General features: G+C 36.0%; 6 protein-coding genes and 3 long non-coding RNA genes across 25 annotated transcripts in view; 7 read left to right on the top strand and 2 right to left on the bottom strand.

The window, feature by feature from the left end:
- The first annotated feature begins 1,104 nt into the window (after positions 1–1,104).
- Positions 1,105–12,675, top strand: LOC107814008 (serine/threonine-protein phosphatase PP-X isozyme 2). Its single transcript, XM_016639329.2, has 8 exons — positions 1,105–1,633; positions 8,607–8,759; positions 9,882–9,944; positions 10,015–10,100; positions 10,423–10,498; positions 10,576–10,844; positions 10,958–11,036; positions 12,175–12,675. The coding sequence occupies exons 1-8, from the start codon at positions 1,493–1,495 to the stop codon at positions 12,223–12,225; spliced, it is 918 nt and encodes a 305-aa protein (XP_016494815.1). The 5' UTR covers positions 1,105–1,492; the 3' UTR covers positions 12,226–12,675.
- A 1,792-nt stretch (positions 12,676–14,467) lies between these two features.
- On the top strand, positions 14,468–21,120 carry LOC107814007 (putative BPI/LBP family protein At1g04970). The gene is made up of 6 exons (XM_016639327.2): positions 14,468–15,125; positions 16,124–16,263; positions 16,913–17,288; positions 17,575–17,823; positions 19,807–19,932; positions 20,669–21,120. Exons 1-6 carry the CDS (start codon positions 14,718–14,720, stop codon positions 20,849–20,851), a joined length of 1,482 nt encoding a protein of 493 aa, XP_016494813.1. The 5' UTR covers positions 14,468–14,717; the 3' UTR covers positions 20,852–21,120.
- A 47,387-nt stretch (positions 21,121–68,507) lies between these two features.
- On the top strand, positions 68,508–71,986 carry LOC107832808 (uncharacterized). 12 transcript variants are annotated; one of them, XM_016660688.2, is made up of 4 exons: positions 68,508–68,795; positions 69,506–69,532; positions 70,011–70,077; positions 71,716–71,986. In XM_016660688.2, exons 1-4 carry the CDS (start codon positions 68,533–68,535, stop codon positions 71,815–71,817), a joined length of 459 nt encoding a protein of 152 aa, XP_016516174.2. In that variant the 5' UTR covers positions 68,508–68,532; the 3' UTR covers positions 71,818–71,986. The 12 variants fall into 12 exon arrangements, 4 of the variants coding, with proteins under 4 accessions (XP_016516174.2, XP_016516175.2, XP_075079227.1 ...); XM_016660689.2 differs by lacking the exon at positions 71,716–71,986 and adding an exon at positions 71,126–71,369; XM_075223126.1 differs by lacking the exon at positions 71,716–71,986 and adding an exon at positions 70,859–71,119.
- Positions 71,987–77,464: 5,478 nt separating this feature from the next.
- LOC107832807 (uncharacterized) lies at positions 77,465–81,148 on the top strand. 3 transcript variants are annotated; one of them, XM_016660687.2, is made up of 6 exons: positions 77,465–77,604; positions 78,468–78,581; positions 78,661–78,773; positions 78,841–78,980; positions 79,527–79,608; positions 80,755–81,148. In XM_016660687.2, the coding sequence occupies exons 2-6, from the start codon at positions 78,542–78,544 to the stop codon at positions 80,866–80,868; spliced, it is 489 nt and encodes a 162-aa protein (XP_016516173.1). In that variant the 5' UTR covers positions 77,465–77,604; positions 78,468–78,541; the 3' UTR covers positions 80,869–81,148. The 3 variants fall into 3 exon arrangements, with proteins under 3 accessions (XP_016516173.1, XP_016516171.1, XP_016516172.1); XM_016660685.2 differs by having other exon boundaries at positions 77,474–77,671; XM_016660686.2 differs by having other exon boundaries at positions 77,505–77,741.
- A 5,731-nt stretch (positions 81,149–86,879) lies between these two features.
- LOC142164709 (uncharacterized) lies at positions 86,880–90,387 on the bottom strand. Its single transcript, XR_012695640.1, has 3 exons — positions 90,249–90,387; positions 89,953–90,137; positions 86,880–89,281 (listed from the first exon to the last, which is right to left on the bottom strand). It is a non-coding gene; the product is annotated as an uncharacterized LOC142164709 (long non-coding RNA).
- Positions 90,388–90,794: 407 nt separating this feature from the next.
- LOC107776756 (uncharacterized) lies at positions 90,795–93,155 on the top strand. 2 transcript variants are annotated; one of them, XR_012695639.1, is made up of 3 exons: positions 90,795–90,931; positions 91,160–91,583; positions 92,693–93,155. It is a non-coding gene; the product is annotated as an uncharacterized LOC107776756 (long non-coding RNA). The 2 variants fall into 2 exon arrangements; XR_001646045.2 differs by lacking the exon at positions 90,795–90,931 and having other exon boundaries at positions 90,938–91,583.
- Positions 93,156–112,782: 19,627 nt separating this feature from the next.
- On the bottom strand, positions 112,783–114,798 carry LOC142164878 (uncharacterized). Its single transcript, XR_012695954.1, has 2 exons — positions 114,670–114,798; positions 112,783–112,944 (listed from the first exon to the last, which is right to left on the bottom strand). It is a non-coding gene; the product is annotated as an uncharacterized LOC142164878 (long non-coding RNA).
- A 2,835-nt stretch (positions 114,799–117,633) lies between these two features.
- On the top strand, positions 117,634–128,446 carry LOC107832656 (uncharacterized). Of its 3 annotated transcripts, none has more exons than XM_016660517.2 (8): positions 117,634–117,764; positions 117,904–118,314; positions 119,014–119,383; positions 119,890–121,301; positions 122,099–122,212; positions 124,512–124,666; positions 125,103–125,214; positions 128,135–128,446. In XM_016660517.2, exons 1-7 carry the CDS (start codon positions 117,741–117,743, stop codon positions 125,149–125,151), a joined length of 2,535 nt encoding a protein of 844 aa, XP_016516003.2. In that variant the 5' UTR covers positions 117,634–117,740; the 3' UTR covers positions 125,152–125,214; positions 128,135–128,446. The 3 variants fall into 3 exon arrangements, with proteins under 3 accessions (XP_016516003.2, XP_016516002.2, XP_016516001.2); XM_016660516.2 differs by having other exon boundaries at positions 119,887–121,301; XM_016660515.2 differs by having other exon boundaries at positions 119,872–121,301.
- A 12,936-nt stretch (positions 128,447–141,382) lies between these two features.
- Positions 141,383–144,179, top strand: part of LOC107832655 (indole-3-acetate O-methyltransferase 1) — a 3,525-nt gene continuing 728 nt past the window's right edge. The window contains exons 1-3 of the mRNA XM_016660514.1: positions 141,383–141,627; positions 142,659–143,078; positions 143,580–143,855. Of these exons, the coding sequence (XP_016516000.1) occupies positions 141,508–141,627; positions 142,659–143,078; positions 143,580–143,855 (816 nt within the window). The 5' untranslated portion in view covers positions 141,383–141,507. The remainder of the gene's footprint in view (positions 141,628–142,658; positions 143,079–143,579; positions 143,856–144,179) is intronic.

Here is a 144,179-nt window from a genome sequence, read left to right as displayed (position 1 = left end):
TATTGATGCATGTAAAATCAAAAATAAGTATATTAAAAAACTTTAAAACCGAACACTGTCAATACTTAAAACTGACAGCATTTGGTAGGATTTATAGTTATAGGCTTATGGCTATTCAAAATTGGACTTCTTTGGCTTGCAACTTGGATTCCAATGAGAACTTTTAGATCGACAGTGCATATATGAATATAATTGAAAATAAAATTAAATAAGATAAAAATATTACAAATTGAAAGAAATAATAAAGGAAATTTTTTGAAGAGCGGGTCGGGTCGGATCGGGGCGGGACGAGTGGATGCGGGTGAACATGCTATGTGGGGCGGGACGGGGCGGGTTGAAATTTTGTGGGTTAAGGCAAAACCCGCCTCGCACTCGCCCCGCCCCGCCCCATTGCCATCTCTAGATGTAATGGAGGACTTATGTGCCATGCTATTACAGAATAGTTGTTCCATTATATCTTGGGAGGAATTAATCCAATAACTTCGGGCAATAATGAGGGGGGTTAAATTCCTTAAGGAAACAGAATTTTATGTTGGGCTTGGAACTTTTACTTATATTGTTTATATTCCTGTTTATGTTTTATTTGGAGAAATAATTTTCGAACACATACACTTTATGATTGAAAAAAAAGATATTTCAGTGATTTTCATAATAGTTTGGTATTTGAATGGTCTTTCCATAATGACAATGGTTAGTAACTTTGGTGTAATAAAGTAAAAGTTGAATGATAATAAGTAAAATTAATCAATTATTTTCGAAAAAAATTGAATTAATTGTCTCCAAATGCAATAACAAGTTGGCTCTTTAGTCTTCTTCAGTAACGGCATAGATATAAAATATAAAGTAGTCTTAAAAAACCGTATAATAATATAGCGTCAACTAAAATTTAGGATTTTTTCCCTTTGCTATTTATGAAATTAGCTAGATTTGGTACATGAATTATACACAGTAAATTATTTATCCTATTCCTGTTATTGAAAAGTACAATAACAAAACCACAAAAAGCAAGAGGCACACACTGTTTCTGTATCTCATTTCACTAGTTTCTTTTGATAAATCACTACATTATCCTTTTATTCAAACCATTCATTCTTTTCTCAAGGCAATGGGATGGTCCATTTTTTCAAACCAATCATTTTCTTAAGGCGGAATCACTTGTTTGGTTGAACGCGGAATCAATTTTTTTTTCTTCATTTGTAGTTAAATTAAATAATAAATATTTACGTAATTATAAAATTAAATAAATATGTGCCATTCTTTTTTAGGAGTTGGGACATAAGTACTGTACTAAAAAAAAAGTAAAAAGTAGAGCAAGCTTTAAGCGGCAAGTCGGCACAGCGGGAATCACGACGGCGCAGCAGGGGAGTGAACTTTGAAGAGAGCCATTCTCTTCAGCTGCTATTACCCTACCCTATGCGCTTCAATCGGAGAAGATATTAGTAGTAGATTTTGGTTACAGAGCTCGCCGGTGACTTGAAGAAGTTTGACGAAGATGTCAGACCTAGACAGGCAAATAGAACAGCTCAAGAGATGCGAACCGTTAAAGGAATCGGAAGTGAAAGGTCTTTGTCTTAAAGCTATGGAAATCCTCGTTGAAGAAAGCAATGTGCAGAGAGTGGACGCCCCTGTCACTGTAAGTCGAAATTAAAACCCTATATCGGAGTGATATAAGAGAGATGAACTATAAGTTTTGACTGAGCTGAAGTGTGGGTTAGTTGTCAAGTGGGGGAATTAATATATTTAGTCTCCCAATTGATCTACGGGATTCAGTCTAGGTTACTTGTTGATGATGTAGGGTTTCTATCTGTTAGTTCGTCAACTTTTTTTTCTTAAAACCTTTTCAATTCCGTTTGAAAGCGCAAAGTCTTCCCAATGTATTATAGAGTCATTTGGATGCTCTCCTTTTCATTTTATAGGTTGAGTTGTTGGAAAATTCGTGTAAGAATATTCTATTGTTGTTCTACGGGTTATTTTTGAGTGTGAAGTTGTAGGCATGTAAGTTTGAGTAATATTGTGTTACTGTCTTAAATTTAGTTGCAAGTGCCCAGGAAATCTCAATTTTCATTGAAATTAACTAAATGATGATACATTAAGCCGGCAAATGCGAACACAATTGTGCTAGTTGCTCAAGACAAATGGTGTTTCGTGAGCCTAAATGGCAGTATCAAGTTGCACATAGTAGAAATTCTGGAATAAGAATTATAAGATCCAAATGAACAATAGGCATATACAAGCATTTTACATTTTTCCTTTGTTTAGATGCGCCTAAATTCATATTTTATTTGAAGATTCGGCTCTTATGATGAAACAATCATTCTTCTATCGATGACATGGTAGACTTGAGTCAAAGTATTATGGAATGTGTCAGAGATTATGTTGAGATGAACATGTTATTTGTGTTAGTCGAATTTCAAGAGAATTAATGCAACTGAAAATTAGAATGTCTGCATTAATTTTTTACGTTTAGGTTAATTGTATTTGATATTCATAGTGATGGCATCATAATTAGGCATTCACGCTAAGTAGGTAGATTCCCTTATTTTTCTGTAGCATAAACTCTATATAAGGGGCTCCTTTATTTGTTGTTCACCACTCAAATCAATAAGAATTTTGCCGCTCCTCTTCTATTATCTCTATAGATAGCTTCTGCCTACCTTAGGCTGCACAGTCGCCCAAAATTTTCTTCTTCTTGATGAAGTGTTACTATTCTTGTCTATTAATGGTTATCGTTTTGGCAGCGTTACACCTTCATTTAGGTTACTGTTTCACTGACATCACATCTGTTTTGTGTATATCTTTTGTGTGCTCCCTCAGTCTACCTATTTCTGACATCTGGAGTTAGTGTCGTTAAGATGAACACAATATTGGAGACTATAGCCTTAAATATTTCCTTTTGTGCATGTGAAGCCAGAAAGCTCAAGCCCATTGGTGCTTTTGTAGTACACATCTCATGCACCATTAATTACTAAGATTGGTGACATTAGTCCATATCAGCTAACCTGTCAAATCACATTTGTGTGGGTTTAGGAGTGATGTTATTGGTCCTTAGACCTGTGAAGCCGGTACTCCAATTTTTCCTAGCTAGTGTAACATGTTATTGGCAATCAGCGCTATGTTATCATCAGGTAGCACCATTGGTTTCCAATGATATGGTCCAATTGACACTTGACAGTATGCTTGTGTTTGTCAACGTTTTGATCAAGTTGGCTGCATGCATATTCAAGTCAGCCATGACTCTTTGTAGTCATGGTAGCTTCACAATCCATTTAATTTTGTTTCATGGTAGCGCCAATCCAATTTTATTTTCACCTACACTATTTAAGACACTACTCAGATGCCTGTTCTGGCAACAACTATTGTTTTTTGTTAATGTATTTGACTTGACTTTCTAGTCTTGAATTGATTTGCACACACATTGGTTCATCACTTGAATTTGAAGGGTGTGTCGTTAGTTAAGAGAATTGGTTAGGATGTGTGTAGGGTCGTTTTTTAAAGCATCAAGATTTTATTGAAATGTTTGGGCAAAAAAACCCTACACAAGTGGTATACCAAAGAAAGAAAGAAAGAAGAAAACCAACAAAAAGATATGATTTTATACAAAAGTCACTCAATCTTCTATACAAAGAGGAGTCTCATGGGTGCACCAAAAGGAAATACGGAATAAGAGGCTATTCCACAACTGTGCAAAGTTACTCTCTATCCCCTCAAAACCTCTCCGATTTCTTTCCTTCCAAACCACCCACATCAGTGCTAAAGGTGCTGCCTTCCCTGCCCTGCATCTACTCCTCTGTCTTTCTGTGTCTAGGGTCATTTAATGTGTCTATGTTTAATGTATAACATATTATTATTTGTTGATAAATCAAATAAACTTCATTAGTACAGATCAAGATGATATTAGCTTTACATAAATATATTAAAAAAATAATTGTATAGAATGTTAATAGAATATTCTGAATGATTATGATGAGGTTTAATGGAACGGCATGGTCTGTGAGGATTCATACAGACAGACCCCAACTTGCTTGGGATTGAGGCATATTATAGTTAGCAATCCTGAAAATTAAGAAAGTTCCTTCATCTCATGTAGCGTAAGCTCGTCATTTTTTGGACAGAGTATAGCCTAAGCTCTTATATTTACAAGCTCTCATATATTGTGCAACACTAACAGTAAGAGTTTTTCTTCTTTCTCTTTTCATGGTATTGAAATTTTTTCTTTATATTCTTTTTTGATGAAATTGCTTCTCTTTTGTTGAAGTTGCTTCTTTATATAATGTGCAGTATTAGTTGAGGATGGAGCAATGGTAGCATGCTTACTGTTTTTTCTTCTGGGAGTGAGGATGTTTGATTAGAGATCGCTATAGTGATGCTAGTCCACTTTCTGTTATTCAGCTGTTTGTTTTAGAAAAAAGTTAATCAACCTAAAACTTGTTTCTACCTAGGACTTATCTAGCAACTGTTTGTTATGTAGAAGTATTGGTCATTTATATTGTAAAGAAACCAATGTCACGACCCCAAATCACAAGTGCCGTGATGACACCTATCGTGATACTAGGCAAGCCGACAACTCACAAATACAGGCATCTTTAATTCAAAATATACTAACATAGGTTTGAATAAATAAAATCTCATAAAAATTGGATGAAAACACCTCAACTCAATATAGAATTTTCCTAAAATTCGGGTGTCACGGAGTACATGAGCATCTATACAATAACATGATCTGACAACTGAAACAGTCTAGGAAGGTAGAACAATATAAACAAAACTAAAAGATAAAGGGGAGTCAAGGTTTGCGGACCCCAAAGCAGCTACCTCGATAATCTCCGAACCGATGAAGCTCCAAAAATCAGCAACCACCGTGCCCAAAAATACCTGGATCTGCACATGAAGTGCAGAGTGTAGCGTGAGTACAACCAACTCAATAAGTAACAAGTCTAGCCTTTGGGCTGAAATCAATGACGAGCTCAACCAATAAAGTTCAAATACAGAGTTTAACAGTACAGAAATGACGGAAATATAACAATAATATCTTAGAGAAACTCATAATCTGGAGGTACTAGTACAGGAATGTAGACATGCTTCCAGGTTTAACAGTTAAGCTTAACACAGATAAGATATGGCAAGTCTTAATGACATGAGGAATATAACATCTCTATATCTATATGCCAATATGCATATTGTATGTGATGCAACACAATGAAAGCCTCATGTACTCACACTCTCAGAGTACTCAACCTGACTGTCCCAATTCTCACTCATCACACTCAGTCACTCAGCACTGTACAGTACCTGCTGCGCCGTGCAACCCGATCCCATCATGAAACAATAGAACCTGCGCTCACTGCTGGTATGTTAGACTCTGGAGGCCCAAGTGCTAATAAACCTGCTGCGACACGCAACCCGATCCCATCATGAAGCAATGATACCTGCTGCGACGTGCAGTCTGATCCCATCACGAGTCAATAATACCAGCTGCGGCGTGCAGCCCGATCCCATCAATATCACTCACAAACAGGCATTCGGCCTCACTGAGTCATCAATCTCTCCAGTCTCTCGGGATCACAACACTCATGCCAAGCAGCCCAAATCAATGATACATGATATGACAATATATGATAACATAGACTGAGATATGATATGCAATTATGAATGCGACTGAGTACATAACTACAATTAAGCAAATAACTCAACAACAAAGAATGATCGTTGTGGGTCCCAATAGCACCATCACATAGCTTAAACATGGTTCTAACATAAATTACAACTCAAGTTCTCCAACACATAGAGTACAGTAATAATATTAAGATAAGATGACTAAACAGTTCCACGAAATCGACTGAATCACAATTACTACAGTGCACGCCCACACGCCCGTCACCTAGCATGCACGTTACCTCAACACCAATCACATAACACGTAATTTCAGGGATTCATACCCTCAGAACCAAGTTTAGAAGTGTTACCTCAAACCGTGCAAATCTTTACTCCAGTAAGCCCTTGCCTCGCGAATCGGCCGCCGAACGCCTCAAATCTAGCCACAAACAATTCGATACAATCAACCCAAGCTATAGGAACTAATTCCATATGAAAATGCTAAGTTCTTAATCAAAAGTGAAAAAGTCAATTTAAAAAGTCAACCCCGGGCCCACGTCTCGGAATCCAATAAAAGTTACAAAATCCGAATACCCATTCAACTACGAGTCTAACCATACCAAATTTACCAAATTCCGACACCGAATCGTCACTCAAATCCCCAAATTTCACTCTCCAATCCCTAGCTCAAGACACCCAAAATTCCACCTTAAAAACACATAAACTAGGTGGGAAATCCAATGGGTAATATAAAAATGATCAAAAGTGTCTTACCTCAAGAAATCACTTGAAACCCCCTCAAAAATCGCCTTAATCCTAGAAAAGTCCAAAAAAATGATAAAAATCTCGGATACTCGAATTTAACACTGCCAGGCCTTTTCGCACCTGCACTCCACTTAACCGCATCTGCGGTCCCGCTTTTGCGGATTTCCCATCGCTTCTGCGATCCAAAGCCTCCAAGCCCACTTCCGCATATGCGATTGCCCATACGCAGATGCGCATCTGCACCTGCGCCCCCAGACTCCCTTTCCAGACCTCGCACTTGCGGCCCCTCCGCAGGTGCGGACAAACCCTTGCACCTGCAACCACTGCCCAACTTCTCCCAAACCGCACCTGCGACCATTCCTTCGCTTTTGCGGTCACGCACCTGCAACCAAAACTCCGCAGGTGCCATGGCACCCGACATCAGCAGCCCAGAATTTCTCCCAAGTCCAAATTTCAATCTAATTCCCATCCGAATCATTCCCGAGGCCCCAGGGACCTCAACCAAATATACCAGCAAGTCCAAAAACACGATACGAACTTAGTCGAGGCCTCAAATCACATCAAACAACATCAAAACACGAATCGCACCCCAGTTCAAGCCTAATGAAAACTAAGTAATTCCAACTTATACAATTGATGCCGAAACCTACCAGTTCAAGTCCGATTGACCTCAAACTTTGCACACAAGTCATAAATGACACAACAGACCTATTCAAACTTCCGGAATCAAAATTCGAGCTCGGTAACCACTAGGTCAACTCTCGGTCAAACTTGTCTAACTCTCCAAACTTTTAATTTTTCCAATTTTCGCCATTTCAAGCCAAAATCACATACAGACCTCCAAATCAATATCCGGATATACTCCTAAGTTCAAAATCACCATACGGAGCTCAGAACTATCAAAACTCCATTCCGGAGTCGTCAACATCCGGTCAACTCCTTCAACTTGGGCTTCCAACCTTGGGACTAAGTGACCCAATTCATTCTGAAACATCCCCGGAACCAAACCAACTACCCGGGCAAGTCACATAACAACAATTGAGCATAGAATAAGCAGTAAGTAGGGGAACGGGGCTACAACACTCAAAACGACCAGCCGGGTCGTTACAACCAACTAGCTTGGGATTGAGGCTTGGTTGTTATTGTTGTTACTGCTGCTTACTGGGGTTAATCCTGGGGTTCTTGCTGAAAAAAATACTACAGCAGCTGGAGAGGGCTCAAGAATCTGGTTGGGGTCTGGTGGAATGTCGAGAAACAAACGAAGTAAAGAGAGATGACTGTAGAGGATTTGCTTGGGATGGCAAACAATCACCAATAAACAAACAATGCTTATGTTAGTTATGATAGCTAGGATTTGACTTTCACAATTCAAGAGCATCACAATAGGTGAGAATAGCATAATCATAAGTATATTTTACCTATCAAGGAAAAAAAAGGAAACACCAAGTCATTAGACTCTTTTTATTGGTACCAAGTCATTAGACTTGTCCTGACAACTTCAAGTAAATTGCCATAAAGAATGAACTTACTTCCAAATGAAATAAAGACGGAGAAAAAACAATATGCCTTTCTAAGTTTTCTGCAAAATAGATGAGCTAAAATTCGTAAAACATTTGTGAACTGAATGGTCACAAAGAAGGGAAAAAGTTATTGACCTTAGAACAAAAGTATGGAGTAATGTCAAGCACAATAAGTCTTCTGAAATGGTATAAGAACGACGTATTCATGCATTGGTAATTATTGAAGTAACATTCTATAGTTTGGTTTACCCTTGGAGTTGTTTTACCATAAATTGGATGTTAATTTTCTTCAATCAGTTGATCTATTCCAGTTAGGATTAACATAAGAAAAATTTAGTGGCCGGAAGAGGCAAAGTTCTGAGCCACCTTCTACCTTTGAAAAAGCTGACCGTTGCGACCTGATGATTAAAAGCTCTGATTCCTTTGTTTTTTCCTGAAGTAGACCATCTCCTAATGCTTAGTTTCTTGATACTGATTGAGTGCTGCTGTCTTAATGACTGCATAAAATGAATATACTGCAATGTGTGGTATGTGACTTGTGAAATCCTAAAAGTTACAGGAGCAAATGTGATTATTTCTGAACTCTTACCATATATCGTCTATTTGGTCTTATCATTTACAAGTGACACTCCTACGTGCTATGTTTGTTTCTTTATTTTTTTTTTTCCGATGTGAGTTCCACTTATCTATGTTCTGGTATTGCTTCAAATTTGTTTCTTGTGTGTATAGATATGTGGTGATATCCATGGGCAATTTTACGACATGAAAGAGCTATTCAAAGTGGGAGGTGATTGTCCAAAGACAAATTACTTGTTTCTCGGAGATTTTGTTGATAGAGGATTTTATTCCGTTGAGACATTTCTTCTTCTACTAGCTCTGAAGGTACTTTCTGGTTCTAACTGTTTCCTGTGTTACCTGGTAGATATCATATTCATGCAAGGTTTATCTGACTTACATTATTGTTGAACCTATATGCTATAGTCTTCACTTTGGAAAGTTGGTTATAAGGATATCTCTACTTCCTGCACTTTTGTGTTTTTCCTAAAAGACAAGCTGACAGCTCAGGAAACTACCCTCCTTAGTCTGTATATTCTACATTATGTACTGCTGCCTTTGTTTGGTTCATGATGTTTTGTAAATTGTAATGGAAATGAAGTGGAAATTATGTTGGATTGGATGCAAAATAGTTGGTCAGACTCATTTAAACTTCCATGTGACAGGGGTAACTGGCGTGTGCTTGTTTACTTTGCTGCCTGGGGGACCCCTGGAATGCTTGAAGAAAAGGCAAATAAGTTATATAAAGATATCTCTGTTAATTTTTTATTATCAGTAACCAAAAAAAAAAAAAAAAAAAACTCAGTTGAATTTAGAATAAAAGATTTGACATTACATTTTTTTTTTTGGATACTTATGGGCTCCGGGCCAGCTTGCGAGCATCTCGACTTATTCCACGGGGTACTAGCTAGCTCCCACCAATACAGGTGCTGTCATGGGTTTTAACCCACTTCATTGACCACTAAGCCACACCTTTGGGTGCTTTTCAGATCATTGTTAACTATGAGGATGCTTTTCCTCCTTTTTTCTTCTTGGTGACATGACAATCTGGTTTTGCTTCTTGAAGTTGTAAATAAGTTGGGCTCAGGACCATCTGTGACATGTTATTCGTTTATCTAGCTTGTTGGTTCTGTGCATGCACTCCCCCTCCCCCTCTTCTTCATCTTTGCCTTTTTGTCGAAGATTTCCATTTGGTTGTGCCTCATCCTAGATTGATGTGTCTTTGGAAAATAACTGTGCGTTCATCTCTTATAAAACCCATGCCGAAATAGAAGCAAAATTGTTGCTTCAATGTGCTAATATTCTCTGTGCCTTTCCTTGTTGAGTTGCTTATAGTTGGTTCTTTATTTCCATGTTCATGTTTAGTGAATATGTTGCCTTTGCCCCTTCAATTAATTGGTGATGCATCATTATCCAAAAAAAGAGAATAAATTGGTGATGTATAATCAGGTGAGATATCCAGATCGAATCACTCTTATCAGAGGTAACCATGAGAGCCGCCAGATCACACAGGTTGGTCCTTCATTTTATCCCTAACTTCTTAAACTTAAATTATAATCTTATTTTTTCTTCAAAATTCCAGGTGTATGGATTCTATGATGAGTGCCTGCGGAAGTATGGTTCAGTAAATGTTTGGAGATATTGCACGGATATCTTTGACTACTTAAGGTTTTCTACTTTATTCTAGTGGCTAAAATAGGAGAACTGATTGTTCAATGCATTTTCAGTAGATGCATTGCTTTCAAGCTTGTCATTGGACCTGTCTGTTATGCGCTTTATCCAACCTTTTCTGTTTCCATTGAACCTAATACATGACTTGCAAGTTTGTCCATTTGCTTGACCATACTTGACCAGAGAGATTCAGGACATTGGTATCCTGCATGTCCTCTTTTCTCGTTCCAGCAGTGTTTATGGCTGTCTGATCAAGTCGTGGTACATTTATCTATCAGTAAGACTAAACTTATATTACCTTGTCTTGATCGTAACGCAGCTTGTCCGCTCTTATTGAGAATAAGATATTCTCTGTTCATGGTGGTCTTTCTCCTACAATATCTACATTAGACCAGGTCCGGAACTAATCTCTGACTCCTTTGCTTGAATTTACATGTGGTGAAATACATTGACATCATCACCTCTATCTCAGATTCGAACTATTGATCGAAAGCAAGAGGTTCCCCATGAGGGTGCCATGTGTGACCTACTATGGTCAGATCCAGAGGACATTGTTGATGGATGGGGACTGAGTCCTCGTGGTGCAGGTTTCCTTTTTGGTGGCAGTGTTGTTACTTCATTTAACCATACAAATAACATAGATTACATATGCCGTGCACATCAGTTAGTAATGGAAGGATTTAAATGGATGTTCAATAATCAGATAGTTACAGTCTGGTCTGCTCCGAACTACTGTTACAGGTCAGTTAAGTCACACGGTTAGTTTGCATTTTGTTCTTTTTTATAAGGGTATGTTCATTTCATGTATTTTTTTTTTTACGAGAATTATTTGCATTCGTCCTGGTACATCACAGATGTGGGAATGTTGCCGCAATTCTTGAGCTAGATGAGAATCTTAATAAGCAATTCCGTGTGTTTGAAGCCGCTCCACAGGTATGTGTATATAATCGTTCTACTTTCTAGTTTTTCTGGTTGGTGAATGAGCAAAGAGGTCATTAATTTATCAATGTGCTATTTTCAATCGTAATGGTTAAACAGAAATTCTGCATCCCATCGTCCCATACATTTCTTTGATCAGTGAGGCATTTATAAAATATAACAGCTTCACCAAGAAGTGGCTAAAATGTACACAGAAAAGAGGTACGAACTCAGCAAATAGACACTGCCTATTTGAGAAATTGGGATTGTTGAAAGAAAATAGAAAATCTCATGACACCGTCTCAGTGTCCATTCCAGGCTATCCATCAAATGTGTCCCTTTTCGTGAAAGTACTTTTTCTACCCTCTTGGAATACCTTCTGAATATCACGTCACTTGAAAATGTAACATCGGTCCCCCTCTTATTTTCTGATAATACATCAGACACACTCTTGTTATTAATGATAGTTCTAATTCATCAAAAACTTGACTTAATCATCAACTTTGAGCCAGTCTCTTAAATGTGAAAAAGTTTATTTCCTACTACAAAAATGAAAAGACACATTTACTTGACCATTTTTCCTTAGCCAGAAAAAAAGAGAAGAAGAAGAAGAAAATATTTCATTTCCTATTTAATACGTATGTCACTGAACCCACAGAGATTTAGGTTAGTCAATGTGAGATTCCAGGATTGCACCATCCAAACCTTGACTAAGAAATAACCTACTTCCCGTAGTGCTGACCCACCCTAGCACCCTCACTATGGACCTTTGAATGTATTCCAACCTCAAACTTAAGCACCTTAGATATATTAGTGATATAATCAATTTCCTTGAAGCATCAATTTCCCTGTCCTCTCAGAAAATCTCAGAGATACAGTAACTGCCTGACATTTTCAACTTGCCTAAATATTCAACCAAGTACATATCCTGGCTTTGCAGAAATTGATCTGGCAGGATTGATAGTTGTGCATATAACTAGTAACCAAAGTATAAATGGAGAATGAAATTATGCATTCCTGTGGAAGAAAAGGTACCTGCTCATTGCAATTATGGGCTGAGACAAGCATACAGTCACTTTTACTCTTATACCAGGATGCCTTTGTGAGACTTCTGCACAGTATTACATTTGTTTCTGTTTTTGGTGAAATACAGGAATCGAGAGGAGCACCTGCTAAAAGGCCTCCACCAGATTACTTCCTTTAAAACCACAAAGGATCTAGTTTTTGCCATCAATATACCCACACTGTTGACAAGATGGTTGTAGAGCGCATGCAGGAGATGCTCTCAAATGATTCATACTAGATCACTTAACCACTTCATACTAGATCACTTACTGGTTATCTGGTAGAAGGCTTCTTGGGTTCACAGAAAGAATGGTACCATTGTGTGGGTTTTCTTATATCTTACTGAGATCCGATTGCCATATTGGCCATTTCGAAATCCGATATTTTTTTCCTTGTAATGATGGTGTGTAATAGAATGGGACATGATGTGAAAATTGCATTTGGGCAGCTTCACTCTCCTGTAAAGGAGTTGTACGACTGAAATCGAGGACCGCATTTGAGCATCTTGTTACATATGGACTTTGCCAATCAGAAAATGTTTTTTGGTTCTCATGTTACATTTAATGCAATTCAGGCTGTGTTAGCAAAACTTCAGGCTGTGTTAACAAAGCTTGTACACATTTTGTAAGGTTGGATTGTTCGATTTGGTGCAAGATATGAGGTGCGGGAAAGTTTTGTTCACATTCTGATTGAGATACGGTTAGGCTTCATATTTCTGCGCCATAAGGGTAGTTAGATTGATTATACTGCCTCGAAGAGTGGTGTTTGGACAACAAATCAAGAGGTAGCTCATAAATTTTTTAGTGGAAAAGGTAATTCTATTATGTGGATAGGATTGTGTTCTGCCCCATCTCAATTCTAAAATGAGACGTCGACCTTTTCTGGTTGGGTCGTTAAAAAGGTAATGTTTAAATTTCTTGACAAAGTTGTTTAATAGACACGTCCTCTTTGAATTTTAAATGAGTATATGCTACCTAAAAATATAACATTCGGTGTTGGTTTAACTAAAAGGATGATAAATATTATGTGCTCGAAGTCTCTCTCTCTCTCTCTCTCACACGTAGCCATTAATACACGAAAGAGTTTGTTCTGTTCTGTCCTAAAGTGCGGCGAATGCGTGAAACACCTGATCACCTCCCTTCCCGACATCAACTCATGGTTACAATGACGAAAATAGCCTTGTCGATCGCCAACTTCTTTCGATCAGAACAGTCTAGTCAGCATGAGATTATATTTGCACCATTGGAGTACTCAAAATATGATTATAACATATAGACTAGCGGTGTACAAAGAAAACTGACAAACTGCATCAACCCGATAATCCGAGTCAAACCGAGAAAAAAAAACTGACTATGGTTTGGTTTGGCTTGATTTGGTTTGGTGTTGGAAAAAAAAAACCCGACCATAATTGGTTTGGTTTGGTTTTAACCAAAGAAAGTCAAACCAAAATCAAACCAACCCAACATTAGATATATAGAAATTTTAGATATATTTAATATATAAATATATTTATTGTGATGTAATTTATAAATTTTTCTTATTTTTTTTATAATTTTATCTTTTAAGGTATTATTTCTAAATATATTTAAGGTATATAAATATATTAGAACTTTTGAACGTTCCAATAAGTTGTATAACCATTAATATTAGTAAATTAAATAATGCTAACAAAAGCCCAAACCAAAATCAAATCAATACTAGTGCTAACAAAATATATTCAATGCAATACTACGAACGAGAATGTATTGAATATCCAATTTTTTGTTTTGCAATAATTTTGGATAAAAACCTATTTTTATTTTTTCTTTAGCGTTTAGTCATATAATTAATACTCCCTTATTAGTCCACTTATTTTAACATGACTTAGTACTTTTAGATTATGTTTATTTTTATTATGGCTTTTTAATTAGCAATATTTATATTACATAATTTTATTATCTTTGTTGTTGAATATTTTAGGATAATGTCATGACGCATCTCATTTTTTATATCATTTTCTTGAAAAATACTTTATATAGTTGCATCTTACTAGAATTAAAGAAATATTTTGAGCACAAGTTATATGTTTTGTTCTACGAAGATTTTACCGGAAAAAACCGAGAAAACTCGAGAAAACCCGAAAAAAAACCAAGATTGAAAAACCCGAGTTTTATTGGTTTGGTTTGATCTTTAGATTTAATAATCCGATACAATTGATTTGATTTGATAATTATAAAATCCGAACCAACCCGACCTATATACACCCCTACGTGTAGTAATAAATGAGATTAGTAAAAGGAATAAAAGAATTAGCCTCTATAAAAAGATTAAAATTTAATTTCCCCCCAAGTTAAATCCTAAGGAATATGATAAGAGTTCCGTGCAACGTGCGACGGCAAATCATGTGCAAGGAGCAATTACGACTCCACAGTAAATACCACAGTACAATTATTCTATTCTAAGTACCAACCATCCTGTTGCTTTCAATTCCATATCTTCAACCAAATGTAATGTCGTTGACATGCCAAACATTTCTTCAAATCAAAGCTCAGTTTCTAATCTTGAACTTTACCCATCTCAATCTCGTCATTAAAATCCATTTAATTCAACCAAAAGGGGTTCCTCTTCTGAGTCTGCCCCTCAAAAATTTCAATGGCAGACTATGTCTTCTCCTTTTTTCTATCTTTACTCCTTATTTCTTCAACTAACCATGTTAAATCCAATGAAGAAGGCTACATCTCAGTGGACATATCAAATAAGGGTCTTGATTTTGCGAAGGATTTTCTAGTACAAATGGCTGAGTCTTCACTAGTTCCCCTTGACCTGCCTAAAATTGAGAAATCAAAGCATATTCCTTTTATTGGTACAGTTCATATGGGTCTTTCTAATATAACTATCGATAAAATCCATGTAATTTCGTCCACTGTTAAAGCTGGTGATACAGGTATAGTTATTAGTGTTTCTGGTGCCACTGCCAATATGACCATGAATTGGGAATATTCTTATACCAACTGGTGGCTTCCTATTCCTATTACAGATAATGGGGAAGCTTCCATTCAGGTATGCACCGATAAATCTTGAAAGCTTATGTGAAATTCTTACTTTAATTAGCTCAAATTACATTAAAAATGCTGTCTTTTTGAGTCATATCTGAACATAGATTCTTTCTTTTATAGTAACTATTTTTTACTCTTGTTTCCCTTTTTAACTTAATTGGGTTAGGATTTAGGGAGCAGCTATTATAAGTGGAAGACACGTTCAGTAACTTTAAAAGCTAGTGAACTACGCAAGAGCTCAAGAAAAGTATTTTATGTGTCCGCGTGTTGCACGGATTAGTATCGGATTACATTCTAGCTTCAAGAAAAGAAACTTTTACAGAAGCTAAAACTTGAACCATATCATGTCTTCCATGCTATCTTATTTGTGGTAGGCAAATGAGGATAACATCCATAGATGGTGCTTAGCAGTAGCGAAGTCAGAAATTTCGTTAAGGGTGTTCAAGATTAAATATACATGTATAAAAAGTAATATTTAATCTATATACGTAGTATAGTTCTCCAGTGAAGGGTGTTCATTTGACCATTTTATAGTTCTCTGCTGGTCATAGCTCCCACCTGGTGCCTGCTGTACAAGCTTTTGTAACTGTACTACAACAACTATACCTTAGTCCAAAACTAGTTGGAGTTAGCTATATGAATCTTCAGTGTCCATTTCACTTGTTGGAGCAATTTTGTTCGCATACTCAGTACTTTGTGTTTTTAAGGCAAGCTAAGGATACTCTAACACTAAAGATTCTCTATAATTTCTACTAACATACAAATCTCTAAACATCTAAAAGGACGCCTTGCAAACACCAATTGTAAGCAAGTGTTGCAATATGACCAATCATTAATTTTAACTAGTTAGTTATGCCTATATTAATCTTTTGCTTAAGCTTTTGTAACTTAGTTTTTTTTTTGGGGGCGGGGGGAAGGGGGGCTACTTAAATGTGCTAGCAATTTGTGAAAATCTGGTATATTTGTTCACATTTTCTTTGTCCTTTGCTGCGTATTCTTAAGGTTGACGGTATGGACGTCGGAATTTCTTTCAATCTGACGAATAACCAAGGATCGCTTATGCTTTCTCCCCTGGACTGTGGATGTTCAGTGAAAGATATATCTATAAAGTTGGATGGTGGAGCATCGTGGCTATATCAAGGGTACTATTTTTGAATATATATGTTTTATTTGAAACCGTCTCTCACTCCCTCTCAACACACACAGTACACACACAAAAAAAAAAGAAGCAATGGTGGACACACAATTATGCGTGTATGAATGTGATTTTTTGATGTATGACGTGCCATGGAAAACTAACAAAAAGATATTATTGAATCTCACTTTAACCGGAATTTGTAACAGTTCTCTGCAAGCATGCGACAAACATAATGAGATGCTTCAATATTTGTCACTCCTTGTAAATCGTAGGTTGCATTGTAACATTGCTCGTCTGAAACTCTTCATATCTATCACTGAAATTTCCTTCTGTAAAGAATACTATTTTCTGAGTTACACATGTCCGACGTCTGACTACAGAATCATTAGTTGTTAGTGAACAGATCTCTCCAAGTTCAAATGAAACTTCCTTAAACTAGTTCGTTCGGTATATTTTTTTGAACTCTTCTGGTTTGTGGCAGTAACTAATTTTGTCTAATATGCTTTCAAGTGGTAATGTCTTTTCATATATCATATCCTCAGCATCCTTTGTAACAATTCTGCTACTCTTATATGAAATTTTATTTGTGCCCTGAGTTTGCTTCCTTGATAGGTTTTACTAGCATCATTATGATTTCCCTCTTTTAATTGCAGGTTGCTGGACGCTTTTGAAGTTAGATTAACTTCTGCTGTAGAAAATGCTATTTCAAAGAAATTGAGAGAAGGGATTGTGAAGCTTGATTCTTTGTTGCAGTCCCTACCAAAGGAAATTCCAATAAGAAATATTGCTGCTTTAAATGTCACCTTTGTTGGCAACCCACAATTGCGAGACACTTCTCTTACTCTTTCAATTAATGGGTTAATTAGTGCCAAGGATGCCTATGCGGCATTTCCTTACCATCATCTGGAACACTTATTAGCGTCTCTAGAATACTTATTAGCGTCAGTTCCTGTGAAGGATCCAGCAAGCATGGTTACCATTTCCTTGCATGAAAAAGTTTTAGTGTCCGCATCATCTGTTTACTATGATGTAAGTCCTTCCTCTATTCCTTCCAAGTGAACCATTTCAGAATTAGAAGAATATTGGTTATTTTTCTAGCAGTCATCTAATAGCTTGACCTTTATATGGATACATGTATTTTTCCATGTTATAGCTCTGAATTTGATAATTTAACATGCCTTGTTCTAATATATTCTTTGAGAATTAGTTAAGGGATGTACTCAATGTTAAGCCCCCCTTCAAATCTGACTGGTGCAAGTTGCGTTTCAGAATATTATATGGCATGATTTGTATCTAATAGCTGCTATCTGTTCAGGCCAACAAAATGCATTGGATTGTTGACAAAGTACCTGAACAATCCTTGTTAAACACTGCTGGATGGAGGTTCATTATCCCGCAACTTTACAGGCAATATCCAGACGCTGACATGAATCTGAATGTTACCATATTTTCTCCACCCAGTCTGAAAATTAAAGAACACCAGATTGATGTGACGGTTCATGCAGATGTCGTGATTAATGTTTTGAATTCAGGTGAAGTGACACCGGTTGCATGCTTTTCAACGGTAAGCTTCGTAAAAAGATCAACTTATCTACATATATGCCACCCATTTCCTTGCAGTCATTAGTTTATTGCTATTCGTTATTCTCCCTGTTGGAAGTAGGACGAAGTAGTCATTAAGCTCAATTCACTTTTTATTTCAACCTTTCACTCTATAGAGGTTCACTTTTATAGAGTGAAAGGTTGAAATTTAAAGTGATCTGAGCTTAAAAATCAATGGCCTATTCGTCCTATTGAATTTTGATTGGACGAATAGAGTGAAAGGTTGAAATTAAAAGTGAACTGAGCTTCTAACAAAATAAGTTGGAAATTAAGAAATGCATCTGTGCCATTGATTAGCTTTCTATTTATCACAGGGACATGTTTAAATCAAAATGATTTCCCCATTTATTGTGTCTTAATCAATCAAAATCGTTAGGATCTATCTTTATTCTTAATAACCCTTGGCATGAATATTATCCACAGTTTGATATTGGCTTGTGTTGAGAACGTGCAATGGCTGTCCGGAACCTACTTTTCTCCCCGTTTGTGTTGATTAAAATTTAAGTATTAAAATTGCCATTTTGCATATTCAACTGAAGAAAACATGCCGGGGAAGCTGTAAGAGGCAAAAAGTAAAATATTTCTGTTGCTACCTGTAAGAATTGGATTAGTATTTTATCCATTCTTGAAGATGCTAGAAACATTTGTTAACATTTTTGAATTGGCTTCCTTTTCTCTTTGCCTTATGAGTGCTACTAGTATAAGTAGTTGAAGAATTCCACCAAGAGGGCAACTGTACTAGCTGATTTTTCAACTGAAAGAAGACAGGGCGGGGGGTTGTAAAATTCTCTCCTTGTAACTCAGGGGCGGACCCACATGGTTTCAAGAGGGTTCATATGAACCCGCTTCGTCGGAAAGTTATACCGTGTATAGATATAAGTGTCATCTATAACGGAACAACTTTTCATATATAAATAAAATTGAACCCGCTTTGACATCAAAATCGTTGTGCAGTGATGGACAAGCGGGTTCAAGTTTACCGGAAGGTCCAATGCTCGATCCTTTAGTGCAACACTTTTCCTTGCTTTTGGACAGTTTTTGGCGTTATGCTTGAATGGCCTCAGCTTATTTACTTCAAGTACTTAAAACTTAATTTCAAAGTTAATTTGTTTTTCTCTCACTGATTTCCAGTAAAACATGCAAGAATATGTGTTGAAATGATTTATTATTTTGTAGTTTACTTTAGTTTGGTCTATATTGAAACGTTTATTTGTTCTATATAGTTTTTTTTTAATTATTATTATTATTTGGCTTATAAGCTCTCTTTATCTAATTATTTGTATTAGTTTAGTTTATTTCACAACTCTGTCGTTGCATTTTTTTTTCCTTGTAAACAACAACTTTGTTTTTGTTTAATAAGGAAAGAATTCAGATTTTGTTATATGTTGCAGAGTTTAATATACTTTTAATTTGTTGACCAAGCTTAAAAATTTTAAAGTAAAATTTGTCAAATTAAGTAGATAAATTATCTTAAAGATAAATTTCTTTTATTAAAAAAATGCACTACCTGTTAAAAAAAGAAGAAGAGTGCCTACTTAAAAATGTGATTCATTTTGAGGTGGAGAATGAAAAGAAAAAAAAATAGAGTAGCTATCTTGCTTGCTATGCCTGATGTTGATTTTATGTCGGCTATTGTCGTGTCAATTTGAACCCGCTGTTGTAACTAACCACGTGACTGTTTTAATTGATGCATTTTAGTTTTATTTCCTGAACCTCGGTTGTGTTGATATGAGTAAATGACCTATGTGGTGTCCTTACGAATTCATATGCATGAATTTGGAATGCCCGAGGAAACACCATAGAGAGATGTCTCCATGGGTTTAAAAGGATAAATTCAAGTTATCTATTTCACATGTTTCATCAAGGCATTTGACCTTGCTTGCCTTTTTTTGAATCCCGGTTCTACCAAGGACTGACGTTTGACTTTTCACCCTCTTGATTGCAGGCAGTCAGTGGTTCAGCTTCTCCATGGATTACCAACAATAATCTTGGTGGAAATATTCAATTAGATGAATTCTCTTTATCTTTAAGATGGAGTAAAATTGGCAATTTGCACGTGAATCTAGTCCGGGTATATCTTCAGTTCTCTCTCTGTGTTCGATTTTCCAGTTCATTATGTTTTTCCATTGAGGACTTAAACTCTTTAATCTCAAAGAGTTACACGGTACCTTTTTGGGTCATGATGTTTCATTGAAAAACATTTTGAACCCATAGTGCTAATATAGAAAAACATTTAACAAGTGGTCATTTACACTCCTCACTAGTGGACCCAAACTATCAGTAACGCGTTCTCTGTAGACGGCTCTCTTTCTTGCTTATTGCTGCAGCCCCCTGTATATTTGTATGTATTCATGACGTACGCGGACCTCAAGCGTCGCAAGCAGTATATTTGCTGCTTTAAACACTTTTTTGAATTTGACCTCTTTGTTGTGGTTCTATTTATTTGTTTATCAATTTATCTCAGAGAACTGCTAGAGTTTCTGGCTGTGTGTCTGCATAGTGGAAGGAATGATGAGTTGTATAGGTGTAATCAGTGCTAGCATGATAAATACATTCAGTAGTGAATAGTGTGTATGTAACTAGTCATGGATGATTCAAGGAGGATACTAAGCCGATTTGTAGTCTCCCTTTCTGATGATTTGCTGTCTCTCTGCTAGTCAAGTCATTTGCCGCTCTAAGTTAGAACAGCAAATGGCCCTCTGTAAATGCTAAAGCAGTGGCCCTCGTATTTGTTTCATCCCATTTCTGTGACAGTTCCTTTCTTTAGGTGATGATAAAACTGACCCGAATCCTGAAAACTGTTGCAGGTGCTGATGTCAACTGCAATGCGGACTGTGATACTGCCATACATAAATTTAAAACTTAGTAGAGGATATCCACTACCCATATTTCATGGCTACACGCTTCAAAATGCTAAAATCCTGTGTAGTGATTCATGGATTAAGATTTGCAGTGATGTTGGACCAGTCAAACAATTAAGTATAAGTTAGTTCCTACTTCCCACTGTATCAGACCTTGTATTGAAATGTAGTTGCACATTGATAGACCAAATGTAAAACTAGCTAGGTGTAGGATGTGCTTTCTTTTGTTTCTTGTTTGTAATTGCTATATATATATATACATGCATGTTGCACATATAGCTATTGTAAATCCTTCTCTCCTCTTTTCTATATAAACTAGGCGATGATGGCCTGTGCCAGCACAGGCCCAACATGATTTTGGTTGTAGTTACTTTTATGTTTATCATAGAGTTTTCTGGATTTGGGTGCCTTTGTCAGAAGCATTTTTGATCCTACACAGAAGATGAAGAATATGGCAGATGTGAGTTTTTTACTTCATTTTTACCTTTGTAAAAGCTCTAATTCTTTCATTTGGTGAATAAGCTGAGCATGGGCCTGCTTTGACAAAATATTTCATACTAAGTGATACACACTTAATTTACATACATTTTGAACAAAATATACATTGTTTGCGTTCACGGGAGCATCACATTAAGGGATGTTTAAAGTGCCACAGCAGTTACAACATGTATGATACAACATATCTTTAGGCAAGAATATGATAACTTGTTGTAGAAACGCACAGTTGAAATTCACAAGATGACAAATTTTCAAGTAAGCAACACAAAGAAGTACTTTATGAACTAATTTGACCTACTTTTAATTCAAAATTGATTAGTCTCAATTGTAGATGCAATGATGAAGTAGAGATGAATATATGAACTTTCAAATACTCAAATCTTTGAAAAGAAAGACACAGACTACACAGCATAGCGTAATTTCATAGCCAGTCACACTAAGAAGAACTCAAACTCTCACACTTAGAAAATTTCATAGCCAGTCACACTAAGAAGAACTCAAACTCTCACACTTAGAATTGTTAAACTGCACTTAGGAATACAACCGGATACATCATTACTTCAATCAGCAACCCAAAGATGAAATCCAGCAAAAACCCACTGATCAACAACCAACTACAACAAAATTCACAACTATAAACCTACTTGCAAAATAAACCTTGTTCTTAGTCGTTAACAAAAAACCTCCCAAATCCCCCACCCAACACATTGACTTTTCTTGTGAATTAATCACTCCAAAACAATAATAAATAAAAGAGGATTTTAGATTCACAAAGTTGTCCAGGAGAAAATAAATTTTAGATTCCACACCCACTTGATGAATACTTAATAGAAAGGAGTACAAATTAAAAAACAAAAAAGAGAGAGAATAATGAAAGAGAAACCTTGAGAGGATGAAGACCGGCTTTGAGATCGAGGGCAATGTGTATCTGGCATTTAGTCTCAATCACACTTCCACGCTTTTACATATAAAAACCCTTAAACTTTTCCCTTTTTTTCTTGCTGGCAATTGATACCAGCTATGAAATTGAAAAGTATAAAGAGAGTCCAATAAAGGAACAGAAATACCAATTGACTAAAGTTACAAACTATACAAATAATAACAATCACATTCTCACCAAAAATGGATTATATTATTAAATTCTCTCTTTTGACATTAGAAGGTTATCGCAAAACATCTCGATACATGGAAACAATATTTACTAAATTAGCAAAACTTGACTATCATTGTACACCTCATCTGTCAATGTGCAAACTAATGTTCATACTGCCATTATCCAGGCACCTTAATGGCCTGGACAATGATGAGGTGTACTAGATTGTGTCGTTCTTATGACACTTTGGCACATTGTGCTGTCCTAAGATGCTGGGTTATAATCTGATATCATCAACATATGCTTCATATCATCAGTTGTATCAGTATTTTCCTACACACATATTTAACACAACTCATTTATATAAAAAATATAAAAATAAAAACATCTTAGTATATAGTGTTTGGTTTAGTATTAAACACCTTAATATGAGCCCATATTATATCTTTGAGCATATTGGGCAGAAGCCTCCAATATTTATAATTGAATGCCGCTAAGATGCCATTGGTAATCACAGAGGAAGGTATCAACAGATTTGGTTTATTAAAGCAAATAAACTAATATATGGTGAAAATCATACTTTATTGGGTTTAACATCTTTTAATATGTTTTTGTCAGACAAATTGTATGACCTAATTCTTATGTGTATCCTAAATAATTAATATGAAAGATTATGAAAAAATCTAGATTTGTAATCGAGTATACTAACCTCGTGTCAGCACGACATATTCCTAGTAAAGGAATATTCAGAAAGCAGTCGCAAAAGTGAGCTTAACCGCATTCAAAAACAACACCCAGATGTGGCTTCATTTGCATCCCAAAATAGTAGCAAATGATGTTTCACTGGCAAAAGTGCTAACAAATCATAGTCGTTTAAGTTGCTTGTTTTTTGTACGAAGTTAAATTTCATATTAAATTTAAAAGGAACATAAATTTCAAATACCTTTCAGCAGTTTTTTGGAGGGGAAATTTTCATTTCCGCCTTACATTTGTTGTAGGAATCATTGCCTTTGGTTGTTATCTGTGGGTGCTCTTGTTTCTCTAGGGCAACGTGTTCAAATCTTCGTTTACTTCCTTCCGCAACATCCTTGATGGTGGCTGGCATTTGTGAGATACCCAAATTACTTTTGTCCATGAAAGACAAAATAACTAACTTTCCTGCCTCATTGTTTCTTGTAAACAGCTTTTTTATTTGAATCTTGAAGATCTTGCCAATCAGTAGCTTTTGCGCGTTCACAAGAAGCAATAATTCTTTCTGTAAAGATAAAATTAGTTATTCAGAGGGGGCTCAACTTATAGAAAATAGTTGTTTCTGGTTTTTGAAAATTAACAATGTACCTTGACATTGCAGATATCATAAATCTCTTCCGAAGTGAGAAGCAATATTTTTTCTACAGGCTCGTCTGAAATAGTTGCTATTGTAGAACCACTCTGATCTGTAAGCGTCAGTTCAAATTGACACCTAGTTGTAAGATAAAAAGATTGGTTAATTAAAAGATGGTGAATATATAATGTTAAATATAAACAGTTATGTGGAAGTTGCATGTATACCTGGGAACTAACTGAGTAGCTCGATGGCAATTAGTGCAATAGAACTTTCTCCGTGAGATAGCTCGTGTGAAGTGTTGTTTGCAGTCTGAACAAGCTAGGATACAAAATCGTTGATTCTTATTTTGTAGTGTGACTTCAGCCTGTATGTAGAATATTTGGCCCTGAAAAATATAAAGATGTCGTATATTAATTTTTTGTTATTAGAAAATAAAGGTAAAAATTTGTAACATTACATATGTGAATATTTAGTGTACTTACTGGATCTTGCTGTCGAATTTCTGTAATTGGTACTATCTCTTCTTCGAAAGGAACATATAAAAGAGAGCCTGTTGGACCTGTGTTCTTCATTGTGTACGCAATAAGCATTTGTTGATTTTGTTGGGCCCTTTAAGAATGTTAACATTTCAAAATTACTTCTTTTATACGTTCAAGCACATATATGACCAATAATGTATTGATTGCAATACCATGTTCTCAGCGCATTTGCTTGTGGGTATGGAGGATTGATTTCAATTGTTGTACTGAATCTGTTAGTCAATCCTGCATGCATTTGAACATTCAGTTCTAATTTGATCGTCTGGTATATGGAAAACTAAAATATAATTGCGTATATACTTTACCTGTATTGAATTTGTTAGTCCATCTTGCAGGCATTTGAGGTGTTTTACTTGACGACGACTTTGGTCTTCCAATTTTTCTAGCAAGGATGATTGGGTATTCTTCTTTAAGCAGTTCGAGTAGTTTGTTCCCTCCATGATCAATAAAATCTTCCCAGAGTGTGAATTTCGTTAGTTTTTTCCTGTATAAAATAGAACGAAATTGTTAAAGCACTATATTAAATCAATACGGGAATGTTAATGCTTAGGCAACACAAATGAGCATCAATTGGAAGCTTTAACTGTAAGACGTATTTAAAAAATGAACACATATTGATATCTTAATGTGTAGGAATTTCAATAATGTAATTACTTTCGAAGAAAATAGGTATTCCTTAAGCTCTTCACTATTGATTCTTAACAAAAGCTTTTAAAGATAATACTTTGAAATATGAGATGTTCTCGAAGTGCTGATAAGTCTCAGATCTCAAATAGATGGCAGAATTGCTTCATTACACTTTAAAGATATTGATGTTTGCAAAAAGATAAATGGATATAATTTACAACTTACTGTAGCAATGATCCGATTAGTTCCAACATAAAGATGTTTTGAATAAGTTCTGATATTGCGATATAATTGTATTATACAAGGGAAGAATATCTAATAGAGATGTTCTTAACATTGATATGCTGCTCTCTTCTATTAGATCTTTGTGCATTGGTAATAGTTGCACATTTGAAATACAATAATTTGTAAGCACATTTCTGATGTACAAAATTTTAGCATTTAACAAGCTACGACTGAGTGAATACTTTGAATAAAAATTTTATAGTCTACTTATTAGTTTTTGTAAGTGCAGAATCAAAAAAAATATAGTGCAGAAATAAAATATATGTGCAGAAACTGAAATTTAAGTGCAGAATCAAGAAAAACATAGTACAGAAAATGAAAAATATGTGCAGAAACTGAAATTTAAGAGCAGAATCAAGAAAAATATAATGCAGAAAATGAAAAATATGCGCAAAATCTGAAATTTAAATGCAGAATCAAGAAAAAGTTAGTGCAAGATCTATGCAGAATCTGAAACATAAGTGCACTATCTAGATAATTATAGTGCATGAATTGAAATATATGCAGAAACTCAAAAATATGCACAGAATACAGAAAAAAGTGCAGATTGCAATAAATTATGGTGCATAAGCTAAAAATTAAGTGATAAATGGAGAAAACTAATTACAGAAATACCAAATGTCAAAAGTTGAAACATGTAAATAATTAAAGTCTGAAAACTTCATAATTGAGTCATACGAAATGAACTTAAGTCGCTTAGTAGTCATCACATTACAAAATGAACTTGCGTCATTCCAACAAAATAAACACAGTGGAAATGATTGTCACGTCTATGATGCTATGCAACTTGGTTGTGATATTAATTTGAGAAAGGGGAATATGAACAAAACTAATGGAAAAGCAAGTTCAAGTTATGTGTTCACTACATATTGGAATGTTGTGAGTAAAAGGAATGCTTTGAAAATTAGTACTTTAGTGCAATTGTGAGCATTTAGAAAGGGATCGGAATTATGTTTTACACCGGTCAAACTCCAAGACTTAACGTAAATAGGTAATAGGAGTGACTTTTATCAGTATATAATATTAGCATATTTAGATCATTCTTTTACTTTGAAAAGTTGTGCAGTATTAGATTTTTCTCTTCGCTAATAACAGCAAGAGATCTAATATTCCAACCCACAACCAACTCAGCAAGTCTTCGCATCACTTACCAAACGGATGAAGTTTTGTTTCTTCATTTCTTCTCTAGGAAGAGCAATTGATTTTAAGATGCAAGAGTTGGAATAGGTGATTGCTGCTGATTACAAGCTTTATTTTCTCTTTTGTTTCGAATGAAGTCGGACAATTTTTCTTTCTACCATTTTTGTGTTGCTTTTCACAGCTTTTCAACTTTAAAGTTCTAACCTTTTTGTAATTTCTCCATAAAAAACTAACACTCTTATCTTTTGTTTTAATTCCAGACAACAAAAGACTTTTCAAATTCAAGTCAGAATCACAGAAATCAAAGGTACTTGAGATTAGGACAAGATGAAGAGACTGATGTCACACCTCCTTTTTACGCACCCGCGAGGGTGCCAGGGAGTTTTTCCAATTAAAGGACAATCGAAAGAGGATTTATTTGTTTATTTCAGAGTCGCCACTTGGGAGATTTAGGGTGTCCCAATTCACCAATTTTAATCCCGAATCGAGGAAAAGAATGATTCTATATTACAGTCTGCGTACCAGAAATCCAGATAAGGAATTCTGTTAACCCGGGAGAAGGTGTTAGGCATTCCCGAGTTTCGTGGTTCTAGCACGGTCGCTCAACTGTTATATTTGGCTTATTTATCTGATTTTTGTACAAATGTGAACTTATGTGCAAATTTTATCTTTTAACCGCTTTTATCATTATCTTTTACGAGAATTGCAACGTCGTGAAGATATATCTCGAACCACATTACATCAATGCACCCGTGGTTATTGACATATCTCGACTCGGTTGAGATTTGGATTTGGGTCACATAGATGTGCACCCGAATTAAGAAAAATAAATTATTAAGACGCGCCTAAAGCAACTAACGTAGTGTTATTTTGGGGAAGGCCGCAAAATTCGTTAAACGGCCTGTCCCGAATTCTAAGTATTTTAATATATATACATTCGGAGGGCCCCGCAGCTTGTGCATTTTTATTTGTCGAGGCTCGTCTCATTCATTATTTTTACAAGGAATTTGCAACGTCATGGAAATGCATCTCAAACCACGCCACAATCAATATCCGTGATTAGAGACACATTTCGATTTCGTTGAGATTTGGATTTGGGTCACATAAATGTGCACCCGAGTTTAGGGAGATAACATTATTAAATACGTGCCTAAAGCGACTAGCGTATCATTGTTTTGGGTAGGGCCGTGAAATTTGCTAAACGGCCTGTCCCGAATTCTAAGCATTTAATACATACGTTTAGCGAGGGCCCCGACATTTATGTATTTATCCAGCGAGGCTCATCTCACTTAATTAAAAGGATAATCTTAGCACGACTATAATTTTCTACTTTATTCATCTCTAAAATGACGGAGAGCAAAAGATCCTAGCCCCATTTCATACTTAAAGTATTTGTAGTCGAACCCCAAACAAGAGATAAAATTTATGAGTTTTCCAAATACAAAAGCACGTGTGGGCTTGGGTCCAACGCATATGGTATTACACTTGACTTGGCTGTCCTTATTCCGATATTAGCCTAACTGCTTGTTCTTATGCCAATTCGTGAGTTTGCAAACTGGAAGATAAAATAATACTATTTCCTTTAACAGTCTATTGTAAGTTTAAAATAGGCTAATCTGTTGTCATGAAAGGACTTTAAGATCAAGCTTTAGTCCTGATTCGAACCATTTGATATACTGAGATTAGACTATTACGACAGTTAGAAGTCCATTTACTTGATTCAAGTCTAACATGCATCTTTACAAACGTCATGAAATAAGCAGGATGATTTCTAGCCTCATATCCCTCTAAGGACTTACCTAGGGAGTTCATAAGCTAACTATACAGTTCCATGGAAAGAGATTACATATTATTGATACACAAAATGGTTTAAGTACAATCGGCAGAAAGACTAAATTCAGTTTATAACTTCAACTTCTTCATGTGTGTGTTCATGCTTCAAATGTCAACTTCAAACATGGAATTACATCGACTTAGTATGTGTACCTGGGTTCAGATAACCAAACAAAAGAAAAGGAAGGATGTCAGCAGCAAGCAACCAAGCAGCAGTCACAGCAGTAACAGACAGCAACAACACAGCAACAAACAACCAACCACAAGTGTCACCAACAGTCCACAGACAGCCAACAATAGTTTCCACAACAAGGAAAACCAATAGGTGGTAGAGCCCCAAACAAACACTCCCAGACACAGTGTAATAAGATGCGGCCAAGAAAACCAGAATGTTCAATACAGTAGCAGCAGAAAATCAATACACTCCCAGACACAGTGTAATAAGACACAGTGTTCAATAAGTTCAATAAGTTTGAATGTTCAATACACTCCCAGACACAGTGTAATAAGATGCGGCCAAGAAAACCAACAAGTTTGGCTTCCCACTATTACCTTATTTTAATCCTAATCCAGTACCCCATTTGTCAGCTCATTTAAACTAATCATTTCTGTTCTTTTTTATACCCAAACTACCCTTGTTAAGCCTTGATTATTACTGTCCTAAACCATTGCAGCATCAGGGCCTTTTGAACTTCTGAAAGTTCAAATTCAAGACTGCCCTAGCCTGATTCTTTTAATTGTTTACAAAGCAGTTACAAACTAATATTCACAGATAATGTCAAACATCCAATTAACAACACAGGTTCGTTCAATCATGTGAAGTTGTACGCATTAGCATATTTGAACATTCAGTCCTAGGAAACTAATCGACGACGTTTATCAAGTCGACTATACTAATTATAACAAGGACTAATCAGTCGATTAAATAAACAACACGAACAGGGTCCCAAAGGGCTTCAGACAAACTTGCACGACATTGGGGGGCTATATGAGTTATCTATGCGACGACTAATCTAATCGAGCATGTATATCACAGAACGTATTCAAACATACACAGAAAACAATCGGCCAAATAAAAGGCCTCACAAAGATGGAAGAAATTGGAATGAAAATACCAGAAATATCAAACAATCACAACAAAACATGCTAACAAACTCAATCAATATTCGAACAAAACTAAAAAGAAAAGGGAAAACTTACTGAAAATGTTTAACAAAAGCCGACCCAGGTCTGACTTAGGTTTGACCATTTGAGGCCGAACAAGCTTTAATCGGGGTGTTCTCAACCGAGAACACCTTGATAAAAGTCTATTAGACCCCAAACCCCTTATGAAGCCGGTCGGATTCCAAGATTCTTTGTGTCCTAGGGTTCGAATTCTTAGATTTGGTTTTTTAGCATTTGTGGGTAGATTCGGACCAAACCAGGCTTAGTTTGGTCACTAGGGTAGTCAGGGGATTGTCCAGTGTGGATCTGGGGTGGTTTGGCATAGATCGAGTCTTGTCTCAAATCTTCAAATGAAGATTCGAGAAGGTGGGGGAGGATTCAAGGCTAGGGGGTAACAGATTTGGGTTCGGGGTGGTGAGATGCATCAAGGGTGTCAAGGGGGTGGTCAACGGCGTCCTTGCCGCCGGCTTTAATGGTGAGGGAAAAGGGGGCGGCGTTAGGGTTTCACGGGGTTCGGAGTTTGGTGAAGAAGACGAGTGAAGGGGGGTTTGGATAGGGGGGCGTGGGGTGTGATGGAGGGCTTATATACGGAGTAGGGGATTGGATCTGGGCCGTTAGATCAGATGATCTCAACGGCTTGGATCCGATGGTGAGGGGTGAGACGGGGTCGTTTGGTATTAAAACGAGGTCGTTTGGTTTAAGTGAGGGGTTGGGTTGAACTGGTTTCTGGGTCGGGTTTGGGAACGGGTTGCTAAAGGGGGTCCTGGGCCGTTGGATTGGCCTGGACGAACGGCTCAGATCAAACGGCTCATACGACGCCGTTTTGGGGTCGTGCCTGGGCAGGCCTGGTTTGGGCTTAGTCTTGCATTGGCTTTGGGCCTAATTTTGGGGTCCAAATCGATTTTCCTTTCCTTTTTTAATTCAACAAATTAACCAAAAATTCCTAAAAACAATGTAAAAATTAAAATAAACTTACACACATATTGGGTAACACCTACAACAATTAACACACACATATTAGAATTTTAAAAATGGTTAAATCACAGCCTAGAGTAAAAGCTGCATATTTTGTGAATTTTCTTTTAAAAACCGAATTACGGCCCGATTACACACGGCATACTTATTTTGTATTTTGTTTGATAAGATTCAATGAAAGATGGATAGAAACACAAAGGACTACCAGCATATGTCACGTAAAAATTGAAAATTTGTACGGCGAGGCCATTTGCAATTATTTTGATTTCTTTTGGAGTGATTGTTCGTGAAGCAAAAATCACGTGCTTACAGTTGCCCCTCTTTGCCCGAAGACACGAAGGGTTTTCGCGCAAAGATAAAGCGGGCGATTTTTGCTCGTCCGAGTACCCGTGTGAAGCATTTTTCGAAAAAGATTTGACCGAACCTTTGCTTCAGAGGTTTCCTACATATCCTGGGCTGAACAGGAATCAGGTCAATGTAGTTCGGGATGTTTTGGTAGCTGGGACTACCGTATGACTGTAGTGTTCGCTGCTGTTGTGCGCTGTTGCATGCTGCTGTAGGATGCTACCGCTCACCGATCTCCTTGTTACATCGTTCTAAAAGGAAAAACAAGAAGCTAGGCTAGACTGTGGATCATAAGATCTCATCCATATTCAACTTGTTCTTGTCGCCTCGTTTCTTGTCGGCCTGCGCTTTCCTCCGATGCTTTTATTTTTGTGAACTTGGGAGATGACACTGGTCTTTTGCTTTTTCTGAATGCCAGTTTTCATCATTTCGCTTGATCTGCTGGGAACATGGCCCTCTTCTCTAAGCCTTTCAATGGTTTCTTCAGTGGTGTGGCTTTCTTCATCAAAATTGTTATGCTGGGCATGCTATAACGTTCCCAGGCTGCTTCTTGGTGCTGGGGATTTTATTGTTTCCTTCCTGGGGATCTCTGTTGTAACCTTCCGCCTTCTGGTGGGGTTACTGATTCCAGAATCTGTAATATAAGACCAAAAAGTTTTTTTAAATGCAAAATTATGAGATGTATTCCCGCATTTTACTGGTGGGCGACCTAGAGCTGAAATGTATTTCCGCATTTTACTGATGGGCGACCTAGAACTGAAAGTATTCCCGCATTTTACTGGTGGGCGACCTAGAGCTGAAAAGTATTCCCGCATTTTACTGGTGGGCGACTTAGAACTGAAAGTATTCCCGCATTTTACTGGTGGGCGACCTAGAACTTAAAGTATTCCCGCATTTTACTGGTGGGCGACCTAGAACTGAAAGTATTCCCGCATTTTACTGGTGGGCGACCTAGAGCTGAAAAGTATTCCCGCATTTTACTGGTGGGCAACCTAGAGCTGAAAAGTATTCCCGCATTTTACTGGTGGGCGACCTAGAGCTGAAAAGTATTCCCGCATTTTACTGGTGGGCGACCTAGAGCTGAAAAGTATTCCCGCATTTTACTGGTGGGCGACCTAGAGCTGAAAAGTATTCCCGCATTTTACTGGTGGGCGACCTAGAGCTGAAAAGTATTCCCGCATTTTACTGGTGGGCGACCTAGAGCTGAAAAGTATTCCCGCATTTTACTGGTGGGCGACCTAGAGCTGAAAAGTATTCCCGCATTTTACTGGTGGGCGACCTAGAGCTGAAAAGTATTCCCGCATTTTACTGGTGGGCGACCTAGAGCTGAAAAGTATTCCCGCATTTTACTGGTGGGCGACCTAGAGCTGAAAAGTATTCCCGCATTTTACTGGTGGGCGACCTAGAGTTGAAAAGTATTCCCGCATTTTACTGGTGGGCGACCTAGAACTGAAAGTATTCCCGCATTTTACTAGTGGGCGACCTAGAGCTGAAAGTATTAAACTTGTTTCCTCGTTCTTCCGAGAAAATTTTTGACAATCGGCAGAAAATTTTCTGCCCCGGTTTTGGTGATTTCCCTGGCATCGCGTTCTGCTGCCATCATCAATCCTTTGTTTTCCTGCAGCAGACAAAAAGGATTTAGTTAGTTTTAATCATGGTGGGAGGAGGTGCCTTTCCGGTGGATGATTTTTCCTCTCTTTCCATTTTCTTGCTCTGTGCCCCCATAACTGGTTGGTGGACAAAGTTGCTTGCTGGGGTTTCCGGCCTGCTGGGGATTGGTTTTCGATTTATCCCCTTTTCTGTTTTCTCTTTACAGTACATGCTGTGGGAGTCTGCTTTTACTCCCGAACCCATTCCCTTTAGGAGTTTACTTCCTCCAAAACTGCAGGGCACAACATTGCATTGCCTGGGGCTAGCCTTTAGGACTGTTGGGGTTACCCTGCATCGGATGAATCCCCTTCGGTCTCTGGTAGTAAGCTTTGAAAAATCCTTTTCAAGACAAATTTTTAGAAAGAGAAGTAAAAAGATAGAAAAAGAGAAAATCTTTCTGAACCAATACTTGGTGGGAAAAAGGAATTCAGAAGAACTTATCCGGATGACATGACTGATCCCCGTGATCATGACGTGCACCATAGATTCCCGACCCAGTCTATTTGTATCAATCGACTTTCCCGATGGTCTGACTTGTTGGGGATAAATGAGTGTCCATTTCTTTGCGAATGTGGACGCTTTTGTTGATCTGTCTTGTCGCCTCATAGTGCCTCTCGAAGGGTTTTCACTAATGAGACTCTCTCTTTTCTCTCATCTCCCGGCGCCTTATGGTGCCTGTGAAGGTTTTCACCAATAAGACTCTCTCATTTTATATCTCTCATCTTACGTCGCCTTTCGGTGCCTGTGAAGGTTTTCACCGATAAGACTCTCTCATTTTATTTCTTCATTGAGGAATCGGGGTGTTGTCGATACGACCCTCTCTTCTGGAGATTCCTTTGACCATCAATTCATTCCCAGTCTTATGATCCTCTTCTTTGCTGGGGATTTGTGTATTATTCTCGGCTTTCTTTGCCTGACTTGGCATCTCTTGGATATTGATCGGGTGGTCTTTTGGATGTCGATGTTGGTTTTGGTGTGGGGCTAAAAGAAAGGCTATCAAAAAATGAAATAACTTTGATGGGTGATCCGCTACAACTTTTGGAATCAAACCTTGGTTGGAATTTAAAAACATAACCTCAGCCCCAATTTTCTTGCTTGGGGGGAATTTTATTTTTTACTCTATGTTGAGCTGTGTGTTGCGCACACTGTGCCTATTACGCACACTTATGGGCATTATGCCCCCCTATGACCGAGCCGTGAGGCGCCTACGTATCCTCTTTGAGGAATCAGGTCAAACGTAGTTCCCAATGTTTTGTATTTCTTATGATTTTTATCTTCTTTTTCTTTTCTTTCTCTTTTTTTTTTCATTTTCCTTTAAAGATTTTTTCTCCTTTTTTTTCTTTTTCTTTCATATCTTTTGCATTAATGATTCCAAAAGAGGGGTATGAAAGAATAACTTAAGGCTCAAAAAGGGGGAAACAAGGGTTAAAAGTGTTTGGATACAAGAAAGAATTGTCTCCGTCATCTCATTATCCAATAAATACCAAATACAAACAAACGAGCCAATAATTGCCATAATTAAAGAAATTACGCATAATATCTCTTGACTGCATCGGAATTGATAGCCATGTCGACACATCTCCCCTCGACATCTGTCAAACACAAAGCACCGTTGGATAACACTCTGGTCACAATATAAGGCCCTTGCCAATTTGGGGCGAACTTGCCTTTTGCCTCAACCTGATGCGGGAGGATTCTCTTTAACACCTGCTGCCCTACTTCAAACTTCCTGGGGCGTACCTTCTTATTGTATGTTCTCGCCATTCTCTTCTGATACAACTGACCATGGCACACTGCTGCCAGTCTTTTCTCATCCATCAAGCTCAACTGTTCCAATCGAGCTCTGACCCATTCATTATCATCAATCTCGGCTTCAGCGACAATCCGGAGGGATGGAATTTCGACCTCCGGTGATATTACGGCCTCAATTCCGTACACCAGCAAATAAGGAGTTGCACCTATGGAAGTCCGGACGGTAGTGCGATAACCCAACAGAGCAAAGGGTAATCTCTCGTGCCATTGTCTAGATCCTTCCATCATCTTTCGCAGTATCTTCTTGATGTTCTTATTGGCTGCTTCGACCGCTCCATTCGCCTTGGGACGATATGAGGTGGAATTGCGGTGTGTAATCTTGAATTGTTGGCATACCTCTCTCATCAGGCTGCTGTTAAGATTTGCACCGTTATCCGTGATGATTAATTTGGTATCCCAAATCTGCAGATGATATGGGAGTGCACAAAATCCACCACTGCCTTTTTAGTTACCGACTTGAAGGTTTTAGCCTCAACCCATTTGGTGAAGTAGTCAATGGTTACTAGAATGAACCTATGACCGTTGGATGCTGCTGGCTCGATAGGTCCAATGACATCCATGCCCCATGCAACAAACGGCCAGGGTGCTGACATCGTATGTAACTCTGTTGGCGGAGAATGAATCAGATCTCCATGTATCTGGCACTGATGGCATTTCCTCACGAAAGTGTGATACAGTCGTGTTCCATGGTGAGCCAATAATACCCTGCCCGAAGGATCTTCCTTGCCAATACATATCCGCTCATATGTGGCCCGCAAACTCCAGCGTGTACCTCTGCTATAACCGTCGTGGCTTGACTGGCATCTATGCATCTCAACAATCCCAAATCCGGGGTTCTTTTGTACAAAACTCTTGTACTGAGGAAGAAACCATTTGACAAACGCCGAAGGGCTCTTTTTTGGTCTCCAGTGGCCTGTTCCGGATATATCCCCATTCTGAGGTATTCCTTGATATCATGAAACCAGGGCTCGCCATCTGGTTCCTCTTCTACGGCGTTGCAATAAGCGTGCTGATCACGGACCTGGATGTGCAGAGGATCAACATACATTTTGTCAGGGTAGTGCAGCATTGATGCTAAGGTGGCCAATGCATCCGCAACCTCGTTATGAATTCTTGGGATATGTTTGAACTTCACCAACCGAAATCGCTTGCTCAGATCGTGTAAGCATTGTCGATATGGTATGAGTTTTAGATCCCGCGTTTCCCATTCACCCTGTATCTGATGTACCAAGAGGTCCGAGTCTCCCAAGACCAAGACATCTTGGACATCCATGTCCGCAGCCAATCGCAGACCCAAAATGCAAGCTTCATACTCGGCCATATTGTTGGTGCAATAGAAGCGTAGTTGAGCCGTAACAGGATAATGGCGTCCTGTTTCAGAAATGAGTACTGCTCCTATTCCAACTCCTTTCGCGTTTGCAGCTCTATCGAAGAAAAGCTTCCAACCCGGTTCCTCGGGTAACTCCATCTCGCTTGTATGCATCACCTCTTCATCGGGAAAATACGTTCTTAAAGGCTCGTATTTTTCATCAACGGGATTCTCTGCCAAATGGTCGGCCAGCGCCTGGGCTTTCATGGCCGTCCTCGTCACATAGACGATATCAAACTCTATGAGCAGAATTTGCCATTTTGCCAACCTCCCTGTGGGCATAGGTTTCTGAAAGATATACTTCAATGGGTCCAAACGGGATATGAGATAAGTAGTATACGAGGACAGGTAGTGTTTCAACTTCTGAGCTACCCAAGTTAGGGCGCAACATGTTTTCTCGAGTTGAGTGTACTTGACCTCATATACTGTGAATTTCTTGCTAAGATAGTAGATGGCCTGCTCCTTCCTTCCTGTGTCATCATGCTGTCCCAGTACACAACCAAATGAATTTTCCAGGATCGTCAGATAAAGAATTAAGGGCTTCCCTGGCTTAGGCGGGACCAACACGGGTGGATTAGACTGATACCCTTTGATTTGGTCAAAAGCCTCTTGACACTCTGCCGTCCAACTTACCACAACGTCCTTTTTCAACAGCCGAAATATGGGTTCATAAGTTGCGGTGAGTTGAGCGATGAACCTGCTGATGTAATTGAGTCTACCCAGCAAACTCATTACCTCTGTTTTGTTCTTTGGCGGTGGCAAATCTCGGATGGATTCAATTTTGGATGGGTCTAACTCAATCCCCTGTCGACTGACGATGAATCCTAGCAGCTTTCCTGATGGAACCCCGAATGCGCATTTGGCCGGGTTGAGCTTGATATCATACCTTCGGAGTCTTTGGAAAAATCTCCTTAGGTCTGCTACATGATCCTCCTGATGCCAAGACTTTATGATCACATCATTTACGTACACCTCAATTTCTTTGTGTATCATATCGTGAAACACAGCAGTCATTGCTCGCATGTACGTTGCCCCAGCGTTCTTCAATCCGAACGGCATTACCCGATAGCAGTAAGTTCCCCATGGCGTAATAAATGCTGTCTTTTCCGCATCCTCCTCGTCCATTAGGATCTGATGATAACCCGCATAGCAATCCACAAAGGATCCGATCTCGCGCCCAGCGCAATTATCGATCAAGATATGGATGTTGGGCAATGGAAAATTGTCCTTGGGACTTGCTTTGTTGAGATTGCGGTAGTCGACGCACACCATGATTTTCCCATCCTTCTTTGGAACTGGTACCACATTGGCCAACCACTCGGGATATCGAGTGACCCGAATGACCTTCGCCTGCAACTGCTTAATCACCTCTTCTTTGATCTTTACACTCATTTCTGTTTTAAATTTCCTTAGCTTTTGCTTGACCGGAGGGTATGCCGGGTCAGTGGGCAATTTGTGAACCACTAAATTGGTGCTTAATCCCGACATATCATCATATGACCATGCAAAAATATCTTTGAATTCCACGAGGGTTTTGATCAATTCTTCCCTGACATTCGGCTCAATATGGATGCTGATTTTGGTTTCTCGGACATTATCAGCGTCTCCTAGATTCACAGCCTCAGTGTCATTTAGGTTAGGTTTGGGTTTTTCTTCAAATTGGCACAGTTCTCGATTTATCTCTTCGAAGGCTTTATTTTCGTCATATTCAAATTCATCGTCGCAAACGACCTCTTGCATCATTGAGTCGGATTCAGATTGATTTATTAGACTAGGTCGAAGATCCGCTGTGCATACCATGTCATTAGAACCAGTAAAAAGAGAACTGTTCAGAAAGAAAAAGAACAAAACAAAATTAAAATGGGACAAAAGAAGAGAACTTTATTAAACTTGCGGGATAAAAGGGTTCACACTTTTACAAGACAAAAGTAAAATTTGGATTACACCCTGGAATAATCCGAACAAAACAAAACAAACAAAACATAAATCAAAGCCTACTACCAAGACTCCCCTCGGACAGGAAGAGGAGTAACCGTCCAATTGTTGGTTTTGGCCTCAGGCCCCACAAACTGTATCTCTGCTCTGCTGGAACCTTCTCCAGCTTCTACCATACTGACATCAGCGAATAGCTTCTCGAAACTCTGATTCAGGTCCCCATCCATACCAATCAATGGTCCTAGGATCTTCGGGACTGGCGACCCCTTGGTACTGGCTCTGACAAAGGACCTTGAGAGACGTGGCACCGGTTTGGGTAGAAACCAGACCCTTTTCTTCATTTTCCGCGCTTGCTTCCTATCTGCTGCGGTTGGTTTGAACCCCAATCCGAAAGTTTCCAGATTTTTAGGCAGGGTGACAGGTTGGACAATCCTCTGAAGCTTGACTCCCAGTCCTTTTCCCGGCACAAATCCATTACCCAGCATTTTCGAGACCATCATGACTGTCGCGGCAGATACCCTAGGGTGAGGGATGATTTCTCCTTCAGAAATTTTGTTTGCCGACCATATATCGAAAATCTAGTAGACCCAAGGACCTTTGTCATCATTGGTCTCTATGAAAGGTACAATGGCGCCACCCATGGCGCATGCCGTGTCCTCGCCGTGTAGTACGACCTCTTGCATATCCCACTCGAACTTCACCATCTGATGCAGGGTGGAGGGCACTGCTTTGGCCGCATGAATCCATGGTCGTCCTAACAGAAGGTTATAAGAAACTGTGGCATCTAACACCTGGAACTCCATGGTGAAAAGGACTGGACCGATGGTCAATTCAAGTACAACATCCCCTACAGTGGCTGTTCCATTTCCGTCAAACCCTCGGACGCAGATGCTATTCTTGTGGATTCTTCCGTGGTCGATCTTTAACTGGTTCAGAGTGGATAATGGGCAGATATTGGCACTTGAACCGTTATCCACCAATACCCGAGTAACTACCGAGTTTTCACATTTGACAGTTAGGTAGAGAGCTTTATTATGCTCTGTACCTTCCATCGGCAGGTCATCATCTGAGAATGTTACCCTGTTCACCTCGAAAATCTTGTTGGCAATGGTTTCCAGGTGGTTTACATAAATCTCGTTGGGCACATGAGCTTCGTTCAATATCTTCATCAAGGCCCGACGATGCTCCTCAGAATGGATTAATAATGACAGCAGCGAGATCTGGGCCGGTGTTTTCCTCAGTTGTTCGACCACAGAGTAGTCCTGCACTTTCATCTTCCTCAGGAACTCCTCGGCCTCTTCTTCGGACACAGGTTTCTTGGTTGCAGCCGGGTTGGTTCTTCTTAGCTTCACTGGAGCAAAACATCGACCTGATCGAGTCAGCCCTTGCGCTTCACAACTAACTTCCTCCACCTGTTTTCCTTTGTACATCACCACTGCCTTCTCGTATTTCCAAGGCACAACCTTGCTATCAATCATCGGCAGCTGGACTACAGGCTTTATAGTGACCAGTTCCCTATACACCCCTTTCAACACAACTGCAGGTGCGGGCGGAATCCCTGATATTACCAACCTGTTTGGCTCGGGTTTGCTTGTTATGGCGGACGGGCTCTTCCCCAATATCACTACTGGCTTGACGCCTTCTCCCTGTGACTGTACCCTCGTCCCCCCACTGGTTGAGACTTCTTTCGGGGCGGCCTGGATCATCATCACTGTTTGTGAGGGTTTTCTCAACTCTCCTCCCTCATGCACCAACTCAATCATGTGAGTCTCGTGGTGCGCTGGCAGTGGGTTCTAGTTGATGTTAGGAGCCTCCGGTGTCTGGACCTCGATCTTATTGGTGTCAATAAGATCCTGTATAGCATGCCTCAATTTCCAACACTTTTCGGTATCATGCCCGAGCATCCCTGAGCAGTATTCACAACTTATTGATCGATCCAAATTCTGGGGTGGGGGATTTGGTTCTCAAGTCTGGACAGGACTAACCAAACCCAGCTGCCTCAATTTGTGGAACAAAGCGGTGTAGGTTTCTCCCAACTCCGTGAAAGTTCTGTGTTTCCGCAGCCTGTCATTCCTAGCATCTGGATTTCCCCGAAAGCCTGCCCCTGGCGGGTTTCTATACGCCCTCGGTGGAGGATAAGTGTTTGGTGGGGGCACATATGTGTTCTGGGGAACCGGCGCGTGCCATTACGGGCGAACCGGAGGCTGAGTGTATGTCTGGGCCTGGTGTACGGAACAATGTGGTTCTCGAGGTGGATAGCAATGTTGTGGTGGGTTGTATGGGTAGTCTAGCATGTGAGGTCTGGGTTGGTTGTAGTGTGGCTTGCAAGCACTGGACCAACTGTCTGCCTCGATCGTAGCAATTTCTTCTTTCTTTCTTCTTCCCAACGCACCTCCGGTGCCATTCTGGATAGCTTGGGTTGTGGCCTTGAGTGCCGAATAGTTCAAAATTTTGTCGAACCTCAACCCTTCTTCTATCATGACCCCTATCTTGACCACCTCGTTGAAGGATTTTCCAACCGTTGTTACCAAGTGACCAAAGTAGGTTGGATCCAATGTTTGTAAGAAATAATCCACCATCTCTCCCTCTCTCATGGGAGGATCGACTCTGGCCGTTTGCTCTCTCCAGTGGAATCCGAACTCGCGAAAGCTTTCCCCGGGTTTCTTCCCGGTTCTCAATAATGTGAGACGGTTAGGGACTATCTCGAGATTGTATTGGAAATGACCCGAGAAAGCCTGCGCCAGATCATCCCAAGTGTACCATCTACTAGAATCCTGCCTGGTATACCATTCTAGTGCAGGTCCGCTCAGACTTTGGCCGAAATAAGCTATCAGCAGCTCATCTTTGCCGCCTGCCCCTCTCATTTTGCTACAGAATCCCCGCAAATGTGCCATGGGATCACCGTGCCCTTCTTACAAATCAAACTTAGGCATCTTGAACCCAGCCGGGAGTTGGACGTCCGGGAAAGGGCATAGATCTTTGTAAGCTACGCTGACTTGGTTGCCCAATCCGTGCAGGTTCCTGAAGGATTGCTCCAGGCTTTTGAACTTTCTCAATACCTCCTCCTGTTCAGGGGCTTTAACCGGCCTTTCAATCTCTGCCGGTACCTCCAAGTGTGGATTGTAGGCCTGTGGTTCGGGGGCATGGAATGTGGGCTCAGGGGGATAATATTGCGTATCGTGAGCCTGAAACAATGGCTCACTGGTCGTTCTTTGCGGGGTGGCTGACGTAGGTCCCACAAAAGTGGGAATATTTGGTGTTGGGAGAGGTTGATGGGGTGGTGGAGCTTGGGAATCATGAGGGCTTCTTTCTTGATGATAACGGGGATTTGGGAGGCTTGTGGAAGGGCCGGAATGAGGGTATTCCGGCATGCGCCCCAGTGGCTCAGGGCTCTTTTGTGCTTTGGCTAAAGCTAGATGTATTGCGTTCATCTCTAGTCCCATCCTTTCAATCTTTTCCATCGCTTCTTTTAACAACTGGCTCATCGGCCTTTCTTCCTCGTTGCTATTCTCTGAAGTAGTCATGCTTATTGCTACCGGTCCTTTGGATCTGGTTTGGTAAGGGTGTTTTGCCAGAATTCTTTAACAACTAACTGTCTGGATTCAGACAACAACAGACTTTGTTAGCGTTAGAGTTTAACAGATTTGATCATAACACATAGAGGATGCAATGCTCCTAGGCAGCTAACCGTTTCTACATGCTTTGCTTCAAACAACATGCATCATTCCGGCTTACTCATTTGTCCCTTTTTAACAGCACTTTGGGAAACCCTGTATTTTATTTTATTTTGGTATTTTCTTTTCTTTCTTTATTAAAGCGGTCGAATCTTATGGGGATTGCCTACGTATCACGTCCCCGCGTGAATCAGACCAGGCGTAGTTCTGCCTTAAAGTAAAAACACATAAAAATTCTTCTGGAGTCACTTAATTTCATTATCAAAATTTTGCTATTACACATTACTTCAAACAAGGAACATCAATAGTACAGACTCCACAGGTCTTAACCTGTTTTGACTAAAAGAAAAGAAAACAACATATGGGAAAGCAACAAAGCCACATAAACAGGACTTGACCAAAGATTAATTCTCCAACTTAGGGGCCCGCGAGGCGTCATTCGGCCTTTCCGCGGCCCTTGGCGTGAGGTCCCTCTGCAAGCTCTTCAGCTCGTTCATAATCTTGTGGACGCAGCCCATGATAGAAACAAGGAGGGTCTTTCGAGGTATTCGCTCACATGCTAGGCATTTCGTGTAGATGTAATGCTCAATCTCGTCAATCCTTCCTCGAACGTTGTCCCTTTCAATGAACAATTGCCTGATTTGTCGGTTCTTCAATCCCAATGCCTGAGCATTGTTGGCAAGTTGATCCTGGAACAACTCCATTTGTCTTTCCATGCAGGCCATCGCATCGTAGCAATGTCTTCTGTCGGCCTGGGCGTCTCGTGCTTGTTTGATGATCAGATCATGTAAAGCGGAGTTCGTTTCCCTTAATGTCCCGATGCTCATTTCACAATCTCTCATGACTTGTTGCAGACGCTGTCTTCGGGCCATTGTGCATCTTGCCCATCTGACCTTTATCCTTGCTACGCGAGCTTCTGATTGTTCTAATTCTTCTTGGCTTTGGACGACCTGATTTTTCAAACTTGCAATCAACCTTTCATTAGAGCGACGTTTCTGTCGGTCAATGCTGCTTTTGTTGGCTTGGCGTAAGCGGGCCTTTAGTGTCTGGTTCTCTTGGGCTAGCTTGTTCTTTTCGCCCTGCTCCGAGGTGACTTGCACGTTGTTCTCAAATATAAGCCTCTCGACTTGTTGCTTTAGCTTTCCGATTTCAGCTCGGTAGCCTTCTTCTCTTTTTAACCAGCCCCACTCTGCCTGTGAGGATTCGTCAAAGCCTTGGATGTGAGCTCTCTTAGTTGGTCTCTGATGTTCAAGCTCTCTTCTGTACCACGGGGGGTATTTCGGAGACACTTCGCCCTTAGCCCGATCTCGTACACATGTATTTACCTTCAAAGTTTGGCATTCATTCCAGATCCTCCGAACGAATGCTTCCAGGAACTGCCCACCAGGTCCGATTTCAATCACCTGGCTACTGAGATCTTCTTCCTTCGGGATTATTTGGTATCGTCCCAACTGCCTCAACACCCTGCATGGTGCGTAGGGCTGGATACTTTGGATACCCATCAACAACAAATAAGATTCGGTGGCTGACATGTGTATAACCTCATCTAGGGGTAGCCACTCAAATGCCCACTCTATCTGGTTTGCTGAAACAGAGCACAGTAGCATGACCCATTCGGCGACCCCTTCCGGCAATCTGAACCCGCTGATCCTGGCGGGGAACTCTTCTATACAAGTTTTTTGCGATGACCCATATTTCAGAATTTGAGGGTAACGGCATAGATGATCTATCACCCACATTTGCAGTAGTACATTGCATCCCTCAAAGAAACTTCCTCCGGCCTTGCAGATGGTGAGTGCGCGGAAAATTTCTGCATTTATCATTGGTGCTAGAGTGCTTTTTTCTTGTCTGATCAGCGCATTGACTACCCCAGCGATTTGTATGTTAATTTTTCCATCTTTTCTAGGGAACACCAAAAAACCCAGGAAAGCTATCATAAAAGCAATACATCTATGTTTTTCCCATTCTAACCGGCTCTCCCCACTGCAGATCTTACTCTCGGGATTGTTGAACCCTCCCAGGTGACCGTATCTGTCGTACAGAAATGCCAAACTACAAAACCCTTTTGATAACTCCGGATTATGTACCGTTCTGCGGATCTTTACGATATCCAGGAACTTGTGTATAGTTACGGTCCTTGGTACAATGAGGTACTATTCTTTCATAGGGACATTAGGTCGTCCAATATACCCTGCCAATTCCTCCAGTGTTAGGGTGAGCTCGAAGTCTGAGAGGTGAAACACATTGTGTGCCGGGTCCCAGAACAAAATTAGAGCCCTGACAACGTCTCCTCGTGGCTCGATGTCCAGTAATCCAACCAAGTTTCCCAAGTATACTTTGACTGTATCTTGCCGTGATCCTCCCAAGTCGTTCCACCATGTGCGCAAGCCCAGAGGAACTTTGTTTATAATGGCCTCAAACGAACTCCTACTTGTGCTCATTCTGCACATTTATTAAGGTGATTTATTAAGGTGAAAGAAATAACATATGTATATACATACATGGGCGTATATATATAATATTTTGGTAAAACAAAATCGGGGAGTTGGACCCGATAATACATATATATATATATATAATATTTTGGTAAAACAAAATCGGGGAGTTGGACCCGATAAGGGTTGCCTACGTATCCCACATCCGGTGGGAATCAAACCGACGTAGTTCGGGTAATTTAAATGAACAAGCATCTTTTTTTTTCATTTTTATTGCAAGACGAACCATTTTTGGAAACAAGGTAAAATAACTCTTTATTTTTTTCAAAAAGATAAAACAACCTATTTTTCAAAAAGACTCTTTTCTTCATTTTCTTTTCGACAAACGATTTTCCAAAATAAAGATAAAATAACCTATTTTTCAAACTAAAATAACTCATTTTTCCTTTTTTTTCCTTTTCTAAAATAATCAATTAGCACCTTAACTGTTATGTCTCTTTTTGTTTCCTTTTTCCTTCTTTTCCTCAACATTCCCAAGGTTCAGAAACCAGTCAACATGCAGGTTTGAAACAAATATGCAGCAAGTAAAATGCATCAGGATGGTCTTTTCTGTTTCAGGTTGCTATTCCTAGACGGACCCAACCCCTGTGTTGAGTCCCCTAAGTCAAAATGCACATGATGCAGACAAGCGTTCCTACTAGGGATCCGGAATGAAGTCTCGTTATTCTATGTTCAAAACCTGGGTCAGTGTTCTAGATAGTGTACCCGAGCAGACAACTCGAGTCGAGGAGGGGGCTACGTATCGAGGACCCGCGGGATCGTCCGGCTTTGTAACTTATCCGGCCTCTTTCTTATTTCAGGTATTGACTTAACAGAACAGGGAGTCTCGACCAACGGGCTTCTCCCCGGAGGTAAGAAGAGAAGGGTTTTGGCACAGTTTATATGTATAGTTCAAATAATATCAAAGCGGTAAAAGCATCATTTAGCACATTGAGTTCAAAGCATGTAATATAATCAGATAATGAATAAAGCCAAATAATAACAATTATTCTAAGCTCGAATTCTTAGCCCTAAACCAGTGGTTCTGGGTCACCAAGTCCCCAGCAGAGTCGTCGGAGCTATCACACCTCCTTTTTACGCACCCGCGAGGGTGCCAGGGAGTTTTTCCAATTAAAGGACAATCGAAAGAGGATTTATTTGTTTATTTCAGAGTCGCCACTTGGGAGATTTAGGGTGTCCCAAATCACCAATTTTTATCCCGAATCGATGAAAAGAATGACTCTATATTACAGTCGGCGTACCAAAAATCCAGATAAGGAATTCTGTTAACCCGGGAGAAGGTGTTAGGCATTCCCGAGTTCCGTGGTTCTAGCACGGTCGCTCAACTGTTATATTTGGCTTATTTATCTGAGTTTTGTACAAATGTGAACTTATGTGCAAATTTTATCTTTTAACCGCTTTTATCATTATCTTTTACGAGAATTGCAACGTCGTGAAGATATATCTCGAACCACATTACATCAATGCACCCGTGGTTATTGACATATCTCGACTCGGTTGAGATTTGGATTTGGGTCACATAGATGTGTACCCGAATTAAGAAAAATAAATTATTAAGACGCGCCTAAAGCAACTAACGTAGTGTTATTTTGGGGAAGGCCGCAAAATTTGCTAAACGGCCTGTCCCGAATTCTAAGTATTTTAATATATATACATTCGAAGGGCCCCGCAGCTTGTGCATTTTTGTTTGTCGAGGCTCCTCTCATTCATTATTTTTACAAGGAATTTGCAACGTCATGGAAATGCATCTCAAACCACGCCACAATCAATATACCCGTGATTAGAGACACATTTCGATTTCGTTGAGATTTGGATTTGGGTCACATAAATGTGCACCCGAGTTTAGGGAGATAACATTATTAAATACGTGCCTAAAGCGACTAGCGTATCATTGTTTTGGGTAGGGCCGTGAAATTTGCTAAACGGTCTGTCCCGAATTCTAAGCATTTAATACATACGTTTAGCGAGGGCCCCGCCATTTATGTATTTATCCAGCGAGGCTCATATCACTTAATTAAAAGGATAATCTTAGCACGACTATAATTTTCTACTTTGTTCGTCTCTAAAATGACGGAGAGCAAAAGATCCTAGCCCCATTTCATACTTAAAGTATTTGTAGTCGAACCCCAAACAAGAGATAAAATTTTTGAGTTTTCCAAATACAAAAGCACGTGTGGGCTTGGGTCCAACGCATATGGTATTACACTGGACTTGGCTGTCCTTATTCCGATATTAGCCTAACTGCTTGTTCTTATGCCAATTCGTGAGTTTGCAAACTGGAAGATAAAATAATACTATTTCCTTTAACAGTCTATTGTAAGTTTAAAATAGGCTAATCTGTTGTCATGAAAGGACTTTAAGATCAAGATTTAGTCCTGATTCGAACCATTTGGTATACTGAGATTAGACTATTACGACAGTTAGAAGTCCATTTACTTGATTCAAGTCTAACATGCATCTTTACAAACGTCATGAAATAAGCAGGATGATTTCTAGCCTCATATCCCTCTAAGGACTTACCTAGGGAGTTCATAAGCTAACTATACAGTTCCATGGAAAGAGAATACATATTATTGATACACAAAATGGTTTAAGTACAATCGGCAGAAAGACTAAATTCAGTTTATAACTTCAACTTCTTCATGTGTGTGTTCATGCTTCAAATGTCAACTTCAAACATGGAATTACATCGACTTAGTATGTGTACCTGGGTTCATATAACCAAACAAAAGAAAAGGAAGGATGTCAGCAGCAAGCAACCAAGCAGCAGTCACAACAGTAACAGACAGCAACAACACAGCAACAAACAACCAGCCACAAGTGTCACCAACAGTCCACAGACAACCAACAACAGTTTCCACAACAAGGAAAACCAACAGGTGGTAGAGCCCCAAACAAACACTCCCAGACACAGTGTAATAAGATGCGGCCAAGAAAACCAGAATGTTCAATGCAGTAGCAGCAGAAAATCAATAAACACAAAAACTCAGCAAACAACCAACAGCAATCAGCAAAGACAGCTCGACCAACTTCAACTCTTACACAGTTTTCAGATGATACTTATTCACAGTATTCTGAAATTTCTTTATGTTTTTTTTTCTCTGAAGACTAAAAGTCCAGCCCCCTTTAAGTTTTGCGACAGCTCTATTTATAGGCAGAAATGGCAAGCACTCAGCTGCCTTGAACCCCTCCCCTCTTTCTTGCCCATAACTTCCTTTCTAAGCTAATCAAAATATTCCCCATACCCATCCATTCGACAGGCTTTTAGCCTGTGTTTTCTGCCCAACAACATGGGCACCCTTTTTTTATTCAATCAGCCCCATGCCAACAAGTTTGGCTTCCCACTATTACCTTATTTTAATCCTAATCCAGTACCCCATTTGTCAGCTCATTTAAACTAATCATTTCTGTTCTTTTTTATACCCAAACTACCCTTGTTAAGCCTTGATTATTACTGTCCTAAACCATTGCAGCATCAGGGCCTTTTGAACTTCTAAAAGTTCAAATTCAAGACTGCCCTAGCCTGATTCTTTTAATTGTTTACAAAGCAGTTACAAACTAATATTCACAGATAATGTCAAACATCCAATTAACAACACAGGTTCGTTCAATCATGTGAAGTTGTACGCATTAGCATATTTGAACATTCAGTCCTAGGAAACTAATCGACGACGTTTATCAAGTCGACTATACTAATTATAACAAGGACTAATCAGTCGATTAAATAAACAACACGAACAGGGTCCCAAAGGGCTTCAGACAAACTTGCACGACATTGGGGGGCTATATGAGTTATCTATGCGACGACTAATCTAATCGAGCATGTATATCACAGAACGTATTCAAACATACACAGAAAACAATCGGCCAAATAAAAGGCCTCACAAAGATGGAAGAAATTGGAATGAAAATACCAGAAATATCAAACAATCACAACAAAACATGCTAACAAACTCAATCAATATTCGAACAAAACTAAAAAGAAAAGGGAAAACTTACTGAAAATGTTTAACAAAAGCCGACCCAGGTCTGACTTAGGTTTGACCATTTGAGGCCGAACAAGCTTTAATCGGGGTGTTCTCAACCGAGAACACCTTGATAAAAGTCTATTAGACCCCAAACCCCTTATGAAGTCGGTCGGATTACAAGATTCTTTGTGTCCTAGGGTTCGAATTCTTAGATTTGGTTTTTTAGGATTTGTGGGTAGATTCGGACCAAACCAGGCTTGGTTTGGTCACTAGGGTAGTCAGGGGATTTTCCAGTGTGGATCTGGGGTGGTTTGGCATAGATCTAGTCTTGTCTCGAATCTTCAAATGAAGATTCGAGAAGGTGGGGGAGGATTCGAGGCTAGGGGTAACAAATTTGGGTTCGGGGTGGTGAGATGCATCAAGGGTGTCAAGGGGGTGGTCAACGGCGTCCTTGCCGCCGGCTTTAATGGCGAGGGAAAAGGGGGCGGCGTTAGGGTTTCATGGGGTTCGGGGTTTGGTGAAGAAGACGAGTGAAGGGGGGTTTGGATAGGGGGCGTGGGGTGTGATGGAGGGCTTATATACGGAGTAGGGGATTGGATCTGGGCCGTTAGATCAGATGATCTCAACGGCTTGGATCCGATGGTGAGGGGTGAGACAGGGTCATTTGGTATTAAAACGAGGTCGTTTGGTTTAAGTGAGGGGTTGGGTTGAACCGGTTTCTGGGTCGGGTTTGGGAACGGGTTGCTAAAGGGGGTCCTGGGCCGTTGGATTGGCCTGGACGGACGGCTCAGATCAAACGGCTCATACGGCGCCGTTTTGCGGACGTGCCTGGGCAGGCCTGGTTTGGGCTGAGTCTTGCATTGGCTTTGGGCCTAATTTTGGGGTCCAAACCGATTTTCCTTTCCTTTTTAATTCAACAAATTAACCAAAAATTCCTAAAACAATGTAAAAATTAAAATAAACTTACACACATATTGGGTAACACCTACAACAATTAACACACACATATTAGAATTTTTAAAATGGTTAAATCACAGCCTAGAGTAAAAGCTGCATATTTTGTGAATTTTCTTTTAAAAACCGAATTACGGCCCGATTACACACGGCATACTTATTTTGTATTTTGTTTGATAAGATTCAATGAAAGATGGATAGAAACACAAAGGACTACCAGCACATGTCACGTAAAAATTGAAAATTTGTACGGCGAGGCCATTTGCAATTATTTTGATTTCTTTTGGAGTGATTGTTCGTGAAGCAAAAATCACGTGCATACAACTGAAAATAGTAAATCATCGGAGGAATAAGACCTCTTTGCCTTATGTCCATTTTCATCAACATCAAACCAAGCAAGTGAGATTATATTATATTAGGAATTAATTAAATAATCGTCATTCATTGTCCAAATACTAAAGATTACAGATGGCAAAAAACAGTAATACCCCTCCTATTTGGATGTTAGTAATAAAGTTATATTCCATAAACAAGATGAGCAATAACCATCGGAGTTAAACCAAAAAAGGATCCCAACCCCAAACTGAGAGAGCGAAGAAAGAAACGAGGTCAATTTTAATCCAAAGTACTGAATGAAAATGATATATTTTTCAAATATAATTTAATTATTAATCCAATAACTAAATATGATGATTATTTTTTCCTTCCATCGAGAGGATATAGAGGTCATATTTTGTTTTTTCCAAATAGATGAAGAACAACTACAGATAAATTAAAAAGTCATTGTTAAAGAATAAGATAAGCAACTACAAACTTGGTTATGCTATATTTCTACATTGCAAGGTGTGAACACCTAATTTTTGACAACATTTAATTTTTTATCACTTCTTTTATGTAAATATTTTAGGGGGTTTTAACCTACTATTATTTTAGCTTTATTACACTATTTATTATAACATAAAAATACCAAAAAAAATTAAAAGGTGAATTATCCCTATTAATATTTTTTTATAATTTTTTGTTTTTTTATATAAAAAATCCGAAAATATTTAGTTATTATTGTTTTTTTTAAAAAAATAAAATAATAATAATAATAATTTTGGGAATGATTTAAAAAATAAGAAAAAGGGAAGTATTGAATAAAAAAATATAAAAGTAAAAATAGGTGGAATTCTCTTTTAAAAAAAAGTAAAAGAATGTAGAAAATTTTAAAAAATAAAAAAGTTTTGTGGAAATTTTAAAAACATTAAAAGTAAAAGAAGGTTGGAATTAAAAAATAAATATAAAGGTATCTGAAAATTTTAAAAATTTAAAGTAATTGAAAGTAGCATTTTTAAAAGAAAAAGAAAAGATAGTGGTTTGTTTTTTTAAAGAAAAGTTAAATAAAGTGAGATTCTCTTTTAAAAAAATAAAAAATGGGATTTTAAATAAGATAAAAGTAATTAAAGTTGGAATTTTAAAAATAAAAGTAAATAAAGGTGGGATTTCTTTTTCTAAAAAAATAAAAGCAATTTGTAAGTGGGATTTCTTTTAATAAAAAAACAAATCTGAAAATTTCGAAACTTTTGCTATAAATAGAAGAGAAAATTTAGGAAGAGGGGAGGAAAAAAGACAAAAAAAGGAGATAGAGAGAGAAAAAAAGGGAGCTGAATATTTAAGAGAGAAAAATTGCGAAAATACTAAGACTCCAAAAATAAAAAGAAAAAACATTCTGGAAATTCAAGAGAAGAATAATATACACCTGATATACAATTTAAATATTCTGATATACGGATTCAGAAATTAAGGGTTGAACATTAATTAGTCTTTCAAATCTGAAAAGATTCCCTTGGCTTCTGTCCGTTGATTGTTGTTGGTGTTTCTGGATTTTTATCTTGAGTTTTAAAAATCTATCACTGGTTTCTCGTTGCTGGTTGTTACTGGTTGCTGGGTGTTGTTGTTGTTGTATGCTACTGAATTTCTGCTGATCTCACTTTTCTTTTGCTTCCAATATCAGGTACACAACTGACACGTTGATTATTGTAAACTGAAACATGAAGCATGAATACGAAATGAAAAGTTGAAGTTTTGAATTTATTTTGATTATGTTCTGTATTTTATTTGTATATATAAATTATCTAGCTTACTCTAATCAAAATCATGTAGCTGCTTAATATATATAGTGGAACATCTGACGATATCTTAGCAGACGAACTATCTAGGTATTGCCCAATAAATAAATAAATGGTGTAGTAACTCTGTCTAATTAATTCATTATTGTTGGATGATTATCATGTCTCAAAAGCATGTTAACTGATTTAGACTATTCTTAAATATTCAACACTTAGTTCATTAAACGAATAGACCGTTTCGGAACTTGTAGGAATATTGTTTAGCTAAATACTATTGGTTAATTTCAGCATGTAAATAGTCTAGGATTAAAATTAGATTGCCAAGTTTTTTTTTTTAATTTGACAAACTGTGAACATACCTAGTATAATGTAATTAGGTAGTAACATGTAAATAAAATGGCCCAGGTCTAGTTTATGCCATACACGTTGAGCCTGGGCCCGCATTGGCAATGGACTGCCTTGCTTGCATCATTTTCAGATTTTATGAATCATATTCGAAACCCAACTATATTAACTCAAGTATGTAAATAAATTAAGACCTTTTCTCTTTCATTTTGTAGAGACAAATTTAATAGAAAAATGTAGGCATTTTAGGATTGTCCTTAAAAAATAAGAATGAGATGAGCCTCGCCGAATAAAAAATACAAAATTGCGGGGCCCTCGGTAAATATTTGTTTTAAAATTGCTTAGACTTCGGGATGGACCGTTTAGCAAAATTTCACGGCCTTACCCAGAAATAATAATAATAATACGCTAATCGCTTTAGGCACGCATTTTAATAATCTTACCTTCTTAAATTCGGGTGTGCATTTCATGCGACCCAAATCCAAATCCCAAAACATTGAATAAAAATATGTTCCGGAGTGCGGGTGCATTTCATGTGACGCAATCCAAAGACATGTTTTTAAATGATGTTCACATTCTTTTAAAATATAATAATAAAAGCGGTAAAGAGTTAAAATTTGCACATGAGCTCATAATTGTATAAAATCATATAAACAAGCCGAATATGACAGTTGAGCGACCGTGCTAGAACCACGGAATTCGGGAATGCCTAACACCTTCTCCCGGGTTAACAGAATTCCTTATCCGGATTTCTGGTTCGCGGACTGTAATACAGAGTCATTCTTTTCCTCGATTCAGGATTAAAATTGGTGACTTGGGACACCCTAAATCTCCCAAGTGGCGACTCTGGAATAAATAAACAAATCCCTTTTCGATTGTCCTTTAATTGGAAAAAACTCCTTCACCCCTCGGGGGGACGGAAAATGGAGGTGTGACAGTTCTAGCGACTCTGCTGGGGACTCTAAAACCAGAACCACTGGTTCAGGGTTAGAAATTCGAGCTTAGATAAATTGTTATATTTGGTTTTATCTGATTTTGTTACATGTTTGGGCTCAATGTGCTAAATGATGTTTTTACCGCTTTGATATTATTTGAACTGTATATAAACTGTGCCGAAACCCTTCTCTTCTTACCTCCGGGGAGAAGCTCGCTGGTCGAGACTCCCTATTCTGTTAGTGTCATACCTTGAAATAAGAAAGAGGTCGGACAAGTTACAAAACCGGACGATCCCGCGGGTCCCCGTTACGTAGCCCCCTCCTCGACTCGAGTTGTCCGCTCGGGTACACAGTCTAGAACAAATACCCAGGTTATGAACCTAGAATAACTCAGCTTCATGCCGGATCCTAGTAGGAGCGTTTGTTTGCATCATGTGCATTTGACTTTGGAGGCTCAACACAGGGGTTGGGTCTGTGTAGGACAGGTGTACCGAAATGAAAAGACCATCCTGATGCATCCTATTTGTGTTGTGCATTTATTTGTTCCGAACTCGCATGTTGACCGGTTTTTGAATCTCGGGAACGTTGGAAAAAAAAAAGAAAAAAAAAAGAAAAGAAATAGAGGTTAGGGAATTAATTATTTATTTTTGAAAAAAACCAATGCCCAAATATTGTCAAAACTCTGCCGAAATTTTGAGAAAATCAAAAAAAAAATGTCTTACTAGTTTGTTTTATTAAAATCAAAAGAAAAATAGAAAAAAAGAGTCGTTGTTCAGTCTTGTTTTTTTTTAAAAAGAAAAAAAATAGAAAAGGAAAATAGTTTATCTTGCCATGAAAAAGAGTCTTGTTTTCAAAATGGTTTTTTTATTTATTTATTTGTTTATGAAAATGCCAAATTTAAAAATAAAAAGAGTCGTGCATTGAACGTGGTTTTGTTATTTGTTGCAAAATATATATATATAAATCCAAAATATTTTTCTTTATTTCCAAATATATATATATATATATATATATATATATATATATATATATATATATATATATATATATATCTATATATATATCCAAAAAGTATTTTTCTTTATTTATTTTCTAGAAAAGTTTTTTAGACCCCCAATTTTCAAAAAAAAAATCCAAAAATATTTTCCATTATTGATTTCTTTAGAAAGTCTTTTTAATTGTTTTTACAAAAAAAATAAAATAATAATAATAATAATAAATAATAAAAATAAAAAATATTTTCTTTTAATCCGAAAAAATTTTCATTCGTCTTTCAAAATTGAAAAGAAAATTCTAAAATTTTTTATGTAAAATTCCAAAAATATTTTCTTTCTTCTTTAGAAGTTTTTCTTTCGAAATTCAAAAAAAAAAAAAAATTCTTTAGAAATCTTTCTTTGCAAAAATGCTCCCTTTCTTCTTTATAAGTCTTTCCTTTAAATAAATAAAATAAAAAAGGTTAGTTTATTTACTTTATTCATGATCCCGAACTATGCGGGTTTGATTCTCACCGGATGTGAGATACGTAGGCAACCCTCATCGGGTCCAACCTCCCCTTTTTGCTAAAATAACCAAAAAACAAATAAATAAACAAAAAACATGTCAAATTTTAAATAAGTCGGGTGATGTCCAACCTCCCATTTTGCAAAAAAATAAAAAAAATAAAAATAAAAAATATATATACGTCAAAATAAAGAAGTCAGGTGACGCTGTTTTGTCAAGACATAGCCGAATGTTCCCGAAAGGGACGCCGGAAGGCTGACTTTGCATAAACGGCCACTTTTTGGGTCATGTTTAAGATTTGGTCCAGTTGACCCACACAGCCTTAAAAATCTTCGTCCCCGAGGCGTTAAAAGGCCGTGTTTGCAATATTGAGTTTTCTATTTTGAAAAACGATAAAAAGAGTCATAAATAAGTCGGGATGATGCCCGCGGTTAGAGCAAAAACATATTAGAAATGGTTACTTGCCTAAGAACATTGCATTCCCCAAGGTGCAATTACAATATCTGTTAAGACTCTAACACTGACAAGTTTGTTGTTTTTCCAATCAATATCAGTTAATTTGTTAAAGCGTACTGGCACCGTACCATTATCAAACAAGATCAAAAGGGCCCATACCAGAAAACATGACTGGTTCAGACAACAGTGTTGAGTCAGAAAAGACGGCAAATCAGATGCTGAAGGAAGCCATGGAAAAAATGGAAAAGATGAGGCTGGAAATGAATGAAATGCAGATAGCCTTAGCTAGAGCCCAAAAGGGGCAGGAACTACCTGTTACTCCTACTCTCCAACCAGGACACACGTCAGAATACCCCTCTCCCGGTCCTTCAACGAGTTTCCCAAGCCATCACTACTATCAGGGAAGAGAGGTCTATGATCCCCAAGCTCCACCACCCAATCAGAATCCTCCTCCACCAAATGTTCCCGTCTTTGTGGCGCCTGCCCTAGCCCCATTGCACAGATCGTCTAGTGAGCCATTGTTTCAGGCTCACGATACACAATATTACCCCCCCTGAACTCACATTCAAAGCACCCGAGCCACATACCTATCATCCCCACTTTGAGGTCCCGGCGGAGATTGAAAAGCCGGCTAAGAGCCCAGAGCATGACGAGGTGATGCAAAAATTTAAAAGCCTGGAGCAGTCCTTCAGGAACATGCACGGGTTAGGCAACCAGGTCAGCGTGGCTTACAAGGATCTATGTCCTTTCCCTGACGTCCAATTACCAGCAGGGTTCAAGATGCCCAAATTCGATTTATACGAAGGGCATGGCGATCCTATGGCACATCTACGGGGTTTTTGTAGCAAAATGAGGGGAGCGGGGGGCAAAGATGAGCTACTGATAGCTTACTTTGGCCAGAGTTTGAGCGGGTCGGCATTAGAGTGGTATACAAGACAAGATCCGAGCAGGTGGTACACCTGGGATGATCTGGCACAGGCTTTCGCAGGACACTTCCAATACAACCTTGAGATAGTCCCAGACCGTATCGCATTGCTAAAGCTTGAGAAGAAACCCGGGGAAAGCTTCCGGGAATTTGGGTTCCGGTTGAAAGAACAGGCAGCCAGAGTTGATCCTCCGATGAGAGAGGGGGAAATGGTAGACTACTTTCTGCAAACTCTAGAGCCAACTTACTTTGGTCACTTGGTGACGTCAGTTGGCAAATCCTTCAACGAGGTGGTGAAAATGGGCGGTATGATCGAAGAGGGACTTAAGTCCAACAAAATCCTGAGCTATTCGGCAATTAAGGCAACAACTCAGGCCATTTAGAGCGTCACGGGAGGTGTGCTCGGGAAGAAGAAGGGGGAAGAAGTCGCAACAGTCAAAGCGGGTACTTGGTCCAGATCTAGAGGTCCTTCACCCTACTACCAATCCAGACCCCCACAACCTTACTACCCACCAGAGCCAAAATTTTCTGTCCATCATGCCCAAACATATCCCCGAGCTCCACATAATCCACCTCAGTATTATCCTCCGAACAATGTCCGGTCACATGTCCAACCATCAGGTCACCCCCTATGGCGAGCGCCAGCACCACATAATGCATTCTTGCCTTCATAATGTTTTCGAGCACCCAATGACCCTAGAAATTTGGGGCAGGGAGGGGAACAAAGGCAAAGAAATAGTTTCACGCCGATTGGGGAGTCGTACACAAGTTTGTTTAAAAAGTTAAAGATTTCTGGCCTGATTGAGCCGCTCCTTGGCTATACTCTAGACCCATATGCAAAAGGATTTGATCCTGCTGTACGATGCATGTACCACTCTAATGTCCAAGGACATAGCATTGAAGACTGTTGTTCTTTGAAAAAGGAAATAGAAAGAATGATTCAGGAAGGGGCAATTGTGATCAATGACAGTGACAGGGAGCACACGAATCCTCTTGAGAACTTGTTGACTGATGTTGATGATGCTGAAGTTGGTGATGGTCTTGGAAATGTTGATATAGAGCCCAATGGTTAAAATGCCATGCTTAGTAGTTGGAAAGACACTTCATTTTTGGGTCACCCGGAGAGGATCTTTGATGGCTTATTTTGTTGTCATTTCTGTTGTCTGGATTATTCTTAGGGTTGTAATCCGAATATTGTCTTGTGTCAAACCCTCTTATCCTTCCATTTTGCTACAATGGTTTGTTTAAGTTTTGTCCAGGTTATTTTAGGATTTTATTCTGGTTTGTTTTTGTTTGTTTTGTTATTCAAACCATTTTACCGGTAGTCTAATGCAAAATCCGGTCTTTTATTATTTCCCGTCCTCTTTTCGTTTAGTTCTTTTATCATTTTGTTCAGCGCCAATTCTAGTGACATGACATGCGCACATAGTTTGGGCCTAATCCTAATAGTTAATCATAAAACCCCGGAAAGGTGATTAGAACATTTAAAGGAAATAAGGACGGTTTGAGATTATTCGGAGCTCGAGTCATACGGAACTAGGGCAAGTAAAACACAAAGAAAACCGTTAAAAGCAAGATTCGCCTTTCATGATAATGAGAGTGAGAGTGTTGTCCATCAGCGCTTTAGAGATGACAAATGAAAAGGCAAATATGTGAATATAATTGTCAAGTCCAGCACCATCAGAAGAGACTACAAATCTTTGTTTAAATTATGATGTTTGCACTTGGCATGTTTTGAAGACCGGAATGACGAAGGCATTTTATTCTGCTATCTAAACAATTTATCCTTCGTTAACCCTTTGAGCCTTATTTGTTTTCTTTCATACCCCTTGTTCGGAATCAGTAGCAAAGGTTAGAAACATAAATGTGGAAGAAAAAGAAAAAAAAAAAAGGGAAAAGAAAACAACAAAACGACAAAAGAAAAAAGAAAAAAAAAAGAAAAATGATAACAAAAACAAAAGAAAGTCAGAAGAAAACAGAGGAATTGGGAACTACGTTTGACCTGATTCCTCAAAAAGGATACGTAGGCGCCTCATGGCTCGGTCATAGTGTAACAAAAAAATAATAATAATAATAATAATCCCCAAGCAAGAAACTGGGGCAAGGGTTACGCTTGCTGTAAACAAAGAGGGTTCCGAAGGTTGTAATTTTGAACCCCAAATTGACTTATTTTTTAGCCTTTAATACCCTTTCTTTCTAGCCTATCTAAAAACTCACATTACGGTCCAAAGAAAGACCTTCTGATCAGTCTTCAAAAGATGCCAAGTCAGACAAATGAGAGTCTTACCAGTGAACATAACACTCTGATCCACAGCAGAAAGGACTCTAATCCCCAGCAGAAAGAGTCATATCGGCAACACTCCAAATCCCCAACTGGAAAGTGATACAAATGAGAGAGTCTTATCGGTGAAAATCTTCACGGGCACCATAAGGCGATTAAAGATGAGAGAAAAAACAAAATGAGAGAGGCTTGATAGTGAAAACCCTTCGGGTACTACAAGTCGAATAAGATTGAGAATCAGATGAGGAATCGCCAAATGAAGATCTTGAAAGATGATTGACGGCGGAGGATAGGCCATATGTGCATGTCATGACCATTAGAGTCGGTATCTGCATTTGATAGGTTTTTATTTATAGTTTCTTTTGTTAAAGAGTCATCTTTTTCCTTTGTCTTTTATTCTGTTCCTTTTTATCTTTCTCCTTTCATAGAAAATTCCCCAGTAGAGTCTGTTTGGTCAGAACAAGTGAGAAATGACTTCAAAATATGCCATCAGTTTTCCAATTATGCAAGATGAGATCTGACTAGTACATCCAAGTGGTATAGTCAGCAAGGAACAAGCGTGAGGCCAGTGTCAAGAAATATATTCCCAGCAAAAGGGAATTGACAAAAGGATTGACGAGTGTCAAGAGGGATATCCTTGCCGAAATCAAAGGTTATAAACTTCAAGGCCAAGGCCCGTGAACAAATCAAGGAGAGCAATGAGCATGATTTGGGAAATTCATACGAGACAAAAAGTCGGGAAAATGCCAGTTTCCGAGCTATGCCACAAAAGAAGAGGGATATCCCCAGCAGAAAGGGGTCATCCCCAGCAGGAATATCATCCCCAACAAATAATATCATCCAAAACAAGTTTTGATAGTGTAATGGAACGTAGAGCAGGGAAAGAGAAAAGGAAAATCCATCTCCAGTAGGAATATCACAACCAACCACCACGTTTTAAACTAACAAATTTTGTTTGATTTGAAACAGGTAAAGTAAATGGCATTGATGACGGAAATGCATGCCACAAGGGAGATTATCAAACTGGGGGCAGAAAATTTTCCTTTCATTTAGAAAATTTTCTGGAAGTCAGGTACCCATTTGGGGAAGAATAAAGATAACACCAGTCTCAAGGGAAGTGGTCTTTGAACCAGTGTTACCCCCAGCATAACAAGTTTTAATGAAGGAAGTTGTTCCCCAACGGACAGAACAAAAGGATGAAACTTGTGCTCGGAAAAAGCAAAAGGACAGTGTCATTCCCAGCAGTCTTCAGAAGAGTGAAGCACTAGTTTTGAAGGAATCAAAATCCCCTAGCAGTGTTATCCTCGACAACGTTATCCCCAGTTGATAACATTTTTATCCCTAGCAATGTTGAGAGAAAATAAAAGTTTTGAAGAAAGTAGTTTTGGAAAAAAAAGGGAAGAAAGGAGATTCCCCCAGTAGTATTATTCCCCAACAGGTAAGTAAATAATTCCCCAGCAGTGTTATCCCCAGCAGTTTCGAGGGAAGACAACACAAGTTTTTAAGGAAAGCAGTTCGGTAAGAAGGTAATTCAGGAAGAAGGAAATGGTTCACGCATAGGAGACGCACTTCCTAAATTAAGATTTCATTCATAAGAGACGCACTTCCTAGTTTAAATCATTAAAGTTTCACCCATAGGAGACGCACTTCCTAAGTTTATTTTTTACCCATAGGAGATGCACTTCCTAAGTTTAATTTCATGCATAGGAGTCGCACTTCCTAAATTAAGATTTCATGCATCGGAGACGCACTTCCTAAATTAAGATTTCATTCATAGGAGACGCACTTCCTAGTTTAAAATCATTAAAGTTTTACCCATAGGAGACGCACTTCCTAAGTTTATTTTTACCCATAGGAGACGCACTTCCTAAGTTTATTTTTACCCATAGGAGATGCACTTCCTAAGTTTATTTTCATTCATAGGAGACACACTTCCTAGTTTAAATCATTAAAGTTTCACCCATAGGAGATACACTTCCTAAGTTTATTTTTACTCCTAGGAGATGCACTTCCTAAGTTTATTTTTTACCCATAGGAGACGCACTTCCTAAATTAAGATTTCACGCATAGGAGACGCACTTCCTAAATTAAGATTTCATTAATAGGAGACGCACTTCCTAGTTAAAAATCACTAAGTTTTACCCATAGGAGACGCACTTCCTAAGTTTATTTTTTCCCATAGGAGATGCACTTCCTAAGTTTAATTTCATGCATAGGAGACGCATTGCCTAAATTAAGATTTCATGCATAGGAGACGCACTTCCTAAATTAAGATTTCATTAATAGGAGACGCACTTCCTAGTTCAAAATCATTAAGTTTTACCCACAGGAGACGCACTTCCTAAGTTTATTTTTTCCCATAGGAGATGCATTTCCTAAGTTTAATTTCATGCATAGGAGACGCACTTCCTAAATTAAGATTTCATGCATAGGAGATGCACTTCCTAAATTAATATTTCATTAATAGGAGACGCACTTCCTAGTTTAAAATCATTAAAGTTTTACCCATAGGAGACGCACTTCCTAAGTTTATTTTCAGGCATAGGAAACGCACTACCTAAATTAAGATTTCATGCATAGGAGACGCACTTCCTAAATTAAGATTTCATTAATAGGAGACGCACTTCCTAGTTCAAAATCATTAAGTTTTACCCATAGGAGACGCACTTCCTAAGTTTATTTTTTCCCATAGGAGATGCACTTCCTAAGTTTAATTTCAGGCATAGGAGACGCACTTCCTAAATTAAGATTTCATGCATAGGAGATGCACTTCCTAAATTAAGATTTCATTAATAGGAGATGCACTGCCTAGTTTAAAATCATTAAAGTTTTACCCATAGGAGACGCACTTCCTAAGTTTATTTTTACCCCTGGGAGACGCACTTCCTAAGTTTATTTTCAGGCATAGGAGACGCACTGCCTAAATTAAGATTTCATGCATAGGAGACGCACTTCCTAGTTTGAGTCATTGAAATTTCACCCCTAGGAGACGCATTTTGTAGTCTGGATCGTTCAGGATATATTTTTGCTTTAGGAGACGCACTTCCTAAATTGAGATTTTCTCCTAGGAGACGCACTTCCTAGTCTGGTTCATTTAAGTTCATTTATAGGATACGCACTTCCTAGTTTGAATCATTGAAGTTTTACCCCTAGGAGACGCACTTTGTAGTCTGGGTCGTTCAGGATATATTTTTGCTTTAGGAGACACACTTCCTAAATTGATATTTTCTCCTAGGAGACGCACTTCCTAGTCTGGTTCATTTAAGTTCATTCGTAGGAGACACACTTCCTAGTTTAAATCATTGAAGTTTCACCCCTAGGAGACGCACTTCCTAGTTTGGGTCTTTCGGGTTATATTTTTGCTTTAGGAGACGCACTTCCTAAAAATGAGAGTTTACCACTAGGAGACACACTTCCTGATTTTGGTTCATACAAGTTTTACTCGTAGGAGACGCACTTCCTAGTTTGGTTCATTCAGGTTTTATTTTTAGCAAACGCATTTGCTCGTCAGAGTTTCGGGTTTTACTCATAGGAGACGCACATCCTGGCCTAGTCGTTAGTTTACTCTCACCATTGCATATAGTATAAGTGGTTTACAATATTGCTAACAATTCACAAATCTTCCTAGTGCAAACTGGGGCAGAAAATTTCCTTTGTTTTGTCTATTTTGTAGCAGTCAGGAGCCCCCCTTGAAGAAAGGAATGACATTTTATTTTCAAAGTTGTTGTTGAGGTCAGGAGCCCCCCTGAAGAACAAAATGGCGATTTATTTTTCAAAGTTGTGGTTGAATTTGGGAGCCCGCCCATATAATAGAGGAATACATTGCAAATCAGTAAAGCAGAGGAATATAACCGAAATCCCCAGCGGGAAACAACAAAAATCCCTAAAGAAAGGAAGTTCAAGATTCGGTGGAAAAATAATGCGAAGCTCCCGAGAAGGACATAAGTAGTTCGAGATCGACAGTCAAGGGAGAACACAAGACAAGAAATACCAGAGGAGTCACCGAGACATCGTAGCAACAAGAGATACAAGAGCACGACTGAAGATCTGGATAAGATTTTGTAATTCATAGACTATAGTTTAGTCTAGCTTCTTGTTTACTTTCAGCATGGTGTAACAAGGAGATCGGTAAGCAGTAATAACAACATGCAACAGCAGTAACAGTAACATCGCAATCCCATTGTAGTCCCAGCTACCAACACTTTCTGAACTACACGTGACCTGATTCCCTTATAATCAGGGATATGTAGGTTGTCCAAAACCAGGACTCGGTTGCGCCTTTCCTTTTTTTTTTATTCCTCTTTTGAATAACGATATGATCAAAAAATTAGTCGCATTGTTCACTTTATATTTGCCCGAAAGCTCTTCGTGTTTTCGAGCAAAGAGGGGCAGCTGTGAACACCTAATTTTTGACAACATTTAATTTTTTATCACTTCTTTTATATAAATATTTTAGGGGGTTTTAACCTACTATTATTTTAGCTTTATTACACTCTTTATTATAAGATAAAAATACCAAAAAAAATTAAAAGGTGAATTATCACTATTAATATATTTTTTGTAATTTTTTGTTTTTTTATATAAAAAATCCAAAAATATTTATTTATTATTTTTTTAAAATAATAATAATATTAATAATTTCGGGAATGATTTAAAAAATAAGAAAAAGGGAAATATTGAATAAAAAAATATAAAAGTAAAAATAGGTGGAATTCTCTATTAAAAAAAAGTAAAAGAATGTAGAAAATTTAAAAAAAATAAAAAGTTTTGTGGAAATTTTAAAAAAATTAAAAGTAAAAGAAGGTTGGAATTAAAAAATAAATATAAAGGTATCTGAAAATTTTAAAAATTTAAAGTAATTGAAAGTAGTTTTTTTAAAAGAAAAAGAAAAGATAGTGGTTTGTTTTTTTTAAAGAAAAGTTAAATAAAGTGAGATTCTCTTTTAAAAAAATAAAAAAATGGGATTTTAAATAAGATAAAAGTAATTAAAGTTGGAATTTTAAAAATAAAAGTAAATAAAGGTGGGATTTCTTTTTCTAAAAAAATAAAAGCAATTTGTAAGTGGGATTTCTTTTAATAAAAAAACAAATCTGAAAATTTCGAAACTGTTGCTATAAATAGAAGAGAAAATTTAGGAAGAGGGGAGGAAAAAAGACAAAAAAAGGAGATAGAGAGAGAAAAAAAGGGAGCTGAATATTTAAGAGAGAGAAAAATTGCGAAAATATTAAGACTTCCAAAAAATACAAATAAAAGCATTCTGGAAATTAAAAGAGAGAGTAATATACACTCGATATACAATTTAAATATTCTGATATACGGATTCAGAAATTAAGGGTTGAACATTAATTAGTCTTTCAAATCTGAAAAGATTCCCTTGGCTTATGTCCGTTGATTGTTGTCGGTGTTTCTGGATTTTTAACTTGATTTAAAAATTTGTCACTGGTTTCTCGTTGCTGGTTGTTACTGGTTGTTGGGTGTTGTTGTTGTTGTATGCTACTGAATTTCTGTTGATCTCACTTTTCTTTTGCTTCCAATATCAGGTACACAACTGACACGTTGATTATTGTAAACTGAAACATGAAGCATGAATACGAAATGAAAAGTTGAAGTTCTGAATTTATTTTGATTATGTTCTGAATTTTATTTGTATATATAAATTATCTAGCTTACTCTAATCAAAATCATGTAGCTGCTTAATATATATAGTGGAACATCTGACGATATCTTAGCAGACGAACTATCTAGGTATTTCCTAATAAATAAATAAATGGTGTAGTAACTCTGTCTAATTAATTCATTATTGTTGGATGATTATCATGTCTCAAAAGCATGTTAACTGATTTAGACTATTCTTAAATATTCAACACTTAGTTCATTAAACGAATAGACCGTTTCGGAACTTGTAGGAATATTGTTTAGCTAAATACTATTGGTTAATTTCAGCATGTAAATAGTCTAGGATTAAAATTAGATTGCCAAGTTTTTTTTTTTAATTTGACAAACTGTGAACATACCTAGTATAATGTAATTAGGTAGTAACATGTGAATAAGATGGCCCAGGTCTAGTTTATGCCATACACGTTGAGCCTGGGCCCGCATTGGCAATGGACTGCCTTGCTTGCATCATTTTCAGATTTTATGAATCATATTCGAAACCCAACTATATTAACTCAAGTATGTAAATAAATTAAGACCTTTTCTCTTTCATTTTGTAGAGACAAATTTAATAGAAAAATGTAGGCATTTTAGGATTGTCCTTAAAAAATAAGAATGAGATGAGCCTCGCCGAATAAAAAATACAAAATTGCGGGGCCCTCGGTAAATATTTGTTTTAAAATTGCTTAGACTTCGGGATGGACCGTTTAGCAAAATTTCACGGCCTTACCCAGAAATAATAATAATACGCTAATCGCTTTAGGCACGCATTTTAATAATCTTACCTTCTTAAATTCGGGTGTGCATTTCATGCGACCCAAATCCAAATCCCAAAACATTGAATAAAAATATGTTCCGGAGTGCGGATGCATTTCATGTGACGCAATCCAAAGACATGTTTTTAAATGATGTTCACATTCTTTTAAAATATAATAATAAAAGCGGTAAAGAGTTAAAATTTGCACACGAGCTCATAATTGTATAAAATCAGATAAACAAGCCGAATATGACAGTTGAGCGACCGTGCTAGAACCACGGAACTCGAGAATGCCTAACACCTTCTCCCGGGTTAACAGAATTCCTTATCCGGATTTCTGGTTCGCGGACTGTAATACAGAGTCATTCTTTTCTTCGATTCAGGATTAAAATTGTTGACTTGGGACACCCTAAATCTCCCAAGTGGCGACTCTGAAATAAATAAACAAATCCCTTTTCGATTGTCCTTTAATTGGAAAAAACTCCTTCACCCCTCGCGGGGACGGAAAATGGAGGTGTGACACAAGGCATTATGTATTTCTCTGAATAATTTTTAACAACAATCTAATTTTTTTGCCCATATAATAGTAAATAACGAAACATATTTTTAAGTTAGCTTTTAGTAGCTTTTCCCTAATTTGTTGTCTTGCTATAACTATAATTTTCTTTTCTGGATCATTGCTTCTAACTTTATTGACATACAACTAAAGATTTTTAAAATCTTAAGAGGCAATGATATGTTTTTATACTCTTAGATTGGTGTGTAGTTTTAGCAACCACACATCGTCACTCCATGCAGCTATCCTGAAAATTATGCTTATAAATAAAGAATAAATTGAAAGTTTGAAGTCAATCTTGAAAAAACATAAATTAGTTGCAAAAAAATTTAGAGAAATTAAAACCTACAAAATCAAAAGCACAATATGATAGTAGCTCTAATTTTACTTATATTCTTATAGCAAGAGAAACAATAAGAGACAAAATTTGCATTGTTAGGAATATATTTAAAGACATGATTAAATATTACAGTGATCTATAAATGTTGGTAGCAAAAATCAAAATCATAATAATTCCGGTAATGCTTATTGGACCTAAGTATGCTTTGAAAGATCATAATTACAGCAAAACCAAAGGTGAATTGAAGCATGGAAAGTAGCCTTTTAAAGGGTACAACCTCAACTGGAATCTCAACTTCATTTATTGTGTGCTATTGGTAGACAACATACGAAAAGTGAGATAACATATCACACTTGAATCATCAATTGCTATTTGGACCCAATAAAACAAGTTCATATATACCTACTAGTCATCCATGATGATAAAGTCTTGAATTCTCCTCCCATTTGGAGAGGTGGGTTTTATTGGATTTGTGTACATCATCAGATACCTTCGTCTTCCTCATCTCTTCAACTTGTGCAGGTGCTTTTCTTATTACTTAATATGAATTTTATTGTTTTCTATCTCTTTGTAGGTGCTGTTGAAAATTTAAGGAGTTTGAGGAGTTTAAGATTATAATTAGAGTGAGATTACTTAAGCATGAATGATTTTGTTTTTGTTTGAATTATTTCTCAGGAAACTTCAGAGCTAATATTAGTTTTTGTTATCTATTTCTACCTCATTATTAGAATGGAAAAGCTTTTCCTTTTGATTGTAATTCTGTGTGCTTCTAGGTATGTCATTCATCACATATATATTGACTGAATTGTTTTTGGTTTCAAAGTTATTTTGATAGGTCTATGGATCGGTGGTTTTATGTTTTATAAAATGAGTATTCTTTATTAATTACTGCTTCAACTTTATTTATTTTGTTACCATCTGTTGTATTTGATGTTCTTTATGAGACCTCAATGTGTTCTTTGCTTTTTTGGCTCTGTTGTGCATGACAATTTATTCTCTTTGTCATTGCAGTTCTTGTGATCTATTGTGGATGTGTTCTACTTTTGTTATGCAGTAGCACTTGAACTAGAAGGTAAATTTTCTAATCTCTGCTTATCTATTTATAGATATTGTACGTTTTTACGTGGGTTTTTCTAAAAAATGTAAGCATACATATTATGTGCAGCTTTTGAGCTATTCCATATGTGGATTTGTTTACATTCGGTAATGTAAATATGTATGTGACATTTCCCATTCAGGAAGTAGACGAGTGAAATGTCGAGTAAAAACCATAAAATTGACAAATCAGAAAAAATATATGCCGACAAGAAGCCTAGGCGACGCGAATTATACAGAATGATGCAAGACGATAAAAAGGAAGTTAATATACGGTGATGCGGGCTGGACAATTATTTGAATAATGGTATTTGCACAATGTGCAAACTAATGTTCATACTGCCATTATCCAGGCAGATGTACTAGATTGCACCTGCCCATTGCTATCATTGTACACCTCATCATTATCCAGGCAGATGTGCACAACATATGGACAGATGAGGTGTACAATGATAGTCTTCCACTTATCAATGCGAATCCGAAGTCAAATTTTGCTTAGGCGATTATCATCCCTTCTGTGAGTGAGTTACCTTATTCTTTTCTCATCAGTTCTTCGCATAGAGGAAAATAACGTTAAACAACTGATATTTCATGGCCTCTCTATAACATTTAGTAGTTAGTAATAATCCTAAAAAATTTATCAATATTTTTTACAAAACAAAGTCTCTCTTTCCTCTAATTTTGTACTTAGCCGAGTATGTGGAAAAAGGAATATCTTAGGTTTATATTATTTTAATCATTTAATTGCATCATCACTTTGCCACAAAAATCTAACGTTCTTTTCTTCTCTTCTCCTGCTATTAGAAGTGAGATCCATTTGTCTTGTAGAAATATGGAATCTGATTCCGAAAGTTGGAGTAGGTCCGTAATTTTGAATATGATTTGTGTGCAAAATTTGAGGTCATTCGGACATGGTTTGATAGGTTTCGGCATCGGTTACGGAAATTTGCAGTTTCGACATACTTGCTTATGGGTAATTTAGGTTTTGTTTGAGGACATATTAGACTTTTGAGCTTATCTGTATACATGCCTTTTTCATATCTACCCAACTACTACGTGTAGCGTTTACGTTATTACATAGGTGGGTTTTATTGGATTTGTGTACATCATCAGATATCTTCGTCTTCCTCATCTCTTCAACTTGTGCAGGTGCTTTTCTTATTACTTAATATGAATTTTATTTATAGTCATGGCGAAACATAGATGTAGCAAAATAGAGGTTGTGAGGTATTCAGCATATGCTTAAAACGCTACAGGTTTGAAGGCCTGATATCAACACCAGATCATATTTGCTTGGTAAATATTTACTGGGTTGATGCAAACTACTGGCCCAACATGAAAGAGATTTATGTTAATACCATTATATTTAATATCAATTAATTAAAGGGAATAAAATCAAATGTATTTGCATTTTGCACAAACTTGAGTATTCTAATCAAGTAGACCTTAGATACATCTTCCATCTGAAGGTACCTATAAGTGTGAAAGAGTATGCAATGCACAATAAGTAAAATTAAAATAAGAACACTAAATTCTGAGAGAAACACAAAACGCTTCATAATACAAATTTCAAGTTCTATCTGTTGCCCTTTCTTCTTCTCAATAATTCAGAAGTGGACAAAACCAAATTTTAAGCTCCTGCTCACTTTTAGACTTGTGAGCATATACCATAAGATCATCATCCCTCATTGCATATATGGAATATCCTTTCTGAATTTCTCAAAGGCCTTATCAATAATCTCAATTCTCAAGAGGCAAAGCATTTTTTTAGCTCCTCTACCACACTCCTCAACCTCTAGTTCCATCTTTACAGATACATCAGAAAAATCACAGGATTTCATCACAAAAGCAGTAAACCATCCATAGACAAAAACTTATTAATGAAATTTAGATATTCCATTGGCAACCATTGTTGCGACAAATGAAACTACTGACTCATTCCATTTAGGCTTAGCCTTCACTGACCTCACAATGCGATGCTTCTAATTAAACAGAAGCTGAGAGCGATTATTAAAGCAATAATAATTAAAGCAAACCAAAAAGTATTAAACACGCCCATATTATTGTTGATGCCGTATAATCATTCCACAATATGTAATGAGCGAACTACTTTTGCTCTGATAGACATATGTTGAGTAACTTTTGGATTTGAGGCAGCTTAATCTGGGAGAGATGGTCAGGCCTTTTTTTATTTTTGGCTTTTGTGTTTGTGGAATGAGAAGTATGAATTATTGATACTAATATTTCTTCCTGAACTTTTAAGCTTCCTTATCATAGTCGCTAAACCCAAAATAACTGTGAAAATAAGGAGAAATCAGGATTGGGTAGGATTGATTTTCACACTTAGTGTGTGTTTTTTCTATTGAATTTTGATAAACGACAGTATTTTAACATCTGATTTAAAATACTAGTGAATTCACGTTATATTGCATTTAGCATGTAAAGATATTCATGCATGCCTAAGGAAAGGGTGCTGCTAAAGCTATAACAAGTAAAAAGGGCAGTGGCCATGGAAGGAGTCGACCTCCATCCGCAAATAAAAGCTCCCAGCCTTAAGAGAAAGTAACGGCAGGTAAAAGAGGAAGGCCCGGGAAATCATATGACTACTTTTCTTTGGCTGCTTAGTTGCAGTTTAAAAAGTGAATCATTTTCATCATTATTTCCATTCTACATTCTGAGGTTTAACAAGTGTAAAGCATTTTAAATTTGTTACCTACATTGACACAGAGCATTAACCGCCAAGATAGAAGTGTTTGTCCAAATTTGTATCTGCTGAACTCTATATCTATGATTCACAGATGTTAACAGATTACAAAAATGATTGAATTTTATCCTTGATTACCAATTCCAACACTAAGTACTCCACCATGGAGTTGATGTTCCTGTGAAGCGCCAAAGTTGATTGTGTAATGTTTGATTGTGTAATTATAATGTTTAACCATCGCAGTTCACGTGAAGTTTAATATATCAATTGTTAAAATGCTTTGGAAATTGATAATATATTAACAATCCTTCATGGAATGAACAAAGTATCATCAAAAAGAAAATCTCATAAATACCAAACATGATGTTTTCCTTGGACAATTTAAAGTATTGTTGAAAACAACTGCAAAAAAAATTAACACTAAATAACTATTGGGCCTGTGTTAAATATATGTGCTTGATTTCGACATGTGTGCTTCTAAGGGATTAAATCAGAATCTGAGGGTATTATGGACTATTACCATCAGTTATCAATACCACTTTTGTGTTGGAGAAATTATGTGCCCGTTTCATTTGCTTCTAAACCACGTGTTCTTTATTCCGGCGGCCAGAGAAATATTAGTTTTTCCTCATTCTCTGTGCATACTTTCAACTAATGCTCCTTCAAGCATTTCAGTTCTCTTCATCTTCTTCGTTCATTTTCATCTTCTCAACCGATGTTGTAATTTCAGGTATGTTCTTTTATTTGTTTGCCCCATATGGTCTTCTCCTTTTTTCTTGATATTCTTTCCCGTCAGTGTCTTTATTGGACTCTCTTTATACTTCTCAATTTCATAGCTGGTATCAATTGCCGACAAAAAGAAGAGAAAAGGTTTAAGGGGTTTTTATGTAAAGATAAGTGTGGGAGTGTGATTGGGAGTAAATGATGATAAAGAAATACATCATATAAGTAAATTCATTTGCTTTAGGCTTCTTTTCGATAATTTAAATTTCAACCAAAAATAGAGTTTTCTCTTCCGATCTACTCTGACTTTTTGGGGCAAATCTTGGAGTTCTTCAACGCAAAAAAAAGTGGTGTTTTTGCTATTGGGCTGAAAAATAATTTTTATTTTCCCAAATTAGGAACAAATAGAAACTGATATAAACGACAAGATTTAATTTATATGCAAGAATTAGAAATGCTTGCGAAAAAATTAAATTCATGAAGAATCAAAGATTACAAATGCATTGAAAATAAATGGTAATTAAATCAGTTGGCTCAGCTCTGAAAATTGAGTGACTATAATTGTCTTCACAAAACTGCAACTTTTTTCTCTTAGATTCTTCATGTTTTCTTTTCTCATCCTGCTTCATGCTTACTCTTTAGTTGATTTCACCAGAGAAAGTTTTTCCCCATGTGGAAGCGTCAACATTGGTGTTTATTGCTTCTTTTTGTTTGCAGAGTGATCATTCTACTATGGAAATTGAGGTAGTTAGATATTAGACATTTTTGCTTGAAAAATGGTGGTTTTACTTTTATTTTCTGGTAATTGCTGTTTGTTTCTTTCCCTCTCCTGTTTATTTTGTCTAGCCGCTGCCGACATCTTCTCTAATCCATTCTTAAGAGCATTTTTATTGAAATAATAAGCATCTCTGGGTGTTCCTGTTTCCTACAGTACTAGCCTACCGTTTATTTTCAAGTTTAGAGATCTGTTTTCCTTTTCATATTACTATGTTTGATTAAAGTCCTACTTAAACTTTAAAAGCATGATCCAATGATTCTAAACATATTTATCTTAGACATATGGAACGAGTTCTTCACATGCATAGACAAATAATTTCCAAAGAAGTCAAGTGAAATGCTTAGACAGCGGAAGTTTAAGATAATATTTGTTGAATTAGACTTCTTCTCGGTGGCTACCACTTTCTACATTAATGTTGCTTTTACATTTCTCTTTGAATTTCAGGGTGAAAAATTTCTCAAAAATTGTAGCGGAGACAATTTTAGATTTTCACAGTGAACATTCCATTCAGGTATTGTCATTCATCTCATTATAGGAACAGAGTTAGTTTCTTCTTTAGCCATCTTCCGTTAGTATAGGAAGATATTTACATATATTCCATCTATTTGGGTTTTATCTTCCCCACCCACACTCCCCCCCCCCCCCCCAAAAAAAAAAAAAAAGTCCTTTCTTAGCTACATCAACATTTGAAGGTGATGTGAGTCATAACTTGAATAGACTAAATGAATGTGATAAAATGAGAGAATTGACAGTTTAAGTATATTCCAATTCAGAATATAAAGTGAAGGGAGCAAAAGCTCATGTATCTGATGAACATCAATTTGAAGAAAAAAAAATAATCATCTCCAGGAAAAAAGGAAGCATGTAGTGAGAAAGCTGATGAAGGGTTTTGAATTTAACAAACCATGAAAAATATTTATCACCAATTGATTAGTATTATTCCTGAAGATTCAAAATAAATACATAACGAACAAATATTTGGTAAGGAGAGAGTCTAGGTTGGCAGAAGTTGTTGTCTCTCAAAATAAAAAACTTGATCAAAACAAGATGCAAGAATATGTTTAATTTTAATATCAGACTTTCTTTTTGTAATGAAAAAAGTGATTTTATCACTTTTCCCTCTTCACATGCAGCATATATGTTATCTATGTGAACTCTAAAAGAAATTCTGGATGTGAGATCTAGAATTGACTTTATGTGATCGTCTCTAGCTAGCAATATGAAGTTCTATGGTTTTATCCTTTTCCTAATTTTTATTGTCCGCAAATTGACACTTTGGTGCTATGTAGAAGCCACCTTGCACCCACTGCCACTAAATCACCATTCCCCAAGTTAATGTGGTACTTGCTGTGATACCAAGAGTCGTTGCACCAGGTGCTAAAGCATGGGTATTTTGTATCCTTTGAGCAAAAACGGGTTATAATTGTATAGCAGTATCTGAAAATATATCTCGAAATTTCCGCTCCAAGCAGAAAATGCAATAAAAGCAAGGAACCTATGATAGATCCCACTCTCTCTAGAAATATAGAATTTATGTGGTTGGACATACTCTTATACAGGAAATGAATGGAAGATGTACTTCAACAGTGATTTTCAAGTCTTTGTTTAACTTCAACGAGGCATGTGGACTTCCTATAGCTATTTGGAAAAAATAATTCATGGATTACGTACATGTGAGAAATACATGTAGCATTTGGTTGGACTTCTTCGTGAATGTAATATGAAGAGCGGAGCAAGATTTTCAGTACTTGAATGCTCTGATGCAAAATTATTTCTTATTTCAAAACTGCAGTTATTTTGTTATTATGTGACTTACTGTTGCTGATTTCCAAGTGTCAGATGTATCTGTGTCCATAGAATCGTAATAACTTTAACTCGCTCACGTCTAAATTATCTTCATCTTGAAGCTATTTCAAGTCATACCATCTGTTTAGAGGCAAATAGGTCAGAGAAAATAATGGGGGGCACCATGTGAATACCGATTGTGCTACTTTACATCCTTTTATGCTATCTTGCTCTACTGGTATTTTGGAAGTATTGCAGCTTTCCTTCACAACATTTTCGTCCAATGAAGAACACTAGATCTATTTTCGGCACTCTTCTAAATCTATACTTCTTTTAATTGATTGCTGTCACTTATTTTTTATAGGTGCTAAAAAAAATTTCCTCACATTGTGGTTTTGGTATGGCAAAGATTAGCTGTTACACTGCTGATTACCTACTGCTAAGGACGAACTCACTGTGCTTGTGATGTATTTGCAGAAGCAAACATTTCTATATTTTCTTGGGTATTATGTCTGTAAATGTGCTATTTTGCACATATATAGCAGATAAAAGTTTTTGGTTAAGCTTAGCTGTAAAAAAATTGTATTTTTACAGAAATTGGTCATGTATGTCATGTTTTGCCTGTGCATTCTTTAATTTTTTTTCTTTCTACATTTTATGTCAAAACAAGTAAATATTGGGCCCGTGCTGGCACGGGCATCACCTTCTAGTGTCTACAAGATGAGGAAGAAGAAAAGCAACAACAACACTAATTTTATGTGAAGTTCCTGGTCACATAAAATAGGCCCACAATCCCTTCTTGGGTGGGCAATAAACAAAGCACCCAAATTCCAATATCCAACCCAATTCAGATTACAACCCGATTTTCTCTCGCTCGGCTTTACTCTCCCTCGCAAGGGTGGCTCCGTAAAATTGGTGGCTTAAAGTCAAATTTTAATAAGAGGCCTTATACTTTTTCTATTAGTACGTGTCCACACATATATGCAAAAAAATTAATCTTGCCATTTTTTTCATACTTGTTGTTTATAGAATATCTTCTTAAATGACATAAAGTCTTTAACTTCACATAGAAATATTATTATTTATATTAAAAAAGGAAAATTTAAATAAATGAGATATTAGACATGTATTTGCGATATGCTACCTTTGATGTTGTTGTAAAAAATATATTTACTAATATAAAGATTTAAGTAGTTTAATTCAAAGTTTAAAAAATATTTTTACTGTTTAAGAGTAGACACCTTTTTTTCTTTTTTACAATTTTTTTTGTACTTTTTTATTTTTTCTACAAACATTAATATTGTCTAATTTGAAATAAAATTATGAAATCCATTATTAAAAATTTTGGGGGACCTAAATCAAGGCTTTAGGGAAACATTGTCCTAAACTTTGAATAATCGCTCTGATGGACAATCTAGAGATTGTGTAATGAAAGAGAATACATTGTGGGTAATTTGTTTATTAGTTTTTTAATGTGAACATGTGTGACTGTAGGTGATATACCAGACTGTTGGTAGTTTTCACTTCGTTCAACAAGAGTAGGATAATGAACTTAAGAGTAAATGATTTTTGAAATAACTTACATTTGCCGGGGTTGGCTGGGTTGGTTCATAGGTGGATTACGAAGGTTTGTTGATTAGGATATCTAAATTATATATAGTTTATCAAACGAAGTTGATGCGTAACGACTGCGGGAAGGAAACTTCATAGCATATGGAGAGTACAGACAAATTGTATGACCTTATTTAAAGTTTACGAAGTAAATATGATCTGGTGACGTATTAGATAAATCTAATTAGCGGGCTTCTCAGTTCAACAAATTGTATGATCTGTGCTTCTTCGTAATCTGTTGTATACACGTCGCAACTTTTTCAACGATTAAGCACCTCAAGGACATCAACTTAATCATATAGTTAAAACTGTCCATACACATAAAAATATGAAAAGTGATAAGGCCGAGAAATGCATACCTTTTTTAGTTGAACTGAGAAGGATGAATTAATCAGTGCATCGCCAGAATTTTGTGTGCTTGCTAGAAAATCTTTAATGCTATAGAGTCAACAGAAACTTTATTTTTTCCTTAAGAGAATAGCTCAAATTAGTGAATAGTCATCTAGAGCTATAACATTGCATATCTAATTACTCAAATAGGCAGAGAAAATATGCTCAATATTCTAGCAAAAACCAGCAGAGTTCTAACCTGGCCAGAATTATATCTATTTTTTCATGCAAGTGAAATATTTAAACAGCTTTGGTAAGCATCACTACCCCGGTTCAATTTTTACTTATTTAAAGTAAATCTTGACTGTGGTTAAGTCATAATTTCAGAATTTTGTTACTTTAACAGTTTAACTGTATGGTTTTATTCCTTCGAAGTAGTTTCTGATTGATTGTGTTTGCTGCATATAGGTATTTGCTAATTTGTTGGTTGATCCATATCAAATAATGATGGCTAATGTTGCAGCTGCATTACACGAGATTGGCTATGAAATTGAGGTAACTTTTCTGATTTTTACTTAGTACCTTAAGGCTCATTGAAATGGAGGCAATGCCAGCTGCTATGTAAGTCAATGGAACTGATCAGGAAGTTAAAACTAGGTTTTGGATGTTTTAAATTTCTAAGTTAAAACTAGGCTCCGAGATTAATGATAGTGATAACACAATTAGGGACTTCTTGCTTTAAATTTCTAAGTACGAATACAATGTTGTTCATGTACGAGTGGTAATCAGTGCTACGTGTTTAGTCAACTCAGGGTAACAAGTGACTACTGAAATCAAGGACAAACGATTACTGGTTTCATCTTCTGCAGAAGTTGAACTGTTGCATTTGTTGAATACTACTTCCAGGATTTTTTGTATCAACTTTTCTTTTAAGTTGCTAGGAGAATTACACATGGAATTGGAAATCTTTGGGCCTGGTTTAGGACTAAGTTAAACCTGATAATCTGTTGATATCAGGGTGGCTTATATTGCTATGGCCAAAACTTGGCTTTACTTGAATTCAAGATCTTAATTTCTCTTATTTTGGCCAACTTTTCTATTTCCATTTCTCCTAATTATGTACACTCACCTACTTTTAGTTTGGTTCTTGAACCTAAATACGGGGTTAATCTTCTTGTTAAGAAGCTTTGATCAAGATGTTGTTGAAATATTAAACTTCATTCATGCACTTTATTTGTTTAGTTCATGAACTAATATATTAAATGTATTCATTTACTCCCATCATTTCAATTTATGTGTCTTTCTTTTCTCTTTATTCAAAATGAATGCACTTTTCTTTATTTAGCTCTCATTTAGCCATAGATTTTGGCTTTAGTTTTTCATAAGAAGAAAAAATTAAAAACATTGCTTGTGAAGAAAAAATTAAAAACATTGTTTGTTTATAAAATATAATCGTGTTTTGGGGGAAAAAGATTCAAGTTCCCAAAAACTGTCTGGTTTAGGGTAGTTTTTGGGTGAAAATTTTTCTTCCACTCACGAAACTTCAACTTTTCTTCAAATAAAATGCATGTCCAAATACAACTTTAACTTTCAAAAATTATTTTTCAACACAACTTCAAAAACTCTTTTTTCAAGTTTCAATCAAATCTATATCCAAACACTGGCTTAGTAACACTACATTCGAAGGGTACTTTTGGTGTGTTTATTACTATATGACACATAGGATTGTTTATTTACTTTCCCCAAAGCTTATCAAGGATTTAAAGTGTATGGAAACTAGCGACTCCTCGCTTGCCAGAACACGCAACCCATTTGTGCCACTATTTCACCCTTTATTATATGTACATATTTCATGAATTTCTCAACACATACAGGATCTAGGCCAAATTAAAGCGACATGATTATGCCGAACCTATATATATTGTACATCGTGGTCGTCTTGGCGTAATTAATAAAGTTGTCATGTCACGTGTTCGAGCAGTAGAAACAGCCTCTTGGAGAAATGCATGATAAGACTGCGTACAGTAGATCTTTGTGGTCCGGCCCTTCCCCGGACCCTGCGCATAGCGGGAGCTTTGTGCACCGGCTACTCTTTTTTGCCGCTGCACTCCCCTATGACCCATACCATGAACAAATTGCACATTGTTTTTAGTTTCCATAGGCAAGATGATTCATATGGCTACATATGCAACCCAAGAAGTTTGTTAACGCGAGACGACCACCTCCTATGTTTCTCGCTTCAAGAAGAGAAGCCAATTCTAGTAAACATGATGCAAAGAATAAGTCAAGAACCATTAACCAGTTCAATGTCTATCATCAAATTAAGAAAGGGTATAAATGAGTAATCAACATCCACTCTATCAATGCAAATAGACAAATTTACAGACTCTTATCAGACTACCACAGCAATAGTTCCACAAGTAGTATAATGCTACACTCTCTCGCAATGGTCTTCTCTGTGGTGACGTATTCAGCATATGCTTAAAACGCTACAGGTTTGAAGGTCTCATGCTGCTCGAGTTTGGCCAATCTTGTATTGTCGAGCATAGCCTTATGCCAGAAGCAAATAAATATAAGGAGCACCATTCGAAGGAGTTTATATGCCTCCCGTGCAGGCAAAGGCAGAAGTATCGATATTGAAGTCAACAAAACTGAAAGTTCTTTGGAGAAAGAGGCTGGATTTGGCAGGAATCTCCTGGAAGAAATATTTAGTTTTAGAAACACAAAATGCAGTGGATTTTTCTGCTGAGCCTATAGAATCAGCTGGTAAGTGCTTTCAATTGTAAATGAGACACATAGCTACTTTTTCTATTTCAACCAAATGGATTTTTACTTAATCATGTTTTACACTTTAGATTATGATTATAAATTAATTAGGTACCTGTTGTCTACATTTTTAAAAGGTACTGACACATGTTTTACACACTCAATTTTATTTTATTTTAATATACTTTCTTAAAAGGAATAGCTGGCTCATTCTACTTATATGATGCATCGTGGTAAATGCAATGGGCAGTGGGGATATTAGAAAAATACTTATTATAGTTTCTCCGCGAAATCAAATAAAACAGGTTGTTATACATTGCTTGATTTTTCCTATGTATCTTTCGTCTGCCAAGCTTTTATCGACTGACAAGACAGAAGTTTCTATTAACATCATGGTACAATAATTGATATTATATTTTAAAAGTTTAAACTATCTTTAACAGATGGAATAGTCAAAAGCACCTTTATATATCATGTTTACACTCACATAAGTAAAGCTTTGACATTTTCATTAATCATTAGTAGGCTAAGTATTACCTGAATAGGCACTAAAAACCGTTACATGTTTGTTGTGGTATTCTTTTAGTACAAGGTTAATAGTGGTAAATGATGGCCATCTTCAGAATCTTACCTTACATGAAAGTAATTCATAAAAGCACAGTTCATCAAAGAAGCACATGAGAGATCAAAATACTATGTCCTTAGTTCCTAGCATAACTGAGTGTGTTGATTAGCAAAGGAATGAGAGCTTAGCACTTTTGTGCAAAATCTGAACCTTAAAGCATTAATTGTCAACTGTGTTATGTGATATGATCTATGTAGTACTTATATATGTTCAAACTCAAAAGATGTTTGGAAGCAAAATTCTGCTCTATGTTGTCCTTTACCCATCATTTAATTTGGCAGATGTCTATTGTGTTTCTCCACTTCTTTGTTTGAGATATGAGCAGTGATAATTGATTATTACTTCAGAACTTTGTAAGTATTTTTTGTAAAAATCACAAAGAAGGAGGTTTAAAAAGGCTAAACACAACACTGTGTGTCGAAATGTAAACAATGTGATAATTTAGCATCTAATAGTATGATGTTGCTATGAATGCAGAGGATGTACCATTTGTCAATCTTACATCCATGAAAGGATATTCTTGTTCCAAAATAGATGTAAATAATATGTTGCAATTACCATACAATGCTGTCGGATATTTTTATCATCTGTAATTTTGTTTCTTATAAGAAAAAGTCAAATAAAAAATAATAATAGTTGTCATCCCCACCTTCTATTATATAGAAGAGCTTGAGTTTCGACATGTCTACTTAGCTGTCTTTTTCATTTTGTTCAAGGGCAATTTGGACCTTTAACAACATCTAATGAAACGTGTGCTTTAATCCCATAATTGGACCTCCACCGCATCAGTTCTTCTGTGGTTTTTGTCTTGTGTGTAATTTGAGCTTAACCCAAAGCACGAACAGACTCTTGCAATTCATTCTTTGTTACTTTCCCTTTCCTTCATCTCTCTGTGCTCTATTGCTTCTTGGCCAGACTAAAGTAATTTGACTTTTGATTCAAATTTCTCCATTTTGAATCCAGCTTCTCTGTGGCATGTGCTGTATATGTATGTCTATGACCTTTTTTCAGTTTTTCCTTTGTTTGGTGAACCATTTGAGCTTGTTAATGGGTCTTTGGTAGGTATTTGTTAGTTTTTTTATTTTTTCCTGTTTTTGGGATTTCTTTCTTGCTGGATTTTATATATGCATTCAGTAGTTGTATCTTATTTGATGTTTGAAAATAGCTACATAGATGCATATTTGTGATATATTGTTATTTCTGGTGTTAGTTGTATAAGATTGTTCTGAGAGTAAATGGGTTCTTTGAGGATGAACTTAGTTGTAAAATTGTGATTCGAGAGTAAAAGGGTTCTTTAAGGATGAACTTAGCAGTAAAATTGTGATTCTATTTTCTCTGAGATAATTGATATTAGAATCTTTCTGCTTATTGAGTTTTTTATCTTCTTTTGCGTATTCCACATGTGAATGTAATTATTGTCCTATAGTATTAATGGAACATAAAAGGTTTTTGGTGCAGTCAAGGCGTTTGATGATATGACTGAAACAAGTGAATTTTTTAATCCTTTTTCAGTTACCATAGGTATTCTACAATATACACATCCATCATCCACCAAGCTTATGGTATTTATGAGAACAAGAAAAAAAATGTCATAAATAGGTGAAATTTCTTTACTAAAAGAGCTAGACTTGAAGCTAGAGTAATTAACTTAGCATCAAATTTGTGCGGACTGTCCTTTTAATTCATCACAATTGATTACTAACTGTACTTTTTATGTGTATAAGTACCATTAGTAGGTCACGTTTGATGTCAGATGATTCATTGATGCAACCCCTTTTTTGCAGCCTCGTAAAATTATTCTGAGATTTTTGTCGAGTGCAAGTTAACGGTTGTCCTGACATTGTGATAGATCACTGAGATGATCACTATTTCCAGCTGGCATTTGGATTTAGTTCCAGGTTCCGTTATCCGTCACATCCGTGTAGTTTGGCTCTGTGACTTCAATTAATCTGACATAACTTTGTGAAATTACTTTAGGTGTCTTCTGCCCCAAAATTGGTGGAGTCCGTCCGAGACTACCATCTCGTATCATGAGTTACAAGAGGAGCACATTCAAAAGTCACCATTGCAATCAGCTTGTGTCTAGAAAGGTTTATTTCGTTTTTCTTCTTTTGTAATGATAAATACATCTTTAACTTGGATTTTCGGAATTAGCAGGTGCCTGGTAGAAGCGTTACACATTTATCTCTAGCTGGTCATTCTGTCAAATGTGCTTCATTTGTCGAAAGAAACTATCAATCTAGTGTCAATAACGATGAAGATCCATTTCTGATAAACACTATGAAGCAAGCTATAAGGTACGTTAATCACAGAGGATCCAATACATATTATACTTGTGTGTGTTTTTGTTTGTGTGTGAAAACTAGAGCATCAGCATAACACATCTTCGGCAAGTGCATAACTGTAGAGGTAGGCGAGAGAGAAGATATCAACTTACCTAGCCTAAAGACCTTTTCTTTCGCCCAATATTTACTTTCTGGAGGTACAAGCTCCTCAATTCCCTTTATCAAATTAGTTATTTCTTCAATTTCCTCCAGAAATAGGTGTTGATATCTTGTTTATATGAGATTTCCTTTTCAAGAAGGTCTATATTGGTTTTGATGACTTCATCGCGTTGGTTGACTCGTGAATCAACATTGCACATCTGGATCTGATGACTTGTTTGAAATTTTACTAGCTTCTCCAATAATTTCTCCTTCGCTTTGATATCCATTTTTTCAATAATTAACTTTCGTGGATATTTTGAGATCCTTTAATAATTTGAATTTTAAAAGTTTTGCTAGATAAAATGTTTTAGATGATGTATCTATAATGTTCTGAAGTTCCATTTTTTAATGGCTCAGGGCTGTAAAATCGATACTACTATTTCTGGTTGAGCAGCCAAGTCAGCTGAAGTACATAGAATGGCCTGGATTTCAAAGCACGGTTAGTGTGTATAACCTTTTCTTTCTATTTGGTAATTGTCATTTCCCTTCCGTTGCAATATGTGGCCAATACTAGGTGCTGATAATGTGAGCAAAGCTCCACATTGTATTTGGCTTGTTACTCTAGTGTGCTCAACTCTTGTTGTCAAGACAAAATAACAAATGCTAATAAATAGTTAATGGTCTTTATAGCGCTACCTAGGGGTGTCAATGGTTTGGTTCAGCTGGTTATTTTTAAAAATTTATATCATACCACTTTTTTGGTTACTCCGTTGTGTATAACCAAATTTAGGCTTTTCGAAACCGTCCCAATCATCTCGGTTCCTCCTCGGTATCGATATGGCTTGGTTAGTTTTCAGTACTGTTTTGGTTACTCCATTGTCTATGGCCTAAATGCTCTTGTTTCAGGTTGGAAAAACAAAAAGTAAAGACAATTATAAAATAGTGAAGATTGATTTCCATTATCAATTAAGTATAAAAAGTTAACAATGCCTTGGTTTTGAGCCACATATTGACATGTGCTATGAAAACTAGTTCTAGTTGGTGACTCTCAGACAAAACTACAGAAGAAGTAATTTGATTGCTACTTTTGTCAATATCTTTCTGCTGGTTTTCCATTCTGAGACAAACCTGTTGCAGCATTGGTGTTTTTCCACTCTTGTGAAGGGAGATAATGCCATCTGCTTGTGCATTTAACCCCTTGAATTGAACCATTATGCCGGTAGTTTTAGAAAATTTTCCTTTCTCTCGAGTTAAGTTTCTCATTTCATTTGTTGCACTATGCATGTGGCTTGTACAGTGTCTTAATATCCAAGTTTACCTGAAAATAGCTGGAGCCAGCTTTTCAAATAGAAGAATATTTGGATAACTGTGGCGCCTTTGAAGTATCTGCACGGTTGCTCTAACTGTTGCTATATTTTGAATTTCTGATGCTATGTAACAATTCTTCCATTTTTGTCTAATGAAGTGAAAACATTTATTTACCCAAAATATTTTGTTCTTGAGAGTCTGTATCTATGCTAAATACAATGTTGAGTTGCACTGATTGGATTGACTTAGATATTAAGCATAGTTCCAAGGAATGTTGTTTCTTTATCTTTGATATCAGTACATGCAGTAAAACTAATCTTTTCTCCACTTTTTGCAGCTGAAGACTGCAACACTGGCACTTGTTCTAGTTGGGTTGTTTATCATTGCTTTATCGTCGATTGATTCTGCCTTGTCTTACATGTTGGCTCTATTTTTGCGGAGAACAGCATGACTCTGGATATATAAGCCTAATTTCCTGGCTTCAAACAATCTTGATGTTTAGACATTTCCTTCTAAAATCGAGGAAATAAAGTCATATCATGAGGTTGACGAACTAAATGACTAAAAGCCTGAGAACTTCAAGGTTTAAGGGCAATTGAACTGCTCCATTGGGTCTTCAATCTGTATGCATTTTGCAAAATATTTTATAAATGTAGCTATATTGAAGTTACTCATTTGTCAACAATGAGTATTGTTGCTATAACTACAATAGTTCATTTTCTTTTTGATCATATATATGGTTCTAGAAGTAACAGTCGGAATTCCTTTTTATTTTCTCCCTATCTTTTTTCTCCTCCTCCCCCTCCCCCCAAACTTTAGTCTTTATCGTACTCCGAATCTTTAATTACTAATTATTAAGGTAAAACAATTTCTTGAAGTTAACCGTGGTTAATTTGAAGAGAATGAAGGCATAAGCTAAGATAGTTCATGCGATCCGATGTTTTGGCCAAATTGCAAATACTTGATGGTTTGCATGACAGAATTTGACACTTTTTGCTAAAAGGTGAGTGATTAGATCTTCATAAATCTTTTTATTATTAATTATTTATTTATTTTTTATTTGAAATTGAGCGGTAGTTCTTGTAACCATAGTCTTTTATGATAGATAAAAAAATTATCGATATTTAACTCTGAAATGAATAATTTTAAGAAATAATGAAATCTTTCTTTCATTTTTGGCTAAGAAGCTAGATGATCTTTAATAGCTTGACAAAATAAATAAATTTATGAACTTTACAAGGACAAAATTTATGAAGCTATTTCCGTGGAAGAGGCTTCCCCTTTTAGGGTAGAACTTAAACTATAGAGTTAGTATCAGTATAGTAACGGTGCTTTTGATACCTGATAGGGTGTTATTGACTAACCACATAGGTTTCTTCTTCATTAATTTTTACATGTGCTTAGATACCAAGTCACAAAATTTATAGGCAGTAACTTGCTCCTCTGCTTTAGCCACTTTCTTAATATCAACAAATAGACACGCTAAAGCAGCATTAGCAGCAGTTTCCATTTGAACATGAAACTCGACCACCCATAATTTTTATTTAAATCATACATAGATCTTTTTACAATTTAAGCTTCAGGAGAAGCCTCCTCTCACACCATTAGATGTTGGTCTAACTAGCTAGATATTGTATTAGCATATACTATATTATTCGTTCTTTCTTATTGCCCTTCACCTAAAAGTTTATATAATTTGCTTGGACTTTACTTTTAAGTTTGTATTTCATTTAAATATTTGGTGTGAAATTATATGTGGTGGATTGATACAACATCTTAGCATATTTGGCACGGACGAATTCACTTGACCAATTGGTTAGGTCATAATTGTTTGGTTTGTTCTACTTTTAGTACAGTACATGAAATGCACAAGGAGCATATGGTTCATGTGTATTTTTAAATGTATCACATTTATGCTATCGTTTAACATATATGTCTTATGAACACGCTTCTGCTCAGTGTCTTGGCAGTCATAAATTTTTATTTATTCAGGGGGTTAAATTTTAACTCTAAGATACCCTTTCATTGACGGATGATTCTTTTTTGTCAGTCTTCCTTAAGATAACGTAATTTAAATTAAACGGTTGATATAAGAGTTACTTACTATTGCAGGAGGCTTATGGTGTTTTTATCATATTACATATCCACAAATTTCCTGAAGTTACTACATTCTTACCTTGCTCAATCAGTTCAAGCAAGTAAAAACACTTATTAAGACCAAGTGACCATCAAAGCATATAATTTGATGTGTGAAGGAGTCATTACCTATTTTTCTGGTCTTATCTATGGTAACTTTATCATGCAGTAATTGTAGCTACTTACTAGCAGAAGGTATTTCAAAAACTAAGTCATGAACAAATAGTGCCTTTAGTCTATCATTTTGTATGGTTTACCTTCGTGAATTTAATTTTATTGAGGAAGCAAGATTCATTTGTTCCTGAATGCAAATTCTGAATATGTATGCTCTGAATAGTAGGTGGTCTTTAATGTTTGTCACTATTTACTAAGGATGGAACTGTGCTTCTGTATTAGTGAAAGTATGGTTGTTCCTGGGTACGTATTCCTATTTAGGGTTTAAAATTGTAGATGCAACTATATAAACTCAGCTATATCAGTATTTGAAATGTTGGACAAACCTCATCTAGTAACTGATTATTGGTAAAATTTCAAACAAGTCATCAGATCCAGATGTGCAATGTTGATTCACGAGTCAACCAACGCGATGAAGTCATCAAAACCAATATAGACCTTCTTGAAAAGGAAATCTCATATAAACAAGATATCAACACCTATTTCTGGAGGAAACTGAAGAAATAACTAATTTGATAAAGGGATTTGAGGAGCTTGTACCTCCAGAAAGTAAATATTGGGCGAAAGAAAAGGTCTTTAGGCTAGGTAAGTTGATATCTTCTCTCTCGCCTACCTCTACAGTTATGCACTTGCCGAAGATGTGTTATGCTGATGCTCTAGTTTTCGCACACAAGTATAATATGTATTGGATCCTCTGTGATTAACGTACCTTATAGCTAGAACGTTAAACCGGTTAGAAGAAATTGTTCAACTGGACTAAGAAAGATAATCTTGGTTGCAAGGAAATGGCCTTAGAAGTCATCAGCTTGATCAAAAGCAAACCTGTGTGCCTCTTGCATAGAAGCGTTATTGCAGGACACGAATAAAGCTTCCTTCATTGCTGCTAATCGTTCTTCACTGGAAATGAATTGCTCATAAACTAAGCCCCTTTATTCGCTACTTATAGGTACGTCAACCTGTTGGATATGACACTGACTTGGCAAAAATGTAGGAATGAGAAACCAAAAAGAAAGAAAAGAAAGACATAGTACATGATGCTGACACTTTTCCAATTTTTACGATGTTGCTTGTGTTTTGAATTATATGTCATGTGAGCACAACTCATGGTAGTTCTTATCAAAACTAGTCATGCTTCTCCTCTTTCTCAAAAGAACTTTCAGTTTTGTTGACTTCAATATCGATACTTCTGCCTTTGCCTGCACGGGAGGCATATAAAATCATAAGAATTTTACTGCCATGGTTCTCCTGTCAAATTTTGTGCGACATTGGAAATCAACTTGTGCAAACTGGTCGAAAGACCGAAGGAGAGAGCTGAATGCAGAAATGCCACTTTCAGAAGGCTCCATTCGGATCAACATTCTTAATTACTCTGGGGTGCTTCAAATTAAATCTTCACTTTTTACACAACCTTTGATTGTTTGACTATTTGTATAAAATAGTTGCTCTCGACTTGAATATTGGTGTTAATAAAAAGAAAACTTAGACGTGTGGCAAATGCGTGTCTTTAAAGCCATATCATTGATTCGTCGCTTATGTGTCTATATACTTGCAGTTTAAAGACGTCCTCTGATTTTATTGATAAGGTATAGATGTCCTCTGATTTATGTAGTCGGTGTTTGTTTTTCCAGTCTCCTAATGGGTACATGACCTAGATTTCCCTCTCTTACGGCGTGAAAGAGATATTGATCACCTAAATGCAGAGATATAGATTTTGCAGCAGATAAACTTGAGGAGTAAACAAATGAAAACTCAGAGAAGATGCCTACAGTTAGAGGAAGTTGCTAGAAAAATGCAAAAGATGGAGCAATTTCTAGAGGAAGGTGAAATAGGTAAAATGACATGCTCTGGAAGATATATGTGGTATCTTGTAGTAATGTAGAGAAGTTTAAACTCGAATTTGTGGTAGCATGGAGCAAACACGTTTTAATACGTAAAACACCTCTTGAACTTAGCTTAACTTCTAAAAGGGATTATTACCTGGGTTCTATTTGCTTTCTCGGTGGGGGAAAAAACCGACTTTTACCAATTATCAAAACCCCAAATATTCCCCCAATTTCATCCACGAAAGCCCTAACTTTGAAATTTCCCGATATTGTCTGAGTTGAAACAAATTGGAACAAAAAAAGGAGAAACAACACATAGAAAATAACAAAAATGATATTAAAGACTCTTGAGGATATGCTCCGTGCGTGTGTGATCGAGATTGGAGCGTCTTGGGATCAGTTTTGCCATTGGTGGAGTTTGCTTACAACAACAACTATCAATCCAGCATTTAGATGGCACCGTATGAGGCTTTATATGGTAGGCGGTGCAGATATCTGGTGGGTTGGGTTGAGCCGGGTGAGGCCAGATTGTTGGGCACAGACCTGGTTCAGGATGCTTTGGAGAAGGTTAAGGTGATTCAGGATAGACTCCGCACAGCTCAGTCCAGACAGAAGAGTTACGCGGACCGGAAGGTTCGTGATGTTTCCTATATGGTTGGAGAATGGGTTTTGCTACGGGTTTTGCCTATGAAGGGCGTTATGAGATTCGGGAAGAAAGGGAAGTTGAGTCCGAGGTTTATTGGCCCAAAAATCATAGGGAAAATTGATTAAAATCGTACCTGCAAATAGAAGGAATTTGAGGAAGACAGAGAAGTGGAGAAGCAATCCAGAATTTGAAAGTTTTTTTACACACAAAGAAATAGGGTGAAAACCTAATATGCTCCGTAGAACACACGTGCACTCATTTAAAACTTGGGCTCAATTAAAACCTGCACGTAGCATTTTGTATAGAAAAATATATAAAAAAAATTAACATAATTATTCCAAGTTTAAAGTATTATACAACAACAAACCCAGTGTGTTCCCATAAATGGGTCTAGGGAGGATAGTGTGCATGCAGCCTTACCTCTACCTTATGAAGTTAGAAAGAACGTTTCTGATATACCTTCGGCTCAGAAAAAGCATATATTTAATATTATCAGGTAAAAAAAATTCATTATTTGAAGAGTCTTGAATGCTCAAGTGACTAGCTTTCTCATTGGAGTAAAGACTACAAGATCTTTGACCAAGAGACTAAATCCGTTGAAGGGACCTTGAGACTTGCATGTTGGATCATGCCAAAGCATTTTCTACGACCTGTTGTACCAATCAACCTAAATAAAAATATGTTTGCATGTAAGTGTCATACTTAGCATTACATGTTTGTTTTTTCCTCTAACATATCGTCTAGGTTCGCAGCAATCGAACTCTTAAATCTTCAGATTGGGTAGGGAAAGAATGCCTCTCAATGACTACCAGCCTGTTATGAGATTGGAGAATCAAATGGCGCTTATGTAAGGCAAGGTGGTTTCAATTTAAAGTAGTGAAGTCTTGAGTTGGAAAAAATCAAAATTAGAACTCTTTGTCCCAAAATAGTAGATGAATTATTAGAAAACTTCATTAATGTCGAGCACCAAGTAGTGTTTATAGTTGTGTTGTTGAATTAATTTGGGTGGTCACGGATTTTTCTTTTGTCCGGTGGACAGGATACAATGCAAACACGTTCCACCTGAAGACATTCGACCTAAACGTATGATGCTAGGAAACATCCTATAGTTATGCCTTCACAGCAACATCACTTTAGTAAGCCCCTTTTTTTGGATTCATATAGGTTATTTTAGTGTTGTCCTGTATCAGAAAATTTATTCAAAGGCAGCCAAAAGAAAGCTCCAACTACTTTTTTGCAGTTTATTTCTTGAGTTTAGAATATGACCAAGATTCTTATTCTTATCAAGACTTCTTTGTTGTTCTTGATATAATCAAGTCAAAAGAGTCCTACTAATCTTTTGAATTGTGGTAAATATAACTTGTATAAGTTTGTTTCATGTGTTCAAATATGGGTAACTGAGATAAAAAATCAAATTCTCTAATATTTATACTTTGTGGCTTGAAGCTAGTGCTACTATCTTAAAAAACTGAAAGTCGTAAAGAAATGAAAAGATAAGACCTTATTGTCAAGTGGTGCTGGTGCTTTTTACTACTATGGTTTCTTTCATTCTAATTCTACTCTATTTTTTCCGGTCATTTGGATGACTATTTGATGAATTGAGTAGTCATTTCTTAGGGACTCCCATGGAATGTGGAATAAATTTTTGTTGAAAACTAATACTATACAAGTTGTGCCATGAATTGTTATTTGAATATGACTTTTAAAAAATTGGCTAAACTTTAAATAATACATGTAAAAGCGGTTACTTGTGCAAATTCTACAAATTCAAACTAATAGGCCCACAATCCCTTCTTGGGTGGGCAATAGACAAAGCACCCAAATTCCAATATCCAACCCAATTCAGATTACAACGCGATTACAACCCGATTTAGCCTGACCAGGGAACTTCAGACAAAATTAGTGTTGTTGTTGCTTTTGTTCTTCCTCTTCTTGTAGACACTAGACGGTGATGCCCGTGCCAGCACGGGCCCGATATGACAAGAGCATTAAAGGCAGAGTTTGTCATTCAGTTACCAAATGTGAATGAAGCTGGTTGAACATTACGTTTATAGTGGGGCAGTAGTCTGTAAATAATTATTGATTGTCAATGAGGGGCAGCTCAACAGAACTGATGGCCTAAACCAAAATATATTAAAAAGACTCTGAAACGTCTTTTATAAAATTCATATAATATTGAGATACAAAAAAAAACCTTCATGACTTTTGATATAGTGGTGAGAGCACAAATCATGATGTATGAGTTAGGCGCGCGTCATATGGTATTGAATTCTTCCCTTAAGTGAAAATGGTAAAGGGTTAGCCCATTATTCATCATATTTTGAACCTTGCGACATTTGCCTCGGGGATTTCTTAGTTAAAAAAGATGAGACACAAAAGAACTTGCTTTCTGGTGTGTGGATCAATCAAATGTGACAAAAAAATTAGTTAATTTAGAGAATTGGAATTGAAATTAGAAAGTAAAATCGTAAAAAGCATAAAAAAGACTATACATAAATAAAGAAAAATAAAATTGATGAGAAGGTAGATATATATTACGTCTACCAAATGTTAAAAATCATTAAAATTTGAAATCATTATTAATAATTATATAAATATAAATTATGAAGTATATATTATATAATAATATAATATCAGTTTTTATTTTTGGGGCCTTAATTATTTGGGGGCCTAACCCTTGCCTTACCCTAGAGCCGCCCTTGCTCCCTCGGCTGCGAACTTGCTCCGGCGCTTTAAGTTCCCACGCTGTAATCCCTTTTTCAATAGAATTGTTTTATACTTCAAATTGTATATTGTATTCGCAATTATTATTAATCTGCCCCGTCCAAGTAGTCCCCTCAGCTCTATTAGTCCCGCCTTATTTAGCTGTTAAACGACGTTTTTACTACTAATTAAGTTGTTAATGACCGTTAATAATAGCATATAACTGTTAACAAGTTCTATTGGTGTATGATGTGAAGTTGTATAACATGTAACTGTTCGAATCATCCCTGATGTGTAGTATGAGTTCAAAAAGAGTTGTTTTATATCTCAAAACATTTCCATGCCATAATTCATCCAATTTGAGAAGGGGAGCCTTGGCGTAGCTGGTAAAGTTGTTGCCATGTGACCAGGAGGTCACGGGTTTGAGCCGTGGAAACATCCTCTTGCAGAAATGTAGGGTAAGGTTGCGTACAATATACCCTTGTGGTTTGGCCCTTCCACGGACCCTAAGTTTACGAAGGCGACTCGCAAATAATGTCATAAGTAAAAACTTTAAATTAAGACAGACATGAGATGGTGCTATTTCTATAGAACTTCTGATGCTTGTGCCCCAATTCTAACGGAAGAAGTAAATCTTTTCTATGCACTTTTATCGGCTACTAATAAGATAATTTCTTTAGCTTATTAGAAAGTTCAAACCAAGATCACATGTTAAGTTTCAACCTCAAAGGTCTTCTCACATGCTCCATATGAGAATAATAGGCTACTTAATTAACTGATTCATACCATTTGTTGCAGTATCTCAGTTCTTAATTAAACCTAATATACTACTATCTGAGTTCATTCACTGCTGCTGCTAACACCAAAAACTGTCATTCCACTCGTATGAGAGAACATAAAGAATCTTTTGGAAAGACCATGCAATATGATATGCGACAGCAGGCAATATTTGAATAATTTATTATTTTTCCTTATGTCAGCCTTTTTATATAGATGGATTTGATTTCTGGAACCTTGACTTGATATCTCCTTTTCTAACATAAATGAGTAATCTAGCAAAGATTGATATGGGTATTCATTAAAATATGGCTGATAGTTTAGAAGCTCGATTCAGCTGTTTCACTAACAATGGCGAGCCATAACAAAGCTTAAGTTGTTAAAAGTTAACTACATCAAAGAGACAAATCCTAACACCAAGGAGGGCATAAAAGTTCTCACTCTTACCAAAACTAAAGATATCATACTAAGCAAGACGTCGACTTTTATGTTTCTTCCACTAATAAGCAAAATCGAGCAAATGGTATCAAAAGCATTAAAGTAACAAGTTAGTCAAAAAGTTTACCTTCTGATCAGAAGACTACTGAATAACACAATCACAAGAACTGCAATAACAAGAGAATAAATTGAGGGCAAAATAGTATCAGCAATAGATAATTCCAACTAAAATAAAGGGTCAGAGTTAACAACCAGTTTGATCACACCGTCTCTAATGCTTACAGAAAAATAAGGCGACTCGCAAATAATGTCATAAGTAAAAACTTTAAATTAAGAACTTTTGACAAAATACAGTTTTGCCACTATCGTTATAATAAATAAAATTCAGTGATCATATTCACGTGCTGTGTCACTGTTTTACTTTCAATAAACTTACACCTAGCAATAAACGATTATTATTGAACAAAAAAGAAATAACATAGCTGCAATTTCTGATTTCTGTTAATGAAAACAAAAAAAGCGAAAAAATAAGTATAGTTAATGGGTTATCCCATCTTATCTTGCTAAAGGCGGTGAGAAAAGAAAAATAGCACAAAACCAAACGTACAACAGAAGTCGAAAACACAAAGAGCGAAATCGCCAATACCTATACATATCTCTCAAGCAACAAATCCCAAAATCAAATAGCAAATGTAGAAATCATTAAATGAACAAATCAAATAAAAGCTAATGATTAGAGAAACAAAGAAGCTAAGCATAAAAAGCAGAAGCATAACAACAATCGAGCAAAACGGCTTTAGATCAAACTTGAATTTGAACTTAAAAAAAGGATTATAACCTGAATTTTATTTGTTGTTTCTTGACGCTACACTTTGACTATGGTGGGTTATGGTGGATTATTGTTAAACACTGCTCTTCAGTGCCACCATGCCGACAGGAATAAAGCAAGTGAAGAAACAGAATTTGTTTTCTTGATTTCAATTCATCTCCGGAAAAAAAAGTCCCAATTTCATCCATCAAACCCTAACTCGAAAATTTGTAATTAATTCACTCTGTTCTAACGAATTTGAAACAAAAAAGAAGGAGAAAGAGATAGAAAACAATAAAATTCATATTAAGTAATTAGAAAAGCACCTGCACAAGTTGAAGAGATGAGGAAGACGAAGATATCTGAAGCTCTGTAAATTGTGATGTACATAAATCGAATGAAACTCACACTCTGTAATGACGTAAACGCTACACGTCGTACTTGGGTAGATATAGAAAAGCGTATACAGATAAGCTCGATTGTTGTTATGCTTCTGCTTTTTATGCTTAGCTTCTTTGTTTCTCTAATCATTAGCTTTTACTTGATTTGTTCATTTAATGATTTCTCCATTTGCTATTTGATTTTGGGATTTGTTGCTTGAGAGATATGTATAGGTATTGGCGATTTCGTTCTTTGCGTTTTCGACTTGGGTGGATTACGAAGGTTTGTTGATTAGGATATCTAAATTATATATAGTTTATCAAACAAAGTTGATGTGTAACGACTGCGGGAAGGAAACTTCATAGCATATGGAGAGTACTTTGTCAGACAAATGAATGGTTCACAGTTCTCATCTTTCAGATAACAGTATAAAATAAAATGAAATACTATATTTTAAGTGATATTCTTATATTTATCATAATAGCTTTCGGAATCTGATTCCAAAAGTTGAAGTAGGTCCGTAATTTTGAATATGACTTATGTGCAAAATTTGAGGTCATTCAGGCGTGGTTTGATAGGTTTCGGCATCGGTTATGGAAATTTGCAGCTTCGACATGCTTGCTTATGGGTAATTTAAGTTTTGTTTGAGGGCATATTAGACTTTTGAGCTTATCTGTATACGTGCCTTTTCCATATTTACCCAACTACTACGTGTAGCGTTTACGTTATTACAGAGGTGGGTTTTATTGGATTTGCGTACATCATCAGATATCTTCGTCTTCCTCATCTCTTTAACTTGTGCAGGTGCTTTTCTTATTACTTAATATGAATTTTATTGTTTTCTATCTCTTTCTAGGTGCTGCTGAAAATTTAAGGAGTTTGAGGAGTTTAAGATTATAAATAGGTCATTTCACATGACCTCTATACGTGCCCTTTCATGCGATGCGCAGATACTACGTGTAGGTTTTAAGCTATTCCCACATGTACACTTTTCTCATATCAACGCTGACAGCACCCTTGCCTTGATAATCCTAAAGTTTTAAATTCTTCTGTTCCTCTTCTTCAGTTCTCTACCGTTGTTTCTTTCTTGATTTTTCCCCATACCTTTTTGTTCTGCTCATGGTAGTTATACAATATCTGTATACGCTTTTCTATATCTACCCAACTACGACGTGTAGTGTTTACGTCATTACAGAGTGTGGGTTTCATTCGATTTATGTACATCACAATTTACAGAGCTTCAGATATCTTCGTCTTCCTCATCTCTTCAACTTGTGCAGGTGCTTTTCTAATTACTTAATATGAATTTTATTATTTTCTATCTCTTTCTCCTTCTTTTTTGTTTCAAATTCGTTAGAACAGAGTGAATTAATTACAGATTTTCGAGTTAGGGTTTGATGGATGAAATTAGGACTTTTTTTTTTGAGATGAATTGAAATCAAGAAAACAAATTCTGTTTCTTCACTTGCTTTATTCCTGTCGGCATGGTGGCACTGAAGAGCAGTGTTTAACAATAATCCACCATAACCCACCATAGTCAAAGTATAGCGTCAAGAAACAACAAATAAAATTCAGTTTATAATCCTTTTTTAAGTTCAAATTCAAGTTTGATCTAAAGCCGTTTTGCTCGATTGTTGTTATGCTTCTGCTTTTTATGCTTAGCTTCTTTGTTTCCCTAATCATTAGCTTTTATTTGATTTGTTCATTTAATGATTTCTCCATTTGCTATTTGATTTTGGGATTTGTTGCTTGAGAGATATATATAGGTATTGGCGATTTCGCTCTCTGTGTTTTCGACTTGGGTGGATTACGAAGGTTTGTTGATTAGGATATCTAAATTATATATAGTTTATCAAACAAAGTTGATGTATAACGACTGCGGGAAGGAAACTTCATAGCATATGGAGAGTACTTTGTCAGACAAATGAATGGTTCACAGTTCTCATCTTTCAGATAACAGTATAAAATAAAATGAAATACTATATTTTAAGTGATATTCTTATATTTATCATAATAGCTTTCGGAATCTGATTCCAAAAGTTGGAGTAGGTCCGTAATTTTGAATATGACTTATGTGCAAAATTTGAGGTCATTCGGACGTGGTTTGATAGGTTTCGGCATCGGTTATGGAAATTTGCAGTTTTGACATGCTTGCTTATGGGTAATTTAAGTTTTGTTTGAGGGCATATTAGACTTTTGAGCTTATCTGTATACGTGCCTTTTCCATATCTACCCAACTACTACGTGTAGCGTTTATGTTATTACAGAGGTGGGTTTTATTGGATTTGCGTACATCATCAGATATCTTCGTCTTCCTCATCTCTTTAACTTGTGCAGGTGCTTTTCTTATTACTTAATATGAATTTTATTGTTTTCTATCTCTTTCTAGGTGCTGCTGAAAATTTAAGGAGTTTGAGGAGTTTAAGATTATAAATAGGTCATTTCACATGACCTCTATACGTGCCCTTTCATGCGATGCGCAGATACTACGTGTAGGTTTTAAGCTATTCCCACATGTACACTTTTCTCATATCAACGCTGACAGCAGCCCTGCCTCGATAATCCTAAAGTTTTAAATTCTTCTGTTCCTCTTCTTCAGTTCTCTACCGCTGTTTCTTTCTTGATTTTTCCCCATACCTTTTTGTTCTGCTCATGGTAGTTGTCTTATCTGTATACGCTTTTCTATATCTACCCAACTACGATGTGTAGCGTTTATGTCATTACAGAGTGTGGGTTTCATTCGATTTATGTACATCACAATTTACAGAGCTTCAGATATCTTCGTCTTCCTCATCTCTTCAACTTGTGCAGGTGCTTTTCTAATTACTTAATATGAATTTTATTGTTTTCTATCTCTTTCTCCTTCTTTTTTGTTTCAAATTCGTTAGAACAGAGTGAATTAATTACAGATTTTCGAGTTAGGGTTTGATGGATGATTGGGACTTTTTTTTCGGAGATGAATTGAAATCAAGAAAACAAATTCTGTTTCTTCACTTGCTTTATTCCTGTCGGCATGGTGGCACTGAAGAGCAGTGTTTAACAATAATCCACCATAACCCATCATAGTCAAAGTGTAGCGTCAAGAAACAACAAATAAAATTCAGGTTATAATCCTTTTTTTAAGTTCAAATTCAAGTTTGATCTAAAGTCGTTTTGCTCGATTGTTGTTATGCTTCTGCTTTTTATGCTTAGCTTCTTTGTTTCTCTAATCATTAGCTTTTATTTGATTTGTTCATTTAATGATTTCTCCATTTGCTATTTGATTTTGGGATTTGTTGCTTGAGAGATATGTATAGGTATTGGCGATTTCGCTCTTTGTGTTTTCGACTTGGGTGGATTATGATGAAATACTATATTCAAAATTACGGACCTACTCCAACTTTCGGAATCAGATTCCGAAAGCTATTATGATAAATATAAGAATACCACTTAAAACATAGTATTTCATTTTATTTTATACTGTTATCTGAAAGATGAGAACTGTGAACCATTCATTTGTCTGACAAAGTACTCTCCATATGCTATGAAGTTTCCTTCCTGCAGTCGTTACGCATCAACTTCGTTTGATAAACTATATATAATTTAGATATCCTAATCAACAAACCTTCGTAATCTACCCATGAACTAGCCCAGCCAACCCCGGCAAATGTAAGTTATTTCAAAAATCATTTACTCTTAAGTTCACTATGCTACTCTTGTTGAACGAAGTGAAAACTACCAACAGTCTGGTATATCATCTACAGTCGCACATGTTCACATTAAAAAAAATCAAAAGCATGGCAATAACAATACATATATAAAGCAGAATATATACTACTAAAGAAGTCAAACAACATATGCATAACAAAATCGTGAGAACATATCCAATTTTCCCATACGGAACTATGGTAAAACCTATCAAAGAAATCGACACAAGAGCAAACTTGAAAAAGCAGAACAAACTATAAAGAGATGAAAATAGAATTCCCATTTAACCAAACACAAAAAGTTCTTAGAATTTACCTAGGAAGTGAGAAGTTCATCTCTTACCTCTCAAATATAAGCCACCAATTATTAATTAGTGAAAATCTTTTATATCTTCAACAAAAGACTTTGCCTAGTCGAATGTTGTGGAAGAGGGTAGAAAAGAAGTATGAACAGAACCCATGAAACTTCAGTAAGCACTGCAAAATTTTCATCCTTTTAATTAGGCATGATACCCATACCAGTATCATGCTTGATCTCAACAAAAAAAAAAATGCATGTCGGATGAAACTAATTGGAAAAGCAGAAAAGGGAGAAACAAATACAAACTACAAAATTGAAGTTGAAGATTAAGGGATTGTTTAATTTATCATATGCACAACAAAAATCATGGGGAAAATTGATTAAAATTGTACATGCAGGTAAAAGGAATTTGAGGAAGATAAAGAGATTTGGAGAAGCAATCCAGAATTTGAAAGTTTTTTTTATGCACAAAGAAATCGGGCGAAAACCTAATATGGTCCGTAGAACACACGTATACTCATTTAAAACTTGGGCTCAATTAAAACTTGCACGTAGCATTTTTTATAGGAAAATAAGCCACGTGTATGATGTTGTAAGAATTAGTACGAAATGATTAATATACCCTCGAGCTTTTTAAAAAAGACTAATCCCTCTAAGATGACAGAGATAGGATAGAATTAAAGAACCAGAAAGTACATAAATCAGATGTTAAAATACTGTTGCAGATCAAAATTCAATAGAAAAAACATACACTAAGTGTAAAAATCAATCCTACCCAATCCTGATTTCTCCTTATTTTCACAGTTATTTTGGGTTTAGCGACTATGATAAGGAAGCTTAAAAGTTCAGGAAGAAATATTAGTATCAATAATTCATACTTCTCATTCCACGAACACAAAAGCCAACAATAAAAAAAGGCCTGACCATCTTTCCCAAATTAAGCTGCCTCAAATCCAAAAGTTACTCCACATTAAGGAAAAAGAAGAAGATAGTGCAGAATTAGTTAAAGAAGAAACATACTTGCAGCAAGAACACAAACAGATCTGGAGAGCAAGAACACAAATAGGAAGAAGACGACGGAAACAAAAGGTGTACTCTCTGAATTGTAAGTACAAAAAAAAATATAGGAAAAAGTTAAGTTGTCAAACAGCTGCAATGATATCAAACACACGTAAAGGTATTGGAAAAAGTGAAGTTGTCAGACAACTATAATGAAATCAAATACACGTAGGGTTTGCGGAAATATTTCAGCGACATGTATATAAGGAGATATCCGAAAAGACTAAAATGCCCTCAAATAAAACTTACTAATGACCTTAAGCAGCCATGTCGAAACTCTTTCTCTTCTAAAGAAAAAGATTAATCAATTCGCACACTACGATTTGTGCTCTTTCGAGATCATTCATATTTGTTTGGCTCGTGGCCGGCACCAAAAGAGGCACAAAGAGTCGATTCATATTTATCACAATTTTACCACCCAAAAATATGAAATAAAGAAAAATATTCGGGTAACTTTAATATCGAACTCAAATTTCTCCAATCTGGACACGCCATAACCCGACAAGCGGAAAGGAAAATTTTAATTGGCCAATTTAAACCTGACATAGCCACTAAACTTCAAAATTAGCCAAAGAATACAAAGGGAAAAAAGATGAAAAAAATGAGAGGAGAAGATATCAGGAACCATTAAATTTCAAAACTAACAATAATGACCTAAAGGGAAGGAAGAACCAAGAAAAAGGAGAAAAAAATAATAACTGCAACTAGACTTGAGAGCAAGAAGAAGACAAACATTTGCAATATAAGTTTTGAAAGAGATTGAATACTCAAAGCTGAGCTCTTGATTTCAATTCATCTCCGCAAAAAAAAACGTTCCCCCAATATCATCCATCAAAACCCTAACTCGAAAATTTCCGGATCTTTTTGAATATAGACTGTCACACCTCCTTTTTCCGCACCCGCGAGGGTGCGTGGGAGTTTTTCCAATTAAAGGACAATCGAGACGGGATTGGTTTATTTATTTCAGAGTCGCCACTTGGGAGATTTAGGGTGTCCCAAGTCACCAATTTTAATCCCGAATCGAGGAAAAGAATGACTCCATATTACAGTCTGCGTACCAGAAATCCGGATAAGGAATTCTGTTAACCCGGGAGAAGGTGTTAGGCATTCCCGAGTTCCGTGGTTCTAGCACGGTCGCTCAACTATTATATTCGGCTTGATTATCTTATTTTATACAAATATGAACTTATGTGCAAATTTTATATTTTAACCGCTTTATTATTATTGTTTTTAAAAGAAATATGAACATCGCTTAAAACACGTCTTTGGACTGCGTTACATGAAATGCACCCACAATCCGGAACACGTTTTATTTGATGTTTTGGGATTTGGATTCGGGTCGCATGAAATGCACACCCAGGCTTAAGAAAGTAAAATATTAAACACGCGCCTAAAGAGACTATCGCGTTATTATTTTGGGGAAGACCGTGAAATTCGCTAAACGGTCCTTCCGAATTCTAATTAAACCATACATTTTGTGAGGGCCCCGCAATCTATACGTTTTATTTGGCGAGGCTCGTCTCATTTTTATTTTTAAAGGATAAACCTACAATGACTATATTTTCTATTAAGTTCGTCTCTAAAATAAAAGAAAATCTCTTAATTATTTACATGCTGAAAAACATAACTTATTAGTTATTAGTTTACGGCTAATGCGAATGGAAAATTGCGATCGAGTTTGTACAAAGAAAAACTGCTTTCATTTTATATTCTGTTATTCAATAATACTAGAACATGAGATTGACCATAATATCAAAGCAGATTAATTATTCTCCGTAATTTAAACTAACATTATTAGATGAAGAAAGTATACATATGCAACCTCATTATTCATTAATCATTCAACTACATCTTTATACGAAGAAAGAAAAATTATATTCAACCACAAATCTAAACAGGAGGAATTCAACAGGAACAAAGCCTGATTAATATTTCATTTTTTGCTTCAAGCCGAGATTGTACAAATGTGTACCTGGAAACAGCAGTACAAGAACAAAAGAAGGAGAAGTCAGCAGCAGTAATAACACAGCAACAGCAGATTCAGCAACATCGCAAACCAGTACAGTAGGAATAGCAGAAAACCCAGGAGACTATAAACGACTCCAAGTATAGTGAAGAAGTAAAAGGCATGAAGGTTCTGACTATTTCAGATCTTAAGCGAGGCAATGAAGCAGTAACTATTTTTTTTCAACTTCAAAACTCTCCAAAATGAATTCTGCCCCTGTATATTCAGTGTATACAGAATGTATATCGGGTGTATACTTCTCACTCCGCCCCCTCTTTTTTTCTTCTCTCTATCTAGTTTTTCCTCTCTTTTTTTCCACACTTCTTCTTAAATTTTCTCTTCTATTTATAGCAAAATTTTCGAAATTTTCAGATTTGTTTTTTTTATTATTTTATTATTTTTTTAATTAAAAGAAATCCCACTTACAAATTGCTTTTATTTTTTTAGAAAAAGAAATCCCACCTTTATTTACTTTTATTTTTAAAATTCCAACTTTAATTACTTTATCTTATTTAAAATCCCACTTTTTATTTTTTTAAAAGAGAATCTCACTTTATTTAACTTTTCTTTAAAAAATAAACCACTATCTTTTCTTTTTCTTTTAAAAATGCTACTTTCAATTACTTTAAATTTTTTAAATTTTCAGATATCTTTATATTTATTTTTTAATTCCAACCTTCTTTTACTTTTAAATTTTTTAAAACTTTTTACTTTTTTTTTTAAATTTTCTACATTCTTTTACTTTTTTTTATTTTTTTATTTTTTATTTTTTTTAAAATCATTTCCGAAATTACTATATAAATATATATATATTTTTTAAAATAAAAATAATAAATAAAATAAAATATTTTCGGATTTTTTTATATATATAAAAAAACAAAAAATAAAACTATTAATAGTGATAATTCACTTTTTATTTTTTATTTTTTATTTTTTTTTGGTTTTGTTTTGTGTTGGACAAAAATGAAGAAGGGGTGTTGGGTTAATGGACTGGGTCGACCCAGTTCGAAATGGACTGGGTCGTAGGGAAGATTGGGCCATTTTTTGGGCCTATAGCTTGAAATTGAAGAAGAGGCCCAATTCCGACTTTCTTTATATTTTCGCTCTCTTTTCTTCTTTTATTTTTCTAAAACTAAATTATAAAAATACTTAAACTATTATTAAGAACTAAATTAAGTTATAAATGCGCAAATTAACTCCCAATAACAATTAACGCACAATTAAGTATTAATTAAGCATAAAATTGTATATTTGGACATTAAATGCTAAAAATGCAAACGATGCCTATTTTTGTAATTTTTAATTTTTGTAAAACAATTTTAATTACTAACAATTGTAGAATTAAATCCTACATGCAAAATGCGACATATTTTTGTATTTTTTATTAATTTAGCGAATAAACACGCACAGACAAATACAAATAATTCTTCAAAATATCACAAAATTGCACACCAAAGAAAAATCATTTTATTTTTGAATTTTTTGGGAGTAATTCTCATATAGGGCAAAAATCACGTGCTTACAGCTGCCCCTCTTTGCCCGGAGACACGAAGGGTTTTCGTGCAAAGATAAAGCGAGCGATTTTTGCCCATCCGAGTACTCCATTGAAGCATTTTTTTGAAAAAGATTTGACCGAACCTTTGCTTCAAAGGTTTCCTACATATCCTGGGCTAAACAGGAATCAGGTCAATGTAGTTCGAGAAATTTTGGTAGTTGGGACTACCGTTGGACTGCAATGTTACTGTTATTGCATGTTATTACTACTGCTTACCGATCTCCTTGTTACACCGTGCTTAAAAAAAAACAAGAAGCTAGGCTAGAGTACAATTTGTTTTTGTTGCCTTGCTTCCTTGTATGCTTGCATTTCTTTCGGTGCTTTACTTCTTTTGACACATGTACTTGAGTTTGTACTGTGACCTCTTGTTGCAACCTTCTGTTTCCCGGTGCCGGGGAATTTTATTGTTTCCTGCTGGGGATTCCTATTGTAACCCTCTGTTTTATTGTCCTCTGACTTGATTTTGAAATGTATGCCTCTGTTATCTGGGCGGGCTCCCAATTTTAATACTTGAAAATTAAAGACTTGAAATGTATGCCTCTGTTATCTGGGCGGGCTCCCAAGTTCAATGCTTGAAAATTAAAGACTGAAATGTATGCCTCTGTTCTATGGGCGGGCTCCCAACTTCAACAACAACTTTAAAAATGAATGTCATTCCTCTCTTCAACCAATACATCGCCATTCTGTTCTTCAGAGGGGGCTCCTGATTTCAACAACTTTAAAAAATAAAATCCTATTCGAGGGCGGATGAACCCGAAATATCCTATTCGAGGGCGGATGAACCCAAAATATCCTATTCGAGGGCGGATGAACCCAAATATCCTATTCGAGGGCGGATGAACCCAAATATCCTATTCGAGGGCGGATGAACCCAAATATCCTATTCGAGGGCGGATGAACCCAAAATATCCTATTCGAGGGCGGATGAACCCAAAATATCCTATTCGAGGGCGGATGAACCCAAATATCCTATTCGAGGGCGGATGAACCCAAAATATCCTGTTCGAGGGCGGATGAACCCAAAATATCCTGTTCGAGGGCGGATGAACCCAAATATCCTATTCGAGGGCGGATGAACCCAAATATCCTATTCGAGGGCGGATGAACCCAAATATCCTATTCGAGGGCGGATGAACCCAAATATCCTATTCGAGGGCGGATGAACCCAAAATATCCTATTCGAGGGCGGATGAACCCAAAATATCCTATTCGAGGGCGGATGAACCCAAAATATCCTATTCGAGGGCGGATGAACCCAAATATCCTATTCGAGGGCGGATGAACCCAAAATATCCTATTCGAGGGCGGATGAACCCAAAATATCCTATTCGAGGGCGGATGAACCCAAATATCCTATTCGAGGGCGGATGAACCCAAATATCCTATTCGAGGGCGGATGAACCCAAATATCCTATTCGATGGCGGATGAACCCAAAATATCCTATTCGAGGGCGGATGAACCCAAAATATCCTATTCGAGGGCGGATGAACCCAAAATATCCTATTCGAGGGCGGATGAACCCAAATATCCTATTCGAGGGCGGATGAACCCAAAATATCCTATTCGAGGGCGGATGAACCCAAAATATCCTATTCGAGGGCGGATGAACCCAAAATATCCTATTCGAGGGCGGATGAACCCAAATATCCTATTCGAGGGCGGATGAACCCAAAATATCCTATTCGAGGGCGGATGAACCCAAAATATCCTATTCGAGGGCGGATGAACCCAAAATATCCTATTCGAGGGCGGATGAACCCAGAATATCCTATTCGAGGGCGGATGAACCCAAAATATCCTATTCGAGGGCGGATGAACCCAAAATATCCTATTCGAGGGCGGATGAACCCAAATATCCTATTCGAGGGCGGATGAACCCAATATATCCTATTCGAGGGCGGATGAACCCAAAATATCCTATTCGAGGGCGGATGAACCCAAAATATCCTATTCGAGGGCGGATGAACCCAGAATATCCTATTCGAGGGCGGATGAACCCAGAATATCCTATTCGAGGGCGGATGATCCCAAAATATCCTATTCGAGGGTGGATGAACCCAAATATCCTATTCGAGGGCGGATGATCCCATTTTCAACATCTTGGAATTGTCTTACCTCCGACTGTTTTTCTCCAAATCTTGTTGTCTTGCTATCTCTTAAAACTTGAATTGATTTCCTTGTTCTTCTGAGAAAATTTTCGACCATGGCAGAAAATCTTCTGCCCAAGTTTTGATGCTTTTCCTTGTTCTCCAGGTGGACGCCTGACTTCTGATATTTCAATTGTTCTTCCTTGTTCTCCACGTGGACGCCTGACTGTTAATTCAATTCTTCATCCTTGTTCTCCAGATGATTGTTATTTCTTTTCTTCATCCTTGTTCTCCAGGTGGACGCCTGATTGTTGTTTCTTTCATTGCTCTTCCTTGTTCTCCAGGTGGATGCCTGATTTCTGATATTTCATTGCTCTTCCTTGTTCTCCAGGTGGATGCCTGATTACTAATACTTCAACTACTCATCCTTGTTCTCCAGGTGGATGCCTGATTGTTGTTTCTTTCATTGCTCTTCCTTGTTCTCCAGGTGGACGCCTGATTTCTGATATTTCATTGCTCTTTCTTGTTCTCCAGGTGGATGCCTGATTACTAATACTTCAACTACTCATCCTTGTTCTCCAGGTGGATGCCTGATTGCTGGGGATAATACCACTGGGGAGTCTCCTTTCTTTCCTTCCTTCAAATTCAATTTTTTTTTCTTTTTTTTTTCTTTCTTAACACTGCTGGGGATAAAAGTGTTATCTTCTTGGGATAACGTTGTTGAGGATAACGCTGCTGGGGAATTTTATCCCTTCAAATCGATGCTTCATTCTTCTGGAAGCTGCTGGGGAGGATAATGGCTCTTTGCTTTTCTGAGCACAAATGTCATCTCTTTGTTTTGTCTGCTAGGGATCAACTTCCTCCATTGGAAGCTTATTATGTTGGGGGAAACCCTGGTTCAAAGACCACTTCCTTGGTGCTATCTTTATTCTTCCCCAAATGGGTACCTGATTTCCAGAAAATTTTCTAATTGAAAAGAAAATTTTCTGCCCCAGTTTGCATTTTCCCTTATGGTCTTCACTGCCATTCCATTTACCTGTTTCAAACCAAACAAAATTTGTTAGTTTAAAAACCCGGTGGTTGGTTATGATACTCCTACTGGGATGGTTTTTTCCCTTTCTCCCTTCCCCACTCTATGTTGTCCGACCCTCTTGGAACTTGGTCGAAAATCTGTTGGGGATGCTCCTACATCTCGATGATCTGTCGGGGGCCCTCTTGGAATTAGGTCCACAATTTTCTCAACTGTTGTTTTCCTGTTTTTCTCCAACTTCCCCTGGAAATTTGGTCATATTGGGATCTAGGCCCCTTTCATCATTTGGTCTTGCGACCAACTTCTTTTCTCTTTATCGCCTTATCTTTGGCGTGTCCTATTCGCATTTTGCTTTGCATCATTTTGGCAACTGGTAGTAAGCTCTGAAAATCCTTTTCAAAAACAAACTGCTGGGAAGGTAAGTCTTTTAAACCAAGAAATGAAAAAGTGATGATTTCAAAAAATAGAAAAAAGAAGAAGTCTTTCTGAACAAATGCTAGGGAAAAGGAAAGAAAAGAACTTATCTGAATGATATAACCGATTCCAACGTTCATGTCGCGCATTCCGGATTAATCAACCCAGTCTATTTGTATCAATCAACCTTCCAGACGGCCTCATGTTGCTGGGGATAAACAGGCACTCAACTCTTTGCGGATCCTTCCCGCCAATCTTGTTTTGTCGCCTCATAGTGCCCTTCGAGGGGTTTTCACTAATAAGACTCTCTCATTTCTCTCAACTCCTGTCGCCTTATGGTGCCTGTGAAGGTTTTCACCGATAAGACTCTCTCATTTTATTTTATTTTTCAGATAGGAATTGGAGTGTTGCCGATATGACTCTCTCTGTTGGGGATTCTTTTGGCTATCAATTCAGTTCCAGCTTATGATCTTCTTCTTTGCTGGGGATCAGAGTGTTATTCTCGACTTCCATTTGCATTGACTTAGCATTTCTCAGATACTGATTGGGAGGTCTTTTTTGGACATCAATAGGGATTTTTGTGTATGGCTGAAAGGAGAAGGGGGTATCAAAAGTTCAAAAATAATTTTTAGGGGTAAAATAGTACAACTCTTGGAATCAAACTTTCTTGCCAAAATTACAAGCGCCAACTTCTGCCCCAGTTTTTCTTGCTTGGGGATTTTTATTTTGTCACAATATGTTACCTTATGCACACTATGTTACACTATGACCGAGCCGTGAGGCGCCTACGTATCCTTCTTTGAGGAATCAGGTCAAACGTAGTTCCCATTCCTTTGTTTTTTTTTCTTGACTTTTCTTTTGTTCTTATTATCATTACTTTTTTCGTTTTCATTACAGATTCCAAAAGAGGGGTATGAAAGAGTAAATAAGGCTCAAAAGGGGAAGCAAAGGTCAAAGTGTTTGGATAGAAGAAAGAATTGCCTCCGTCATTTCATTCTCTGATAAATGCTAAGTACAAACAAACAACAATTACAATTACCAGAAATCATAATATCTCTTAACTGCGTCAGAATTGATAGCCATGTCGACGCATTTCCCTTCGATATCTGTGGATCATAAAGCGTCGGGCTTGCTCTGTTTAGATTGCGATGATCAACACATACCTCGGATTTTCCTTTTTTTTTTTTTTTTGGCACCACATTAGCCCACCAATCAGGATATCGAGCGGCCTGAATAACCTTAGTATTCAGCTGTTTGGTCACTTCTTCCTTAATCTTCCCACTCACGTTGGTTTTGATCTTCCTTAATTTTGCTGGACGGGGGGTAATGCCGGGTCAGTGGGCAATTTTTGAACCACTAGATTGGTGCTTAAGCCCGGCGTGTCGTCGTATGACCATGCAAAATGTTTTGAATTCAGTAAGTGCTTTGATTAGTTCTTCCCTGATGTTTGGTTCCATGTGGATGCTTATCTTAGCTTCCCTGATGTCATCTGCATCCCCTAGATTGACGGCTTCCGTGTCATTTGAGTTGGGCTCTTTTTTTTTTCAACTTGGCTCAACTCTCTGTTAATTTTTCTGAAGGCTTAGTCCTCATCGTATTCCGACTTATCATCACAATCTTGTACTATAAGTTCGAAATCAGATTGATTGATTTCTTTTTTTAGACTAGGTTGAAGATCCGTCGTGCATGCCATGTCATTAGAATCAGTAGAAAGAGAACTGTTCAGAAGACAAAAATAAGAAGAAAAATTAAAACAAAATAAGGAATGAGGGAAAAAAACTTTCACTTTATTAAAATACGGGATAGCAAGGTTTCACACTTTGGCGAGCACAAGAAAGATTTGGATTACAACCCTGGAATAATCCAGACAACAAAAAAGAAAATCAGAGCCCACTACCAAGACTCCCTTCGTATAGGAAGAGGAGTAGCCATTCAATTGTTGATTTTTGCTTTCAACCCCACAAACTGTACATCTGCCTCATTGGACCCTTTTCCCAACACCATAACTGGCTTGTTATCCACCTTTTCCAACTATACCACCGTTTTCCCACTGGTTAACATTTATTTTGAACCGACACGGATCATCATCACTGTTTGTGAGGGTTTCTTTAGCTTCCCTCCTTCGTGCATTAGCTCAATCATGTGGGTTTCAAGTTGTGCCGGCAACGGGTTCTGATTGATGTTGGGTGCCTCTGGTGTCTGAACCTCAATCTTGTTGGTGTCAATAAGATTTTGTACTGCATGTTTCAACTTCCAACATTTCTCGGTATCATGACCGAGAGCCCCCGAACAATACTCACAGCTTACCGAGTGGTCCATATTTTTGGGAAAGGGATTTGGCAATCTGGGCTCAACAGGACTCAACAAGCCTAACTGCCTTAATTTGTGGAACACGGCAGTATAGGTTTCCCCTAACTCAGTGAATGTTCTTTGTATTTTTTCATTTCTGAAAGCCTGATTTCCCCGGAAACCTACCCCTGGAGGGTTCTTGTAGGCTCTTGGTGGTGAATAGGTGTTTTGCAGTGGTGTATGTGTGTTCTGGGGAGCCGGTGCGCGCCATTGCGAGCGAACCGGAGGCTGAGTATATGTTTGGGCTTGGTTAATGGAAGAATGGGGCTCTGTAAGGTGATAGTAGTGTTGGGATGAATTGTGGTGGTAAGTTGATTGGCGAGGTCGTTGTTGATTATAGTAAGGCGGTGAACCTCTGGGTCCCGACCAAATTCCTGAACCAACTACCGCTGCTTCCTCTCTCTTCTTTCTTCCGATTTCTCCTACCCTGCCTTGAATAGCTTGAGTAGCTGCCTTAATTGTTGAATAGCTCATAATTTTATTTGTCTTGAGGCCTTCTTCCACCATACCTCCCATCTTCACTACCTCGTTGAATGATTTCCCTACCGCTGAAACCAAATGGGCATAGTAAGTTGGTTCCAAGGCTTGGAGGAAGTAGTCTACCATTTCACTCTCCTTCATAGGAGGATCCACTCTTGCTGCCTGTTCTCTCCACCGAAAACCATACTCTCTGAAACTTTCATTATGTTTCTTCTCAAATTTTGTCAAAGATAATCTATCTGGGATGATTTCCAGATTGTATTGGAAATGGTATGTGAATGCCTGTGCCAGGTCATCCCAGGTGTACCATCTCCCATGGTCCTGGCGTGTATACCACTCCAAAGCTGATCCGCTTAGACTTTGACTGAAGTAAGCCATCAATAATTCATCCTTTCCCCCAGCTCCTCGCATCTTGCTACAGAAACCCCTTAAGTGGGCTACTGGGTCGCCGTGCCCATCGTATAGGTCAAATTTAGGCATCTTGAAACCAACTGGTAATTGTACATTTGGGAACAAGCACAAATCCTTGTAAGCTACACTGACTTGCCCACCTAATCCCTGCATGTCTCGGAATGATTGTTCTAGACTTTTGACCTTCCTGAACATTTCTTCTTGTTCAGCATTTTTGGCTGGCTTGTCAATTTCGGTTGGGATATCAAAACGAGGAGCGGTTGAATGGATTTCGGAGGCTTTGAGGGTGGGCTCCGGGGGGTAATATTGGTTGTCCTGGGCCTGGAGTGTAGGCTCACTAGGAGATTTGTGGAATGTAGCCGGGGGAGGTGCTACGAAAACAGGAGTCACAGGTGGAGGAAAGTATGAAACTGGTTTTGGAGGTGGAGACTGCGGTGTTTGAGAGGTGGTTCCTCGGTAGTGTTGGTAAATGGGGAAATTTGGGGATAATTCAGTGGTAATATTATCCTGAGTTTGGGTCATTGATGGAGCAGGGTTAGTTGGGTAAGATAGGGGTAACTGCCCTGTAGACCAAGCCTGGTACATTTCAGCCATTTGCTGTTTGAGTTTAAACATCTCTTCTTTCATTTTCCCGACATACATCTCCTCTAGCTCAATACCTGTGTCAACATCTGGGATAGACATACTTTCGGGTATTCGTCCTTTTGATCTCGTGTGATAATGATAATATGCCAGTATACTCTTTAGAGAAACTAACTGCTTGAATTCTGGAAATGAACAAACTTGTTAGTTTTGAGAATTTAACACATATATAATTACACGTTGAGATGCAATGCTCCTAGACAAATATCCCCTTTCTATTATGCATTTGCTCGACTGCTTGTGTCGTCCTAGTTTTCTTGAAAATTTTATTCACTTATATTTTATTTTATTTTATTATATATATTTTATTGTGGTGGTCGAATCTTATAGAGATTGCCTACGTATCATGCCCCTGCATGAATCAGACCTTGCGTAGTTCGGACCAATAAAAGATAAGCAATACTAATCATTTTTTTTTCAATTTTCATATTGGGTTTCAAAGGTTTAAAAATGACCTACAAACTAGAAAATCAAACGACCCACATATTATAATCAAAAGTTTTACAAACTCCAAAACAAACGGCCAGCTTCCTTTCTCCGTTTGACAAATGCAACCAAACGGTTATTTTTGTAAATGTGGCCCCGTCCAAATTTTGAGGCCGGAGAGGATTATTTTATGACACTTTACACACTTGTCCGTTCTTTTACGAAAATAGCCTTTCGACAACTGAAAGATACTCTGAGGCTATTTCGGCAAGAACGGTTTAAGACGCGGCCGAAGCTGGCTCGGCTTATTATGACAAAATTCAAACGGTATTCACCTGACCGCCGACTATTTTTTTTTTTAATTACAATAAAAACCTGGTGTTGCAAACACGGCCCTTCAGTGCCTCGAGGACGAAGATTTTTAAGGCTGTGTGGGTCAACTAGACCAAAATCCTAAACATGACCCAAAAGGTGGTTGTTTATGCAAAGTCGGCCTTCTGGCGTCCCATTCGGGAACATTCGGCTATGTCTTGATAAAACAACGTCACCCGACTTCTTTATGACTCTTAAAATTTGACATATTTTTTTTGGCTATTTTGTTTTAGCAAAAAGTGGAGGCTGGACACTGCCCGACTTATTTATGAAAAAAAATTTAAAATTTTGACATGTTGTTTATTTATTTATTGGTTTTTAGCTATTTTAGCAAAAATGGGGGTTGGACCCGATGAGGGTTGCCTACGTATCTCACATCCGGTGAGAATCAAACCGGCGTAGTTCGGGCCTCGTGAATAAGTAAATGAACTATTTTTTTTTTTATTGGAACTGTGAAAGAACTGCTCAAAGAAAGTATAAATATTTTTTTTTTGATTGATTTCTTTTTGAAAGAAAAACTCGTAAAAATTCCTTTTCTTTTGATTTGAACTTTGAAAATTTCAAAAGTAAAAGGAAGTTTTTTTTTCGAATTCCATTTGTCTTTTTTTTTATTCTAAAGAAAAAAAATATTTTTGGAATTTTACTTTTGATAAAAGAAATGCTTCTAAAAAATATTTTTGAATTTTGAATTTTCTTTTCAATTTTGAAAGAGGAATCAAAATATTTTCGGATTTTTTTTTCCTAAAAGAAAACATTTTTATTATTTTTGTTTTATCAACAATGGAAAATAAAGATATTTATATTATTTTTTGCAAGACATATTTTTTTGGAATTTTATTTTGAATTTTCTTGGCAAGACAAATACTCTTTGCAACAAATAAAGATATATATATCTTTTGGAAATAAAAAAAACTTTTCGGATTTATATATATATATTTGCGACAAATAATGAAAGACCTTTTTTTTTTTTTTTTTTTGCATTTTCTTTTGATTTTAATAAAACAAACTAATAAAACATTTTTTTTTTCATTTTCTCAAAATTTCGGCAGAGTTTTGACAGTTATTTGGGCATTGGTTTTTTTTTTCCAAAAATAAACAGTCAATTCCCTAACCGCTATTTTCTTTTTTTCAATTTTAAAATATTATTCATGATATTCAAAAGTCAGTCAACACACAAATCCGGATCAAATAAATGCGCAAGTAGCAGCAAGTAAGATGCATCAGGATGGTCATTTTTTTTGGTACACCTGTCCTAGACAGACCCAACCCCTGTGTTGAGTCTCCAAAGTCAAATGCACGTGATGCAAACAATCGCTCCTACTAGGGATCCGGCATGAAGCTGAGTTATTCTAAGTGAAAAAACCTGAGGCATATTGATCTAGCCCTGGCTTACCCAAACGGACAGTTTGAGCCGAAGCGGGGGCAACGTACCGGGAGCACGAAAGTCTACCCGGCCTAGTTACTTGTCCCAACTTCGTCTTATTTGGTATGACTTTAACAGAAAGGTGGGCCACGCGCACGTGTGCACCATAAATTTAGAAGACTCAGAAAGAAGGGGGTTTCGTAGCAGTTGTATATATTCATAATTCAAATAATATTAAAGCGGTAAAAGTGTCATTTAGCACATTGGGCATATATCATGTAAAAAAAATCAGATAATAAATAAAGTCAACTATAACAATTATTTTAAGCTCGAATTCTTGAACCCTGAACCAGTGGTTCTGGGTTTTTTCCCCAGCAGAGTCGCCAGAGCTGTCACACCTCCTTTTTCCGCACCCGCGAGGGTGCGTGGGAGTTTTTCCAATTAAAGGACAATCGAGACGGGATTGGTTTATTTATTTCAGAGTCGCCACTTGGGAGATTTAGGGTGTCCCAAGTCACCAATTTTAATCCCGAATCGAGGAAAAGAATGACTCCATATTACAGTCTGCGTACCAGAAATCCGGATAAGGAATTCTGTTAACCCGGGAGAAGGTGTTAGGCATTCCCGAGTTCCGTGGTTCTAGCACGGTCGCTCAACTATTATATTCGGCTTGATTATCTGATTTTATACAAATATGAACTTATGTGCAAATTTTATATTTTAACCGCTTTATTATTATTGTTTTTAAAAGAAATATGAACATCGCTTAAAACACGTCTTTGGACTGCGTTACATGAAATGCACCCACAATCCGGAACACGTTTTATTTGATGTTTTGGGATTTGGATTCGGGTCGCATGAAATGCACACCCAGGCTTAAGAAAGTAAAATATTAAACATGCGCCTAAAGAGACTATCGCGTTATTATTTTGGGGAAGACCGTGAAATTCGCTAAACGGTCCTTCCGAATTCTAATTAAACCATACATTTTGTGAGGGCCCCGCAATCTATACGTTTTATTTGGCGAGGCTCGTCTCATTTTTATTTTTAAAGGATAAACCTACAATGACTATATTTTCTATTAAGTTCGTCTCTAAAATAAAAGAAAATCTCTTAATTATTTACATGCTGAAAAACGTAAATTATTAGTTATTAGTTTACGGCTAATGCGAATGGAAAATTGCGATCGAGTTTGTACAAAGAAAAACTGCTTTCATTTTATATTCTGTTATTCAATAATACTAGAACATGAGATTGACCATAATATCAAAACAGATTAATTATTCTCCGTAATTTAAACTAACATTATTAGATGAAGAAAGTATACATATGCAACCTCATTATTCATTAATCATTCAACTACATCTTTATACGAAGAAAGAAAAATTATATTCAACCACAAATCTAAACAGGAGGAATTCAACAGGAACAAAGCCTGATTAATATTTCATTTTTTGCTTCAAGCCGAGATTGTACAAATGTGTACCTGGAAACAGCAGTACAAGAACAAAAGAAGGAGAAGTCAGCAGCAGTAATAACACAGCAACAGCAGATTCAGCAACATCGCAAACCAGTACAGTAGGAATAGCAGAAAACCCAGGAGACTATAAACGACTCCAAGTATAGTGAAGAAGTAAAAGGTAGGAAAGTTCTGACTATTTCAGATCTTAAGCGAGGCAATGAAGCAGTAACTATTCTTTTTCAACTTCAAAACTCTCCAAAATGAATTCTGCCCCTGTATATTCAGTGTATCCAGAATGTATATCGGGTGTATACTTCTCACTCCGCCCCCTCTTTTTTCTTCTCTCTATCTAGTTTTTCCTCTCTTTTTTTCCACCCTTCTTCCTAAATTTTCTCTTCTATTTATAGCAAAATTTTCGAAATTTTCAGATTTGTTTTTTATTATTTTATTATTTTTTAATTAAAAGAAATCCCACTTACAAATTGCTTTTATTTTTTTAGAAAAAGAAATCCCACCTTTATTTACTTTTATTTTTAAAATTCCAACTTTAATTACTTTATCTTATTTAAAATCCCACTTTTTATTTTTTTAAAAGAGAATCTCACTTTATTTAACTTTTCTTTAAAAAATAAACCACTATCTTTTCTTTTTCTTTTAAAAATGCTACTTTCAATTACTTTAAATTTTTTAAATTTTCAGATATCTTTATATTTATTTTTTAATTCCAACCTTCTTTTACTTTTAAATTTTTTAAAACTTTTTACTTTTTTTTTAAATTTTCTACATTCTTTTACTTTTTTTTTTATTTTTTTTTTATTTTTTTAAAATCATTTCTTATTTTTTTATTTTTTTATTTTTTTAAAATCATTTCCGAAATTACTATATATATATATTTTTTAAAATAAAAATAATAAATAAAATAAAATATTTTCGGATTTTTTTATATATATAAAAAAAACAAAAAATAAAACTATTAATAGTGATAATTCACTTTTTATTTTTATTTTTTTATTTTTTTGGTTTTGTTTTGTGTTGGACAAAAATGAAGAAGGGGTGTTGGATTAATGGACTGGGTCGACCCAGTTCGAAATGGACTGGGTCGTAGGGAAGATTGGGCCATTTTTTGGGCCTATAGCTTGAAATTGAAGAAGAGGCCCAATTCCGACTTTCTTTATATTTTCGCTCTCTTTTCTTTTTTTATTTTTCTAAAACTAAATTATAAAAATACTTAAACTATTATTAAGAACTAAATTAAGTTATAAAGGCGCAAATTAACTCCCAATAACAATTAACGCACAATTAAGTATTAATTAAGCATAAAATTGTATATTTGGACATTAAATGCTAAAAATGCAAACGATGCCTATTTTTGTAATTTTTAATTTTTGTAAAACAATTTTAATTACTAACAATTGTAGAATTAAATCATACATGCAAAATGCGACTTATTTTTGTATTTTTTATTAATTTAGCGAATAAACACGCACAGACAAATACAAATAATTCTTCCAAATATCACAAAATATCACAAAATTGCACACCAAAGAAAAATCATTTTATTTTTGAATTTTTTGGGAGTAATTCTCATATAGGGAAAAAATCACGTGCTTACATAGTGAAAACCCAAAATGAGAGAGGCTTGATAGTGAAAACCCTTCGGGCACTACAAGTCGAATAAGATTAAGAATCAGATGGGGAATTGCCAATTGAAGATCTTGAAAGATGATTGACGAAGGATAGGCCACATAGGCATGTCATGACCATTAGAGTCGGTGTCTGCGTTTGATAGGGTTTTATTTATAGTTTCTTTTGTTAAAGAGTCATCTTTTTCCGTTGTCTTTTATTCTGTTCCCTTTTATCTTTTCCTTTCATAGAAAAATTCCCCAGCTGAGTCGCCAGAGCTGTCACACCTCCTTTTTCCGCACCCGCGAGGGTGCGTGGGAGTTTTTCCAATTAAAGGACAATCGAGACGGGATTGGTTTATTTATTTCAGAGTCGCCACTTGGGAGATTTAGGGTGTCCCAAGTCACCAATTTTAATCCCGAATCGAGGAAAAGAATGACTCCATATTACAGTCTGCGTACCAGAAATCCGGATAAGGAATTCTGTTAACCCGGGAGAAGGTGTTAGGCATTCCCGAGTTCCGTGGTTCTAGCACGGTCGCTCAACTATTATATTCGGCTTGATTATCTGATTTTATACAAATATGAACTTATGTGCAAATTTTATATTTTAACCGCTTTATTATTATTGTTTTTAAAAGAAATATGAACATCGCTTAAAACACGTCTTTGGACTGCGTTACATGAAATGCACCCACAATCCGGAACACGTTTTATTTGATGTTTTGGGATTTGGATTCGGGTCGCATGAAATGCACACCCAGGCTTAAGAAAGTAAAATATTAAACACGCGCCTAAAGAGACTATCGCGTTATTATTTTGGGGAAGACCGTGAAATTCGCTAAACGGTCCTTCCGAATTCTAATTAAACCATACATTTTGTGAGGGCCCCGCAATCTATACGTTTTATTTGGCGAGGCTCGTCTCATTTTTATTTTTAAAGGATAAACCTACAATGACTATATTTTCTATTAAGTTCGTCTCTAAAATAAAAGAAAATCTCTTAATTATTTACATGCTGAAAAACATAACTTATTAGTTATTAGTTTACGGCTAATGCGAATGGAAAATTGCGATCGAGTTTGTACAAAGAAAAACTGCTTTCATTTTATATTCTGTTATTCAATAATACTAGAACATGAGATTGACCATAATATCAAAGCAGATTAATTATTCTCCGTAATTTAAACTAACATTATTAGATGAAGAAAGTATACATATGCAACCTCATTATTCATTAATCATTCAACTACATCTTTATACGAAGAAAGAAAAATTATATTCAACCACAAATCTAAACAGGAGGAATTCAACAGGAACAAAGCCTGATTAATATTTCATTTTTTGCTTCAAGCCGAGATTGTACAAATGTGTACCTGGAAACAGCAGTACAAGAACAAAAGAAGGAGAAGTCAGCAGCAGTAATAACACAGCAACAGCAGATTCAGCAACATCGCAAACCAGTACAGTAGGAATAGCAGAAAACCCAGGAGACTATAAACGACTCCAAGTATAGTGAAGAAGTAAAAGGCATGAAGGTTCTGACTATTTCAGATCTTAAGCGAGGCAATGAAGCAGTAACTATTTTTTTTCAACTTCAAAACTCTCCAAAATGAATTCTGCCCCTGTATATTCAGTGTATACAGAATGTATATCGGGTGTATACTTCTCACTCCGCCCCCTCTTTTTTTCTTCTCTCTATCTAGTTTTTCCTCTCTTTTTTTCCACACTTCTTCTTAAATTTTCTCTTCTATTTATAGCAAAATTTTCGAAATTTTCAGATTTGTTTTTTTTATTATTTTATTATTTTTTTAATTAAAAGAAATCCCACTTACAAATTGCTTTTATTTTTTTAGAAAAAGAAATCCCACCTTTATTTACTTTTATTTTTAAAATTCCAACTTTAATTACTTTATCTTATTTAAAATCCCACTTTTTATTTTTTTAAAAGAGAATCTCACTTTATTTAACTTTTCTTTAAAAAATAAACCACTATCTTTTCTTTTTCTTTTAAAAATGCTACTTTCAATTACTTTAAATTTTTTAAATTTTCAGATATCTTTATATTTATTTTTTAATTCCAACCTTCTTTTACTTTTAAATTTTTTAAAACTTTTTACTTTTTTTTTTAAATTTTCTACATTCTTTTACTTTTTTTTTATTTTTTTATTTTTTATTTTTTTTCTTTTGCTTTTAATAAAACAAACTAAAATAAATATATATATATTTTTTAAAATAAAAATAATAAATAAAATAAAATATTTTCGGATTTTTTTATATATATAAAAAAACAAAAAATAAAACTATTAATAGTGATAATTCACTTTTTATTTTTTATTTTTTATTTTTTTTTGGTTTTGTTTTGTGTTGGACAAAAATGAAGAAGGGGTGTTGGGTTAATGGACTGGGTCGACCCAGTTCGAAATGGACTGGGTCGTAGGGAAGATTGGGCCATTTTTTGGGCCTATAGCTTGAAATTGAAGAAGAGGCCCAATTCCGACTTTCTTTATATTTTCGCTCTCTTTTCTTCTTTTATTTTTCTAAAACTAAATTATAAAAATACTTAAACTATTATTAAGAACTAAATTAAGTTATAAATGCGCAAATTAACTCCCAATAACAATTAACGCACAATTAAGTATTAATTAAGCATAAAATTGTATATTTGGACATTAAATGCTAAAAATGCAAACGATGCCTATTTTTGTAATTTTTAATTTTTGTAAAACAATTTTAATTACTAACAATTGTAGAATTAAATCCTACATGCAAAATGCGACATATTTTTGTATTTTTTATTAATTTAGCGAATAAACACGCACAGACAAATACAAATAATTCTTCAAAATATCACAAAATATCACAAAATTGCACACCAAAGAAAAATCATTTTATTTTTGAATTTTTTGGGAGTAATTCTCATATAGGGCAAAAATCACGTGCTTACATAGACAAAATTTGTCTTTAATTCAGTTTATTTTCATGAATTTGAGGTAAACCTCCATTGTTTAGTATTGTGTGGGTTGAAATAAATTGGAACAAAAAAAGGAGAAACGACAGATAGAAAACAATAAATTGATATTAAAGACTAAGAAATTTACCTGTAAGTTCAAGGGATTTGAGAGAGAAAGTAGAAAATCTGAAAACCACGAAGTAAAATGAAACTTAGATTAAGCACAAAAAGAGATAGAGAGTGAAGTCCACAGTAAATCAGAAAATCAGCAAGGAATACCGAAGAGAAAAGAGGAGTAAAGGCGATAAGAATGAGGACAATATGCGGTGAATGCAGGAGGAAGAGACACATAGACAACTGTATTAATTTGTAGATTGAAATGGCTATAATACCCTCAATTTGAATTTTAATCTCACAAAACAGACATGTCGAAATTGTTGTTCTTCTATATAATAGAAAAAAATGCTCTTTATACCTGCGGCTTGTAGATATAGGCGGATCCAAGATTTGAACTCTATGGGTTCAACTTTTAAAGTTTTTAGCATTGAATCCATTATATATTTAAAATTATGGTTTCATATCTACTATTCTTGCAACTTTAATCAATTTTTACACAGAGATTTTTACTCCGCGTCGAAAGTTATGAGTTCAATTGAACTTGTTCCTAACAAACTACATCCGCCCCTGCATGTACATTTTTTTTTTTTGGATAGCTGCTTTTGACTTTAACTAATGAAAACCTGAGTATTCCAGAAGAATGTGTAATATCATGTAATGTTTTTAAGTCAAAACAACATTGATTTAAAATACAGGAAGATTGAAGAAATAACATCTATGGTTTTTTTTGTGTGGATGAGGACCGATTTTATAACAAAACAACGATATGGAATTTATTTTAGAAAATGCTTTTTCGTTTTCGTGCGTGCAACTAAATGCTTTAAATAGTAAAATAAGCGCCCATTGCATTTTTTCGTAACATTATGGGTGTATTTGGTATGAAGGAAAATATTCTCCTAAAAAATGCTTTCATGGAAAATGAGTGGTTTTATTACTTATTTTTTTTTATTTGGTTGGTGAATGGAAAATATTTTTCGGAAAAAAATTTCTACTGTTTAGTTAGAGAGTAGACAATATTTTTTTAGGAAAATAATTTTTTATACTACTCTCCTCCTCCCCTCCCCTCCCCCAAGTCTCTAAAAATTCACACAAATCCAAAGGAACTAATGTGTTTCTTTACGCAAAAATAACGTTGAAATTTGTGCTCCATAACTAAAAAGAAAAATTATTTTTTTGGTTGAAAAAAAATACTCTTTCTACAGCATGAAATAAAGTACTCATTTTATTAAAATAAAAGAAAATACTTTTTTCTACATCATGTAAATAAAATAATCATTTTGTTGAAATGATTTTTTTTACATCTTGAAAAAAACTTTTTTTGTTGAAATAAAAAAAAAATTCTACATGAAAAGAATTTTTTTTTATTAAAACGAAAAAAAATACTTTTTTATATCATAAAAAAATACTCATTTGTTGAATGAAAAAAAAATCTATCTATAACATGAAAAGAAAGTATTATTAATAATATTTTTATTTAGGGTGGGGACGGAGCGGGGGTAGGGTGGGGTGGGTTGGGGTTGGGGTGGAGTGGGGTGTGAGTTAGTGGAGATGGAGAATAGGGTGAGGAATGTTGAGAAGGAGTTTTGGAAAAAAATTTCTCTTATCTTGATAGGGAAAACATTTTCTTTCAATTGGAGGAAAATATTTTCCAAAATATTTAGGCAAACCAAATATGGGAAAATTGGAAAATATTTTCCGAAAATATTTTCCATCATACCAAACACACCCTATATTCAGAATTCAATTTGACATTTATTTTGTTGCTGTATAGTTTTATATAAATATTCATTCTCACGGAGGGTAAAGCCACTAAAGCGGTGGCTTTATGCCCCAGAATTTTGGGGGCCTCAATTTTTGTTTTTCAATTCTTATTTGATGTCCGATATTTAATTTGGAGCATTGATTAATTCAAATTCGTACCATGTAAAGTCCATTAAAGTGGGAACTGCTCCTTAGAAAGATTTTTTTTTATTCCAAATACTGAAATCGATTACTTCCGATTAAAGAAGAGATATGATATCCATCCCACCACAACACTTCTCGTGAGGCCCCAAATTATCTTTTTAAGAAAATATTAAATATTTCAAAGTAGAAAAGTAAAATATTTTAAATAAATAAAGGATTACATTAATCATTATAAAATATGTAATACACTTTTAAACTCTATTTTTTTCCTCAGGTTTTTATCATTGCAACAAGTATATTGAAACATCAAAAAATTCTTTTTATACCAAGTTTTCAACTTCTTGAATTATGTTCTATTACTTAAGAGTTAAGATCATACTGCACATGAGAGATTAAATGGTTTATGCGAAAAACTTTAAGTAATTTTATTTTCAAAAAGCTAGAAAAATTTACTTCAACTAAAAATATATATGATTTTTTTAAAAGGGCCTCACATTAAAGTTTGGCTTTAGACCACCAAACTTATTGAGCCGCCCCTGTTGAAACGGGAAAAGGATAAATCAAAAAACATAACTTGAGGAGCATGAGGTTGTGAATGCAATGAGTTACTCGTACAATCCAATAACACCTTCATCAAGTACTAACGTTTAAGAATATTTGGTAATTTCAGCTAAAACGTCAAATATATAGTTTTATATTACGAGCACACTTTACTTATAGATAATAAACACTCACTTTTATGGTAATTTAATTGAAATGTATTGAGGTTATTCAATATTATCTTATTTTTTCACATTATTTTAGTTTTTTTTCATGAACACAAAATATTTATTTCACGTATAAATGCGTTGTTCACAAATAATAATGTTGAAGGACTATATTGGCATTACGTACAAATGCGTTGTTCATTACGTGCAATCATACATAATTAAGAGTAACAATTATAATGATCCTATTTTTGCTAATAATCCTATGATTTATTGTTTTTAACATAATAAATTATTGGATATTACATTTCACTCTCCTGGCTATGATTTGAGTTTTTTTTTTTAAAATTTTGAAAATAAGGAGGATTGTGCCAAACCGGTGCGTCATTCATTCGTAATATACAAAACCCGGGCTTCTCTCTCTAAAGTCTAAAGCGCAAAAACGCAGGTTTTTCAGCTGCGAGATTTTGATACATTTACAACGAATTACATGACTCAATTACCCGCCGATAAGGTATATTTTTAACTCTTCCTACTTATTAATCCCCCATTTTTTCAAATTTCTTTAACTCTCTACTCTCCCCCTTCTCTCTAGGGTTTCTGATTCTCTCCTCTTTCCTTTCCATGGCTTCTTACTTCTCTCTTTCTCGCAGTTCTCACGTTCTAATTCTTTCCCTATGGATTCAACGGCTGAGATTGAATCCGATCGGAAAAGGTCAGCGGATGATCGAGGATTCGAAATCCCGGTTTCTAAGAAGGCGCGGCGGGGAATGATGATGATTAGGAATGTGAAGGAAGTAGCTGAGATGGTGCTTGTACTCTCTGCTTTAGGGAGGATGAGGGGAGGTAGGGGTCCTACTGCTGCTGAGAAGGAGATGGTGGCAGAGGCCAGGGACAGATTGGCTGAGCTGTGCTTGAAATTTGGGCCCAAGGATGTGTTTCCGAGTGATGCTTTTGGTGGTGTTATTGAGGATCTTGGGCTTAATAAGCTGAAGGAACAGAGTTTAGGAATTTGGCCTCCCAAAATGTCTATTGCTGAGAAGCTACTCCTTGCCAAAAGAAAGGTATAAAAGGTTACGTTTGCTTTCCACTTGCAATTTGAGTCATGACACTATAAAAAAGAATGATATATTTATTACATACGCCGGATTTAGCCAGTGGCTGAACTATTTCTGGTAAAAAAGGGTTCAATTCAATCTCCTTCGCCAGATAATTGTACTGCGTTATTGGTAAAACGACATTTTTTTTGTATATATAACTTGTTGAATCCCCTTAAATAAAGAAAACTTTTAGTGTTGTGTTTTCTGAATTCCCTTGTTAGAATTTTGGTTCGTCCACTGATTTGGCCATTTAGTTTGGCTAGCATTGTTTGTTTGTTTGAGGGTGATTGTCGTATGGGAAAGATTGTATTAGCCATTTAGCGTGGCTTGCATTGTTTGTTTGTTTGAGGGTGATTGTCTTATGAGACAGATTCTAAAAGAACTTATAGCTCATGTTTGGTCACCCGAAAAGATTATAATTGAAGCTTGGAGGTCTTTAGCATTTGAGTTTTGAAGGATAATTGTTAGATCAAGTGGATGTAAATTTTTTCTGGTTAATTTGTTTCCCTTCGTCTGTAAAATGTACCCAGCTAGGAGTATTGGATCTGACGAGGAGCAAGTTTACTGCTTCTAGATAACCAAATGAAGTCAAGTTAGCCTGTTGAGTTGCCTCTTGTATGTCTAACCCAGTTCCATTTTTATCTTTTTCCTTTCTGCTTTTAGATGGAAAAGACACAGGAATTTTCTCTACCCTTTGCCAGCTATTCATCTCAAAGGTCTCAAACTGCAGTGGGTACAGCAGCTGAAAGCCATAATGCATCACACACTAAGATGTTTCCTCAACCAAGTCAAACGGTAAATTCATCAGGAAGCTTCCAACCTGCTTCATCTTTGGGACATGGAACTCCTGTAAGTTCTGCATCTTTACCCTATCAGCTGCCTACCAGTGAGGTCAGGCCTTCAATCTCCGGTGGAGTGGTCTCTGGTAATCTTGTAAGGGATTATTCTTCACCAGCACCTCCCGGAGTTGGAAGACCACATTTCCGAATGGATGGACGACCAAGTGGATCTTCCCATACTTTGCAAGTTCAAGGTAACAAATATGTGTTCATCTAAAACGTCCAAGGTTCTTTACGATCCTAGTTTGTTAAGTGATTCCTTCAATGCGGAGCTTTACCGACTTGTCGAGAAAAAGGGGGAAGTTGTCCAAATGACGTGTAGGTTAGAAATGGACGATAGCTTGTGTAGATTGTACAATTGCTTCACTTTAACATCTTCTAGCTTCAAATAAGTAAGAAAGAGTGTTGGGTGAATTATTAGGTTGAACATGCTTAATTATCAGCAAGGTTATCATCTAGGTTCAGAGTTCTCCTTTGAGTACCATTCTGTTAGAAGCTTAGGTGATCCTTCGTTCTACTCTAACTAATCTACGTGTTCGCCTGTTCTTTTCAATAATACATATACAGACCTAGTTTTCTGGTCATGCAACATGGGAGTTGGCTTTGCCAGCATTTTGTCTTCGTGAATGTTTTCCTTTGAATTTTTAACTTCTATTGGCTTTTCATTCTGAACCCTCTGAAGCTTATTGGTATGTAGCAGCTACTGGCAATCATTCAACTGTCAAAACTCCAACTTGGTCGGTGCAACCTCCATCAGTTTCCTCAGTAAAACTTGGGGCAGATAACAAGGCGACGCCACATGCATCTATTGAAGTTGAGGGAGGTGCTGAGGTTAGGTCAACGACGGTACCACAAACACTATCTAGGCGATTTATTACTCAGAGCACAACTGGAAATGTACCAAGCGTATACCCTCATTTACAAGGCGCAAGCACTATTCAGGCTCCTCCTTCGAGCAATACTCATTCTGAGATTGGCAAGCTTGTTCAGAAGTTTTTACAACCCCTGCTTCCTGAGCGGCTTGCATGGACTGCACCATCCCGTGATTACATGAATAAGACTTTGACTTGCCAAATGTGCAGGTCAACAGCAAATGAGGTTGACAATGTACTTATCTGTGATGCTTGTGAAAAAGGCTATCACTTAAAATGTCTTCAAACAACAAGTCAAAAAAGTATTCCTAGAGGGGAATGGCATTGTGGAAAGTGCTTGGCGATAACCAATGGCAAGCCTCTGCCCCCTAAATATGGTCGTGTGATGCGGAACATCAACGCCTCTAAAATGCCTACAATTGCAGCTGGGGTTCAATCATCTCCAGATAGAAAAGGCTTTGGTCCGAAAGAGAAGGCTAGTCAGTTGAACATTATGGGGAATGGATATGTTACATTGCAGAATTCCACTACCATTGGTATAACGAATAATCTTAACCATCTACCATCTGGGCCAAAGATGGAAAATGACAAAAGAATAGGGGGAGCTGATTATATGTCCATTAAAGGAAATATGGAGAGTAAAGTTTCTTCCGCAACCTATTCAACTAATTTGACTTCTGGCAACTGTTCCAATAATTTGTCAGTATCTTCCGGTGATAACTGTCTCTCTCCTTCTCCTCACCCATTGGTTCATAGATCTTTTGAAGAGAAGGTGGTTGAAGTGAAAACTCTGCCTCCTACAAAATTTGAAACAGTTTCCAAGTCATGTGATCTCTCACAACCCTTCAATCACCTAGAGGCCAATGACCTTGCACGACTAGAAAATACTATAGAGATACCTTCCCAGCAGTTTCCTGGTAGTCAGTCCATGGTCAGTGATTCCAAGGAATCTAGTGCTAGAGCAAGTTTAGCTAATAGTTCAAGTGATGAATGTAAACGAGAAGATCAAGGTGTTGGACGGACAAATCTTGACGAAACTCCTATTGCCAGTGATGGCGATGCTGAATGTAGCTCTACATCGGATCTCTTTCATACCGTTGATTGGATCGGCAATGTGCTTCAAGTTGCAGACGAGAAACATTATTACCAATCTTGTCAGCATAATGGGTTCATATACAATGTTCAGGAATATGCTCTTATTCGGTTTGAGGAGGAGAGATTGATTCCTTCAAAGCTTGTGGTAAGGATTTGAGTTCATTAAATTTTAACCAATTTCCCCATAAAAAAGTTATTGTTTGCAATATTATGGACTTTTCAAGTAAAAATGTACTGAGCATTGCTGTTACTATCTTTGAAGGGGAGCCTTGGTGCAACGCCAATGCTGCCACATGTGACTAGGAGGTCATGGGTTTAAGCCGTGGACACAACCTCTTGTAGAAATGTAAGGTAAGGTTGTGTGCAATAGACCCATTATGGTCCGGCCATTCCCCAAACCCACTCATGACGGAAGCTTAGTTCACCGGGATACCCTTTATTATTGTTCCTATCTCTGCATTTAATGGAGTTAGCACTGCTCCAAATTCTGTATGGATTAGGTTCACCAATGAGACTGTAACCTGTGGCATCTGAAGCCACCTCATGGAACTTTGTCATTGATTTGTGCACGTTAATTTATTGAATGCAAGTTTTCCCATTTTTGCCTCCAAGTTGGCGTAGTGCCTTTGAACATACACAATTTTACAGACATACATGCATACACAAATGATACCTTGCCTATGTATATATGCACGTGATTGGTGGTGTCAATCTGGGATCTTCTTTCCTAAAGTTAAAATGTTTGGACCAGCTATGATTCTTGCAATACTGTTTTCCCAGTGAGCAATGGAGGGAACGTTTTACTCCTTGCTATAAAATGGATGTCTATGGCAGTACTTGCTTACAAATTCACTTCTTTGGTATTCTTGCTAGCATATACACACTCTCTTTTCATATGTATCCTTGATGTTCACATGGAAAAACCTTTTCCACTCCTTTCAGGCTATGTGGGAGGATATAAAAGCAGGAAAGAAATGGGTTACTGTCAATCGGTGTTACTTCCCAAGGGACTTGCCACAGGGCGTTGGCCGCCCATGTAGCTTGGAAAGCAATGAGGTAAATAACTTATGCTGTAGGCTGCTCTCATAGCTTCCATTGATCTTATTTTTTTGAAAAAGGATAAAGCCAAGTGCCGATTCGTTTTTATGATCCGAAAGAAGAATTGGAAGATGAGTTAGGCCAATTTGTTGGGACTTATTTGCTTTTGGGGCCATAAAGGGTGTTTTCTTCTTTTGGTCAATTTTTGAAGTGGGTATATTTGCCATGGCTTTGTTTTCTTTTCTCGTTTGTATCTTTATTTTGGCCCTTAAAAAGGGTTGCTCTTGAGTAAGGGTTGCATTTACCTTGATAAAAAGCGGAAATTTCTAATTGCCCTCCAGATTTCAAATTTCTTAGACCAATATTTTCCAGGATTCAAGAATGTTTTTACTCCTGCTTTATGTGTTTCTTATATGGAACAAATATGATAACACCAATTAAAATATAATATCTGTGTTTTGTAGACCTCCATTATAAGTATCAAGGAGCCGGATTTGCTTTTGTGTTAATTTAGGTGTCTCCCGTCATCCATCTCCCTTCCAATGGAGAATTTAGGTGTCTCCCGTCTGTACTACTCATTGCTTACATAAAAGTATTTTCTGCCTGTTTTTGGTCCCAAGTGATGGAGGAGAATGAGTTTTGAGTACTTGGATCTTTGACGTGCTGTTTCTGTGTCTGGTATGAAGGAAAACATTTTCTGGAAAATGTTTTCCAATTTTTCCATGCTTGGTTAGATCAAATGTTTTGGAAAATATTTTTCTCATGAACTCATACATATACATATATATTTTCTACTTGCTAACCAAACGCTAAAAAATATTTTCCGGAACACTTTTTCACTCATCAACCAAAACTGGGAAAATAAGTGATAAAATTACTCATTTTCCAGCAAAACATTTTCAAGGAAAATATTTTTCAAGGAAAACACTTTCTTCCATACCAAATACACCCTCAGTCAATTTATCTAGCATATGTGGTTTGTAGATCTCCATTATCTATAGCAAGGAGGCGACTTGATTTTGTGTAATTAAGGTCTCTCCCTTCTTCCATCTCAAAAAGGTCCTCCCATCTTCCATCTCCCTCCCAGTGGGAAATCTGCACCCCTTCTCCCCGGGTATCACTTTGCTGCGTCTTGCCTCCCTATAGGTGCCTTCGGAAGGTGGGGAGTGAAAATCAGTGAACATTTCTGCACTACCTAACTTATATAAAAAAGTTTTGCACTACCTGTTTTGAACCCAAGTGATGGAGGAGAATGAGATTTGTGTACTTGGTTTGTGGACCTACTGTGTCAGTCAATTTGGAGAATTTTTACAAACTTATAATGCTTGGTAGTATTTTTTTCTGAGAAGGAAAGAAAGGGAATCAGTAATGCTCGATAGTATTTAAATTAGTTAATTAAAGACTTGGGGATTTCTATGGCATGAGCTTCGGATTCCAAATTAATCTCTTTTCAGTTAAAGTTTTATTTTTCGATGCTGAGAAATATATTTGACATTTCTATTTGGGTATTGTCATCTAGGAAAGTGAGTTAATCTCATTTAGGGTCCAAATTGATATTTCTAACCTATCCTTGTGCTTTATAGATTTTTTCCTATCAGGAATCTAGTGTTGTAAGTGGCAATGCTAAGATGCTAAAGTACTCGAGCTTTTGGGTTCTATTATTTGGGAAAGTGAGTTAATCTCATAGAATAAAGCTTAGTACACTCCTCGTTCCATTTTATATGACGTGTTTGATTGGATAGTTAGCTTAAAATTTGATTTGAATTATATTTATTAGTGTGTGGAAGAAAATAATGAGGTAGTGGTTGAAAAGTTAGTTTGGGGGAAAAAGTCCCATCAAATCTTTAAAATTTGAATACGTAAATGAATTTGATATCTTGAATGTTATGAACTTTTTATCAAGAAATGTATCTGTGAGGTTTAGCACATTCCAAAACGTCATATAGACAGTATATATCGTTCTTCCTTATTGGTGAAGTTGCAACTTGGGTTAGATTGAAGTTATTTCGTTTGAAGCTATAATCCTCACCTGGTGGATTACTTTTATGTTTGTCATTCCATAAAAGAAAAAAGTTAGTCCTTTATTTCATGTTACACTATTTAAAGCAGCTGTTTAATTGGTAGCAGAGGATCTTCCATGAGATTCCAATTAATTTGTTGATAGAGCTATAAGATCTTGTGGAAAATGGATTGCGTATTTGCTTACCCACTCCGCAAAAAAAAAAAGCTATCTATTTTTCTACTTCAGCATGTAGCGATAGAGTTGCATGCTATAAGATAATAAGATTCCTTTACATCATTGCTTTTTCTTCCACAGGTTTATTTGTCTAATTGTAGTAGCACTGTGATGGCTGGCCAGATAGAAGGTCCATGCGAAGTACTTCCTTCGAGCAAGTTTAATGAAGAAAGAGAGAAGGTATCTCGCCTAGAAACAAGGTCTAATGGTGGATTACGGCCTCTCTACATATGCAAGTATGTTGATTAGATCTGCTTTTGCACCTTTTGTTGGTTGATATGGAGCAATTCATTGGATAGTGCATGAATAGATGATTCTCCTTTTTGTTTTTACTTTGATCTGGCATGAGTCACTGTACGTTGTTTAGTCTAAATGGAGCATGAGCAAACTTAACTCTGTTTCATGGTTTCACTTGGTGATGGGTCAGTAAAAATTCATATTCAATGCTGATTAATGGTGATGCAGAAGAGATCCCCTTAAAACGCTGGAACATGATTATGTAGTTCAAGGAACTTACTTTTATCATCTTGTGACTTGTGTACAATTGATTAGCTAAATGCAGAGACAAATTGGGGATCCCAGATTCCACACTAATAGCTCTAAATTTCAGTTTACGTTGCTGATTTCCCCCCCGTTTTTGGTAAGTAACTTAATCAAAATTTATTGATGCAGATGGATTTATGATGAATCGAAAGGGCTATTCCGTGACATTTCCTGGTGATTTAGGGTCAGATGGCAATCTTCTGTATGTTGCCACTGTTTCTTGGCTCTTCTCTCTGATTAGGTACAGATCCATTTCTGGTTTCCAAGCTCTTTTAATCTGTTCAGAATGTTAGTAGTGTGTCATTATCCCCCTTCTGCTTCCCTGCAACCTCCTTTTATTGGGTGCTTGTGTGGGCTCCATGACAGGTTAAACCTCACTGCCATTTTGTTTTATCAAGTAATAAAGCTCAATGCCATTTCTGAATTTGAAGTTTGGTTTCTGCCTCAATTTAAACATACATCATTCCTTTTGTGTGACAAAAAATAAGGAACTTCAAATAATAGGAAACTACCTCCATACAATGAAGAAGGCTTATTTTGGATACTTGTGTCTTCTCCATTCATATTCAATGAAAACAAAAATGATCTCTACCTGACTATATTGTTTTTTGCTTTTCATATTTAATTTATTCCAACTAGGTGTTATTTTCATCTATCTTTCACTCAGTCACTTGTTTCAGCTGTAACAATCTTTTCTCTTTCACTTATAAGGTAGTATTAGTTATTTGCTTCCATTTTAGTGTCGTACATATGAACTTTTATGTTACTCTTTCCCAGAGTTTGTGTCTTGTCTCATTTACTGGAGGTCAAGTGATCAATCGTTATTTATTGAAAAAGAGAAAAGTGATAAGTTGCTGCAGTTAAATGTGATTAATTTGTTCCTCATCCAAAAAGAATATGATTAATTTGTTTTGACTAGAAACTGCAGAAAATACTGGATGCTGCAACTTCTTTCACACTTAAATAACGGAAAATGGCCAAATTTACCCTTCAACTATTCGACATAGACCATGTTTACCCTCCGTTAAATTTTGGTACCAATCAAGTCGTTGCCATCTAAATTTTAGACCACTTCTACCCCGTAAAACTAACGGATTCCACATCCTATACATAAACCCACATAAATAATATTTCTTTTGTTGAGTTCGACAACCAGGTGGAAACATAAAAATCCCACCCCACCCTTCTTCCCTCCCCCACCCTACTTTTCTTTCTTCTCCACCCCATGTTTCCCTTGTCACTCTTCTGCCATGAAAGACTCAAAAAGCTTCCACAAATATTGGCAAGAAAAATTTGGAGAAAAATCTACAAACATCATGAAGCAAAAATGAAAGAATAAAAAAGCTTCCAGAAACATGAGCGAGTAACATTTGGAAAGAAATTAGGAATCTGCAAACCTCAGAAAACAAAAAGCCAAAAAACGAATCAGAGCCCAATTTTCTTAATTGACAAACTGGTTTTGTGGAAAAAAAGAAATTGGCTGCCGAAAACTTGTCGAAAAACTTCTCTGGTGTCCTCCATGGATTTCGGTAAAGATCCTTCATTTTTATCTAAGCCCAATTTTCTTAATCAACAACTTAATTGGTGTTTTTCACTCCTTGGTTTTTGGAATTTGATTCATAACAGTGCATTTTGGATCAATTTTTATATGATGATATTTTGGCTTTTGCTGAAAAGTAAGTCTTGAAATGGGTCTTTCAGGAAAGAGAGGGTTGAGGAAGGAGGAGAACGAAGAAAGAGAAAGAGATAGAGAAAAAAGAAAGAAAAGGATAATAAAAGGGCACACAACTAATTAAGTGTAATTAGTATAGTATAACTCTTTCTTGTTTTTTATTTTATTTTCGTCTTTCTGAGCCGAGGGTCTATCGGAAACAGCCTCTCTGCCCCTATCGGGGCAGGGGTAAGGTCTGCGTACACATTACCCTCCCCAGACCCCACTATGTGGAATTTTACTGGATAGTTGTTGTTGTTGTAGTAGTATAGTATAGCACTCAATTCTGTGGGTTAATCGGTTAGCTGGGTTGGTTAATGTGTTAGTTGGGTCGGGTTAAATAGGTTAGTGGGTTTTTCTTCCCACCTAGACAGCTTATGTAGACAGCTGTTAGTTTTAGGGCAATTGTGGTCCAAAATTAGACGGCAAAGACTTAATTGATTTCAAAATTTAACGGAAAGTAAAACTGGTATATTTCGAATAGTTGAAGGGTGTTTTTAGCCCTTTTCCGTTTAAATAGAGCATAAATCTAATCAATGAGTGGAGTCCAAGATACTCACTTTTGGATTGACAGATCATGTTATTCTAATTGAGTACGTTTAAACCGAGATAGTCAATTATCTTGGAGAATTTGAACTACTTGTGCTATAAAAGTGGCTCTCATCGCTGTTACCTTCCCCAAAAAAGTGGCTCCCATCTAGCTTTTCTAATAAAAAAAATATCGGAAGTATCTTGAAGGCTGTCCTTGTAAAAAGAAAGTGTTTTGAGGATTGTACTTAGTTTTTTCCCCTTTTGGGTGTAAGTGATTCGTTTATAGGACATCATAAAAGGAAATTAAAGGCGTTGTTGGGAACGAGGGAGTGCTGTAAGCGTGCTGAACTCCTCTGGCTGAAAGCTTTCCACGAACTTGCTCTAACCTCCATTAACCTGTCAGTTATCGGGCCTCTTTAATGTCCTGTGAAGCTATCATCATGGTTGATGGTCCAAACTTGAGCCTCCCATTGCTAAAAAAATTGCATAAACTGAAATTGTGTGCAAGGTGCTAAACCTGGGAAAGAAGAGGGAAATGAGGGAACAACATGAAGAAATCTTTTTTCCCTGAAAAGTAAAGCTCTTAGGGCTCGTTTGGTACGAGGGATAAGGAATAATTAATCATGCGACTAAATTTAAGAAGAGTTTATCCCATGTTTGGTTGGTAGAAAACTGTGGTATAATTAATCCCGGGATTAGTTATTTCGAGATTGTAGTTTTTTTTTATTCCGGAAAGATGGAATAACTAATCCCGGGATAACTAATCTCGGGATAATTAATCCTGGGATAACTTCTTTCTAACCAAGCGACTCCTTAGTCATTACATAAGCTATTGTAAAGATATTTTTCTTATAGTAGTTCAGTCTCCTTGTGTTTGTTTATGACTTTGACTTGCATCTTATTCTCTCCGAACATGCAGCTTATTGAAGCACTGGCCCCTCGAGCATTCTGGAGGAAGTCTCTGATGGTTTACACTTTACAACAGGTAGCTTTTGTCCTTTTTTTCTCCCTCAAGTTATAGTCATTGAAGAGGCTGCAAGCAAGTCTAGATTTGATCTATGATAACAGCCACCCCAAGAGAGCAATAGTTTGTATATTGTTGGTTCAGAAAATTATGGAATAAAAGTTACCTTGCTTTTCGGCCTTTGCTTGGCATTCTTCTTCTCAGTTGTCTGTCTCTGCATTTTCCTACCCGAATGCATTCGTTGCTAAATAGATTTCTTCTTCTCAACACGTCCGGAGGAAATTGTTAGTTGGCCTCAAGGTAGTTGCTTTCCTGCACTTTTGAGTTATTATCCCTGACTAAGACCATCTCCAATCCTAACACCAAATTTCACACTAAAATGATGCAACATCAAATTTACTCCAACCATTACACCATTTTTTACACCAAAAAAATAATATTTCTTCCCTCTCTTCTATATTATATTATTATCTTCTATCTAAATTTTATTTTTTATTTCCTTCAAACAAATACTATCTTTTTTTCTTTTTTCCATATTCATTATATATAATTCATATTCACCACTTATTACAAAATTATTTTAAAGGATAAATCAACTAAAAGTGAAATCATTGATATAAATATAATATATACAAAATTAATATATCAAAAAAATAGGATATAAAATTAAAATTATAAAGATCTTAATATAAAAATTAATTATATACACAATATATGATAAATTAAAAGTCCATAAAATAAAAAAGATGAATAAAATAATAATAAATCAAATTTGATGTGATGAATAGTGTTGCACCAAATTTGGTGCAAAACTATTCATCCACTATAATGGTGCAAGATTTGGTGTTTCATTGGAGCAAAAAAACACCAAATTTTACACTAAATTTGGATTTGGTGCAAAATGCCTAAGGTAATTCCTTTCAACGTGGGGATGCAATCTGCTCAATATAAGTAGCGAGCATTTTGACTGAGCTGTTCGATTCTTTTTTGTTTGAGCTGAAATGTTGAGGATGATATTACTTTTGAAGGTTGGCCAGTTTCTTAGTTGTGAAATGTACAATGGAATAAGTTGAGATGTTAATTTTGGCTGGTTAAGGCCATCTCCAACCCACCTCCATTTTTACCTCCAAACTCCATTTTCGAGTAAAAAATGGAGGAATTTTGCTCCAATCCATCTCCAAATTTGCCTCCATTTTGGAGGATAAACAGTGTCCCTCTAAATTTTTATTCACTCCATCATATTTCCTATTATTTTTTATTATTTAATCCTTTTAATTTATCATATTATATATACCTAATTATGTTTATGTAATATCTTTATAATATTAATTTTACATCTTAATTTTGGCGTATAATTTTGATAAATTGATTTTCGTGCATATATTATTTTTATGTAAAATTGTAAGTTAATTTTATTATAAGTTATAATTGTATAAAAAAATATATAACCATCACAAAAATGAAAGGTGCAAATATAAAATACAAGATGTTGCTAAAGTTGAAAAGTGAAAATTGAAAATACATTAAATAAAAGTACATTAAAATTGGAAATACATTAATTTAAAAATACATAAAAATTAAAATTACATTAAATAACATAATAATTTAGTAGGGAGGCAAGTCATTTTTAGAAACCCCAAAATCATTAAAGAATTGAGTGAATGGGGCAAAAGATTGTTGTGGTTGTGGTTGTGAAAATTATTGGCTTCTTTTATCCATTTTTTATTTTTGTTCTTGTCGCAAAAATTCACGACGAATTTTAAACTACTTGTAATATGTATTGAATTATCTTGTATCTCAATGATTTCACTTTTATTTGAATTATCCATTAATATGTATATCTATAATATTTGCTTATAAATTATATTATTTAAAAAAATTATGGTATAGAATAATTTATTTTACATGGTTATATAAGAAAGAAATATGAATTATATATGGGATGAATAGGTAAAAAAGGAAAAAGATAGGATTTATTTAATGAAAATAAGAAAATAAAATTTTAAATAAAAGATAATAATATAATATAGAAGAAAGAGAAGAATATAAAAAAGGAATTTTTTTTTTGGAGTAAAAAATAGAGTAATGGTTAGAGTTAGTTTACTCCATTTTGGAGTGAAGGGTTGGAGATGGCCTAGCAAACCTGGTTGTAATCTGAATTGAAATCCAGTTGCGCCATTTCATGGGCTAAGAGTTAATGCAGTACCTGACTTATTTAATTTACTACGTATATCTTAATCTAATTGAAATTTGGCTTTATTCTAGATGATCAAGGTTGAGCATTTGAAACTAAAGTTCAACTGTAAACTATCATATATGTAAGTTTATGCTCCTGTGTGAATATGCATGTGCGCCCTTTACATAAATTTAAAAGGTTTTCGGCTTCTTTCTTCGGCCTATATATTCGCGAGGATCTACGAGCCTATGACTGCAACTTAATTTGCAATTGGAATGAAAGTCCAAGAAATTGATGCTCCTTTTGCTATTTCCAACGCCTTGAACTTCAAATCAAAGGTTATATCAACAGCCCTTAACTAAGTTTAAAAAAAATATATATGAAAGTTGAATTTTCAGTTTAATCACAGCAATCAAGTAGTACTACGTTTAGTAAGTACTACCATATTATATTATGAATTGGTCAAGAGTTTGACCTTTAGGAACATCAAAAGTTAATTAATTTCAGTCTCCTTTTTGGGTAGCAGAGAAATCAAAGGTCCGCATTTATTGGAATCTTGTTCTCATGGTGTATTTTAAAATTCGCGTTTCATTATTCTAGTTTTAAACTAAATTTTGATGATGAGACAACAATAACAACATACCCAATATTATCCCACATTGTTGGGTTTGGGGACGGTAATGTGTACGCAGACCTTACCCCTACCTTGTGAGGATAGAGATGTTGTTTCCAATAGACCCTCGGCTCAGGAAAGCATAAGCTCCACATTAACGAAAATATAGACAAGAAGGAACAGTACCAAAAAGTCATATAAAAGCAGAATAAAAACAAGATAGTAAGGTGATCAACAATGAAAGAAAATAACGGTTAGTCATAAAAACCTACTACTAACAAAAAGTGAGACTGCGTGCCAATACTGCTGTTATGAACACTCTTGACTACCTACTCTACTATACTAATCCTCTACCTCCATACCTTCCTATCAAGGATCATGTCCTCGGTCAGCTGAAGCTGCACTATGTCTTGCCTAATCACCTCTCTCCACCTCTTCTGTGGCCTACCTCTACCTCTCCGTAGGCCCTCCAATGTTAATTTCTCACACCTCCTCACCGGGGTGTCTGTGCTCCTCCTCCTCACTTGACCAAACCATCTAAGTTGCGCTTACCGCATCTTGTCCTCAATAGGGGTCCGCAACCACCTTATCGCGAATAACCTCATTTCTGATCCTATCTAACTTAGTTGCATTAAGTTTTGGCCATGGCATTGAAGTCATCACCACAGTTATTATGATGCTTGGGGGACTCAAAAATTTTCTTGTTGAAGATCCCAAGTGGCTGCTAAAAAGTCTTTTAATTCTTCATTTGTAAGTAATGCTTCATGTGCAATGAGGATAGACCAATTGAGATAGTCTATGAAAAAACCCTATTCTTGCTAGAACATGAGTGGTGACTTTAATTAGTTGTTGTGGATATAAGACTACAAGACTTGGCCTTGGTTTCACTCTGCCTGATAAATCCAAAACCAAAACCATGAATACTTTGCCCAACTCCTACAACAGTGTTTTTCCATTAGTAGGGATGCAATAAATTAAAGAGGTTTCGAATTAACTCATGTAAACTCATAGCTAGTACGTAGTTTAGATAATTTTTACCCAAGTTATTAGTGTAAACTTGTCTTATTTTTAAGGTAATTAATTTTACTTATTAGGATAATGTAACACTTCTTTTACATTATTACTTTATAGAAGTTACACTCTTCCAACACGGCATGAAAAGTTAAAGTTGTTGTAGACCTACTTTTTCTTGGACCATCTTCACGTTAAAGCCATGCGTTACTTTTCTTGATCAGCTTGAAAATGCAATTATATGTGCAACTCTCTGCCCCTACAATACAAGGTGTCACCTATTGAATTGAACAGGGTGGAAGGCCAAAAGCCAAAAAATAAAATAAAATGCAATTTATTTGTTTTGGATAAGAAGAAGAGTTGTATTTAAACGTGAAGATATATACTATGATTAATATATGTGCTGCAAATTGTAGAAGAAAAAGACATAAAAGCTTCATGGGAACACAATTATTGTATGGGCGTAGCCAAAACATCGATGGGTTGTTTCATGTCCCTAGTCCCATTTCGACATGCACTAATTGGGAAACACTTATTTACATTTTGAGTATTACGTACCTATCTACTCCTAAATTAAAGTAAGAATATGTTAAATTATAAAATTATTTATATAAGAAACTTATTTTATATATATCGATTTAGAACAAGTATTAGGTACGTGTAATTTTAGTGCATTCTTTTTTCTTTTGCCTTATTTTCTAACTAGGTAGTAGTAGTTGCTTCATATTAAATTCATCGTAAGAACAGAACTAGGGGTGTCAAATGGGCGGGTTGGGTCAATTTTGGGCGGGTTAAAATGGGTTGAGTCAATAATTGGACGGGTCAAATGACCCGCCCAAAAGTTACTTGGGCTAAGATGGGTTGGGTCAAAATGGATTAAAATTCGGGTCATAACCCAACCCGCCCAACTCTTATTAAACGTTAATTAATATATGTTATTTTCTTATAAATTGTATAATTACTAAATAAGGATTTTTTGCTTTTGTTATGGTCATATTTAAAATATTAAACAAAAAATAAAATTATTTCTCAGATATTTTGACAAACTTATTCATGGATCAATTTGGGCTAAAAATTAGCCCAACTTTAATTGGATTGAGATGGGTTGGATCAAGATGGATTAAGTTCAATAAATGTGCGGGTCAATAACCAACCCAACCTTGAACGGGTTGAGTGAGTCATTTGAACTTGGGCCAAATTTGACAGCCCTAAACAGAACATAAGTTTCTTAATTAAGCTGCTAATTAATTGCATGGTCCCTTGAGAACTCTACTATGGACGCATAAGTTAAAACCCCTTTTGGCACAATGATGAGCTCACAGTCATTCGCCTTTCAACTTCCCTTGTTGTCGTTATGAATAATGCTTGATTGAGTTGCAGGCACTGTTATTATAGCTGCCGGACAATAATACGGAAAGGTAAACAGATCGATCTGGGAGGTGGATAGAGGAGGAATTAGAATTTTAAATTTTATTGGTTCTAAATTATAACATAGTGATATCCAGTATTTTAAAAGACGTTTTTGGGACGAGCCTTGAGGCGAGGCACACCAAAAACGTCCGAGGCGATGGTGTGGGGCGAAAAACTCAAGAGGCGTATGCCCAACAATTCAGGGTGTACGCGCAGGCGTTCGGGGCGTACGCCTAGGCGTTTGAGGTGCATTTTTATAGTGAGGCTTAAGCTCCAGAGACCTTTTCATTAAAATAAAATTGTTGAATAAGTCCTTCATATAATACCTAAATTCTCAAAAGTCAGCTTGTAATTACTCCAAAGTTTTAAAAAGGAACTGAAATGTATTAAATTTAAAAGTTAAGACCTTTTTTATTGATTAAAGCCCAAATTTAAGGTCTTTCCCAATTCTTTATCTTGTTCGCTAGTCTGCTAATCTCTCTCAAAACAATGAATATTCAATTTTGTTTTACAATTACAAAGAGAACTTCATTCTCCTTTGTAGCAGCAAGTTCAAAGTTCAAATTGCAGGTTAGTCATCCTTTTTGTTCCTCCATGTAGAAAACTTTCGTTTTGACTCAAGTGCTTATAAGTAGTGTACAATAATTATTTTGACTAGTTTTTTATGGGGATGGAGCGCGCGCACACACAGACACACATATATATATTTCACATATTTATAGTTTTCTTCATTTTTTATGCAATTTTACCTGTTTATAAATATTTACTATAATTATATTATTTTATAAAATATTAAAAATTAAATACCTATGGAACTTACGCCCCGTGACTCGGTATGTAAAACGCCTCGTCTTAGGCCAACGCCTTTTAAAACACTGGTATTAACATGTCTTGTATATATACTAAAACTACGGAATTCAGCCGGATAACTTCTAGCTCCGTCGCTCATGAAGGACCTGCCATTTTCCAAGTGGAAGGGGGTAACGACATCAATAATACTGGTTTTATTTTCAGTCAGTACGTTGTCGCAGCTTCTTTTTGTTTTGCTTTTGCCTCTTTCTTGAGTCTTGACAATGAAATCTGCATGCATCTCAACATTTTTCCAGCCTATTAAACTCCGTGCCTATTTGATTGTAAACCACTTAATTAAAAATGATATATATACACTGGTCATATGGGTCAGTGAGTCAAACTAAAAAGCTTTACATTAATTATTAATTATAACTGTAAAAAGTACGAACTCTGTAGAGGTGTGTCCAATTATTGCATGCGTAGAGAAATAAGGAAAATTATTACCTGACCTATATAAAGGTAAAACCGGACAATTTAACGTAAAAATTACATGAGACGCCCTATGTTGCCCCCTTTTAATTTATATCTGTTTTATTTTTTCGTTTGCATTCGTATCCATTTTTTATTTGTTAAAAGCGTTTTAAAAAGATGATTTTGCCCTTCTTTAATAAAAGACTATTGACAAACTGCAGGACACAAACTTAAGCATGTTTAGGCTGAAGTTTTAGCAATTGAACAAACAAACGTCAGCTTGTTTAGACTGAAGTTTCGGATAAAACTCAGGACAAAACCGTAGACTGCGTTACAAAACTTCAGCATGTTTTGGTATGAAGTTTTAGTAAATGAACTAAATAACTTCAGCATGCATTAACAAAAACTCTTTAGAAAATTACATACTGCAAGACAACAACTTAAGCATGTTTAGTCTGAAATTTTAGCAAATGAACTAAAAAACTTAAGCATATTTAATCTGAAGTTTTAGCAAATGAACTAAATAATTTCAGCATACATTACCAAAAACTCATTAGAAAACTACATACTGCAAAACTAATACTTAAGCATGTTTACTATGAAGTTTTAGCAAATGAACTAAAAAAAATTAAGCATGTTTAGTCTGAAGTTTTAGCAAATGAACTAAAAAATTTAAGTATGTTTAGTCTGAAGTTTTAGCAAATGAACTAAATAACTTCAGCATGTTTAGACTGAAATTTCGGATAAAACTCATGACAAAATTGGAGACTGCAGGATATATAACTTCAGCATGCATTAGCATGAAATTTTAGCTTCAATGTGAAACAACTTCATGCTACATTAGCATGAAGTTTTAGCTTCAACGTGAAACAATTTCATGCAAGTGTGATTCTGAAGATGAATCTGATAAGTTTCTAATTTTTTTGATAAAGCTGCTGAGAGGAGAGGAGGAGATCTTTTTTTCACGAATGAGGTTGCACATCACGCGATTAATGCATGATGCAGGTTTTATATCTTTTGTCAGGGGTATAATTGTCATATTATTACGGACTTTTTATGAGCTGGCTACCAAATTAATAAATTTTAAAAGTAAGGTACAGGTTAAAAGGTAGCACTAATATAGGGTAATCAACTCCCATCAATTAATTTGAATAGACTATAGCAAGTTACTATTCTATTTTTCAAATTTTCATATTAGGTTGTGATCAGGATTTACCTGTTGTTATAATAAGTCAAATTAAATCTGACAGTTGGGACGTTAAGGGAGGTGTCTAGTACCCCCTAGCTAGTATTCATGTGATATGGCGATCTTCACGGTTTCTGTCTCTTGTTTTTTCACTATCATTGCCGCCCATTTTGGTGGACAAAATAGTAAACATCATTCCGGTGTCTCACCCTATATATATATATATTATTTTGTTAAATAATACTAATATAATTTACGTAATAAGATTATTTTTTTAAATAATTATAAGTAAATTTCTATAATAAATATTATTCACTGATCTAAAAATAATAATTAACCTGTTATAATACTACTATAAGGGGTCGTTTGGTAAAGTGTATAAGAATAGTGCGGAATAAGGTGTATTAGTAATGCATGGATTAGTAATGCAAGCATTAGTTATGCAGATATTATTTCTTATCTACTGTTTGGTGTGGTATATTAAAAATTATATGTATTGCATAATTTTTAAGAAAAATAGTTGTTTACAAATATGCCCTCCATATTCTCTAGTTTTAAGGGACTTTAAGGACAATTTTGTCTTTAACCATATTAATGCATGCATTAACATCCTTGGTATTACTAATGTTATGGTTTTCTATGCATTACTTATACACAGGTTAATACCAAATATGATGTACAACTAATACAAGCATTAGTAATACACAGATTGAAAAAATATATCAAACAAGATATTAGTAATGCATAGAACTAATGCTTGCATTATTTTTTTTCTTTCTAATACCTCCTACCAAACGACCCCTAACATTATGCATATATAGCTACAAAGTACGTCGTAGCTAAACATGAAATTTTCGTAGCTAAACACTTTAGCCACACCGTAGCATCCGTACCTAGAAGTAGCATAACTAAAAGTTAACTACAAACTTTAACATTTTATGGCTAAGGATTAATACTTATTGCTACAAGAATTTTTGTGTTGTGGCTATATTAATAAACTTTTTACCACAAAGAATATATATTTATAGCTAATGATTTTATTCTTTCACGATAAACCTTTGTAACTATCTTCTATACTTTAGATACAAAGAGATATACTGTGGCAAAAAATGTTATTTATTTAGCTACAAAATTCAAATACGTAGCTATGCTCACATATTAGATTTAAATTATAGTATTTTTACTTAGCTACCAACCCATAATTTCATGGTTGTAAATCATCAAATATATCCATGATTAAATATTTTTTATTATGTTTTATTTGGTGACTAGATTTTTATACATTTTATTTTTATTGATGAAAAATTAATTTATTAGAGATAATAAATTTTCCTGTCCTATGCGTTGCTGTTTTCCTAGGTTAATTGTATAAAAGATATTTCGTATGTCGGAGCATATAATTTAAATTTTATTTCGCCATCCTCCTATTTATTTTTTATCTACCTAATTCTCTTTACGTTATTAAGTCATCTTAAATGTATATTAAAAATAATAAATGGAATAAGCAAGATGAAGTATATGAAATACTTTTGGGAAGAAGCTACTTTTTCTGCTTCTTAAAAATTACTTTTATTTTTATTCAAAGTCACTTTTTTCCTTCTAAAAGCTTGGCCAAACACATTAACTTTTAAAAATAAAAAGCTTTTGGCCCCAAAAAAACACTTTTGACGAAAAGAAGCTTGACCAAACATGTTATCTATATGTTAAATAGGTACTTTCAATAGATTTATAAATCTTGTAAACAGTCATTTCATGATGGTTAACTGGCGTATTTAATCCTCGAAGAAAGTCTCTGAGTCATAATATCATAGAAATTCAATAATCCAGTTTAAATAGATTAATTAATTTAGTTTCAAATATTATAGAATATATACAAATTATGGAATTCAGGAATACAATTTGATATATATCATAGTGATGATTCTCACCACTCGACGCCTATAAAAAGGTGTCATTTAGTTGGGGATGTTAATAACATAAGAGAGCTACTATTTGAGTGATTAACCAAATTGATTTATGAATCTGCACGTAAGAATATGATTGTGATCTCTTCAACCGTTTCTTTTTTCCCTCGTTGCACTATTTGTTACGAACCGTTTCCTAATGTTGCCATATATTTATAAAAATTAAGTGCATATATGGATTTTCATTAAACTTCCATAATTAGTCTATGCATAGACCCTAATGCATGTGAGAATGAGAACAGATTGAAGCTTAATTTCTGGAGAGCTAACGCTTAATTTCGAGAAAATAGGACTATTGATGAAAAGAAAGCTAAATGTTAGTGCTAAACTACCACCCTATAGAGAGAGAGAGAGAGAGATTAAATTTTTAAGTTCGAGTTCAATTTTTTTTATTGCAATCCATTTGATTTATTGGTTTTAAAATCAATTATATGTACTTAATTTGTAAATTTCCTGAGAAACATATAAATGTACATTCGTCCCTGCTAATCCCCACCACAAAGATACAAATTCCCCCCGTTTCAATTTATATGAAATTATTTTCTTTTTAGTCCGTGCAAAAAATAATGATCTTTTTCCATATTTGGAAATAATATATCTTTGTGTAGTGATTTATAGTCACATAAAATATATGTGCCTCATTTTATATCACAAGTTCAAAAATCTTTTCTTTTTTCTTAAATTTTATGTCTAGTCAAATAAGTTTACATAAATTAAAACGGTGGGAGCAATAGTTAACACAGTTTTAAAAATATACCATAGAGTATTAAATTAAGAAACAGAAGCTTGAGTTGAATTACATTCGGACTACCAAGAAATCATAGTTTAGGTGTACAAAGTAATTAAATGGTCTACAGGTATAATAATTTGTCGTCTTTTTAGGAATCAATGGTTCTTGTCGTCATACTAGTTGAAGTATTACTCTATTAATTACCAGTATTAGTAGTCAATGATTTGCCCCCATCTAAAGCAACAATAAATTTACACAACTAACAACAGACACATGTTCTATATATATTCTTTGATACCAATTTTAAAACCTTTTTATTAGTATGCCTTAGTCGTTTTTGCGTATATAATGCTTTGCACTTAGGTAGTTGCTTAGAGAAGCTCTTTTTCTATTTTGCTTTGTTAGGTTAGCCCTATTTTAAATTGTTTTTTCTAATCATACTGTTGACTATAAACGGTTACTATTAAACAGGGATTAACGAGATGGTGGAGCTAATTAAGTATGCTAATTAATTTTAAAAGGTAGTGCACTCATGTACTCACAATATTTTAAGGGATTATGCCATGCACGTACAGACTAGCCACTACACTTCCATCTTGGATAATTTTTTATTCTCACGAAGATAATCTTGAGATTTTGTCCCCATTTTCTTTCGTTTTGAGACTTTTATATCTTATTCTTGTTAACTACTTTTAGGTTTCTGTTTAATAATTAAAATATCCGTGTGGCAATAATTAGCACAATGTATCATGATCTATTTGATATTCACGAAGGATATAATAGTGGGTAGAGGGTTTGCTACTCGACTTATCCGATCAATTCTATGTATTGTTGTACGTTTCAATTTTAATTTAAAAGCAACGAAACAACCAAAAATCCTAAACCAGATCTTATCTAATATATTGTAGAGTTTAATTTTTGTGCATTGGCATGTAATTTCAGCCGAAACGCTTTCGGAAACAAACTCTCTACCTTCTTGAATGTAGGGGTAATGTGTGCGTACACACTACCCTCTCAAACTCCATTAATAAGATTATACTGAATTTGTTGTTGTTACGTTGTTGTTGCACTGACATGTAATTCTTTGTAGACCATTGGGTTACAACGACGACTTGCAATATTGTTTATAAAGTTTTAAATTCTACGTGTGATAAATTTTTTTACACAATCAAGTTACTTATACGATAATCATATAATATATATTTATGATAAATATCAATTGATAACTTGATAAAAATAATAATAACTAACATGTTATCATAATCTAAACTTCACTTATTATGTACAAATATTTTTATATTGCCTGTGTATATAATATAAATCGAAAGTGTAATTTGGAAACCTAAGAAACAAAGTACTATATTAAATAACTTGATGTAATTAGTACAAATATACTGACAATAATACATGAGAACAATATATTTGTGAGAGCAATTGTTCAAAGTGGACGTCGACCACATGAGAGCTTGAAAGTAAATATATTTGTGAAAATATTCAAGGAGAATTAATATAGGGTGGGTGAAGCGACATATTAGAGCTGCTAAATTGATATCTATTGATGATTAGTGGCCAAATGAGCTTAGGACACTGTTCTTGTGGCAAGAATAGCATAATACTCGAACACATTAAATTAAGATTTCAGGGTTTGAACGTTAAAACAATGAATTAATTAAAGGTAAAAACACCAAATGCAGGTAAGTTTTCGAAATTAAATCATCATTTTCTACTCTTCTTAATATCTCTCAAGCCTCTTAAATTACATTCTATCCTAATTTGCGTAGAAATGAAAATATGGAAATCCGGCGTCAATCTTGGACCTACTTTGTGATCTGTTTCCATGTGAGGTCCCTATTATTTTCCATTTCTGCTCCACCACTAAACTCTTCAACCTAAAGGCTAATTGACCATTTAATTTTTATGGGTTTAAGATTCTATATATTTTTCTTTTTAAAGTTTAAGTTATATATCGTCAGCCCTCTCTATAACAAAATCCCTATATAATAGTTATTCACTATAAAAGTCAAGTTTTTCTCGGAACCGATATTTTATGTTATATTTTACCTCTATAAAGGCAACATCCTTCTTTATAGCAGTATGCTCTTTGTAAAATTAGCTCTCTATAATAACCATATAGAATTTCTAAATACCAATAATAAGTCTAAAATTAATTTGATTAATTTTTTTAAAACTTTAATTCACTAATTATAATAAAAAATATTATGTTAGTACATATTTCCATAATTAAGGATTTAAGTCCAAGATATGCTTGTATATTTTTATTCAATTGCACAAAAAGGTTCCATCGTGAATAATGTCTAATATTTGAAGATCTACACATACAATCTTTTTATCGAGATGAAACTTACATTTTGCATAATACTTAAGATTTGAAGATCTACATATATCTTTTCTAGCTAGGGTTCTTCCATCAATTTTAAAAGAATTTAGTTTTTTACATAGTGTGTGCTTAGAATTTAAATCTTTATAGGTTTAGTTATGAACTTATTAATAGTGTATTATATTTTTTAATATTTAACTAGTAAAATATGTATATCTTTTGAGATTAAAAAATGGAAAAACATAATTTTTGGATAACGTTTGTCTATAACAACCAAAAATATTTAAACGTAAAATACTAATTAGAGTTATACAGCCATTCACAGTGAAAGTGAAAGTCAAAAAATATAGTGGTGCTTTTATAACAACCTTGACCCACTCCTCTAGCCAACCTCATTCCCAAATTCAATTCACCACATTTATTTTGTCTCTACTTTAAGCTTTATGTTTCAGAATCTTGCATAAAAAGACATAATATTTCATGAGTATGTATCCCAACTACTAGAACACAAAACCAACACATCCTAAAACCTCTATATATACCCACATAAGCTCTTGTCATTTTTATTCTCAAACATCCTTAGCTTGTGACTTATCTTTCACTAACAAACATCATCTCTGGTATTGTTACAGACAAAATGGCTCCCTTAGGAGACAATAAAGATAACGTTGTTGTTTCCAACTTGAAACTTGAAAGAATGCTTAGCATGAAAGGAGGCAAAGGAGAGGCTAGTTATGTTAATAACTCTCAAGCTCAGGTGATCACCTCCACTATACCCAATTACTATCATTTTGGTCTTTAATTATCACTCTTATATATTTTCTCTACTATATAAAACTATTCATTCGTTACTACGTACGAAAGGGAGCCTTGGCGTGACTGGTAAAGTTGTTGCCATGTGACCAGGAGGTCACGGGTTCGAGCCGTAGAAACAATCTCTTACAGAAATGCAGCGCAAGACTGCGTACACTTAGGCCCTTGTGGTTCGGTCCTTCCCCGAACTCTGCGCATAGCGAGAGCTTAGTGCACCGGGCTGCCCTTTTCCGTTATTACGCACATATGCCGATCTAAGTACGATCTACATGGACATTTTTGAAATCTGAGCGATTCAAGTGCAAGCAGTTTTTCTTTTTTTCAGCAAATTTTAGTACTAGTTATTTTGGTTTGTTAGCAATATGAGTTTTTTCCTCGCTTTTTTATTTTAGGTTGTTAGCAATATGAGTTTTTTCCTCCCTTTCTTTCTTTATTTCAAGTCATGAGTTTAAGTTTTTATATACTGATGGTATATATATTTCCGAAAAAGTAATTATTAATTCAGTATTTAAATTTAATTGTTCAAGTTTTAGATCATATGCTCAATGCATATTTGAAATTATAGGTCCAAAATTTAATATATACTCCCTTCGTTTCATTTCATATGAGCCTGATTGGTTGGACACAATGCAAAACATAAGAAAGATTTTTTTTTGAAACTTATGATTTTAAATAGGTCATTGATATTTTTATAGCTATAAAATCATGATATTAAAGGTATAAAATAAGAAATTTAAATTTAAATTATTTCTTAACATAAAAAGATGTCATTTTTTTAAACAAACTAAAAAAAGGAATTAATATCACAAAAATGGAACACAAGGAGTATTTGTTAATTTTAAAGATTTTTCATACACAAATATACTCTATATGTCTCTTGTGTGTATAATATGTCAAATTACATTGATAATTATTTGCATAACTTTAATTTTTTCATGAAACTGAAACTCGAGTTTGGCATATTAATTAATTCAGGCGCAACATGCACGATCAATGCTGCACCTTTTGAAAGACACACTTGACGGAGTCCAGCTAAGCTCGCCGGAGATTCCATTCGTAATTGCCGACTTAGGTTGTTCTTGTGGCAGCAACACCATTTTCATTATCGACGTCATCGTTGAACACATGAGCAAGCGTTACGAAGCATTAGGCCAACAGCCACCTGAATTCTCTGCATTTTTTTCTGATCTTCCTTCCAATGACTTCAACACTCTGTTTCAATTGCTGCCGCCTTTGGCCAATAATGGTTGCGGCAGTATGGAGGAATGCTTAGCTTCCAATAGCCACCGCTCTTACTTTGCCGCCGGTGTTCCGGGTTCATTTTACCGGCGTCTATTTCCGGCCAGATCCATTGACGTTTTCTATTCTGCATTTTCTTTGCACTGGCTCTCTCAGGTTATTTTCATTACTATATATTCCTTTTTTATTATTATTTAATTTCCTAATAAAGGTCATTGTATGTAGTACGCAGCATACATGAAGAAAGTGATTTGTCCCAATCCCGAGGATGATTTAGAGTTTAGGGGAATATATTTTTTGTTAAATACTAGTCTTCTAGGATGAAAATCCTAACTGTTTGGTTTTATTCGGGAAAGTCAAAAAAGATTAAGGCACTCAATATTCATGTTCCCAGGTTTCCCGGACCAAATCTGTAACTATCACTATTGTATCCATTTCATTTTATATATGGTGGAGTTTGACCTAGATAACATATTACTCCATCCATCCCAATTTATGTGATGATGGTTGAATAAGAATAAAATTTAAGAAATATATTTTTTTTAAAAATAAGTTATACATATTTGTGTGATTATGAATTACTTTATATAAATGGACATTTTAAGTTAAAATTATTACTACGTATAAAAATATGTCATTCTTTTTTTTGACCGGCAGGTGCCAGAAATAGTGTTGGACAAGAGATCAGCAGCGTACAACAAAGGAAAGATATACATACATGGAGCAAATGAGAGCACAGCTAATGCTTACAGAAAACAATTCCAGACTGATTTGGCAAATTTCCTAGGGGCAAGGTCCAAGGAAATGAAGAGAGGGGGTTCTATGTTCTTAGCCTGCTTAGGAAGAACTTCTGTAGACCCCACAGACCAAGGTGGGGCCGGACTTCTCTTTGGGACCCATTTTCAAGATGCTTGGGATGATCTTGTCCAAGAGGTAATTTAATCATTCTATTCATTTCCTTCTTCCCCTATATATGATAAGTTTTCAGTCTCCAATAAATCCACAACATATGAGGTAAATTAAATGTTAGTAAACATTAGAGGTGACAATATCAATCTATTTTTTATTAATATGTCTAAATGGTAGTAAACATTGGAGGTGCATTGAGTTATATATGACATGTTTGTTGATTTGATTCAACGGGTTAAGTTTGAAATGATCAGTCGAACCAATTAAAATAGTATTATTAGACATGTCAAAATGTAATCCAAATCCAAAGTACAAAGTAAAATTTAGAGAGTGGAACCGTGTTAATTT

This window comes from Nicotiana tabacum, chromosome 10, assembly GCF_000715075.1.
Source record: "Nicotiana tabacum cultivar K326 chromosome 10, ASM71507v2, whole genome shotgun sequence".
Lineage (NCBI taxonomy): Eukaryota > Viridiplantae > Streptophyta > Magnoliopsida > Solanales > Solanaceae > Nicotiana > Nicotiana tabacum.
This window is presented reverse-complemented; position numbering and strand designations above follow the sequence as displayed.

Excerpts from the sequence above, each read along its gene's own strand:
- LOC107814008 (XM_016639329.2), top strand. The coding sequence starts at position 1,493 with ATGTCAGACCTAGACAGGCAAATAGAACAGCTCAAGAGATGCGAACCG. Across the intron at positions 10,101-10,422 it reads GATATCTTTGACTACTTAAG|CTTGTCCGCTCTTATTGAGA; the intron begins GTTTTCTACTTT and ends ATCGTAACGCAG. Across the intron at positions 10,499-10,575 it reads CAATATCTACATTAGACCAG|ATTCGAACTATTGATCGAAA; the intron begins GTCCGGAACTAA and ends CCTCTATCTCAG.
- LOC107814007 (XM_016639327.2), top strand. The coding sequence starts at position 14,718 with ATGGCAGACTATGTCTTCTCCTTTTTTCTATCTTTACTCCTTATTTCT. Across the intron at positions 15,126-16,123 it reads ATGGGGAAGCTTCCATTCAG|GTTGACGGTATGGACGTCGG; the intron begins GTATGCACCGAT and ends CGTATTCTTAAG. Across the intron at positions 17,289-17,574 it reads CATCATCTGTTTACTATGAT|GCCAACAAAATGCATTGGAT; the intron begins GTAAGTCCTTCC and ends CTATCTGTTCAG.
- LOC107832808 (XM_016660688.2), top strand. The coding sequence starts at position 68,533 with ATGTGTGCTTCTAAGGGATTAAATCAGAATCTGAGGGTATTATGGACT. Across the intron at positions 68,796-69,505 it reads AACCGATGTTGTAATTTCAG|AGTGATCATTCTACTATGGA; the intron begins GTATGTTCTTTT and ends TTTTGTTTGCAG. Across the intron at positions 70,078-71,715 it reads ACAGTGAACATTCCATTCAG|GTGCTAAAAAAAATTTCCTC; the intron begins GTATTGTCATTC and ends TATTTTTTATAG.
- LOC107832807 (XM_016660687.2), top strand. The coding sequence starts at position 78,542 with ATGATCACTATTTCCAGCTGGCATTTGGATTTAGTTCCAG. Across the intron at positions 78,582-78,660 it reads GCATTTGGATTTAGTTCCAG|GTGTCTTCTGCCCCAAAATT; the intron begins GTTCCGTTATCC and ends AAATTACTTTAG. Across the intron at positions 79,609-80,754 it reads GGCCTGGATTTCAAAGCACG|CTGAAGACTGCAACACTGGC; the intron begins GTTAGTGTGTAT and ends CACTTTTTGCAG.
- LOC107832656 (XM_016660515.2), top strand. The coding sequence starts at position 117,741 with ATGACTCAATTACCCGCCGATAAG. Across the intron at positions 118,315-119,013 it reads TACTCCTTGCCAAAAGAAAG|ATGGAAAAGACACAGGAATT; the intron begins GTATAAAAGGTT and ends TTCTGCTTTTAG. Across the intron at positions 121,302-122,098 it reads TGATTCCTTCAAAGCTTGTG|GCTATGTGGGAGGATATAAA; the intron begins GTAAGGATTTGA and ends CACTCCTTTCAG.